Genomic DNA, 104,574 nt, shown 5'->3' with positions numbered 1-104,574 from the left:
GTGTTTAAGAATTAGGACCAAAAAGAGTTTTTAAAAAACTCATTAACAAGTGTTAAATTGAATGTTAAAATGATAATATTTTGGATATAGTTTTTTAAATGAAATTATTATTAATCTCACCTGTTTCTCCTTTTCTAAAACACAGCTACTAGAACATTTAAAATGATGTGTCTCCTATTATATTTCTATTGGATAGTGCTGATCTTGGGCAGGAACCCATAGGGTGTTCCCAAATAACCTCTCCCAGTTCTCCGTTCTAGAATTTATTCAGCCCTTTCTTATTTCCTCTGGGAAACATTTGGGGAAAACCTACTATGTACCAAGCATGAAGCCTGTGTTGGTTCACAAACTCGGGAGCTTCCCGGGTGAAATCTGAATTTGGTCCTAGTATACAAAGGGCAAGAAAAGGCCAGAGAAACAGGCAGGTCACTCCAGATTGGTAGGTGGCAAGTCTAACAAGCAAGAGAACCTACCTACAAGGCTTGTCTTGGGTGCTGCAAGATCTCTGCCGGCACCCGCCAGAATCTTAACATACAGAGAAGCCTTAAAGGGGTTCAGTCAGGGGCACTGTCCAGATGGTCTCAACAGCACCTTACTCTGTCAAGGTTGCCTTCTGGAAACCAGCTCCCACTGTGGGAAGGGTGGGCAGAATGTACATTCCCAGGACGGCGGCAGGGGTGGTCAGGGAGGTGGGGGGGGGTGAGAAGCCTCCAATTGCTGGGTCCAGCTGTCTGGTCACCTAGTGGTCATGTCCTTTCCATGACCTCCTCCAGCAACCAGATACTGGGGGAATAGAGTAGGGAGCAAGACAGATGCTGCCAGTGGCCTCATAGAGCTGACTGTCAGGCCAGGTGAGAGAGGTCTGTTAAACAAAATGCACATTGACTAGAAAAGGTAACCTAAGGAAGTGGGGGAAGTATCTGCAAATCATGTCTGTGATAAAGAGTTAATATCCAGAACATATAAAGAACTCCTACAACTCAACCATCACCACCATAGCAAAAAACAAACAACCAGATTTAAAATGGGCAAAGGATTGAACAGACATTTCTTTGAAGAAGATATACAAGTGGCCAACGATCACATGAAAAGATGCTCAACATCCCTAATCATTAAGAAACGCACATCAAAACCACCGTGAGATACCACCTCATATCCATTAGGATGGCCACTATCAAAAGAAAAAAAGAAGAAGAAGAAGAACAAGAACAAGAAGAACAAGAAGAACAAGAAGGAGAAGAAGAAAAAGAAAATAACAAGTGTTGGTGAGGATGTAGAGAAATCAAAAAACCCTTGTGCACTGTTAGTGAGAATGTTAAATGGTGCAGCCAAGCAGCCATTATGGAAACCAGTATGGAAGTTCCTTAAAAAATTAAAAGTACAACTACCATATGATCCAGCAATCTCACGTCTGGGTATACATCTAAAAGAATTCAAGGCAGGATGTCAAAGAGGTATTTGCATACCCATGTTCACTGCAGCATTATTCACAATAGCCAAGAGGTAGAAGCAACCCAAATGTCTACCAACAGATGAATGGATTAAAAAAATGTGGTATATACACACAACGGAATATTATGCAACCTTAAAAAAGGAGGGAACTATATTCAATATCATACATGCTACAACATAGATGAACCTGGAGGACATTATGCTGAGTGAAATAAACCAGTTACAAAAGGGCAAATAGTGTATCATTCCACTCACATGAAGTATCTGAAGTAGTCAAAATCATAGAAACAAAGTAGAAAGGGCTGGGAGGAGGGGGGAGGGGAGAGGGGGAATCAGCGTTTGGTGGGGATAGACTTTCAATTTCACAAGATGAAAAATTTCCAGAAATCTGTTGCAAAACAATGTGAATATACTTAACATTACTGAACTATACACTTTAAAATGGTTAAGATGGCAAATTTAATGTTGTGTTTTACCACAATCTAAAAAACTATATGATGATGTAAATGCAACTGTGATTATTGCAAGCAAGGAGGGTGCTGTAAGAATTTATAATTGGAGGCGTTTACTGGGTGTCAGGGAAGACTTCCATAAGAAAGTGATGGTTCAGTTAGTTAACTTGGAGTCAGAGTTAAACAGGGGAGCAGGGGAGCACGTGCAGAGCGAGCAGCCCATGTAAAGACCCCAGGCAACAGGTCACATGATGAGTCTGAATTTATTTTATATAGTGCAGTTCTGTCGAATTTTCTTGCTTGGTGAAGGAATCAATGATAATGAAAACAATAACAGCCAACATGTACTGAAAATTAATTCACTTAGTTAATCACTTAATTAAAGTAAATGTTAAGTTCAGGGATTCTGAACCAGACTACTTGGGTTTAAATTCCAGCTCTGCTGTATCCTTACTAGCGTCATAACCTTGGGCAAGTTATTTAATCTCTGTGCCTCAGTTTCCTCATCTGTAAAACAGGGACAATAACAGGACCTACCACCTTATCTTTTCCCTGCTTATTTTTTCCCAAAGCACTCGTCTCCTCCTGGCACATTATAGGGATGTGTGTATCTTGTCTGCCTCCCTCCACTAGAATGTAAGCTTCTTGAGGGCAGGAGCTTTCATCTGCTCTGTTCTCTCATGAATCTCCAGTACCCAGGACAGAGCCGGGCATGTCGTAGGCACTTGGTATTCACTGAATGAATACAGTCACTGGGGCTGAGAGTAAGACAGGAGAAGGAAATAAACCAGCCCACAAATTCAATGAGGACCCTGCAGCCCATGACTGTTTCCTCACCGTCATCATCTTCAACTTTGTCAGCATGCCCCTTACATGTGTGTACATCGCTTTACAGTTTGCAAAGTGCTTTCACACCCTTTATCACACTTGATACCTACACAACCCCATGAGAGGGATATTAGGGGACTGAAGAGTCACACTACCCCCAGGCCCCAGTTTCTTTTTTTTCTTTATTTTTAATTGATGTATATTTGCTGTACAATATTATATAAGTTACAGAAGTACAATACAGTGATTCACAATTTTTAAAGGTTATACTTCATTTATAGTTATTATAAAATATTGGCTATATTCCCCATGTTGTACAGTAGAGCCTTAAAGCTTATTTTATACCTAATAGTTTGTACCTCTTGCTCCCCTACCCCTATCTTTCCCCTCCCCACTTCCCTCTCCCCACTTCCTTCTCCCCACTGGTAACCACTAGTTTGTTCTCTATGTCTGTGAGTCTGCTTCTTTTGTATTATATTCACTAGCTTGTTGTATTTTTTAGGTTCCACATATAAGTGATATCATACAGTATTTGTCTTTCTCTGTCTGACTTACTTCACTTAGCATAATGCCCTCCAAGTCTATCCATGTTGCCGCCAATGGCAAAATTTCATTCTTTTTTATGGCTGAGTAGTATTCCATTGGGTGTATGTGTATATATATCCCACATCTTTATCTATTCATCTGTTGATGGACACTTAGGTTGCTTCTATATCTTGGCAATTATAAATAATGCTGCTATGAACACTGGGGTGCATGTATCTTTTCAAATTAGTGTTTTTGCTTTTGAGATATATACCCAGGAGTGGAATTGTCCAGACCCCAATTTCTGATGGAAAAATAAATAAAACCAGGGGATTTGCCCAGGACCAATTTACTGTGGTAAAAGAACTATAATTCAACTACATCTTCTGACTCTGATAAAGGTGTCTTTATCTCAAGCAGAAAGGCTGTGTGTGCAGTGGTTAGACATGCAAGCTGTGCAGTTTGGATAGGAAAGACTTTGAAACTTGCCTCCACCACTCCCTAGCTGTATAACAATGGGAAAGTCGCTAACCCTCTCTGTGCCTCCATTTTCTCAATCGTCAAACGGGCTAATAATAGTACCTACCTCACAGGGTTGTTCTGAGGGTTGAACTGAGATGAGATCTGGAATGTTACCATTAGCCAGTTTTTTTAAATGTAAGCATGTTACTTTGTGTCCATCCAAGTACTTTTTTGAGTTGCCCCCAACTGTGCCCAGATTTCTTCAGCTAACCTGATGGGGAGGGACTGGAAAGTATGACACCATCTATTTTAAAGGTGGTGAAACTAAGGCTCTTGGTCACAAAAGGGATTTGACTCAATGCTTTGGGAAGAGTAGCTGTGAAACTTCCCTAGGAACCAGAAGGCAGGCTCCCCAGGGGCAAAGCAGAGCCGTTGCCATCCCCTGGAGCACTCATTATATCCAAGACATGATTTTATTCTGCCATCTCCTGAGAGGATGGTGTTTACACACTGCAAGGATGCTTGCAAATGAATACAAACGTAGCCCCGGAGCCTCCAGAAGCAGGGACTGCGCTCAGCCCAAAGGCTGCGATCCGCTCACACCCGCTCACCTGTGCCCCCTTGTGGGCAGTTCCTGAAGTCTGTCCCGAAGGTGCTGCGTCCGGAGAGGGAACCAACCTATACTAAGTACCTCGGGCTGGGAGCCCACCCGGCACTTGACGTCATGTATGACCTCATTTAACGTCTCCATGAGGTAGCTTTACAAATATGGAGACTGAGGGATAGAAAGTAATACAAACAAAGAAAAACGAAACTTGCCCAAAGACACACCACTAGCAAACATCAGAGCCAGCGTTTGACTCCTTGGAGCTTGCAGACTTTCCCCAATTTCGCATTGTAGCCTTGAAATGGAGTCAAGCCAAGTGACTTATTTGGGATCAAACTTTGTCACAATTCCATTATTCCATCCCACATGGAATCACAAATTACGAAAATATCCCCTCAACACCTAGAAAAAAATCCCCCAATGATCAGGCACTGGGGAGTAGGATGGTACTGGAGGCTGACTGACCTCTAAATGCACTGACATAACAGGCATGATTCCCAAGATAAACTGTTCCACCAGTTTCTAAACCACTGACTTACACATACGCTAGAATCCCATTTATTAAATATCAGCATAACATGTCTGTAAGTTAAGGTAAAGTGGTCAGAAGAACATAAGCTTAAAAGTGGTTACTGCTGGAGAGGGAAACAGGACAGAGTATTAAGAGGGATGTTAGTTTTTATTCTTGTTTCTGTGTCATTGGAAACATGCATATTTATACATATTTCTGAAAAGTTGAACAAGCATTATTATTTTCATAAATTCAAAAGACAATTAAAATTATTTTAAAAGGCAATATTAAGCTGAAAATCCATGTGATTCTGAGGGGCATACTAGATTAAAGATCAAAAGATTATTATCCTAAAAATGGTAATGAGGGAACTTCCCTGGTGGTCCAGTGGGTAAGACTCTGCGCTCCCAATGCAGGGGGCCCAGGTTGGATCCCTGGTTGGGGAACTAGATCCCGCAGGCATGCCGCAACTAAGACCCAGAGCAGCCTAAATAAATAAATAAATATTTTTTAAAAATTAAAAAAAAATTTTTTTAAACGGTAATGAAACATAGCAGAACCCTATGGTCCTTGCCCCCCATGTCCCCAGCCTGCCTTTTGTCTGTGGAAAAACTTTAGCCAAAGAATAAGCTTAATCAGGGAAGTGAGAAAATGCAGAAGCAAAGAAAAGCAATCATACAGGACAAAACAATAATAGTTTAGTCAGTAAGCAAAGTCATGGACCTTTAGTTCCTTCGCAAGGGCTATAGATAATATTCTGAGCCTTATCCTGTGAGCTGTCTTGTAGATACTGAAACCTCCACCAGGTAGAAGAAGTTAACTTGACCAGTCCGTGATGACCAGACTGTAGCCATGACATAAGCTGCCACGATTCCGAGAATTGGCCTCAGAGAAATGGGAACAAACCGACCCTGGAACTGAAGATTACCTGGACTTAGAACAATCAAGATGATGCTGGTCAGACCACCGCAGGACCAATTTCAACATGACTGTCAGAGCTGGCTGTGCTGTTTCTGCGTGGAGCCCCCTCCCTCCACCTATAAAAGCTCTTGCCCACTGGTTGTCAGCGAGGGGGAGTCAGCCTTTGGACAGGAGTCCACCTTCTCCCCCAAACCCCCGGTTGCCGGCATCCAAAATAAAGCAAACTTTCCTTTCCACCAACCTTGCCTCTTTATTGGTTTTTGAGTGGTGAGCAGCTGGACCCACTTTTGGTTACAATAACAGTGAAGTAGCTGAAGAAAGTGAAACCGCTTCCCTCTGGGCCAATAATAACAAAAGGTAACGTTTAGGAGCCCTTACAGTATACAGAGCGTGGGTCTGGAATCCCTTCCGTATGGTGATGCGTTTGATCCCCACGACAACCTTGCAAGGTAGGTGTTGTGATAGCCAGCCTCCACGATGGCCGTCCGTGATCCTCCTCCTGTGATGCTCACGTCCCTGTGTGTTCTCCTCCGGCTCTGAACAGGGCCGATTTATGAAACCAGTAGAAGGTTGTGGAAATGACAGTATGTTACCTCAATGGCAAAGTCATAAGAGACCTTTTATTCTCTCTTGTATCACCTGCTCTGGGAGAAGCCAGCTAGCATGTCGTAAGGACACTCAAGCAGCCCTGTAGAGAGGCCCACCTGGGGAGGAACTGCATTTATTTTCATGCCTCTTTATTATCCTTTAATCCTTTAATCTTTAATTTGTCCGATTTGGGGGTGTGTGTTCATTCAAGACACTGGCATTTTTGAAACGTCCAGGCCAGCTGCCGTGCAGGAATGCCCCACAATCTGGATTTGACTCTTTCTTCTTAAAGGGACTCAGATACCAGGTGAGATGGTGTCACAGGAGATGGTTTATCCCTTTGGTGCTGTTGCCCTGGATCTCTTCTTTAATCAGATGCCCACAAGTTTCTCTACTGTGCCCGTATTGTTTCTATCATGCTGATGATCACAGGTCACTCTGGTATTTTACTTTTTTCTGAAATTGCAAAGATTTGATCAGCCCAAATCTTGACCCTGAGAAAGAACCCAAAAGACAGATTATTAATGTTGACAAAAGGAATCAAATTTACTTACAGATATAACCAGGATGTCAGTAAGTCAAAATGTTTCAAACTTGGTGCTTTAACGTTCCCAAACTAGCCACCTCAACAAAGCATACAAACTTAACATCACCAATTACGCGACAATCTGACATCACGTGCCTCTTGGTGTGATGGAGTAGGATGTATACAAAGCAATAAAGTTCCTCCAACAAACTTTGGGAACCAAATCAGGGTCACTTGTTTTTTGTTTGTTTGTCTTTTACATGGCCAACAGTGGGGAAAATTACATGAAAATAAGAAAAATATTACCATTTTCTATGTCAGTGAAAAAAAATCAGTAGTCGATCTAAGAAAGAAGTAGAAAAATTTTACATATATACAATGGAATATTACTCAGCCATAAAAAAGAATGAAATAATGCCATTTACAGCAACATGGATGGATCTAGAGATTATCATACTAAGTGAAGCAAGTCAGACAAAGACAAATATCATATGATATCATTTATATGTGGAATCTAAAGAATGATACAAATGAACTTATTTACAAAACAGAAAGAGACTCACAGACTTAGAAAAAAAACTTATGGTTACCAAAGGGGAAATGTGGGCGGCAGGGATAAATTAGGAGGTTGGGATTAACATATACACACTATTATATATAATATAGATAACCAAAAAGGACCTACTGTATAGCACAGGGAACTCGACTCTATACTCTGTAATAACCTATATGGGAAAAGAATCTGAAAAATAATAGATGTATGTGTATGTATAACTAAATCACTTTGCTGTACAGCTGAAACTAATACAACATTGTAAATCAACTCTACTCCAATATAAAATAAAAATTAAAAAGAATGGAAAATTTTATTTGAGCCAACCTGAGGATTATAACAGAAAGCTCTGAGGACTGTTCCACCTGTTAGATGTCAAAGCACTTATATATGTTTTGGGGATAAAGTGTTATACATCAAATGACGTACTGACAGTTTACACAATCCAGATCTGCACATGCAAAGTGAGTAGTGGGGCATAGTGACCCCTTACAAGATTAAGGAGGAAGGTTATCTCCCAAGGAGTTATCAAGTAGTGGGTCATCATGACCCTTTACAAGATTAAGAAGGAATGTTATCTCCTAAGGAGGTCTGGTTAATGCAGATGCGTAATACACACTAAAGGGGAGGGAGGAGGCCCAAACAGGCAAAGAAAATTTTTATGTTTAAATTTTGTCTTCCCATAAAATATGAATTTTATTTCATCAATTCTAATAATAGTATCTACCTCCAGTTCAGGGCTGGGCCTAGAGTAAGGCAGGCACAGCGCCTGGGCACAGCATATAAGGAGACACTCAGGGCTTTCCAAGTGCTGGATTGGCACCTGAGAGTAAGTGTCTCTCCCCTTCTCTCCGCTCCCCTCCACCCCGGTCCCAGCCCAGCTCTTAAGAATGTTGAGAGGATATATGAGGTCATCTTTTTTTTTTTTTTTTTTTTTTTTTTTAAATATTTATTTATTTATTTATTTATTTGGTTGCACAAGGTCTTAGTTGCAGCACGCATGTGGGATCTAGTTCCCCTGCCAGGGATCAAACCCAGGCCCCCTGCATTGGGACCACGGAGTCTTAACCACTGTGCCACCAGGGAAGTCCCTGAGGTCATCTTTGTAAAGCACTTAGAACGATGCTTGACCCATAGTAAATGGTGTATAAATGTTTATTAAATATACTAAATTTTTTCATTAAATATTTGTGTTAGTTGATGAAATGACATGCATCATTAGTTGGCTGTGTAAGACGGTCTCACTTAGTGACAATGGCAGCAACATTAGCTTGCACGGTGCTAGAACTTCTTTCTTTCAAAATAAAATTTCTAAGCGCCATCCAATTATAGCCTTGGAGAAGAGAAATCCACCAAGGCAACCTGGGAGTACTGGACATAGTTAATTGGCCAAAAACCCAGCAATTGGATTGATTTTTTTTTTTTGAAACTTGCATATGATTGAACCCAAGAAAGAAATACATTTGGTTCATATGGGAAAAGTGTGAGCAACTGTCACAGTAACTGGCATACAGGACTCATCTGGCACCTTCAGTCAGCTGTTTACTTCAGATGTCATCCTCTCATCCCAGTCTGGTAGTGCTGGTCTTAGTCAAAGTCAGGTGCAAAAGCTGCAGGAGAGGAGGCCTGATATAGTCCCTTCTAACGTGGCTGTGCTTTTCCAGTATGCATCATTTCCTGGTTGCAAGTCAAGGTGCATCTGAGCTTCATGCAAAGTTAGATTACTGTGATAAGCTTCCGAAACAAACTTAGAGTGTCCTTTTTAATAATTAAACTTTACAATAAGATAACAACAAGGAGCTATCTGGGAAGTGAGTCTTCAGCAGTTAATCTGGGAAGTGAGTCTTCGGCAGTAAATACAGACCTCAGTTAACAAAAACTAGAATTTAATATCCACTGAAACATAATCTTTTTCTCTCTCTAAAATTTCTCTCACTTCTACCAAATATAGCCAAATTAAAGCTAATTTGTTTGCAAAATAAGTCTGGTTAATTGATCACATAGGCTCTTTTAAATTGGCTGTGCTGGAACCTATCATAAGGAATCTCAGACTGAACTTTTTAAAAACCTCTCAAGGCCAGAAAAGCCCCACCAAGGGCATGTCACAGATTCTATAGCATGTTTCTCTCTTTTCAAGGTCCCCAAAATACCTTGAGATTCCTGCACCTGTTAGGAGCTGGCCTTCCTTATTTACCTGATAAAGCTGCTGGGAACCTAAGAGTTTCCAAATTCTGGAGGGATCAGATTGAGAGAAATGATAAATGTTTCAGTTCTACTTACTGTCAACGAATGAATCGGGCTCCACTGCTCACCACTTACAAAATCAATACTCACAAATTGTAGAAAGGACAGGTGCCTTTAATCAGAATGCCGGCAATCTGCAGAGACGGGTGGACTCAGCATCCCCCAGAAACCACCTCTGAAGATTCTGCTGGGCCGTGAAAGTCTTGAAAGGGAAACAGAAGTGATCTCAGTTAATCACTGAGATGGGGGTCAGAGTCAGTACCATGCCCCACTGTGTGCAGGCTTGTCGACTCCTTCGATCTTCCTCTAGATGTTATCTTGTTCACACAGTTTGGTCACAGTTTGATTGGGAGATTTCTGAAGGGGATGCTACGGAAAAGATCTGGTCATATGTTAATTACTTATTCTTCATGTCTACTTCTTTGATCTACGGAAAGAACCGACAATTTAGGCAAGGTATTGTGTGATTAAAAGATTTGAAAGGTGTGCTTGGGCCAGAGAGGAATAAAGCATATGGGTGTCTGGTTTAAAAGTTAGTTACAATATAGCTTTGCTAAAGTGACAAGAAAAGGGGCTTCCTGCTGAGGGCAGTTTCCGGCAAAGAGCTGCTTACATTACAAAAGTACAATTTACCAAATTGCTATAAGTCATAATTAGCTTGAGGGGAAAGGTTTCTTTAATATCTGGAAAACACTGATTAAAAACCAATAATATTTCAGACAAAACCCCCAAATTACAACCATACTCATCAGTTTGCTCAATCCTATGTGAGTAATCCTTGATCTTAATCTTCTGTTAACAGTTTTATGAAGCCATCAGGTTTTCCACGGGAATTCTTTAATTTCTTACGCAGGTGAGTGGTATATGATCTGAAAGTTATCAGAAACCTGCACTTGTCAGAAAGTCCTTTCTGTGAATCTTCTTGAAGTATTTTTTTACAAAAGCATCAGAGTACAATAACTGTCTATAAATGACAGGACTAAAAAAATGGTTAAAGACCTGATTACAATGCAACTGACAATTAAACTTGGTTACTGCTGTGACATACAACGATTTAAGATAATTACTAGAATTATCACTGATAACATTTCCTAGGACATCCCATTTTTTAGGAGTTCCATATAATTTCTAGAATACCTATGTTAATAAAAATTTACCCGTACAAATGTAACCTAAGAACGTTTATCACCATTCATTTGACAATGCTTCCCACATAATTTAACATACCAAATAAGTCTAAATTAGTTTAATATTCCTCTCTCTGAGATGGAGAGAAAACAAATATTTTGAGGTTGATGAAACAAAATTTATTTTTTAAGGCAGGACAAGAAAAAGTTAAACATAAAATTCTGTGTGTTTGTTTGGGCCTCCTCCATCCCCTGCTAGTGTGCAGCAAGTATCTGCATTACACATTGACCACACCTTCTCAAAGACGGGAATGCCTGCTCAACTGTAAAGATCAATTTTTTTTTTCTTTCTTCTGACACAAGCAATGTAACTTCTTTTTTTTTAAATTAATTAATTAATTAACTTATTTATTTATTTTTGGTTGTGTTGGGTCTTTGTTGCTGCGCACGGGCTTTCTCCAGTTGTGGAGAGCGGGGGCTACTTTTCGTTGCGGTGCGCAGGCTTCTCATTGCGGTGGCTTCTCCTGTTGTGGAGCACAGGCTGTAGGCATGTGGGCTTCAGTAGTTGTGGCACGTGGGCTCAGTAGTTGTGGCTCAAGGGCTCTAGAGCGCAGGCTCAGTAGTTGTGGCGCACGGGCTTAGTTGCTCTGTGGCACATGGGATCTTCCTGGACCAGGACTCCAACTCGTGTCCCCTGCATTGGTAGGTGGATTCTTAACCACTGCGCCACCAGGGAGGTCCTAACTTCTTAAAAAATAGCATTCTTTCCCAGCTCTGAAAGGGGTCATGGTGACTTGCTGCTTGCTTTGTACGTGCGTACCTGGACTATGTATCCTAGGTGAACTTTATGTAAAATATCAGTATGTCATTTTGATGTACGATCCTTTGTCTCAAAAATGTATATGACTGTGCCTTTCACTTCTGACAGGCAGAACAGTTCTCAGAGCTTTCTGAGCACCTGCTTCCCTGGTTATAATCCTCAGTTTGGCTCGAATAGAATTCACTTTTTTCCTTCTTGATAGTTAATTGAATTTTCGTTGACAAGGTGTTCCAGGGACCCTTCAGAAAACCTCAGAGTTGAACTTCATTTCGAATTTGATCTTTGGGAAGTTTGTCAAAAATATCAAAAGTTCAAAACACCTGGTCAAATAGGATCATAGGTCACTGTGAAATCACCCTAACCCATTCACTTAACCAAAGTGAAAATGAAAGATCTCAAAGGTTGTAATAAATCACTGAAATGCAAAGAAACTCACACAATCTATTATCAAAAGCAGCTCAATATTTCAAGAAAACTTTGTTTTCCCAGCAGAAAGAGAAAACAAAACTCAAGTCATTTTTAAAAATAAATTTAAAAAATTTACTCTTTTTAAAAATAAATTTATTTATTTATTTTAAATAAATTTATTTTTAAATAAATACTCTTTTTAAATAAAAAATACTCTTTTTAAAAAATAATAAATTTATTTATTTATTTATTTATTTATGGCTGGGTTGGGTCTTCGTTGTTGTGCGTGGGCTTTCTCTAGTTGCGGTGAGCAGGGCCTACTCTTCGCTGCAGTGTGGGGGTTTCTCACTGCAGTGACTTCTCTTGTTGTGGAGCACAGGCTCTAGGCATGCGGGCTTCAGTAGTTGTGGCTCGTGGGCTCTAGAGCGCAGGCTCAGTAGTTGTGGCACATGGGTTTGTTGCTCCGCGGCATGTGGGATCTGCCCTGGCCAGGCATCAAACCCGTGTTCCCTGCATTGGCAGGCAGATTTTTAACCGCTGCACCACCAGGGAAGTCCTTTACTCTTCCCTGAAGTCAAATACAACACATCAGACTATCCCTCCCAGGATTTGGGAATTGTGACGCAGAGACCTCTCATCAGTCTTTTCAGAGTTTATATCAACTTGGGGCTGCAATGTGACCATATTTTGCCATGTGAAGGGAGAAGCAGACAAAATCAGGGGCAAGTGTGAGGTGCAGGCTCTGGGAAGAGGGAAACAGCAAACATGAACTCGTAGGCAGGAACAGATAGGTGTGTTCAGATAGGAGGAGAAAGGAAGCCAGCCACAGTGGTGATGGTAGGAGATGGGGCTGGACAGATCCCCCAAAGCCTGCTCCACGCATGATAAGGAGAGCGAGGGTGTACTCTAAGTGGCAAGAGGAAACCAGAGGGGGAGGGGATGTTTAGCAGGAAAATTACGAGATCAATTTCCTTTCTGAGAAGTTGGCTCTGCTGGTGGACAAGGTCTGGACAAGGCAGGGAGACAGTCAGGAGGCAGTCCTCGCCTTGGAAGAGGCGGTGGTGCTTTGGGTTAGGTGATCGCTGGTGGCGAAGGAAAGCAGAGGGCTGATTCCACCCTGCCCCTCTGCACCCTGGTTCTTTTTTCTCTAAAATGGGGATTGAAGGTTCCTACTGTCTTCTTAGGGATGACGAAAGTTAAACGAGGTAATGCATGGTATGGATTTGGTACAGAGTAAGTCCTCAATAAGTGGCACTTATTATTATTATTATCCTAATAATAAAAGAGAGACCCCGCCATAGCTTTCCTCATACTGAATTCTAGTGTGGGAAACAGACAAATCAAGTAGTAAAAATAAAGTGCTAGGACAGATAAAGCTGATAGGGGGCGCTGTGGGAAGACATACGCCTCCCCTTGAAATAAAGCAATACGTAAATGGAATCAAAAATTCCATGTTTGATTCTGCTTTCTGTCCTACTTGCCATCCTTCTGTCTAAATTTCTGTTTGTCCGGCTACCAGCCTTGTCCCCCTTCTATTTCCTTCCAACAGGAGATTTCTGAGACCTTTTCCCAAAGAACTACCCTATTTCTATTCCTGTAAAATCAGTCATCTCCTGGGAGGAAGGAGTTTCCTTCAGGATACTGGGCTCATTCCCCTGCCCCAGAGAGAACCCGAGGCCTCTCCTGGCTGGGGATGCAGACCAAGCCAGGGCCAGGTGCCAGGTGCCGGGTGAGACCAGTAGGAGGGAGATGAGCACCTGGAATTGGCAGGCTCCATCCATCTCCTTCCAGATCTGTGGGCTGGGATCAGGGGCTGGGAGGTGGCCTCTGGTGAGGAGGGGAACAGGGAGGCACTGTCTCACGACAGAAATAAGCATCATTTGTCGACACTGCTTTGTGCCACAGACTTTAGAGGTAATTTTTTAAAACTTCAAGCATATATAGGTAATATATCTGTGCAATACAGAAAAAAGGATAATCAGTAAATACCCCCAACTTGTCCTGAAATTTACTATGCATTTCCAAGCACATACATATTCTTGTATTTTCTTTACCCAAATGGTAGCTTACCTAATACACTTCTTCTGCACCTTGCTTTTTTCACTTAATTGTATATTTCCACACATAGAACTTTCTATATGTCTACATATACAGCTATTTGATCGCTGGCTGTATGTGTCAAAATGTATTTAACCAGCCTCGTATCTATATTGATTTAGGCCACTTCTTTCTTTTGCTAGTATAAACAACACTGCAAGGAACAGCCTCATAAAAATGTCATTGCTTGTGTTGCAGAATTTTAAAATTTTATGTAGTTTGAATAAATGAACAAAACCGAACCCAAAACAAAACAAAAACACTTTTTTAAAAAGCACTTTCATGGTTTTATTTTTTACATTTATATCTTTGGATTTTCTTTTGTGTGAGGTTGGCATCAGATTAGGTTTGTTTGTTTGTTTTTCCCCTAGATGCTCTGCCAGGCACTTCAGGGGATTATTCTCACTACAACCCTTTCTACAGGTGAGAAAACAGAGGCTCAGAGAGGTTGAGTCACATGGCCAAGCTCACTCAGGGAATAATTAGAAACCAGTTTCCAAATGGAAACTCAGTGACCCAACCCTTAACTACAATAAAAATAGCATTTATTTTGATCCAGGCAATTACTTCTTAAAAAAATTCACTTTCTATCTTGGAATAGTTTTAGAGTTACAGAAAAATTTGAGAATATCACAGAGAATTTCCATACACCTTAGACTCAATAGTTTTAGAGTTACAGAAAAATTTGAGAATATCACAGAGAATTTCCATACACCTTAGACTCAGTTTCTGTGATTATTACTATCTTACATCAGTAGTAGATGAGCCAGTATTGACACAGTATTATTATCTAAAGCCCATACTTTATTCAGATTTGCATAGTTGTTACTTTTCCTGTTCCACATTCCCATCCTGATGACCATATTACACTTAAGTGGTCATTTAAGCAGTCATGTCCCCGTCCCCTTAGGCTCCTCTTCGCTGTGACAGTTTCTGACTTTCCCTGTTTCTGGTGACCTTGACAGTCTTGTGTAGCTGTTCAGGTATTCTGTAGGACGTCCCTTGACTGGGGTTTATCTGATGTTTTTCTTATGATTTGGCTGAAGTTATGGGTTTGGGGGAGAAAGACCCACACAGGTAGAGTGTCATTCCCATCCCATCATATCAAGGGTGCATACCATCAACATGACGTCACTGTTGATGTTGAACTTGATCATCTGTCTGAGAAAGTGTTTGTCAGGTATTATTCAGGTAGTTACTTGCCGTGCCCCGCCCTCCCTTTCCATACTGTCCTCTTCGGAGGGAAGTCACTGTGTGCAGTCCACACTTAACGACTGCGGAGTCATTGCTCCACCTCCTTTAAGGAGCTGTATAAATTATTTAGAATTATTCTGCATAGGCGACTTATCTACACTTCCCATTTATTTAATTTGGAAGTTACTTGTATACAAATGTATATACAATCACATTTCTTTAATTATTAGGCACTTATTTATATTTGCTAATTCCTTTTCATTCTATCTTATAAGCTGTACCTGGATAGAGGCAGAGATGAAACGTGGATAAGGTGCAAATTTTAAAAGACAAACACGGCACGTAGTGAAAAACCCTCCCTCATACCTTTCTCATCCAGGCCTCCCAGCTCCCCACTCGAAAGATATCTTATGCATTTACAAACATGTACAAATACATTCCCCCCCCCCTCTTTTTTTTTTCCTTTTTGTACCCAAATGGTAACTTACTAGATACACTTGTTCGGCGTCTTGGTTATTTTTATTACACTTTTTAAAATCTGGGAGGCCTCCCCTCCTCGCGGCCGCTGGACGGAGCTGTCCCGGGTCTCTCTGGCTCTCCAGCCGCGTCTCCCATCCCAGGTCCCCGACGCTGCGGAGCCGCACCCTTCCACGGCGCCCTGCCCTCACCTCGCCTCCCAGCGCAGGGCGGCTCGGGTGGTCCAGCGGGGGAGGGCGTGGGAAAGGCCGCCGGGCGCCCCGCCCCCGCCCCCGCCCCCGCCTCCGCCTCCGTGACGTCGGCCCCGGAATCTGGAATCCCGGCTCCGGGAGGGAAGGCCGGGAGGCGGCGGCGGCGGCGGCGGCGGCGGCGGCGGCCGGAGCGGGTCTCCGGCGGCATTTCGGGGGCGCGGGGCGCAGCCATGAGCGAGTCCAGTGCCAGTGCGCTCCCGCCCGGCAGGCCCAGCAGGCAGGCCTTCATCCACCAAGGTAGGGCGGCGCGGACCCGGCTCCAGGCGGCCGGCGGGTGCAAGCGGCCGCGAGGTGCTGGGAGCTCGGCGCGGGCCCGGCCCCCTCTCCACCTCCCGGCTTGGGGGAAAACGGATCTTTTTTATTGCTGGTCTCCCTCCTCCAACCCATCCTCACCCAATTCAGAGAGCGCATGCGCTACCAAAAGGAGCACTAGAATGGGAGTCTCGACAGTGGTGAGTTTGCCTTCCCAAAGCTGGTCGAGGGATCCTGGGCTAGTCTCAAAATAATCTTAGATGTTAAATGAAAAGATTGTGAGATCCCTGTGAGCCCTAACATTCTGATACCAGGTGCCTGCCTCCCAAACATATGAGGCTTTACAATTAGATGGGCTTAGAACTAAATTCTGCCTCGGCTATTTATTGCTGTGTGATCTTTGGTAAGTGACTTGCCCTCTCTGAACCTTAGATTCTTCAGCAGTAAAATGGGAATAAGATGTTGGTGGGATTAGTTGAGAGGAAAATGTGTGAAGTGCCTAGCAGAGTGCTTGATACAGGAAAGGCACTATCAGTGGTAGCCAGCCAAGTATATGCTTTTCCCTTTTTTTGTTGGGTAAAACTTAAGAGTGAAGTGTACAGCTCTGTGAATTTTTACATAAATGTGTACAACCGCTACTCAGTCAAGATAGAAAAGTTGCCAGCACCCAGGCAGGCTTCCTTGCAGCATTCATATCTTATATTTGCCCTTAACAAAACACAAGACCCCACTGTGAGGTTTGTGTGTGTGTGTGTGTGTGTGTGTGTGTCTGTGTGGACAACGCTTCCAATACCTAGTACCTTGGCTTCAACTTCCCCACTGTGAGTTTTATCTGCAGCGTTTTTTCTATTTCAATTTGAGAATAGAGATTTTGTTACAAGGATCTACAGTAAAGCATGAGTGTAGATTTGGGCATTGGGCCCCTCTGATTGGATTGATCTCAACATCTAGAAGAAGAAAAAGAGAAAAACATCTAGAGAGACCCAAACTCTGGGAACTTGCTCGGGAATCAGAAAAAAGACTGGGTTTTGATGCTAATTATTTTCTAATGCAGTATTAATAGTGCTGGCATCAGCTCAATTTCAGCCTTTCAGTAATAGCTATTCAAGTATTTTCCACATGATTTTTTATTTATCTTTCTCTTATTTTATCACAGTTCATCACATTTAAGATGCCAAGCCTGGTTTCCCATACAGAAGGCAAGGAGATTCCTCTTCCTTGGATCTTTGCTGGGTGTTCAAGGGGCTCTCTAAGCATCTTTTTATGAGTATTGTAACTAGCGCCTCTAATCAAAAGGTTCTCCCTGTCCCTTGGACAGATGATATTTTATGACCTTGTACCCACTAGCATGAGTGGGAGGCTCAGAAGGGACTGTGTTTATAACTTTGCAGCAGTTTGTAAACCATGACACACTGTATGAGCATCTTGGGAGGACAGTTGGAGGGGGTCAGGAGACAAAGGGCGTCTAGTTTACAGAAATGGGAAATGTGTATCTTTCTTAATGATAAAACAGATCACAACATTTGCCTTCTTTTTTTTTTTTTTTCTTTTCCATGATGGTTTATTACAGGATATTGAATATAGTTCCCTGTGCTATACAGTAGGACCTTGTTGCTTATTCATTCTATGTATAATGGTTTGCATCTGCTAATCCCAAACTCCCAATCCATCCCTCCCCCAACCCCCCTTCCCCTTGGCAACCACAAGTCTGTTCTCTGTATCTGTGAATCTGTTTCTGTTTCGCAGATAAGTTCACTTGTGTCATATTTTAGATCCCACAGGTAAGTGACATCGTATGGTATTTGTCTTTCTCTTTCTGACTTACTTCACTTAGCATGATAATCTCAAGGTCCATACATGTTGCTGCAAATGGCACTATTTCATTCGTTTTTATGGCTGAGTAGACAATACTTGCCTTCTTAATTAAAACTTTTCAGTGGCTTCCCACTGCTCTGAGAACAAACTCCAGGCCTCCAACAAGGCCAGCAAGGACCCCAGCCCACCTCTGCAGGCTCTCATCACCTACAGCCTTATCTTAGCCCATGCTGCTCCAGCTACACTGACTGCCTTCTCGTTCCTCCCAACATATCAAGGTCATTTCTGCCTCAGGGCCTTTGCATCTGCTGTTCTCTTTGCCTGGAGTGCATTTCTCTTTGCTATTCATATGGCAGCCTCTTGCTGCTCCTGTCAGGTCTCTGCTCAAATGTCACTTCAGAGAGGCAGACCTCTGGAGTCATCTTGTCTGGAGAAGTGCCCCCATATCTCCTACCCTGACCTTGCTTATTCCTTCAAAGCACTTAGCACCATCTGAAGTCATGTCGCTTGATCATTTCCTGGTTTATTAGCTATCTCTCCTTCTAGAATGTGGGTGCTATGAAAATCAGGAGCTTTTTCTTGTTCCCCTAGGACCTAGAACAGTGTCTGGCACGTGGTAGGTACTAAACCTGTGATGAATGAATGAATGATGGAGTATACCCACAGCCATGCTGGCAGCTATAGTGTTGTGGTTTCAACTCTAGACTCTGGATTCTCAGATGCAAATCCTCTTTTTCCCATTCACTGGTTTTGTCTTTGGGAAAGGCAGTTAAGTGCCTGGTGCCTCAGTTTCCTTATGTATTAAATAACGAAAGTACCTACTTCAGGAGGTCATTATGAGGATTCAGATAATTAATTTATGTAAATAACTTAGTAAGTGCTTAAATTAGTTATCTATGCCTTGGAACAAATTATCCCAAAATTTAGAGGCTTAGAACCCACTTACCTCACGGTTTCTGTGGGTCAGGAACTGGGGAGTGACCTATCTAGGCTTTTCTGGCTCAGTCTGTCTTACAAAATTGCAGTCATGGTGTCAGCCAGCCATGCAGTCATCCAAAGGCTTGCCTGGAGCTGGAGGATCCTGTCCAAGATGACTCGCTCACATGGATGGTGAGTTGACACTGGCTGTTGACAAGAAGCCTCAGGTCCTCTCCATGTGGACCTCCCAGAGGGCTGCTTAAGTGTCCTCGAGACATGGTGGCTGGCTTCTCTCAGAGCAGATGATCCAAGAGAGAGCAAGGCAGAAGCTGTAGTGTCTTTTATGAGCTGGTCTTAGAAATCACACTGTGTTGTTTTTATTGTTCACGTGGGTCAGCCCTGTTCGGTGTGGATGGGGCCTGTATAGAGGCGTGAATATTAGGAGGGGAGGATCACAGGGGGCCGTCCTGGGGACTGGCTGCCATGGCCCATGTAGGTGTTAACTGTTGTTATGATGTCTCTGCTCTCCTACTAGGTGGTAAGCTGCAGCAGGGCAGGGCCTGGGCCTGTTTGGCTCACCGTGGCATCCCCCTGCTTAGCCCAGTGCTTGGTGTATAGGAGGTCTTCAGTAAACACTAGTTGAAAGGATGCCCTTAGTGATTTGGTCCCCATCTTAGCTCCCATCTCCACACACACCCCCACCCCCGCCTGACGGTTCCCATGTTACTTTTTGAGCCTGAGAAGCTCCTGCTGTTCCCTCTACCATGAGGCTATTACTTTACTTCCTTTTAAGGCATACTATTTTTCTCATCTTTCAATCTGGTGTCACTTCCTCCTGGAAGCCTTCCCTGACTACCTCCCATCCTGTGTCCCTTCTAGACCGTGTCCCTTCTCTGCACCCACAGAGCCCACTAGCCTCGCCCTGTCAAAGTATCCCTTGAACTGTATTCTTTCTCACTTCTATTGAGTTGTATCATTTTTTTTTTTTTTTTTTATGGCTGTGTTGGGTCTTCGTTTCTGTGCGAGGGCTTTCTCTAGTTGCGGCAAGTGGGGGCCACTCTTCATCGCAGATGCGCAGGCCTCTCACTATCGCGGCCTCTCTTGTTGCAGAGCACAGGCTCCAGACGCGCAGGCTCAGTAATTGTGGCTCACGGGCCCAGCTGCTCTGCGACATGTGGGATCTTCCCAGACCAGGGCTCGAACCCGTGTCCCCTGCATTGGCAGGCGGATTCTTAACCACTGCGCCACCAGGGAAGCCCCCGAGTTGTATCATTTTTAAGAGCAGGGATTTTGGAATTAAGCAGACTCAGGTTCAGACACCGACTTGGCCTCTTATAAGCTGTGTAGTCTTGAGCAAGTTACTGCCTTTTCTGAGCTTCCGTTTCCCCATCTATAAAGTGGAGATTCTGATGGGAGTGAAAGCCGGAGGACCACCTTGTTCCAGGGCCTCTAGAGCGGCCTACCTCCCACCTCAACTCCTGCTGCTCCCACCCCTCCCAGGCCCCAGTGCTTCCCTCCGGGTCTTTGCAGCCTCTGTTCCCTCCAGCCGGCACACCCTTCCCCCTGCTCTGCCCATGGCCGGCTCCTCACACTTCTGCTCTCAGCTGGAATGTCACCTCCTCCCAAGAGGCAACGCCTCCCCACCCCCTGACCATGAGACATTTTGCCCTCTCCCAGGGCTTTTTGCCCCTCAGCCCCATCGTACCTGGCATGTTCTGTGTTTATTGAATGGAGTGACTCTGCATGGTTTTTTCCCTTTGTCGAATATTTACCATATTGCGGTCTGTCAGTACTTCATACCAGTCAGTAAATGTATGTGTACAGTATGTGTAGTGTAACTACATGCTCATTCCAGTCAGGAGTCCTTCGGCTAGCGTGCACGCAGTGACATTTTTGGGGCGGGGATCGAGGCATAATTCACATAACAAAATCAACCATTTTAAAGTGTACAGCATTTAGTACATTCACAATATGGTACAACTGTCACCTCTATCTGGTTCCAAAATATTTTCATACACCCCCCATCTGCTAGGGTCACTGAAAGGATTTAATGAGATAAGCATGTCAAGAATCTAGCACCTTGTGGGCAGGCGCTGTGCACTTGAATGGTAGCTCTTGGTATTATTATGATTATGATTATTAGGGCCTTTTCTAGCCCCGGTATTATCAGGTTTGATGACTGCATGTGCTCTGTGCCGGTGCGCTCTGGAGGTATCTGTTAGATTCCTATGTAGTTAAACAACTATTCCGTGGGCTATTTTAGTCTGACCGATTGTACGAAATTTGAAGACAAGTAACCGTTTGACCTGCAGTGTTTTTTGTTTTTTACTTTATCTGCTAAGTCCACTCATCCAGGTTACTCATCAAAGGTGTCCTGGGCGGGAGGACTCTTGTGCAGGCCTGGACACAGGCCACAGTGAGCCAGCCTTCTGACCTGAGTTATTTTTTTCCCCTCTGTCTGGAAGAGGCCGAGCTCTGTCTGCCCAGCAATTCAGGCCCGGATTAAGCCCAAAGGCCAGAGGCCCTCAGTGGCTTTTTTTTTTTTTTTTTTTCAGGAAGTGAAGAATTTAAGGGATAAAAGGGGGAAATGACTTTTCAGTGTTGTTAACTTTGTTGCAGTCTGGCTGCTTTTTAAAGGAACATTGTTTGTCTGTGGGACCACCCAGCCCTTCTGTGTTTTCCCACTCCCACCAGGAGAAGATGGGGAACTGATCCTGAGCCAAAAGCATGCACCAGGTGAGGGGCCTAGGGATGAAAGAGGCAGGCGAGGGACGTGCTTTCACGAAGTTTCTAGTCCAGCAGGGGAGACCCTAAACAGGTGGAGGGAGATGGGTCAGCGACAGCTAAGCATAGGTGCTGAGAAGGAAATAAGCAGGTGATGAGATAGAGAGGGGGAGCGGCCCACCTGGACAGCTCTCCCGGGAGGGGACCGCTGAGCCGAGGCCCAAGGATGTAGAGGAGCCAGCGCAGGTGAATGGGAAGCCCCGGTGGGAAGAGTGTTCGGAGGGGCTACAGGAAGAGCAAAGGGCAGAGGTGGGAATGGCCTCCATGTATCTGAGGAGGCCTTGGGCTGGAGCGTGGAGAGGAGATGGGCCGAGGTCAGCTAGCAGGAGCCAGTTCCTGAGGGTCAGTAGGCGCTGTCAGCAATTTGATTTGGGACTCAACTGGGTAACTTTCTTTAATTCCTCAGAGCAACTCAATGTAGTAGGTGTTATTTGCCCATTTTATCCCCCTGGAAACTGAGGCCCTGAGATGTTTACTTGACAAGCTGCTGAAACAGAAGGATGTTAATGTTGTGAATAGAGCTACCGTGTCCGTGTATTAATTTGACATGCTTTTTGAGTCCCTGTTATGTGCCAGCCCCATGCTAATCACTAGGGGTGTAAGAGTGAGTAAGACATGCTGAGGTCATTGCCCTCATGGTTCAGACCTTAACTTGACCTTGGACAAAGGTCCTGTCTTCTCTGAACTTTCCATATTGCAAAATAAGGGCAATACATAAGAAGGGCCCATCCTGAGGATCACAGGAGATAGCTAGGTAAAGGATTTGACATCATCGTGGCAGACGGTAAACACTCAGTAAAGGCGAATTTTTGGTTATTGTCACTTCCAGGAATGTTGGAAATCTTTTTTGGAGAGGTCCTAGCCAAGGAAGATAAACACTCCACATAGGGAGTAGCTTGGTCCTTAGCAAGAAGACACCCCCTCCTCCCCCTCACCACTGCAGATTTAAACCTTCATGTACATTAAGTTCATCAATAAGTAACCAGAGTCCTGGCTTCAAGTAGGTAGCACGATGTGCCAGGCACTGCTTTAAGCCAGGGGTCTGCAAACTACAGCCCATGGGCCAAATCTGGGCCACCACGTATTTTCACAAAGTTTCATTAGAAAGCAGTCATGCCTTATGGCTGCTTTCCTACTGCAATGGCAGGTTGAATAGTTGTGACAGAGACCGTGTGGTAAATAGTATTTACCATCTGGCTCTTTACAGAAAAGGTTTGCTGCCCTCTTTTCTAAGCACTTGACATACAATAGCCATCTAATAGCCTTAGGATGGCTGTGCGAGGTGGGGACTACTACCCCTATTTTACAGGTGGGAAAACTGAGGCACAGAATGGTCAAGAAACTTGCCAGGTCACACGGGTAGCAAGTGGAGCCGGGGTTAGGATCCAGGCAGCGGGCTTTGGAGCCAGTGCTCTTAACCACGTGTCATGTCACCTCCTCAGACAGACAGAATCACTGTAACAGCTCCATGGACAGTCCACCGGATGCTCTACTGGCTTAGAAACCAGGAGACCTGGGTTCTGGGGTCAGCACGGATCTGATTGCTCAGTTAGTCACTGCTCCTGACGGCTGTTTGCTTAGCACGGATCTGATTGCTCAGTTAGTCACTGCTCCTGACGGCTGTTTGCTTGTCTGGTCATAAAGCCTTGGGACCCAGTCATTCCCCAGGCCCCACCCAGGTGCCAGGTGGTGTGACTCATGCAGGTCCCCCCCAGCCCTGCAGTTCTGAAGTCTGGCAGACGGAGGAGGCTCCCAAGGCCCTGAGTCCTCCCCTCTCAGACTAGGTTCTGGGTTCCTGTGAAAAAGGCCCCTCTGTGCTGTCCAGGACAGTAGCCGCTAGCCACACGTGGCTGTAAGATGTAAATTGAATACAGTCTGATAAAATTAAAAATCCATTTCCTTAGTCTTACCAGCCACATTTCAGTTACCCAGTAGCCACAAGTGGCTGGCTAGTGGTCACCATGTTAAATAGTGCAATTACAGAACATTTCCATCACTACAGGATGGTGCCACTTGACACATGATGCCCTGCCGTGGGCTGTAGCTGTGCCGACCTGTGTAGCTCAAGGACAGAAATTGCCACAGGGCTGCCCAGAGAGATCCTGTTAAATCTGAGTCAGATTGTTCTCTGCTGAGAACCCCCCCTTGGTTCCCACCTTACCCAAGTAAGGTAACAACATGGCCCACAGGCCCCACGTGGCCTGGCCTGTTTCTCCCCGACCTCCTGCCCTATTACTCTCTTCCCTGCTGACTCTCCTTCAGCCACACTGGCCTTCTTTTTCCTCGAACTGACTAGGCACAGTCCTGCCTCAGGGCCTTTGCACTTGCTCTTCTCTGTCTCTACCTTGCTCATCTCTATCTTCTGTTGGATGCTCTTCCTCCAGGTAACCATGTGGCTCTCTCCCTCCCTCCCTTCAGGCTTTGCTCAAATACACCCCTGCTTTATTTTTCTCCAGACATCTATCACCATTTGAAATATATTGTTCTTACTTGTCTATTGTCTGTCTCCTCCAGAGGCAGGGGGAGTTTGTGTGTCGTATTCAAGGCTGCGTCCCAGTCCTAGAACAGTGCATGGCACGTAGCAGTTGCTCAGTAAATCTTTTCAAGTGAATGAGTGAATGAATGGATGGGTAGGTGGGTGGTCCTACCAGGAGTAGGGCCTTGATGAGTCCCTGGCCTCAGAGGTTTTTTGAGCACTTGGTAGAAATGTCATAGAAGCTTTAACCAGATCCCCTGCACCGTGAGCTCCTTGGTTAAGACCCTTTGGCAGCTGTGAGCACAAATTATTCAGGTGCCCCAGCTCCAGTTAGCATCCGAAATCAAAGCAATGTCACACACGTAGACATGAGGGGAAAGAAGTCTAAGAAGCTCTGAAGTCGATGTCTACATTGTCTTATTGGTAACATCAAACTGGGTGTACGTGCAGTGTCTAATAGGGCTGGCTTGTGTAAAGTACCTGAAATAGAAAGGCTGTAATGTACAGTCAACATCCCAATCAATATTTTTTTGCCAGCTTTTTCAATTGTGAAATAAAAAGTCACCCCTAAAGAAAAGAATAATATTAAATGCTTAAATTCCTTACATCTTCTTCTCATTTTTTTGGTGCCCCTCTTTTGCTGGTGTGCTAAACATGTACTTTGGTCTACCTGGTGGGTGAGCCAATGTTACCTGTATCCTCAGCACCAAATTCATTTATTCACAATTCATTCATGCATGCATTCATTCATTTAACAGGTTTTTATTAAGCATCTACCATGTGTCAGGCTCTGTCTTACAGCCTGAGGACTCAGTGGTGAAGGAGAGAGATGGGGTCCCTTTCCTCATGGAGGTCTCAGGCTAATGGGGGAGGGAGACGGTCGGAGACAATACGCAGGTAAACACATAAGGAGGAGGATGGGATAATGACAAGGACGCCGGGGGCTGGGCACTTGGGAGATAAGTGCTGGTTGGAGGAGGGGAGGGAAAACTCTTCGAGGCAGGAAGCAAGTCTGCAAACCCTCATCGTCTCCAGAGCCCCCGCTCCCCGCCCAGAGTCCCACACAGAGAGGGACTCCATGCAAGGTATCAAACAGAACTAATTCCCACAGCAGCTGGCCGGTTGCCTGGACCAGATGACCCAGAAGGTCCCTTCTTCCCCAGAGTTTCCATGATTCTGTGAGTGGGAAGAAAAACCCTGAAGTGAAGCCAGCACCAAATACGGTCAGGCTAGGTTCTTGGCAAGCTCTTGAGGGAGGCTCGTGGTGGTTTTGGTACCATTTAGGTCACCGTTGGCCTGTGCCCACATTCTGGGAATGTTTGTGCTCGTTGGTAGGATTTGGTGTCCTGTGGAAAGAGCTGCCAAGAAAGTTGGGACCTAAGGATGCTCTCCAGATGTGCTTGCCTCTGCCCATTCATTCATCCATTCATTCATTCTCCAGATGGAGAGGTTTCTGTGAGCAAGACACTGCTCTGAGCCTCAGAGAGACTAACTTTGTCTTTAACCTGGAAGAACAGCAGATACCAGAAAAAGTAGTTACCCCTGCCCCTGTCCCCACATCTCCTGTAATAATTCCCCAGTCATCCTCCCACCTAAGTGACCTCCTGCTTTCTGAAATCTGACTCCAGTGGCCAACAGATTCTAGGCCTTCCTAGATGGAGGCAGCCCCGTATCTGAGACATGCTCCAGCCTTCCATGCAAATGGTCATCAAGCAGCCCACACACCACAGGCTTAAATGATCAACTCAGGAGAACGTCCGACAGTAACTCTAGTGAGCTATTCTTATCCTCTCAGGATGAGAAAACCAAGGCTAGGAGAGGTGATGCCGCCTGCCTTTCTAAGAATCGGTAGAACCACGAGTCTGTCTTGACATCAAAGCCTTGGGCAAGCCGCCATCTCTCCAGGCCTCAGGTTCCCTGTTGAAAAGCCAGGGCAGCAAAGCCTTCCCTGCAGGTTGGCATGAGAAATTCGGTGATGTCATGCTTTGAAAAGTGTGTGGTCCTATATGCAAAGGGTTGGAGGTGTACCAGCTATAAAAATAATGATGCTTGTGTTCAAGGGTATAGTTGTGATTTTTTTTTTAACTTGAAGATGGAGAACTTCCCAAGGATGTCTGAAAAGGAAACAGCGTTCCTCTTCAGTGATGGCCATTTTGAAAATAGAGTTTTCCATCAGAGACTGTTGCTGGGAAATGTAAATAGGATGTATCCTTCCTGTGGTGTGGCTGCAAGAACAATCAGATGATTAGTTTGTGTGGCATTTTATTGTTTACAAAGCACTTGCAAATCCATGGCCCACCGAGTGGTCTCATAGTAAAGACTACAGCTTTGGCATTTGACAGACCTGTGATAGGTTCCTAGTTCCAGCACTCCCTAGCTGTGTGAGTGGGCAAAGCACCTAACCTCTCTGAGCCTCACTTTCTTCATCTGTAAAATGGGATAATTCTGTTCAATGAGTCGCTCGGAGAATTGAGTGTGGTGATGCGTATCGTGTACTTCAAATAGCCTGGCACAAGGTACGTGCTCACAGATTCCCAGCCAGTGTTATTTATGTTGTTGGTAAATTTGTCCTCATGATCACGCTGCTGAGGTCATGGTATTATATCCGCCGTTCCTGAGATGAGAAACATGTGACTCAGAGACGGTCTTTGTTTCTCCTGGGGTGGCCTGGCTAGTGGGTGACAAGCCAACCCGTCTCCAGCTCCAGCCCTGGGTCCCTGACCCCGCAGCAGTTGCTGAATATTCAGTGGGTCAGCGCTGCTTCATATTCAAAGGCCTTTGTTCTGGTTAATAACAGCCCTTTGTTGCTGGCCAGAGGGAGGAGCGGCCGGGCTTTGACCCTCTAGCCTTCAGCCTCCACCCCAACCCCGGACCCCCATGTTTGCTTAGGGAGCCGTGTTACTAATGGAAGTGTCATGCCCTCAGGGGGGGCTGGGGCCGGGAGTAAAGGTTGAGCCGGATTCGCTGGCTTGCACTTGGTGACTGGCAGGGCTCCAGACGCGTGTCCGTGTCATCAGCAGTGGGGCAGCTCTTCTGCTGTGTGAACTTGCCCATCAGAGAGGCAAGGATTACAGCTCTGCACCGTCAGACTCCAACTCGGATCAAGGCCTTGGCTGGTCCCCTCCCCCCAGCGCTCCCTCGCTGTTAGCTATAAGTACATTTACAGAGCCCACTGCGTGCAGGGCTGTGCTCAGTGTTTCTGCCTGCATGATCGCCTCTGATTCTCACAAGCTGGCACTCCTGTGATGGATCTCGTCCTTAGCCCTGAAGCCTACAGAGTGATGCTTTGAAACGTGGTCAGATCACGACATGCTTTGGCCCAGAGCCCCGGATGGCTGCCCGTCTGCCACATTGAAGGGTCATAGCGCAGCCCACAGAGTCTGACCTGGTTTGGCCTGGCCACTTCTCTGATCCCTGCTTTCCATTCTTCCGTCCCAGCTCCCTATTGTTGCTTAATAGATTGCTCCAAATGTGATGGCTTAAGCCATTTTATTGTTTCTGCTGAGTCTGTGCATCAGGAAATGAGCAGGCTACAGAGGAGACAGTTTGCTCGGCTCTGTGTCCTGTCTGCTGGGTCTGAGCATCCAGTGGCTTTTTCATGCCCATGGTGGGGCCTGGCGAGGATGACCAGGGTGGCTGGGGACCGGCTGCAATGGCCCGCTGGGGTCATAAGCCGGGACCTTGATTCTTACTGTCAGCCAGTTCCTTGCTCGTCCTCCTTGGAGCCTTGGGGCCTCTTTCTCTCCACGTGGTTGTGTCAGCAGCATCGCTGGACTTCTAACACAGCAGCCCCAGGCTCCCAACAGCGCAAAGTAGAAGCTTCCTGACCCTTTTAAGGCTTGGATCTGGAACTGGCAGAGTGTAACTTCTCTCGTGACCTTTGGTTAAAAACAAGTCATGGGTCCAGCCCGGATTCAAGGGGAGGAGACCACAGAGGGCTGGTGTGGCTCTTTGGGGGCCACCAACAAAAGAGCCTTCGAGGCTCCCGTTCATTCACTCTTCCCCACCCACCTAGGCCTCCATGCTCTTCTTCAAGCATGCTGTGCATGCCCCTGCCTCAGGGCCTTTGCACTTGCTGTTTCCGTCTCCCAGGATGCCCTTACCCAAATATCCACAGGGCTCACACACCCCCTCTATGTAGCCTCAGCTTAAATGCTACCTTAATAGAGAAACCGTACCTGACCCCATCTTATCAAAAACAGGGTACCCTGCCCATTACCTCTGTGCCCTTACCCCACTCTTTTTTTTTGTTGTTGCACTCATTGCCTCCTAGCATAATATTTATTGCCTGGGTATTGTCTGATCTTCCCCTGCCCCCACCTTAGACTGTAAGTGCCATGTGAGTAGTGTGTTTACTTTGTTCACTGTAGTATCCCTAGCTCCAGATCTGACACATGATAGGTATATTTGGTGAATGAATGAGTTTTTGAGATGAGGAAACTGAAGCTCAGAGAGGTTAAGTAATTTCCCCAAAGACACACAGCTAGTAATCGACAGACCCCAGATTCAAACCCAAGCAAGCTTTGCTGCCTGGAGGGGTAATTGCTTAGGTTATCACAGCTGCCTCCTACCTCCTCCTTCCATGTCCTGTCTCCACTCAGGATGGTCTTCCCAAACTAAAATCGGATCAGGTATAAAATCCATCTTGAAAGTGGCATTCGTTCTTCACCTTCAACAGAAAGCTCTCCCTCCTTGGACCGCTGCACAAGGCACAGCAAAACTTGGCCTCCAGCTGTGGTCTGATGTAGCAGAATGAATATTCTTTTTTTTTATTTTTTATTTTTATTTTTATTGAAGTATAGTTGATAGAGATTCTTGAGTAGGCAGACCTGGCTCTGTTTCCAATGCCCCCACCCCCAGGCTCTCTAAGCACGGGCAAATTATGAATGTCATCCACTCATCCATCTATCCAATAAGTATTTATTGAACTACTCTGAGGCAGGGATGCTGCTAGGTCCTGGGTTGCAATGGTGGGGAAATCTTCACAGTCGCTGCCCTCAGAGAACTTACAGTCCACTGGGTAAGACAGACATACTCACATGGTCACACAAAGAAATATAAGGTTATAGGTTGTGATAAGTGCTGTGAAAGACTTACTGTGTGTGGGAAAATGTGTAACAAGACACCTACAATAGTGCAGTGAGGCAGGGTTGGTTTCCTTGAGGAAGTGGCATTCGAGTAGGAGCTAAGAAGTTCACTCCAGGCAGAGGGAACAGCATACACAAAGGCTCTGAGGAGGAGGGAACGCAGGCCCATTTTAGTATAGGAAGGATCCTAAGAAATGTAGGTTGGAGGTCAGAGAGCCTGAGGAGCTGGAGAGGCAGGCAGGAGTCAGATCATGCAGGGCTTTGAGGACTTGGGCAAGGGGTTGGAGAACCCATGAATGACTTTATTTTCTCATCTGTAAAATGGGGATGATAATAGTACCTACCTCAGTATGTGTGAGCATCTGTGGTCAGTTGGGCAACAGCTGGCTGTAGGCTGGCCTGGGATGGGCTTGATTGGGGTGATCATCCCTGCTGTACCTGATCTCATCCTCCAGCAGGTTAGCTTGGGCTTGTTCACAAGGCAGCAGCTGGCATCCAAAGAACAGCAGAAGCTGGCAAGGCCTCCTGAGGCTAGGCTTAGAACTGGCACAGCATCACTTCTGTTGCATTCTGTTGGTCCAAGCAGATCATAAGGCCAGCCCACATCCCATGAGTGGTCATGAAGCTCTTAACATAGTGCCTGGTGCAAAGGAAGTGCTCCGTAAACGCCATTATTATTGTTGCTGCTGCTGATGTTGTTATCGCTATGCATTTGCAAAGCAGTTTATGCTTTTCAGAGCTTTATCCCATACAGGGGATACCCTACACTGTGTGAGGATAGTTGGGGCAAATGTCACTAGCCCATTTGCCAAGTGAAAAACAGAGGTTAGATTACTCAAAGCCACATGCTTAGCAAGTGGCTGCAGCCAAACACTAGAATGCAGGTATCATGTAACTTAAAACACATCTGCTGAAAGTGAACACTTTTGCAGATGATTTCATTGTCCTGAGCACCATGCTGGTAAATAAAATAATTAAGATACAAATACTTTTGTCAGTGGCCCAGCTCCTGACTGTGAGGTTTAGTTAGGGTCTCTGAGATCCAAGTCTCCTACATAAGTTTTGGTTTTGGTTCCCAAGTTCATTGGGGTGAATGGTGGTTTTCTTCTTTCTTACCCAGAGAGCCTCTCTTTGGACTCCAGTTGCTTTTCTTCTCCACCTGTGAATTTCCTTCAAGAATTGCCAAGCTACCGGTCTATTGCTCGTAAGAGGACGACCATCCTTTCCCGGGACAAGCAAAGTGGCACTTTGCTGAAGCCAACAGACTCTTACAGCTCCCAGTTGGAGGGAGAAATCACTGAAAACCTTGACAGCCAATCCATTCGGAAATACGCACTGAACATCTCTGAGAAGCGGAGACTAAGGTTTGTCCAGTAGCCATCTGGAAGGCATATGATGTATGTTTTGGGAAGAGGTGCTTTTTATGCATGGAGTGCATTTCCTGAAAAGTTCACATAATTAAAAGTTTATTACTTAGGATAAGCTAAGCTGCTGTGACAAAGATACCCACACAGGTAAAATCTCAGTGTATTAGAAGTTTTATTTCTTTTTTTTTTTTTTTTTTAATTATTTATTTATTTATTATTATTTTGGCTGTGTTGGGTCTTCGTTTCTGTGCGAGGGCTTCCTCCAGTTGCGGCGAGCGGGGGCCACTCTTCATCGCGGTGCGCGGGCCTCTCACTATTGCGGCCTCTCTCTTGTTGCGGAGCACAGGCTCCAGATGCGCAGGCTCAGCTGTTGTGGCTCACGGGCCTAGTTGCTCCGTGGCATGTGGGATCTTCCCAGACCAGGGATCGAACCCGTGTCCCCTGCATTAGCAGGCAGATTCTCAACCACTGCGCCACCAGGGAAGCCCAGAAGTTTATTTCTTGCTCACATAAAAGTCCTGGGTTGAGGTCAAGGGGGGACTTTGCAGTCACTCAGGGACCCAGGCTCCTTCCATCTTGTGGCTCTGCAACCCCCAAAGCCTCATTGTTGTCTGTAGTCACTCTGTTCCCCTTCCCCCCAGCACCTGCCAACCATTAATCTACTCTCCGTCTCTATAGATTTGCCATTCTGGACATTTCATATACATGGAATCATATGACATGTGACCTTTTGTGTCTGACTTCTTTCACTTAACATCATGTTTTCAAGGTTCATGTAAGCTGTAGAACGCATCAGTACTTCCTTCCTTATTATGGCTGAATAATATTCTACTGTGTGGATATAGCACAGTTTGTTTATCCATTTATCCTTTGATGGAGATTTGGGTTGTTGACACATTTTGGCTATTGTGATTAATGCTGCGTTGAACATTGGTGTACAAGTTTTTGTTTGAGACCCCGTTTTCAATTCTTTTGGAGTATCTGCCTAGGAGTGGAATTGCCGGGTCATATAGTAATTCTGCGTTTAACTTTCTGAGGAACTGCTGAACTTTTTCCCAGTGGCCACACCATTTTACATTCCCACCAGGAGCGTATGAGGGCTCCAGGTTTTCCACATCCTCTCGGCCGGGGTTTTATTTGGTGCTGAGGTTGATGACACTGCATTGTCATTGTCCTGCTTGTTTTTTAATGCAGGGACATTCAGGAGACCCAAATGAAGTACTTATCTGAGTGGGACCAGTGGAAACGGTATAGCAGCAAGTCTTGGGAGAGGTTCATAGAGAAGGCTCGCGAGATGACAACCCACCTGGAGCTGTGGCGGGAGGACATTCGCAGCATAGAAGGTACCACACCCCACACTGCACGTGCTCCTCCGTAGAAGTCTCCTGTGCCTGAGGAAAGTACAGCTTTGTTTTCCCTCACCCCCAGCTGAAACGTAGCATTTCCTTCCGTGATGAATGCGAGCAACTAACCACAGTTAGGATTAATAGAGCCTGTGTCTTCGTCACCAGGAACATCACAGGTGTCTTCCTGTCCCTTCCAGTTGTTGTAGTTGTCTGGGAATAGCATCTGCGCTCATCACGACTTTGAAATTACAGCAGTGATTTAGATCTGCCACTAGATCTTGTTATTTAATATGTTAATGAAAATGCTCATGTATTAATCTGTCACAAATTTAGTTTATACAGTAATGTTGTGATCATCATACGACCATTTGTATTTTGTGTGTTTATTCCACATGTTATTCCAAGATGAGGCTCAATAAGCCTCATCAGACTGCCAAAGACACCCATAGCCCTGAAAATATTAAGAATCCTACTTTCCCGTAATGGTGAGAATTGGGATGAAGTACAGGCAGACCTAGGAGGTATTGAGGGTTTGGTTCCAGACTACTGCAATAAAGCAGATATAATAATAAAGTGAGTCACACGAATTTTTTGGTTTCCCAGTGCGTATAAAAGTTGTGTTTGCACGATACTGTAGTCTATTAAGTGTGCAATAGCATTATATCTAAAAAAATAGTGTACATACCTTAATTAAAAAGTACTTTATTGCTAAAAAATGGCTAACCATCATCTGAGCCTTCAGTGAGTTGTAATCTTTTTGCTGGTGGAGGGTTTGAAGTATTGCGAGAATGACCAAAATGTGACACAGAGACAGGAAGTGAGCAAATGCTGTTGGAAAAATGGTGCTGATAGACTCGCTTGATGCAGGGTTGCCACCAACCTTCAATGTATGAAAAACAAAATATCTGTAAAGCGCAGTAAAGCAAAGCACAATAAGAGGAGGTAAGCCTGTCATAACAAAATCCATAGACTGGGTGACTTAAAGGATAGAAATTTATTTTCTTACAGTTCTGGAGACTGGAAGTTTGAGATCCGGCCACCTTGTCACTCTGTCCTCAAATGACCTCCTCTTTGTGTGTGCTTAGGGGGAGAGAGCACGCTTTTTGCTTTTTCTTCTAAGGGGACTAACCCATCATGAGGGCCCCACTTTCCTGACCTTACCTTAACCGTGTTACCTCCCCAAGGCCTGTTTCCAGATACCATCACACTGAGGGTTAGAGTTCCAACATATGAATTTGGCAGGGGGTGGGGGGAAACAATACAATTCAGTCCATAGCAAGTATACAAAAATTGGAAGTTATGACAAAATGTAAAATTAGAAAAAAAAATTAAACATTTGGGTGATAAAACTGAGCCAGGGGGAAAATACCTTTTAGAATTACCTGGTTTCTACTGGAAAGCAAAACAATTTACGAGCTTCTCCTCAAAACTGCTGAAATGGAAATTTTGTGAAGTTTGTAAGGAACATGGCAGGATATGTGAAAAAATTTATTGCCCCCATTATTACTATTTTAAAGCCTATAAAATACCAGTGGTAATCTATTCAATGAACTTTTTTAGTTGTTTTATTGGGAGAGTGTAAACTTATTTCCAGAGGGGGTTCATTAGAAACTTAGAACTTCAACCATCCACTTTAGAAGTTTAACTGAACATCACCTTTGGAGCAAAAAATAATAAAAGCTAACCTCTCTTGAGCCTTCACTGTGAACTGGGCGTTGTGTTCAACATTTTACTCATATGATCTCAGTTGATCCTCACAAGAACCCATTTTTCATATAGGCATTTATCATTTGCATGGTTCAGAGAGATTAAAATACTAGCCCAAGTTCATTGGCTAGGACAAGGCAGACCCAGAATTTGAACCCAGGCAGTCAAGCTTCAGAACCCAAGGTTTTAGCCACCATGCCCAGATTCCTCTCTTGTTAAGTGGTGGCTTTTATGGAGATTTTCATTCATAAAGTGGCTTATGTGTTGGAAGGTAGTTTCTCCCCATGGAACTGGGCCCTTGATTTTCTCTTCAGTGACTCCAGTCCTGTGACTTCTTGGCTGACTAGGTACTCATCTGGCAGGAAGTGAAGGATTGATAGTTAAGCTCCTTACCTCTGTCAAGGAGAGAAGAAGAGATTGTGGGTCTCACATCTTCAGTCTCAGAATATAAGTTCTTTGCCTGCACCAAGAACAAGCAGACATCCTTATTCTTTGAGAGCTTTCTGTCTGTCCTTAGTAATTTAATCATTATTTGGTGGAAGGTTTGTTTTCTATTTGAAAAATCAATGAATGTAATTCAATACCTTAACAGAATAAAGGAAAAAAATTATATGATTAACCCAACAGATGCAGAAAAAGCGTTGATAAAATTCAGTTCTCATTCTCAGCAAATAAGAAATAGATGGGAGCCTTCTTTTTTTTTTTTGGCTGCCCTGTGTGGCTTGTGGGATCTTAGTTCCCCAACCAGGGATTGAACCCAGGTCACCACAATGTGAAAGAGCTAAGTCCTAACCACTGGAACGCCAGGGAATTCCCAGGAGCTTTCTTAATCTGGCAAAAAATATCTATAAACATTCTATAGCACACATCATACTTAATGGTGAAATATTGAAAGCTTTTCTTCTAAGATTGAGAATGAGGAAAAGGCTTCTAATTATCACAGATTCTATTCAGCATTGTCCTGGAAGTCCTAGCCAATGTACAATGATGGGAAAAAAAGGATCAATGACCAGAAAGGAAGAAATAAGTTGTCTCTTTTTTTTTTTGCAGATGACATGATTTATTTGTAGAAAACAAAAAAGACAAACTATTAGAATTGAGGCAAATTTGGCAAGGTTGCTAGATATAAGATCTATATATAAAACCAACTGTATTTCTATATACCAGCAACAAACATTTAAAAAATAAGTTATACAGTAGTATCATTGCACCTAGGCATACATCTAAAGAACTATGTGAAATAATTCTGCACAGAAAACTATAAAATATTGTTGAGAGAAATTAAAGAACCTAAATATACCATGTTCATGGATCAGAGACTCAATATTGTAAAGATGTCACTTGTTCTCAAACTGACCTATATATTCCATGTAATCCCAGTCAGAATCTCAGCACATTTTGCACACGCGTGCATGTGTATGTGTGAAAATGAATATGCTGATTCTAAAATTTATATAGAAATGCAGAGAACCAAGGATGCCTGAGGAAGAAGAAAGCCTAAAGACTTAGAGCACCATATATCCAGTATTATTATATCTGCAATAATGAGACAGTTCTGGTATTGGTGCAAAGATAGACAAATAGACCCACAGAACAGAAGAGAGAATTCAGAAACAGGTCCATAAATATATAGTCAATTACAAAAGCACTACTGCAATTAACTAGGGAAAGGATAGCCTTTTCAATAAATGGTACTGAGTCAATTAGATATTCCTATGAGAAAATATTGAGCCCTCTCTCACACCATCTCAAATTATTGATTTAAGAGTGATTGTAGATTTACATGTGAAAGTATAAACTTAATAATTTCAAGTAGAGCCTTGAAATTATTCTTCCTTCCTCCCCCACTAAGATCCTCCAATTTCAGTTCAGTGGCTGATTGAACCTACAGTGGGTACTGGATCAATACTCATGGTGAGTGATGTCTGGATTTCTTTTTTCCAGGGAAATTCGGCACTGGAATTCAGTCCTACTTTTCCTTCTTACGGTTTCTGGTATTGCTGAATTTGGTGATATTTCTGATCATCTTTATGCTGGTTTTGCTCCCAGTCTTGCTCACCAGATACAAGATCACCAACAGCAGCTTTGTGCTCATTCCATCCAAAGGCGCGGGTGAGTATAAGGCCTGGTTTGCCATGAGGAGTGTTCTTTTCATTGTGTACCTAGCTACAATGCTTCTTTCTCTAGCAATCTTTATAATCTAAGTCTTGGGTGACTGTATTAGTCAGGACAGGCTAGGTTATGCTGCAGAAACAAATGACCCCATAGCTCAGCGCCCAGTAACCACAAAGGTTTCTTTCTTGCTCGCACTGTATGTCCATCACTGTTTGGTGGTGGCTTTGTTCCATGTTGTGTTCACTCTGGAGCCCAAGCTGAGGGAGCAGCCTCTCTCTGCACCATTGACAGTCATGATGTCCAAAGGAAAAAGAGCCATGGCAAACATGTGCTGGCTTCTAATGCTTCTGCCTGGAGATGACACACATCCTTTTTGCCACATCTTACTAGCCAGTGCAAGTCACTCGCCACTCCTGGGTTCAGCAAGGTGTTTGGGAGAAGCAATGGAGGGTGGGGAAGTGGACTATTTAGTAAACATAATACAGTCGACTCTGGTGACTTTATTTCAAGCTTTTATTTCAAGGCTTTTATCTCCGATAATAGTGATGCACAGGCTGCTGTTTGTTGAACATCAGTCGTCTGCCAGATGCTATGGCAGGTAATGGACCTGTGTTTTCTTACTGAATTCTCAGTGTAAGTCAGGTCTGGGCATCCTGTTTTTTCAAATGGGGATAATTTCTGTCATTCCAGAGATGTTTATTTACCACCCTCTAGTACCAGGCTCTGTGCTAGGAGCTGGAAGTGGAAACCTCCTGCTTCTATCACATGAGTCCTTTCCCCCAGAAGAACCCCTCCCCTGCAGTCACTTCTGTGACCCTAAACATTCATCATATTTGTTTTTGTTTAACGTGGAAACGCTGACTTTGAGTGCCTACTTTGAGTGCCATTTCACAGATAAATATCTCCTGCTGCTGTGTGAAAACCCTGGGTTAAGTTTCAAGGCCCAGCTCTGTTAGTTGATTAGATTTTGTGAGCCTCATTTTCCTTATCCGTAGAATGAAAGTGATGATTTAACTAGTGAGACAATTGTTTCATTATTCAAATAATGTCGTACTACACTATTTAATACTTAGCTCATTAAAAGATAATAAATACTTATTATTTAAAGTATAAATAATTGAAAACAATAATATAAATTCTATATTATTTAATACAGAAAACTTAGGTATAAGTAATGATTAAGCAATACTCATAATTTTTAAATGAATATTAAATAAGATAATACAGTGCTTTGCCCATGGAAAGTGCTCAATAAATGCAGCTTTTTTTTTTTTTTTTTTTTTTTTTTTTTTTAGTATTATTTCTTTCTAGAAGAACTGAATGCTATTCTGTCTCACTAGACGCCACTGCCTGTTCAGTTCTCCCTTTAGCCGTGAGCAGGGCCTTGGGCGGAGGGAGGCCACGCTCTTGGAGGAAATGAAGCTGCACTCTGAGCGTGGACACCACGCATCTCTTCTTTTTCCTCATTATTTTCTCTGACTGCATCCTCCTCCTGCACATGCTTTTTTTTTTGTGACTTACCTAGTAAACTTTGTCCCTTAAGGTAAGGGTCAGAAGTCCCTTTCTTCCTCTTCTCACTTCCCTTCCCCATTCCTTCAACAAGTGTTTATTGAGCACCTGCTGTGTGCTGGGCCCTGAGCCAGGCCCTGGGGCTACAGCAGGGACCGCCACAGGGTACTGCACTATAGCAGAGGATGGGCGTTAGGAAGGGACCACACGAAGAGGTATATAAGCTATGAATTTGCCTCTGGGGGAGGGGAAAGGATAAGGTGCTGAGAGGTCAGACAGCAGGACACTGGAGGCTGAGGGGTCCCCCAAGCCCTCTGTGAAGGCAGGGATATGTAAGGCGAGCCCAGGAGGACAAAGAGAAGGCAGCTGTTGGAGAGCTCAGGGAAGCTTCTTGGTGCAGAGGAACAACATCTGCAAAGGTTCAGAGCTGGGAATAACTCAGCGTATTAGAGAAATGAAAAGCCAGGTGTGGCTGGTGGGCACACTTCCTGGAAAGGGCCAGATAGTCAATATTTTAGGCTTGGCAGGCCATATGGTCTCTGTTGCAACTATTCAGTACTGCCGTTGTGGCACAAAGATGACCACGGAGGAACGTCCCAAATGGGCATAGCTGTGTTCCGATAACACGGTATTAACAAAAAAAGGCAGCTGGCCAGATTTGGCACAAGGGCCGTAGTTTGCCGACCTCTAGGCTTGAGGACAGTGAGTGAGGAGCAGAGTGGCAACTGTCTCTTTCCATCTTCCTGACTGTGCTCCAAATAATGACTGTCTCCCTCCTCTTTGCCTCTAATACTGTGTTCATACAACCATTTGAGCACCTTATATACACCTAACTCCTACTTATCTTTTCTACCACTTGATGGTGAGCTTTTCAAAGGCAGAAACTATTTCTTACTCATCATTTTATCTCCAGCATGTACCTGGTGCATAGTAATTAAGAAGTGTTTGTTGAATGAATAAGTGAGCACACATGTTAGAATTATAAAATGACAGAGCTGGAATTGGCCTTGGAGGAACTGGTTCAACTCTCTTATTTTAACAAAGGGGAAACTAAGGTCCAGAGAAGGGGTAGTATATTGGATTATTTTCCCCAGTTTGTCACTCCCCTGTAATTGTAACTTTGCAAAGCTTCCCACTGTGAGCAGAGAATACTTTCTGCCCCCATTGATATTGCTCTTGGCCATGTGACTTCTTTTGTCTAGTGGAATATTAGTTTGAAATGGCTTTATGTGGTTGGCCTGCCTTATGAGAAGAGCCATGAGGAGAGCACCGCCCCCCCCCCCCCCCCCAGGTAGCCACTGCCTCTCCAGTCTGGCCCCAGAGTGAAATCATGTAGAGCAGACCTCAGCCCAACTGGGAGCCTGGTGTCCGTCCTGGCTTAGCCTGAATCAGCTGAGTGAACTCAAACTGTAGATCCATGAAGGAGAAAATAAATGGAGGTTAAATCATTTGAGACTTTAAGTTTGTTACACAGCAATAGCTGACTGATACAGAGGAAGTGAATTAGTTGTTCAAGCATAATGTAGCGTCACTAAAATTGCTGTTCAAAAAATTTCTTGGTCAATTATATGTAGGTAAACATGTTTTTTTTTAAGTGAAACTGCTTGTTAATTTACACACATGTAGAGATCTTTTAAAACTGGATGTGCTTAAAATGGAATAATAATTATATTGACCACATCTTCCAAAACATGTGCAAACATGAACCCCAAAACGTAAAATACCAATACAATCAGAAAGCCTCTGCTGTTAGTAGACCCATATACGAAACGTATAGAAAAAACACGTATCCCCAGGTATTTAGAGAATGGTGAAAGGGGAAAATGGAAGTGTACTTGGTGCACTGGCGTTTAGACTGCAAATAGAAAATCACAGATTCACAAACATATCCATATATAATTGTTTATGACATCTAAATGTATATACATATACATGCATATATACACAAATTATGATAGACAAGTTATAGAGACTGAAGGTATTTCCACTGATGTTCTTGTTTTTGTTTTTTACAGATATTCAATGCACAGTGTATCCAATAAGTAGTTCTGGACTCATTTACTTTTACAGTTATATCATAGACTTGCTTTCTGGCACTGTAAGTATTTAACATAACTCTGGATTTGGACCCTCAATACTGAAATAGGTTAATTTAAAGACCAGGTTCCTGAATGTCTGCAGTGAGAATCAAAAACGAGTGTTGACACAAGTACCAGTGAAAGAAACAGGATTTGCAGTGACCTTATCGGCAAGGATAATGTTCATCCACCCCTGCTAAGATATACAGGAAATGTGTTTTGTCACTTTCAGCCCTTGGCCTTTTCCTGATTCCTGCCACCTTCGTATTGACCTGCAACAAGATCTGAGTTCCCCTGTAGAAAGAAGTTTCAGTGAAAATAAACCCAGATAGAATTTATTTAACTTCTCTGACATTGAAAGACCTTAACGTATTGTGATCCTAGACCACCTGGATGAAAGCTGTAACTCCTCTTCCCAGCAATTACACACGCAGTTGTGCATGGTACACACGTGCATACATGCCCTTACATGTGCACATGGACACACCGCACTTGTGCACACACATACGCAGTCCCTGAAATCCCTTAAAAGTCTATTAATCCCAGGTTAACCCTGCTGCTCTAAAGTAGAATTAATCTCATCCTTCCTATAGTAGTTCCAAAAGTTTTTAATTCTTCTTTATTCTAAAAAATGTTTTTGTGTGTGTGCTTTCATTTTTTTAATCCCACTTTTTTTCAGCAGATAAGATTGCAGCTATGAAAAGTGGCTGTCTCTGCCTTCTAGACTAGGGTTTCTCAACCTTGGACCCAACACTCCTTTGCTGTGGGCCTGTCCTGTGCCCTGGAGGGTGTTTACAGCATCCCTGGTCTCCATCCACTAGATGCCAGTAGCAGCCCCACTGCTGTGACAAACAAACATGTCTCCAGACATGCCAGATGTTTCCTGGGGGACAAAATTATCCCAGGTTGAGAACCCCTCCTTTAGATGTTTTGAAAAAATACAAGTATATAAAAATATCTTTCTGAAAGTTACTGGTATTAAAATGCTATGCCATTGAACATTTCTGAATCGATAAATAGAAAGCTTCAAATTTGTCCACTGCATTTGGTTTTGAAAAAGTGGATTTTACATCTCTGATCTCATGTTTTCCTCAGAACAACTGAGAGGAATCGTCAGGTGGGTGTTAAAATGTCCACTATGCAAATGAGAAAACGGAAGCTTGCAAACTACGCAAGGAGAAAGGAAAGTCAGTGACTCACCCAAGGTCACATGCTAGTGAGATCAAATCCCAGAACTGCTGTTAGCCCCATTTCTTTAGGTCACATCCCATGAGAGAAGTTCCTCGTTGTAGATCACCACACACCATGATCTTCTTCGTTATAGGAAAGATTTCACAGGAGACTTAGATGCACTTGATCATAAATGTTCAATAAACTATGCATGATAAAACACAGCCCTGCCCCAAAGAATGAATTTTCTACAGTGATAAAAATGTTCTGGATCTGTGCTGTGAAATTTGACAGCCACTAACTCTTAAGCACTTGAAATGTGGCTAATGTGACCAAGAAACTGAATTTTAATTTTATTGTTGTTAATTTCAATTTATTTGTTTTCAATATGTGTTTTTAAAACCATTCTACATGCATTACAGAATGGCCATCATGTACATTCCCTGTAATATCACTGTTCTCAGCGATGCAAGCAAGTAGCAGCCTTACACATATTTTTCATGTGTTTTTAAACACTTCTGTTCATGTTTATAGAATGAACAGACCAGCCACTCACAGAACAGGATTTTCTATGTAGCAAGCAAATACCACTTCAACATATTTCTTACAAGTGTTTTTAAACATTTCTATATGTATTACAAAATGACTGTCACATCCATTCATGGAAATAGCAGCAAAAAAAAAAAAAAAAAGAAATAGCAGGGTTCTGTTCTCCATGTGTGTTGCAAGTCTGTAGCAGTCTTACAAACTTCTCTCTCACACTGAATTTTAAAAACTTTTCTACACACATTACAGAATCGACATCCCATGCATTGACTAAAATAAAAGTATTCTGAACATACTGAGCAAGTAGCACTTTTACAACCATCATTTTTCCTGTTTTTAAAATCTTCACTAATGCATTATAGTATGCCTATCACATTTATTCACTGAAAAACAGTTCTCAACATAGCAAATAAGTAGCATTCTTACATCTTTTACATGTGTGTTTTTTTTTAAATTGAGATATGATTGACATATAACACTATACTTTTGAGAATGTACAACATGTTGGTTTGATACTTTATATATTGTAATATGATTACTACAGTAGTTTTAGCTAATAACCTTTATCTTGTCACATATAAATTTTAATTATAGGCCCAAGAGGGAGCTGGCCAGAGAGATTAAGCAGTGGCTTGTCTTTGCTGAAAACAATTGAGGCAAGCTCATGATCGTATCAGAGAAATTATTTTCCAGGCCCAGTGGACCTTTGTCCTGTAATGTAACTTTATTTTGTAGGAGAGATTCATGGCAGTCCTGACACCAATCTGGGGCAATAAAAACAGGTTTTGTACAGTTGGGCAAGTTTTATGGCCTGTGTGCCCCAGCTTCAGGAGAGTTAAAGAAAAGATGGAGTCTTCTGTTTCTACATCTTTTTTTTCTATTAAAAATTTACTTAACTACTCAGTATAAGAATACATGGTTATCATAAAAATATAAGACTTATAGAGTAAAAAATAAAATTACCTCTTCCCAGAGACCGCCAATCCTTGAACGCCATGGTTAATATCTTTCTCAACCTTTCTTGTGCACTTATATGGACTTCTTAATATTTTATAGTATGGATTTTTCATGATCTAACCAGTCCCCTATTGATGGACATTCATATTGCTTCCATTTTCCCCTTTCTAAACAATACTGTAGTGAACATCTAGGTACTACTTATACTATTTCTGTTCTCTGTGTATATTTTCTTCCTCACTTTCCTAGAATGTTCTATCCTTGCTATTCAAGGAGGAGTTTGAGGTGTTCAGTTATTCCCACCATAAGAAGTCACGGACTTTTCTCTGCTGTATTTTCACATAGGACACCTTTGGGTTTTAGGGGTTTTTTGTTTTGTTTTGTTTTTTTCTCTGGTAATAGCTTTATTGAGGTACAATTCACATATCATACAATTCATCCATTTAAAGTGTACAATTCAGTGGTTTTTAGTATTTTCACAAAGTTATACAGCCATTACATTACCACAATCAATTTTAGAACATTTTCATCACCTCAAAAAGAAACCCTGTACCCTTTATCACCTACCAATTCCCCTAATCAGTGCTAAGCAACCATTAATCTACTTTCTGTCTCATGAATGCTTATTCATGACACTTTCATATAAGTGGAATCATTTAATCCATGATCTTTTGTCTGTAGCTTCTTTCACTTGGCATGTTTTTTATAGTTCATCCATGTTGGAGCATCTATCCATCTTTGATTCCCTGTGTGGACAAATAACATTACATTGTGTGGATATACTGCATTTTGTTTATACATTCATTATGGACATTTGGGTTGTTTTCACCTTTTGGCTGTTATGAATAATGCTGCTAAGAACATTCATGTTCGAGATTTTCTGTGGATATATCTTTTCAATTCTTTGGGGAGCGGAAATCACTGGGTCAGATGGTAACCGGATGTTTAACTTTTTGAAGAACTGCCAGACTTTTCCAAAATGGCTGTACCACTTCACATTCTCACCAGCAGTGCATAAGGTTTCCGATGTCTCCACATCCTTGTCAGCACTTGCAATTACCTGACTTTTTTATTATAGCCAGCCTAGTTTGTGTGCAGTGGAATTTCTTTGTGGTTTTGTCATTTGCATTTCTCTAATGACTAATGATGTTGATCATCTTTTCATGCGCTTATTGGCCTTTTGTATATCTTCTTTGAATAAATGTCTGTTTGGATCCTCTTTACATTTTTAATTGGATTATCAGTCTTTTTTTTTAAATTTATTTAATTTATTTTTTTAATTTTTGGCTGTGTTGGGTCTTCGTTGCTGTGTGCAGGCTTTCTCTGGTTGCGGCCAGCGAGGGCTACTCTTCATTGTGGTGCACAGGCTTCTCATTGCGGTGCGCAGGCTTCTCATTGCGGTTGCTTCTCTTGTTGCGGAGCATGGGCTCTAGGTGCGCGGGCTTCAGTAGTTGTGGCTCTTGGGCTCTAGAGCGCAGGCTCAGTAGTTGTGGCGCACGGGCTTAGTTGCTCTGCAGTATGTGAGATCTTCCCGGACCAAGGCTCGAACCCGTGTCCCCTGCATTGGCAGGCGGATTCTTTTTTTTTTTTTTTTTTTTTAAACATCTTTATTGAAGTATAATTGCCTTACAATGGTGTGTTAGCTTCTGCTTTATAACAAAGTGAATCAGTTATACATATACAATATGTTCCCATATCTCTTCCCTCTTGCATCTCCCTCCCTCCCACCCTCCCCATCCCACCCCTCTAGGTGGTCACAAAGCACCGAGCTGATCTCCCTGTGCTAAGCAGCTGCTTCCCACTAGCTATCTATTTTACATTTGGTAGTGTATATATGTCCATGACACTCTCTCACCCTGTCACATCTCACCCCACCCCCTCCCCATATCCTCAAGTCCATTCTCTAGTAGGTCTGTGTCTTTATTCCCGTCTTGCCACTAGGTTCTTCATGGCTTTTTTTTCCCTTAGATTCCATATATATGTGGCAGGTGGATTCTTAACCACTGTACCACCAGGGAAGCCCTATCTATCTTTTTATTGTTGAGTTATGAGGGTTTTTTTTAAATATTCTAGATACAAGTACTTTATAACGTATATGATTTACAAGTATTTTCTCCCATTGTCTGGATTGTCTTTTCACTTTCTTGATAGTGTCCTTTGAAGCACAAAAGTTTTTAATTTTTATGAAGTCCAATTTATTTTTTATTTTATTGCTTGTGCTTTTGGTGTCATATCTAAGAATCCATTACCAAATCCAAAGTCATGCAGATTTAACTCTTTCCTCTTCTAAGAGTTTTATAGTTTTAGCTCTTACATTTAGGCCTTTGATCCATTTTAAGTTAAACTTTTTAAAAGTTGTAAGGTAGGGGCTCAACTTTATTTTATTTTATTTTTTGCATGTGGCTATCCAGTTGTCTCAGCAACATTTCTTGAAAAGACTTTTTTTTCTCCTTATCAAAAATCAGTTGACCATAGATGTATGGGTTCATTTTTGGACTGAATTCTATTCCATAGATCTATATGTCTATTCTTATGCTAGTACCACAGTGTCTTGATTACTGTTGTTTTGTAGTAAGTTTTGAAATTGGGATGTGTGAGTCCTACACCTTTGTTTTTTTTTCTTCGAGATTATTTCGGCTATTCTGAGACCCTTGCAATTCCATATGAATTTTAGGATTATCTTATCATTTTCTACAAAGAAGCCAGTCGGGATTCTGATAGGGATGTGTTGATTCTGTGGATCAGTTTGGGGAGTGTTGCCATGGATCTCCTGATCCATGAACAGGGGATGTTTTTCCATTTATTTAGATCTTCTTTAATTTTTTAAACATGTTTTATAGTTTTAAGAATATAAGATTTATATACTTATACTTCATTTGTTAAATCTGTTCCTAATTATTTTATTATTTTTGCTGTTATTGCACATGGAATTCTTTCCTAAATTTCATTTTTGGATTGTACCCCTGTGTATTTTTAATGCTCAGGCTTTATCTGTGCTTTATTCCCCAAACTCTAGTTGAGCACCCCATATATCTCTAGATTTTTTTTTTAATTGGTCTAAATTATTTTTTAAATTAATTAATGTTTTTAAATTGAAGTATAGTTGATTTACAGTGTTGTGTTAATTACTGCTGTAGAGCAAAGTGATTCAGATATATATACACATATATATACACACACACACATATATACGTACTTTTTTTTAAATATTCTTTTCCATTATGGTTTTTCATAGGATATTGAATATAGTTCTCTGTGCTATACAGTAGGACCTTGTTGTTTATCTGTTCTATATATAATAGCTTGCATCTGCTAACCCAGCCTTCCACTCCATCCCTCCCCCCAACCTCCTCCTCCTTGGCAACCACCAGTCTGTTCTCTATGTCCACGATTCTGTTTCTGTTTCATAAATAGGTTCATTTGTGTCATATTTTAGATGTCACGTATGTGATATCATATGGTGTTTATCTTTCTCTGACTTCACTTAGCGTGATAATCTCTAGTTGTATCCATGTTGCTGCAAAGCTGGAATTTTTCCAGTCTCCGGGGAATTCAGGGATGAACAGTGACACTGGAATGTGAGTTCCTTGAGGCAGAGACTGGTTTCCTGGTTCCCTGCAGTCAACTCACCAATCTGACCTCATGCCCTTGGCTTTGTTTCAGGGTTTCCTGGAGGATACCTGCCTCTTTTATGGACATTACACCATTGATGGGGTGAAATTTCAGAACTTCATCTATGATCTGCCTCTGGCTTATGTGTTAAGCACAGTTGCCTACCTGGCCCTGAGCCTTCTTTGGATAGTGAAAAGGTAAAGTTTATCTTGTCATTGTGTTCTCTTTGAATTATTCTTGATGGCTGGAGTCTCGTGAAGGTCTGTGGACTCTGAGAGCCATTGCCCAAAGGATGAGCAGAGTACAGGGCTGAGCTTTGTGGAAAAAGGTTTGTGAGTGTGTTGGAGGCTGTGGACACCTGGAGGATGGAGGCAGCATCTGGGAGCTGGAGTAGCAGCCCAGAGTCTTCAGTCAATCATCAGTGAACACATTTGCCAGTACCATTCTGCTGACCTTATCTTTGTTTTTTTTTAAAAACCTATCAAGCCTAAGTCCTTTTTTTATTTTTAATTTATTATTTATTTATTTATTTATTTATTTATTTATATTTGTCTGCGTTGGGTCTTCGTTGCTGCGTGCGGGCTTTCTCTAGTTGCGGCGAGCAGTGGCTACTCTTCGTTGTGGTGCATGGGCTTCTCATTGTGGTGGCTTCTCCTGTTGTGGAGCACGGGCTCTAGGTGCGCGGGCTTCAGTAGTTGTGGCACGTGGGCTTCAGTAGTTGTGGCTTGTGGACTCTAGGCGCACGGGCTGTAGGCGCACAGGCTCAGTAGTTGTGGCACATGGGCCCAGCTGCTCCGCGGCATGTGGGATCTTCCTGGACCAGGGCTCGAACCTGTGTCCCCCGCATTGGCAGGCGGATTCTTAACCACTGCGCCACCAGGGAAGTCCCACCAACCTTATCTTTGATCCGGTATATATGCTAACCAGGTCTCTACTGGGTTGCAAGTGGCAGAAACCCAATTCTGACTAACTGGGCTAAAGGGGAACTGAGTGGCTGAGAGAACCAAGGAAGGGAGGAAACTCCAAATTACAGGAAGGACAAGGATATAGGAATGGATTCAAAACAACCCAAAGCAAGGGCTCCTGCATCTCTGATTCTTCTGGTGGCAGCTTCCTTATGTGTACTCCCAGGGTCACAGGCTCAGAAATCCTTTGAAGAGACTTGCTGGCTCTGCTTCATTCAGGTACCCAATCCTGACCCTTCAGTTGTGGCCAGTGGGTTAGGGTCATATGCGAACGTGGCATTTCACGTGGTAGACAGGCATTTTAGTGGGAGGTACCAATTCCCAAGAAAAGTGGGGAATATTAATTACTTTAAATTACTTTAACAAACAACTATCCCCAAAAGTACAATGGCCCAACGCAATAGAAGTTGTATATGTTTCTCCCATGAAGTTCTTAGTGGGCCACAGGTTAGTGTAGGAGACTCCTTCTCAGTCCTGCTGGGACTCAAGTTGACTGAAGCTCAGCCATCATCAGCATGTGGCTTTAAGATGTTCCTCTTGAGGGCTGGAAGGGAAAACGACCTTGGAGGAGTATCACGTGGTAAGTGTTTCTGGGCTCCGCCTGAGAGTGATGAATGTCACTTGCATTCCATCAGCTATAGTTTAGTCACATGACCACAGCTCACCGAAAGGGAGGCTGGGAAATGTTGTCCTTGGCTGGCAGCCACTTCCCAGCACTAGCGCTACACTATGAAAGGAGAACCACCCATTCCTGATGGACGGCTTACTGTCTCTGCCCCAAGGGGAATGCTTGGATGGGCACCTCTCTTCCCCACTTCATTGTGCCTGTGAGAGCCGGGCCGTGCTATAAGCCATGGGGCTGTGAAGCTCCTTATCACAGGTGTAGAAGAGACCAGGGTTTTGGCGTCTGAGTTTGTCCTCCATGGAGACCAGGGTTCACCACCACAGAGAAAACCCCAGAGCCCGGCTGGGCACTCATATCCTGAGTCAGAATCTATGAGATGAAAATGAACTGGTGTGTGTCCATCCCCCACAGAAACGGGCAGCATACTGACAAGAGGAGCAGTGGCTCATTTTGAGGGCCGAGAGATGCTTGGTAAAGAAATGTTGGTTGATTGGGGTTCTGGCTTTGCTGTTGTGTGCTCATGGCAAGGGTAGATCCAAGTTTTATGGACCGGCAATGTAGACGGTATGGAGGGGCCCTCTCTAAGACAAAGAACATGAAAGTATCTCTTGTAAATGATAAAAAATCAAAACAAGACCGTATGAACACATTGCTAGAGGTGCTCCTGGGGCCTTGGAAGGGCCCTGAAGAAGCTGCTTTATCAGCTGAACAGTGAAGCCACCTCCGGGTCTTGCTCGAGCTCCTGCGCCTCCGGGCCTTGACTGCTTTGTGGGGAAGCCTGCAGGGAGGGTGGCTGTGAAGTAATGGGGAGCGGCCTACCCAGGGAGGAGGAAGTGCTACAGGGTGGCAAAGAGGGTGGACTTAGGGGTCAAGAGACCAAGGTTCAAATGTGGCTTCACCTCGCTGAGCCTCATTTTCTTTGTCTGTGAAAAGGGTTGTCTAGAAGGGTTGTTGGGAGGATTAACTGAAACAAGGCAGGTGAAGAACTTAGTACTGGGCCTGGCACTTAGACGTTTATTAAATTAAAATCATCATCGTCATCATCATCGTCGTTGTCATCATCGTACAAGCCCCAGTTCTGCCACTAGCTCTTTGGATCTAGGGAAATACTTTTTCCCTTCTCTAGATCTTAGCTTTCTCACATGTAAAATGGAGGTTTGGTCTAAATCAGACCGTTCAATTGGGGTGGGACCTCAGAATCACCATGGAGCTTTATAAATAGCATATTTCTGGATCACCCCCCCATGAGACCTACTGAATTAAAAATCTCAGGATATGAAATCACCCGGGAGTCTGCATTTTGGAAAAGCACCCCAGCTGGTTCTGACATAAATTCTTTGCTGTGAACCTTTGGCAGAACAACTGATTGCTATAATTCCTTTCATTTCTATTGTCTTCACAACTCAGTAGCAAATCCTAAAAATACCCTGGTTTGTCTACAGAGTGTGTGGCATTTGACGTTTTTATGTCAAGTGCCAGAGTGTATTTTTTTCCAGGAAAGCATTTGAATGAGTAATGATTATGAACTTGTGCAACAGAGTTGCATCTGACCAAAACAGGTGCTCGCTAAATATTTGGTTATTTTACTATTTAAGTCATTTATTCATGCATTTATCCATCAGTTGGATAGTGGCCATATTTATATCCAGGCATTCCGGATATAAAGGTGGGAAGACAACCAGGGTACCTGCCCTCAAGGAGTTTAAAATTTAGTCAGGGTAAGGGGCTACAAACAGTAAACACATAAATGAGATGATTGGAGATTAGGTTATTGCTGTGAAGGAAATTAAAGAGACTGACTTGAAGTAGGAGTCACAACTTTAGATGGGATGGTGGGGAATCTGTGGAGGGGATATTTGAGTGAAAACTGAGGGATAAGAAGGAGGCAGCCATGGGAAGAGGAGAGGGCAGAGGGAACTGCAAGTGCAAAGACCCTGAGGCTGGAGGAGAGGTTTGTGTGTTTGTGGATAGGAAAAAAACCTTTGTCATTACAGCAGAGTGGCCCTATGGGAGGAAAGATGGCGCCATGCAGGGTCATGTAGGACCCCTAGGGTGTATTAAAAGAGTTTGGATTTTATTCTAGCTGCGAAAGAAGCCATTGAATGGATGAAAGGAAGTGATTTTCAACACTGAGATGCCTGGTTAGCTGCCACATATTTAGAACGATCCAAAACTTGACCAAACATGTCAAAATGGGTGGAAGATGCAGCTATGTGTAACTTTTAAATTTTAGACAAAGCATATCCATGGGCCTGTATTTTGTTGTTCTTATAAGAACGATAAACGTGTTTTGGGGTCAGGTCGGTGGAAGGGTTCAAAAGTAATCTGATCCGGAGCGAGGAGCACTTCCAGAGTTACTGCAACAAGATCTTTGCGGGCTGGGACTTCTGCATCACCAACCGCGGCATGGCGGACCTGAGGCACAGCAGCCTGCGCTACGAGCTCCGAGTGAGTGCCACTCAGTTTTCTCTTGGCGGGAGGCAGGGTTACAGCTTGCAAAGGAGCTGGTGGGGGCCAGGCTGTCCCCAGTGCTTAGCTGTGTAGCCCTATGTAGTTTTCAAGAGCTTTTTGCAGAGAACCACTTCCTGGGGTTGATCACCTTAGGCCCAAGCATGAAGCTGGTGAACTGGGGCTGGGAAAAGAGGTGGTATCTTCCCATCTCCCCCATCACCTTGTACTATTTTTTGTTTTTGTTTTAATTTAGAAAACTTATTTTAATCCTAGTTGAAGAAAACTGTTATTCTTTTTTTTTTTAATTTTACTGGGGTATAGTTGATTTACTATACTGTGTTAGTGTCAGGTGTGTGGCAAAGTGATTCAGTTATACATATATTCATTCTTTTTTAGATTCTTTTCTCATACAGGTTATCACAGTATATTGAGTAGAGTTCCCTGTCCTATACAGTAGGTCCTTGTTGGTTTGTACTGTTATTTTTCTGCTTGATGAGAACCTGTCATAAACATCTCTTAAACCAGGAGAAATAGGACTAAGAATGCTATGATAATAAGGTGGAGTGGAGAGAATATGAAAAAGCAGAACTTCCAAATTAATCAGTAGAAAAGGAGTAACAAATAGCATCTTGATCAAACCTGCCCAAAAAAGGAGGAGGAGACAGTGATATCAAAAGCTTAATGAAGTGAGATGGAAGGAATCAAATGAAGTGTATTATTTGTTTAAAGAAATAACATATAGGTAATGTCCTGAATAGGTTATAATTCTGTTTTCACATTTATTGTGGAGTCTAATTTCAATCTTAAATAGAAGGTCTGCCTTCATTTAGGCCTTTAGGAGACATGGAAACTGGTTGGGCTTGGTCCAGGAGGATATCCTGGGGGAGATGAATATTTAGGAAACTTTAAAGATCAAGAGGGAGAGTATGACGGTGAGTCACAGTTTCCACCCCTAAATATCCCTTCATCCCAGTGCTCACTAATAAGGTTTCTTTTGTTCTTAGGCAGATCTGGAGGAAGAAAGAATACGGCAGAAAATAGCAGAAAGGACCTCAGAAGAAACGATACGGATTTACTCTTTGAGACTGTTTTTGAACTGTATCGTGCTGGCCGTTTTAGCGGCATGCTTTTATGCAATCTATAGAGCGACTATATTCTCTCAAGAACACATGAGAAAAGTAAGTGCTCCGTGAAAGTCAATTTAACTTTTAGTCCCATTGGACGTTATGTATGCTATGTGTATTGCAAACCTCTCAGGTAGATACTGTCATCATTCTGCTTTACATAGGGGGTTATAAGTTTGGCTGATATGACAGAGAACCTAAAATCAGAGTGACTAGTTTCCACTTTCAATAGCAAAAAAAAACCATCCAAAATAGAGTGTTTGGGGTACCTCCTCCTCCTGGAGTTTACAATGTTCAAATCCAGGTTGGACTGCCTGGATTTAATCCCCAACTGCACAACTTACTAGCTGGGGCCTCAGTTTACCTAAAATAACAATGGTTTTAAAAATCCAAGTTGGGGACTTCCCTGGCAGTCCAGTGGTTGAGATTCCATGCTTCCACTGCAGAGGGCATGGATTCAATCCCTGGTTGGGGAATTAAGATCCCGCGTTGCACAGCACAGCCAAAACAAATTAAAAAAAAAAGAAAGAAAGAAAAATCCAGGTTGGTCTAGTGGCTCTGCTTCATGAAATCAATCATCAGGGGCCCAGGTTCCTTCCATCTTGTAGCTCTGCCATCCTTATAATGTGGTCTTCTTCTGTATGGCACCGGGTAGCTCACCACATTCACATTCTAGCCAATGGGAAGGAAGTGAAGGAGATGAGGAGAGCACACCCCTTCCCTTCAAGGGCAGGACCTGGAGGTTGCACTTAACACTTCCTCTTATATCCCTTTGGCCAGAATTTAGTCAGAGAGCCATTTACCTAGGAAGACAGTCAAATTACCTAGGAAATTTAGTTTTATCTTAGATAGCCATATATGTGACTAAGTAGTCTATTATTATGAAAGAAGGAGAGAATGGCTGTTCCAAGTCAATTAGTTCAGCCTTGAAAATGCTTTAAATTGCTCATTGATACAGAATACATGGATTTTTTATATTTCACCTTAATAAATCCAGTAGAGCTCAGTTTTCTTCTAGTTTGGTACTAGATCATGGTTCCTCTGTTTGAACACCCAAGGAAGGAGATGGCTTAGTTTTAGGTGCCATGTTGAACAAAACAAATGTTTTGTTTTGTTTGCTAAACATGTTTGGGTTTTTTTTCTCCCTTACAGTTTTAATGAAATATAATTGACATACAACACTGTATAAGTTTAAGGTGTTCAGCATATGACTTGACATACATATAGTTGAGTTCTTTTAAGGTCAGTTCATTTGTGATGCAAATTATTATACTCCTGACCAGTTTTGTTATCTTCATAGGAAATTGACAAGATGGTTTTTGGAGAGAACCTCTTGATATTGTACCTGCCTTCTATTGTGATCACGCTGGCCAATTTTATCACCCCAATAATCTTTGCCAAGATCATCCACTATGAGGATTATTCCCCAGGCTTTGAGATCCGGCTGACAATCCTTAGGTAATGCCTAGACGTGCCAAGCAAGTCACCACTTGTCCCCTCCCCTGCCCACGGCAGACATTGCTAATCCATTGTGGTACCTTTCCCTGCTGAGCCAAGAATCCTCCTCAGCCTTCAGACAGCCCCCATGAATGAATCAGAGTTTGCACATGCAGGGAAATCTTTTTGACTTGAGTGTCTATATTTTTTTCATGTATTAGCACAGCGACAGCTGAGGGCGTAGGGTGGGGCCCTTGGAAGAAATGTTGCTCTGAAGATGTTAGAAAGACAAGTGTATACAAGCAGGAGAGTGAGGAAGTGAGAGAGAGAAGGGAAGGCACCTTATAAAGGGTATGTTATTTGGCAAGTTGCAACTGGGGCTCAGTCCTATGGGACAACTCTGGGAGTTTGCGTGGAAAATATCTTAGACTTTTCCTATGCAGGAGTGTTTGTCCTCCAACAAGTATTTGTCCTCCCCTGCCTAAGGGTGGCTGGCTCCCAGGGGCATTAACTCCCTCACACTTCTACCCCGCTAGGCCCATGCATGGCCTTGGGAGGAGAGTTACAGTAGGAACTTGCAGTAGGAACCTGAGACTGTTGCTGGAGTGAGTGCTGAGAAAAATGTGGCCCAGTCACCGACTGTGTGTGCTACCATTGACTCTTTTTTTTTTTTGGTTGACAGTTTATTAAATACACTACATTTGTACCTTATCCTGTAGTTTTTTAAATCATTCACACATGGACTTAGTAAAAATGTACTTTATAGAAAACCATCTGCAAAACTAAAATAAAAATAAAAATGCACATTTTGCCCACATCTTAGACAAACTGCTGAAAATGTTAGGCATTATTTTATTGAAGGTGATCATGAAACATGAGGTGGCTTGAGTTTATTAAATCTGACACCAGACCATGACTTCTGTAGTGTTAATGTTGAAATGTGGATGCAAAAATGTCTATTAACTAAACGGTTTAATCTAACAGTGTTTGAGAAACAGGACAAAATAAAGTATTATTTTTCCTTTACAGACACTTCTCTAAATCCATTTCCTATACACTTGTTTCTCTCCCATTCATAGAATTAGCTGTGCAGATTGATGAGGCAAAAAAAGTTCCTTAAAAAAAAAAACAAACTAGATCCTATTTACAAAACATGCAAAGGGAGAATTTTAAGTAGGTGTTACGGCAAAACTGGTTAAAACTATATACAGTCAAGTGACAGAATATACCTTTACTTCTGCAAATATAAGTCTTTCCCTACCTCCTTTCTGGGAGAAATACATTTTCAGGGCGTGGACTGCAAAACGGCATACAACGCAAAGACAGAAACAAAGACGTTTGCAAATTCTTTATATTTCCAGCTGTTGAGACAGTATTTTTGAGAGTTGAGGTTACCTCTAGCGGCGAAACCAGAGCCAGCTGTTAGGCCGCCAGAATGCTACAGAAATTGAATACGTGACCATTTCTCTTTTAGTACGTTCTTTGTTCTCCTCTTCCAGAAGTTGTAGACGTCTATTTAGTTTGATTATCTTTCATCTTAATGAAGCTGCATCTACAACCGTCATGTCATCTGAGGTTCCTTCAATCGTTGTATCTGTATTTGAAATGCCATACATGGAGTCAGTGCTGACCAGCTGTCCATTTTGGCAAACAGCATTTTCACTCATAGAGCGCTCTCATTTTAGCCTGCCAACTGCATGGATTTCTTCATTTTGAAGGGTTGGAGGAGGTCTTTCTAAATCCAGAAAATCTAGTGGTCTTTCACTTAGCGTAAGCACACGAGGTGGTGTTTTTAGTGCCAGAGGTTTGAAGGGAGTTGACTGTATAAGGTCAAGATCTGCTGGTCTTGAAAATGGAATGTCTTCATTATTTCCTGCTACAACAACTCTCTCTGGAACCTGCGTAATCACACTAACATTTGAAACTCCTTCTTGGAATCCTTGTTCCAGGTCAGCATTTGGTGGCGCTACCTTTAATTTTTCCGAGACCCTCATTCTCTGACTAATAATACCTTCGGTGTGTTCCATTTCATACTGAGCTCGACTGATTTCCGCCGTCTCAGCAGCAGTGGGAGAAGGAGATGCTGCCCCAGTCACTAAATGTGTACCGACTACTGCTTGCTTTTTGGCATTACCTGCTTCTGTGCTTCGTATTAAATCCTTTCACTTGCTTCAGTATGCACATGCTGGATTTAGAACCACGTTTGCCCCCCTGGGCCCGCTGGAGGGTCCCCGGCGAGGACCGCTGCCTGCCGGCTCCCGGGGCGCTCGGGTGGGCGCTGTCAGAGGCCGTGGGCCAAGCTCATGGAGGCGCGTGAGCAAATCACCGGCCTGAGAGGCCCGCAGCGGGCTCCCACTGACTCTTTATAATTTGTTGTAATGTCTCTTCTCATACTAAACAAATATTCAGTTTCCTAAAAAAATAAAATAAAAAATAAAGAAATGGCAGGTGTAAAGCTGGGCCCGGGGAGTTAACACACATGAGTTAAGGAGGACCAGGTGGGGACTTTGTGACCCTGGAATGTTTTCTGTCTGCTTCTCAAAAGCCTCAGATGATGGCATTTGCATCTTTGTTTAAACAAATCTTTTTATTTTGGAAATTTTCAAACAGGACAGTATAGTGAACCCCCATGTGTGCCCATCACTTAGTTTCAACTATTTACCAACGTTTCGCTAGTCTTGTTTCATGCGGTCCCCCCAACTCTGCTGGATCATTTTCAGCACATCTCAGGTAACATGTCATTTCACCTGTAAACAGCTCAGTATATCTCTAAGTGACAAGAACTTTTCTTTTTAAACATAATCGTCATCACACCTCACAGAATTAAGTCAGTCCCCTGATGGAGTTGCAGAGGACTTTCTATGGTTGGTTTATTCAAACCAAGATCCAAAGAAAGGCCGCATGCTGTGTTGGGTTGTTATGCCTCTTAAGTCCCCTTTATTCTTTCAAGAATTCCCCCATTGTATTATGCTATTGATTTGTGGGAGAAGCTGAGGTGTTTGTCCTATAGAATGTTCTCTACTTTGGATTTAGTCCATTGTTTCCTCATGGTGTCTTTTGTTTTCCTGTATCCCTCTGCAAATGTAGATTCAGACTTTTTATTAGATTCCGTTTCAGTTTTTAGTTATGGAAACCTCTTCGGTGGTGCTAGGTACTCACGTCCGCCCCGAGGGAGGCACAGCATGTCAGGTGGATGGTGTGGGTTTGCTCCCCTACCCACACACTTTTTAATGTTTCTATATCGTTTATTTTTTTTATTACAAACCAAACAATAGATGAAGCATCTTTTTTTTTTTTAAACAAAGTTGGTTATTTTTAATCATTCTTAAGAGATGTTCAGAGGTAGTCATGACAGAGCTGGTACTGGAATCCCACTGTCTCAGGATTTAGGCTCCTTCGTTCTCTGTTAAATTATCCCCAGGGGCCATGAAGTTTTGTTTTGTTTTGTTTTGTTTTGTTTTTCACACACACACACTGTATTTTATTTTTACAAGAGATAAATAGACTGACACCAAGCATTGTAAATGGATGACCACAACAAAAGCAAAAATGATTGCAATTACCAAACACGAAACACACTCATACTATGTCATAATATTGATATTCAGTCCAGTAATCCTCCACTGTAACAGCTCCTTTACTTTGCAGTGAAAATTGATTTGTATATTCTTTGCCTCTGAGTCCTTGTGGGATTCTTTTTTGTTTTAATTCAAACAGAAAGTCACAAAAATTATAATCATCCTCATCAGTTAAAAAAAACATGAGCCCTCTGCCCTCCTCTCTTGAATCCATTTTCCCCCAGCAGCCCTCATCTGCACGGTTCCTGTTGTCCCTGCCAACATTCACACGTTTTGTTTTCTTTTAGAAATAGGATTGTATCTACGTGAAACTCTGCAGTGTATTTTTTTCACTTCTCAATATATCAGCCATCTCTCAAAGCTGATACTTAGAAGATTCAATTAGTTCTTTCCAGGAATTGTTCTCGGCGTGGCTATGTCATCATGGATTCAGGAGTTCCCAGCTTTCTGATCTGTTTTTTTTTCCTCCGCCATTTAAAAAATATTGTAGTAAAATACATATAACATGAAATCTACCATCTTAGTCACTTTTAAGTGTACAATTCAGTGGCATTAAGTACGTGCTCCGTGTTGTGCCACCATTGCCACTGTTTGGTTCCGGAACTTGCTCATCATCCCAAACAGAAACTCTGTGCCCATTTGTGGGTTTGCTGTTAAGAAAGGCAGCTTCTCTGCACCCCAGCCCTGTTCCAAGGGGCCCGCCTGCCCTGAGCCCTCCTCTACCCATCCTCCCTCCTACCCTCTTCCCTGCAGGTGTGTCTTTATGCGGCTGGCCACCATCTGTGTGTTGGTGTTCACTCTGGGCTCCGAGATTACATCCTGCGATAACTACTCGTGTGAGCTCTGCGGCTACAACCAGAAACTCTACCCGGTGAGGCTGCGGGGATGGGCGTCCTGCTCAGCGGGTCACTTGGGGGTAGTAGCATTGGGGTCGAGAGAACAGCCCGTGAAGCCAAGGGTTTGAATCCCAGTTGATCCTCATTCCTGCTGTGTAGCAGAATCTGGCACACCAGGCACTTCTAATTCTAAGGGCTTGAAAACCACAGTCTGTGCTGGAGCTCAGAGGAGCATCGGCTGATGCCTTCCAGAGGCAGCAGGATCGGGGGCTGGGAATGGCATTGGGAGAACCTGGCTTTTTCTGCTCCAAGTCAGGCTCATTTCTCTCTGGGTTTCAGTGCTGGGAGACCCAAGTTGGGCAGGAAATGTACAAGCTGATGATCTTTGACCTCATCATCATCTTGGCTGTGACACTCTTTGTGGATTTTCCTAGAAAGTAAGTGTGAGGGGTACCCCTCTTATCTCCCCCTACCCCCTCACCCTTTCCCTCATCCCCACCACAGGTTCCCATCACAGCTGCTCTTCACAAAGTGCTGGATGATTCCGCATCCTGGGAACCACTGACAGCCATTGGTGACTTTGAAAAAGCTCCAGGCCATCACCTCCCCCTGGTCCATGATGTGCCCCATTGAAAGGCAGCACGAAGCAGAAATGGTGCTGCTTTCCGCGGGGCTGCCGTGGGGTGACATCTTGCCAGCCCCTCTGGGCTGCAGTGGATACCACATTTCCTAGTCTGGGTTCAAGACCCAGCACTGCCGCTTCCTAGTCATGTGACTGAGGGCAAGTTATTTAAGCTCTGTGCCTGTTTTCCTACCTGTGAAATGGGAATAGTAGCAGTGCCCACCTCATAGCACTGTTGTGAGGATTAAATGACAAAATGCAGATAAAAGTACTAAGAACACTCCATGCCACAGAACTCAACAAAACATTAACTGTCACCATCAGGATTATCATTACTTTGCTGTCATTAAAAAAAAAAAAATTATTCTCAGCATGTCCTTGAGCCTTAAGTGAAACCCTGTTCACTTAATCACTTTTTTACCCACATGTACAAATTCTCCTGGTACATGCCAGAAGTCCAGTAAGCCCTTAAAAGTAAACATTAAAAAAGAAACCGTCCTTTTAAAAAATTACACAAATATGATGTGAATATGTGCGTATTAAAGTTTTTTAATATTTAAACTTAAATAAATACAGAAATCCGGAGAGTAGTGAGAGTTGTCTTTTGTTACCTTACCCCTACTTCCCAATCCCACCCCACTCCACGGAGGTGACCATTGTTAACACTTTGGGGTAGATCCAGCAGTTCTTAACAATAAAAACACACATTTGCATAAATACATGTGTAAGTAAACTCACAGTCTTGCTTGAAGTGTTCTTTTTTACCCCACAAGTGGGATCATGGTACATCCACATGGGCCCACAGCTTGCTTTTTCTCCCCCATACAAACAAACTACCATGAACAGCTTTCCCTGTCAAGGCACGTGGATTTTCCTCTCTCGTTTTAAGGACTGTATGCTATTCCACTGTACCCATGGCTTCTGATTTGTCGATGCAGCCCCTACTGATGGGCATTTGGTTGTTTCCAGTATTTTTGCTAATATGTGGTAGTGCTACAGTGAACAACTCTGTGTGTTTATCTCAGGCCCCTGGTCCTAGGGTTTTTGTAGAAAGCTTCTAGAATTCCAGGGAGTAGCATGCAAGGTGGTAGGGTCCTCATAAGCCATTTTCTGTATGGATGCACAATAGCTCAATACTTTTTGGATTGAGTGGCAAACTAGAGCACAGAGATTGCCCGTGTCATTTACTGTCAACCACAACGCAGTGAAGTAGGCTGTACTATAATCCCCTCACATTCCAGATGAGAAAAATGAGCCTTATCTAACGTGATTTGGCTGATAAAGTGTAGATCTGAGACTCGGACCCTGGTGTTAATGATTCCAGAGTTCACTATATTCTGCATCTTCTAGACATATGACTAACCAGTTTCCATGAGAAGTTATGTGTGGAAACAGCCCTAATTTTGTGGATGTGGTTCTGTGGCCTTGGCAGACACTGTAGTCCTGGTGGTAAATGGTCCTGTTTGTTTCCAGGTTCCTGGTGACCTACTGTTCCTCTTGGAAGCTGTTTCGGTGCTGGGGACAGCAGGAGTTTGCTATCCCTGATAATGTTCTAGGGATCGTTTATGGGCAAACCATTTGCTGGATGGGAGCCTTCTTCTCACCCCTTCTTCCTGCAGTTGCAACGTTGAAGTTCATTATCATCTTTTACGTGAAGGAGGTAAGGAGAGGTGGGGTTGAGGGGTCAGTAACCGAGACCATCCTTGACCTTGCAAGACATTCGGCACACATATGCTTGGAGCCCACCCACATCCTATCAGATGTATCAAAACTGCATCCGTTATTTGATACATATTTTTATTCTGGAAAAAAGACTGAATGGATTTTCACATTTTTATCATTTTGAGAGTTTTGTTAAGAATGATTTTGTTCCTGTGATTTAAATGTTTTTTGTATGTAACTGAGAGTTGCGTTGCAATTGATCTATCAGTTGACAGTGGTTCATTTTGGTGATGTTTAACAAAAGGTTTATTAACTAAAGTTTTGTAGTTTCCTGTTTGGATTTTGGAGCTGGTGCATTTATTTTCAGTTCTCAATTATTTGTGTAGCTCCTCAAACAGCTCACAGGCCCTAGGCATTGTACCTGAACTAAGTGCTTAATGGGTGAAGTAGCTCTATAGCGGGCTAACTTATCTGGGCTTGTTAACCAAACTTTTTCTTTATTGTAGAGGCAATATATGCTCACTATTAAACATTTAAACAATACAGATATGTATTCCATCCCTTCTTCCAGAGGTAGCCTCTGTTAATAACCCCCGACATTATTGATCACCTATTATGCCAAGCCCTGAGGATTCATAAATGGAAGTAATAATAGTAGTAATAATAATGACAACGATAATAACAGATGATAATACTGTGTACCTCCGCTCTGCTGAACACTTTACATAGATTATCATGTAACACTTACACACACCCTTTGAAGTAGGCACTGCTAGTAACCATATTTTATAAATTAGGAAGCTGAAGTTTAGAAAGGTTAAGTAACTGGTCCAAGCTCACACAGCTTATAAATGACTCCTGGGATTTGAACCCAGGTTTACCTCACTCCAGAGCCTAAGCTCCTAATCCAGTAGGCAGGGCCTTGAATTGGGTCATACTTTCGACCTGGGTGTTTTGGCCTTTGAAGAATGTTCTGATGCTTTCATTTGGAAACTTAAATCGGCTGAAGTCACCAAAGGAGACATGGATGCGAGAAAACTCAGAGGAACTTGTTCTTCTTCCAGAAAATATGTTAGGCAGTGGTTTCCTAGTGTGTAGCCCAGTAAAGACAGCGTAGGGGTAATGGAATGGGTCACAGGCACTGGACCGAGTTCTGACACCCCAGTCTGTCTGGCCACCTGCCCCCAGACACCCTAACAGGACACCAAGTGTCCCTGGTGCTCAGTGCCCTCGGCTCACAAGATGTTCCAGCTGCTGTAGTCACAGGAGCTTGATGCCCCTTCCCGAGGCTGTAGCTTTCTAGAACATTAAGGAGGAATTGGTTGCCCATTACTGTACCCCTCTCCCCGTCCCCACCTGATTTCTCCTTCAAGTCTTTTTTCCCTCAATGGAAATATTTATTTTTAATATATAGGAAAAATACATATGCTTGTAAAATTCAAGCAAATATCTCCTGTTTTGGTGTGTATATATTTAGTACATATTTAAACCCCTGTAGAGAACAAATACTTTTCGAATTCTTCCAGATCATCACATTGTACGCTCTTAAGTATCTTACCATTTTATTTGTCAATTATACCTCAATAAAGCTAAAAAAAGAAAGAAATTTACAGTAAAATGTTAAAAAAATACTAAAAAAAAAACTTAAACAAGATGATACAGTACAGAGTTTTGGAATCTACCCTTTTCATTTCACAGTGCCGTGTAGGATATAAAGCTTTTCTAAGGGCTATGTGGTTTTCCATTGTGTCGATGCACTTTAACCTTTAAGGAACCCCTTAGGTAGCTACTTAGGTTGCTTTCAGTTATTCCCTGTTATTAACAACTGTAGCAGTAAATATCCATATACTTATTTTTTGACCCATTTTTAAAATTTTGGTCTATACTGCTGACTACTCTAGAAAGATTATACCGATTTACATTCTGTCATACATGACTGTGCTCATTTATCCTCAAGGAAGCTGTGCTCTTAATTTTTCCTCTTTCTTCCTCTCCCCTTAGATAAGTCTTCTTTACACCTGCAGACCCTCTCCAAGGCAGTTCAGAGCATCTAATTCTAATTTCTTCTTCCTGTTGGTGTTGCTGATTGGGCTGTGCTTGGCAATAATACCTCTGACAATCAGCATGACACGGTAAATATGACTTTGTCTTCTAGAACATTCCCACCTTGACATGTCTGTCTTTTATGTTCAAGGCTTCTTTGCATTCTTTATTGGCTTTCCTCACAGTGCTCCACCCGCAGAGGTCAGTAAGTCACTCCTGGCTCCGCCAGGCCCACCTTTGTTTTGGAATCTCCCTCTGGATGCTGGAATATCTTGGGTCACTTCTGAACTTGGGTTTGCAGGGTTCTCACTGTGTTTGAGAGTGTCAGTTGGCTCTATTCTACCCAGATCCCTTTTCCTAGTATCTCTCTTCTAGTCCCCTTTGGGATTGTTTCTTTGTTTCTGATTATGAAGATAAGACATGGTCATTGAGAAGATTTGGAGTGTCTTCTATTGCCAAGCACTGTGCTAGCTGCTAGGGGTATAAAGACAATTCAGACATGGCACAAGGAATGTACACTTGATCTTAGCCAAAAGGCCGAGAAGCGATGGCACAAGGAATGTAGTGTCTAGTGTGGAATTTGGAGAGAGCAGAAATGCTCAGTCCTGAGGACAGGAAGTTGAGGGTTCAAATCCCAGCGATGCCACTCCCTAGTGTTCTAACCATTTATACCAGAGGCTGGAAAGAGAGTAAATGATTTAGGTTTTGTGGGCCATATGGTTTCTATAGCAACTATTCAACTCAACTGTTTATATATCATCTATGTTGCAGCCATAGATGATATATAAACTAACAGGCATGACTGTGTTCCAGTAAAACTTCATTTATAAAAATTAGGCTCGGGACTTCCCTGGTGGCGCAGTGGATAAGACTCTGCGCTCCCAATGCAGGGGGCCCAGGTGTAATCCCTGGTCAGGGAACTAGATCCCACATGCATGCCTCAGCTAAGTAGCCCACGTGTGACAACAAAGATGGGGTGCCACTAAATGAATATTAAAAAAAAAAAAAAAAAGGCTGTGGGCCAGATTTGGCCTGTGGGCTATAGTTTGCCAACCCTGGACTTACAGTCTCATGGAATTCCATTTCTTCATCTTTATTTTATTTTATCTTATTTTTTTCCATTTCTTAATCTTTAAATGAAAAGTCTAGAACTTTGAATTCCTCTCTCAGGTTTTATTATTTTTTAAACTAAATTGAGTCTATATATTTTTATTGTAATAATAGTATGTTACATATATTGAAAAATTCAAGCAGTACAGAAAAGGGTATAAATTAAAGAGAAAATATTGCTCCTCGTTCTCAGCTCTTAGTCCTACTCTAAGAGGTAACCACTGTTAACATTTTATGAACCCTTCCAGAAATTTATTACGAAAAATGTATTTTTAATGCATATGGAATAATACTGTTTGGCAGCTTAATTTTTTTTTTCACTTTGTATTGTGCCCTTTTCCAGGCCAACACATAGAGAGCTCTCATTCTTTTAAAGTTAATTTTGAGCTTTGATTTTTTTAGTAAGAAATGCATTCACATGGAACAGAACTCAAAAAGTATAAAAGAGTATATGGTGGAAATTCATTCTCCAATTCTATTTCCTAACTACTTAGTTTCTGTCTAAGACAGTCATATCTGTATGTGTCTGTCTCTCTCTCAGTGGTTCTTTATTCTATTGTATGAATGGATCATAAATTGTTCATCCATTTCCTTAAACAACATTTAGGTTGTTTCCAGGAGTCTATTTTTATCCCTAAAATAGAGCTGCAGTGGAAAATTTCCTACACAGAACTTTATGATAAGAATGTAGGCAATTCTTGTAAGCCTTAATTTAATTTTTTCCATTGTAATTTTATTTTTCCCTACTTTTTATTTTGAAAAATTTTAAATCTATAGAAAAGTTGAAAAAAGCAACAATGAAAACTTATATACCCTTTACCTGGCTGTCCCAACTGTTAACATTCTGCTACGTTTGTTTTCTCTCTGTATATACATACTTTTTTGTGTGCGTGATGATGAACCATTTGAAATTAAGTTGTAGGCATCATGACATTTCATTCCTAAATACTTGAACGTGCAGTTCCTAAAAATAAGGACATTCTTTTTTCTATATATCCACAATAACATTATCACACCTAAGAAAATTAATGCCAATATCATATTCCTGTCATTTTCAAATTTCTCCAGTCCCAAGATAGTCTTTTATAGCTTTATTTTTTTATTTTTATTTTTATTTTTAAATTATTTATTTTTATTTTTGACTGTGTTGGGACTTTGTTGCTGTGCGTGGGCTTTCTCTAGTTGTGGCGAGCGGGATCTACTCTTTGTTGCGGTCTGCTCTTCGTTATGGTGCGCGGGCTTCTCATTGCAGTGGCTTCTCTTGTTGCGGAGCATGGGCTCTAGGTGCGCGGGCTTCAGTAGTTGTGGCACGTGGGCTTAGTTGCTCCGTGGCCTGTGGGATCTTTCCGGACCAGGGCTCGAACCCGTGTTCCCTGCATTGGCAGGCGGATTCTTAACCACTGCACCACCAGGGAAGCCCCTATAGCTTTATTTTTTAAATGAAGATCTTTCAAGTTTTACTCATTACTTTCAGTTGTGATGTCCCCTTAGTCTTTGATTCTTCAAACAGTTTCCTCACCACTAAATTAAGAGACTGAAGGGCAGAGTCCCCACATTCTGGAGTTGTCTGATTGCTTTCTCACAGTGTCATTTAACTTGACCTTCTTCTTTTTTTAATTTCTGGTGCTCAATTTATTGTTGTTCTAAAATATCACTAGAGTAGCTATCTTCAAGTAACAGGTTCTTTTTTCTTTTTGAAGTATAGTTGATTTACAATGTTGTGTTAGTTTCAGGTGTACAGCAAAGTGATTCAGCCATATATATATATATGGCTTTTTCTTTTTCACATTCTTTTCCCTTTTAGGTTATTACAAAATATTGAGTATAGTTCCCTGTGCTATACAGTAGGTCCTTGTTGGTTACCTGTTTTACATATAGTAGTGTGTATCCCAAACTCCTAATTTATCCCTACCCCCCGGCCTTCCTCTTTGGTAACCATAAGTTAGTTTTCTATGTCTGTGGGTCTATTTCTGTTTTGTAAATAAGTTCATTTGTATCTTCTTTTAGATTCCACATATAAGCAATATCATATGATATTTGTCTTTCTCTGTCTGGCTTACTTCACTTAGTATGATAATCTCTGCATCCATCCATGTTACTGCAAATGGCATTATTTCATTCTTTTTTATGGCTGAGTAATATTCCATTGTGTATATGTGTGTGTGTGTGTGTGTGTGTGTGTGTGTGCGCACACACACATCTTCCTATCCATTCATCTGTTGATGTATACTTAGATTGCTTCCATGTCCTGGCTACTGTAAATAGTACTGCTATGAACATGGGTGTGCATGTATCTTTTTGAATTAGAGTTTTCTCCAGGTATATGCCCAGGAGTGGGATTGCAGGATCATGTGGTAACTCTTATTTTTAAACTTGACCTTCTGTCCTGAATTTCCTATAAATTGAAAGTCAGGTCTAGAGACTTGATGAGATTTCAGGGTAAGCATTTTTGACCGGAATATTCCAGAAGGCCCATGAGGTCAGGCGGATCCTTGTGGGTCACTGTTAACAAAGCTTTGTGGGTACGCAGAGGAGGGACGCTCAGCCTGTGCTGCAGGCCTGGCCCTGAGCCCCGTGCTCTGTGTCCTGGTAGTATCCCTTCCTCCAAAGCCTGTGGGCCCTTCACCAACTTCAACACCACCTGGGAGGTGATCCCCAAGATGGTGAGCACCTTCCCCAGCTCGCTGCAGTCTCTGGTCCATGGCATCACGTCGGAAGCCTTCGCAGTGCCTTTCTTCATGATCATCTGGTGAGTGAGAACCACCTGGATTCTGCGGGTGTTTTCCACTGTGGCTGGTGGGCTCCTCTCCGCTGGAAAATGGAGCTCACCTGCGACTCTTGATATGGTACCAAACCTCTCTGAGCCGCACTTTCCCATCTCTAAGATGTCAAAATAATACCAATAGTAATTCTTTCAGAGGGTCACTGAGCAGGTTCAGGGAGATCCCACTTGTAATGGGGATCTGTACTTAGCCAGAAGCCTGACTTATAAAATATAACCCAATAAATGTTGCCTATTATTATATTACTGATTATTCACAAAATTAGTTGCTCTTTGGAAAAGGAACTGATAACTAGGCTGAGAGAAGAGCACCAGACTAGAAGCATGCACTTGCCTGGCTCTACCACTTACAAGCTGTGTGGCCTCAGGTCATCACATACCCTCTCTGAGCCTCGATTTCCTCACCTGGAAAATGGGAATAAGAATGGCACATACCTCGTAGGGCTGTGAGAAGAAGGACACATGGTGAAGTGCTTAGCAGAGGACCTGGCCTTTAATGAAGGCTCGGTAAATGACACGTGTTGGGTGCAGGGGCGACGAGGGTTTTTGTGCAGTGATTCATTTTGAGTGTAATTCTAATCACAAGTATCTGTTGAGGACTTACTTTGTTCTAGGCATTGTTCTAATTATAGCCCATTCTCATTATTCATAAATTGCATATTTTTCTTCTGTATTGCAAATGTGCTTACTAGCTAAAATATTTTTGTAACCCAAAAATCAGTACTAATGGTGGTTTTTTTGGTGATTATTTGTAGACATGCGTAGAGTAGCAAAAAATTTGAGTTGCCTGATGCACAATGTCTCAGTGCATTTGGGCTGCTATAGTGAAATATCATAGACTGGGTGGCTAAACAACAGAAATTTATTTCTTACGGTTCTGGAGGCTGGAAGTCCAAGATCAAAGTGCCAGCATTGTCGGGTGAAGATCCTCTTCCGGCTTACAGACTTCTTGTATTCTCATATGGCAGAAGGGACTAGGGTGCTCTCTGGAGTCCCTTTTTTAAGGGCACTAATCCCATTTGTGAGGGCTCTTCATGACCTAATCACCTCCCAAAGGCCCCACCTTCTAATACCATCACCTTGGGATTAGGATTTTGCAAGATATGAATTTTAGGGGGACACAAATATTCAAACCATAGCTCAGACTATAACTTAAGTGTCCTTTTTGTGATCCATTTAGTGCGATGTTTCTTGCATTTTGTGCTTTTGGTTGGTGATTTCACTGTTCACGCGTAGAGCTGAAGTGCCGTCCAGGGTTCCTAAGTGCAAGAAGGCTGGGATGGGTTTTATGAAGAAAATATGTGTGTTAGATAAGCTTCATTCAGGCACACGTCTTGGTGCTCTTGGCTGTGAGTTCAGTGATATTAAATAAGGTGTCTTGAAACAGAAACAGGGTTATGTATTAATAACCTTCTCTCTCAAGAAACATAAAACATAGTATTGATCAGTTGACAAAAATGTTGTGATCAGGGGCATAAAGGAACCTATTCTGTATTTCCCCTCAGGGCACTGGTTCAGTGTTCCTGGAGACTATAAAACAGAAGAGAACTCCCACAAATCACTGGAATTGATTGTAGCTTACATGTATTAACTCATGCAGTCATCACAATTATCCTACGATATAGATATTATTAGAGGAAAACCCCACCATAATGCAAGAAAGGGGTTGAAAAATTCATTTGTTAAAGGCAGGATACCTTTGATATTAATAAAATGATGTGGGGTTGCAGCCAGTTAGCCTGGAATTGCAAGGATCCCAGAGTCCAGCGGTTCCATCCTAATCGATTCACCCCAGCTGTGGTTTGGCTGGCACCATCTGGTGGTGGTTACCTGATCTGGCTTCCACATCTTTGGGGGTCATTCTTGTCCTTGGCCATGAGGACTTCCAGAAGAGAAGACTGACATCACTGATTCCAGTGGCCCTCAGCCCTCTCTGGGGAAACTGGACAGACAGCCACCTCCCCTGCACAGAAAACAGGAACCAATTGCCAATTGCTTTTATTCAAAATTGTATTATCTTAGGCTTGTTATCACTGGATTTTCCTCTATTATCCCCATTTTACAGATGAGGAAACTGAGGCCAGGGAGGTTCCACAATGATCATCCACAGCCAGTTCTTTCTGTGCTGAGCTGACCTTCTGGCCCGTCTCCTCCTCTCTCCCCTCTCCTGTGTGTGCCAGGGGAGCATCAGCAGCTTTTAATATTAACTCTAGAAAGCAAGGCAGCAATCAGTCTCTGCTGCCACCGCCAAATAAAACCCCTCTGGCTGTTTCTTTTTTTTTTTTTCTTTTCTTTTTATTGGAGTATAGTTGATTTACAATGTTGTGTTAGTTTCAGATGTATACCTCTGGTTGTTTCTGATGCCCTCCGCTTGGGAGACATGAGGGTTTTCTTTCTTTTTTTCTAACAAAAGTAAAGCTGTTCCAGGCAAAGTGTGTCGGGTTTGTTTTCCAGTGGCCTTCAGTTGGTACAGACTCCCTAGTGACCTCTTGCCTTTTGTTGCAGTCTCGTTATGTTCTACTTCATCGCCCTAGCAGGAGCGCACCAGCGGGTGGTCGTCCAGCTCCGAGAGCAGCTGTCCCTGGTAAGGAAGCACCAGTCCCAGGGGCAAGGCTGGGACATTTACCCAGGACACTGAAAGGAATGGGGAGCTTTTCCCAGGGAGAGGGTGGGCTTTCCCATCACCACTCCCCCAGAACCCTGCCTTCAGGCTCGGCCCCCTCCAGCTCCATTCATTCCCTGACTCATCCATTCCCTCAACATTTGTATCCTCATACTGTGCTGGGATACACAGGTGAAGAAGAGAGACAAGGCTGCTGAGTAGTTAAAGAAAAAAGATAAATTCCAATTGCGATAACTGGTATGAAGATGATACAGAGAGGTAGTTAGAGTGGCGGGTGGACCGTCTGCTGCTGGGATGGTGGCCACGGAAGGCCTCTTTGGAGGCAGCGACGGTGGAGCTGAGACTCGAATGATGAGAAGGAGCCAATTATGGGAGGTCTTGGGCATGAGAGTAACAGGCAGAGGGTACATCGAGGAGTGAGCCGGGCACTCCTGGGCCCAGGGGGAAGGGCGGTGTGGCCGGAGGGTGCAGGATGATGGGGAGAGGCAAGGCGATGCTAGAATCACAGCATAGCTGGGGTCCCAGCATCACCTGAGGGCTCTGGTGAGAAGTTTGGGTTTAATTCTGAGTGTGATGGGAAGCCATTGGAGGGTGGTAAGTAAAAGTCTGATGTTCATTTTTAAACGAACATTTTTACAAGGCCGCTTTGTGGACCAGGGGCTGGGGAGGGAGGAAGAGTGAAAGAGGGAATTTGGAGCCCATTGCCATGGTCCAGTGGTTATTACCTACCAAGTCTGATAGGTAATTTCTTAGGTCGAAATAATGATATTTGTTTCCAAATATATTGAATGTGCTCTTGAACCTATCTTTGTTTTTAGGAAAGTCGGGACAAGCGTTATCTAATCCAGAAACTAACAGAAGCCCAGAGGGATATGAGGAACCGGCTAGACTGACGAGGAGATGCTGCAGCGTGAGGTTTGCAGGCTGGCCTGGTGACCTGCCAGCCGACACCATCCACCTGAGATTTTAGCAGAAATTTTTAAATATATTTTTCTGGAGTTTGGGCCTTTCCTGAAAGTGGCTCCATTCGTGCAGCTCCAGTGCCTGTGTTTACATAACCCAGCCCCTGTTTAATGCTTTAGGGACTTAGAAAAGTAGGTTTGCCTGAGGCCCAGCAGCTCAGGCTCAACCAAGACACTGAAGCCATTGAAGCTTTTCAACCAAAATTGAGGAGAGACCATTTACAGTTTTACAAGCTTATTTGTATTGTCTTTTAAAGTTAACCGTAGAGGTCATCTATCCATGAGCCTGGGTTAGTTCTTTTGAGCCAGGTTCTGGGGGTTTAGGCTGAGAAATGTTCCTTAAGAAGTAGTGACTCTCTAGGATGGTTCTGTAGACGTAAAATGGAGACTCGATGTTTTTTAAATGGAGAAACCCTTGAATTGTGATGTTTGGAACAGATGGTGGGAGCATGAAGAGAATGGTTATGTAATTTCAGCTACATGATAATATGTAATATGAGAATAATATTATAGGAGAGAAAAGCCCTTCCTGCTGTGTGAATAAGCAAGGCCCTGAGTGCCCTGGATTGAGCCCTATGAGAAGGGGAACAGCAGCAGGATGGCAGCCTGGATTTCGTAGCTTCCTGGGCATTTTGCTACAGCTTTGTTACTCAGGGCAAACTGCCTTTAAGGGCCTGGATATCCACAAAACTTCCGTCCCTGTAGTCCTGGGTTTGGGGACTTGGCAGAGTGCCATCAAGATTCAGAGGCAGAGTTTGTCTCTCAGTCTTCCAAAGGCCGTTTCCCTTCCTGCACTGAGGTCTCTGAATGACACTTCATGGTTGAGAGCCAGGCTGGAAAGGACCGTTGAGTCTTTGAGTGTTTTGGCATGTGGGTTGCAGCATCAGGCCAACCTATGCCCGCGTACCGAACTAGACTGAATGCTGGCGTCTTAAATATACATATTCATATGTTTAAGGGCTGTTGTTTCTCTTGTGCTTAAAAATTTTAATTTTATTTTACAAAACATGCAGAGTATCTCCTCAAATTTCCGTTACCATAAAAACCGTATGCAATAAATACCTCATCGTAAGCTTACCTAAAATTGATAGCTTTAAACCTTTTAATATAAGCCTAGATTATGGTTTAATGTAAGCAGTTTTCATTCTAATACCTTCAGAATCTTTTTCAAAGTACTGTAGTTTTGTAACGGACCGTTTATGCCCTCCTTCTATTGTTTTCCTTCCTTTCACTGCCTCTAAACCTTTCCTGGGAGTAGCCTGGAATTTAAAGGTGGGTGCAGGTTTTAGAAAGCTGCTGCTGTGAAGAATATTTCCCACCCTCACCCCCTCCCCCCATTACTCAAAAATGATTGACTCCTTGCTCTGAGAAGCTCACCATAGTTAACATATTTCTGTATACTTGTCCCTTTGCCAAACAATTTTTTTTTTTCTGCTCTTCTACAGGTAGTATTAACACAGGATATTTTTATATCTATAAAACCGATGAGCTTTTCAAGCTTTTCTTATCTTGTTAAGGTTTATGAATTTTTAAGTCTAATAACTAGTATCATGGAATTTTGAACAAACAAAAGTTCATTCCATCCTCACTTTTAAAAAATTATAAATTGTTGGCATTTTTGCCTAGAGAATATGTATGTATAACATTCTTGCCTTCACCATGCTTCTGAGAACAGTCAAGTTTTCTGTGGTGTGTGTGTGTGTGTGTGTGTGTGTGTGTGATGGAAGCTCTGTTTTCTTTCCCTATTATTATACTGAAATATGCTAATATATTCATTTTAGTTAAATGCTGCTAATTTGCATACTTCTTACTTGAATGTTTTTATATATTTTGATAACTTTAATAACTGCAGGTGATGTCTGTATAATTGTTAAAGTGCAGCTCTCGCTAACAAATGTGCATTACAACTACTGATTAAACTATGTCTTGAAGGTTTTAAAATGTGATTGTGTGTGTTTGAATTCTTGGAGGCGTCTTGTTAGCAGTCAAGTGATCATGAAAGCTGTAACAGTTTGTAAAGTTGCTCTTTACCTTTTCCTAGAATCAGAGAGGAGAAAGAAGTGTTTAACTATAGAAAATCATCAAATGAGTGCTTTTAAGATTTGCTTTTAAGCCAAGGAGGGATGTGTGTGTGTGTGTGTTTTAAACTTAAAAGACATAAAGTTATTTCAAGACTCCCCATCCCACCTCCCAGAGGGAAACACTGCTAATGATGCTTATTTTATTCTCCCAGAAAATTATATGTTCAAACAGATATGTATCTGTAGTTGTATGTGTGATATTTATTTATTTATGAGCTTTTCCATTTTTTCTCCTTAATAACATCTTGAAGATCTTTATATGGAGAATAGTTACTCATTCTTTTTAATGACTACGTGGTATTCTTCCACTGTGTCAGTGTATACTTTCATAATCATTCACCAATGCTGGATACTTAGTTTTCAGTCACTCCCCCTTCCCATCCCCCTGCCCCGGACCCCACACACACCTCATTACAAGTACTGGGAGCTGGAATTTTGAAAGTCCATGCAAACATTTCTCTTTTCTCTGTTCTACCCCATTGGCTTCAGGTTCTTGTTCTTTATCAAGATGGCCTTGCACTTTCTTGCAATCACAAAATATTCTAATTGCAGCAAAGGGAAGAATCCAGTTTGGCAAGTCTTTAGTTTGCATTAACTCTTAAGTTAGCAAAGTAAATTCCTGCAGCTACATATCTGATTTGTAGATACCCACTTGAGTAAGTATTGGAGAAGAAAGGAATTAATTTCCTGGTTGGCACTGCTAGGTCTGATCCCTAGGAAGATAGAACTTCTGAATGTGTCTTCTTTATATAGGGTGTTGCTTTATTAGTAAATTCCATTTGGTGTATTGTCTTTCCAATGCATGGGATATGCTTGGGACATAGAATGGCTCTGTACTTGCTTAATTGTGTAATTTTGTACAGGTGTCTTTACCACTGTGAGATAAAGATCCCTTATCTTTAAAATGCAAAAATAATATAGACATTCACTTCCATTTTTGAGGATTGAATTAGGGAATAAAAAGCCTTTTCTTTATGAAATTTTGTATTCTCATTACAAAAATACTTGTTTAATATAGAAAATAAAGGGAACATTGAAAGCTACAGAGGAAAAAAAAGTAAAAATCATGTATGAGCAATGTTTGTGGACATCCACGTTAATCTTGGCAAATTCCCTTTAAGGTAGAAAGAACAGAGTGAGGAAGGGAGGATGAAAAGAAGAGAAAGAAAAAAAATTGGTATTCTCATTTCTTTTTCATAAGTGTTTTCTCATTTTATCTGAAGTTCTTTATAAGCATTTCAGTAGGTTACATAACATCATACAGATGGATCACAATTTTTTTTTTTTTTAAGTTTTTGGCCACACCCCACGGCATGTGGGATCTTAGTTCCCTGACCAGGGATCGAACCCACACCTCCTGCATTGGAAGGCAGAGTCTTACCTCTGGACCGCCAGGGAAGTCCCCACAATTTTTTTTTAACATTCCCTTGCTGCTTAACATTTTATTTTCAAATGTCCCTGATAATAAATGAGACACACAAATCTTTGTCAATATTTTTTCCTTTTTTTTTTTTTTTTTTTGAGACAGAGACCTGGAAATGGGATTACAGCCAAGATTTTAAGGCTTTTGAGAGCTAGATTTACACTCAGGAGCTTTACATGAGAATGTTACAACACCCTCACTTTCACCAACTATTTGGATTTAAAAGGTATATAATAGTCAATCATAATTTTAAATTATTGCAGTGTGTTAATTTGAAAACAATTAGCAACATTATTTTACAATAGCAGTGTATCTTAAATATTTTATAGTAACGGGTAATTGAAACACAAAAGACCCCAAATAGCCAAAGCAATCTTTTTTTTTTTTTTTTTTTGGCTGCATTGGGTCTTTCGTTGCTGTGCGCAGGCTTTCTCTAGTTGTGGTGAGTGGGGGCTACTCTTTGCTGCGGTGCGCGGGCTTCTCGTTGCGGAGCACAGGCTCTAGGCGTGTGGGCTTCAGTAGTTGCAGCGCGCGGGCTCAGTAGTTGTGGCTCGCAGGCTCTAGGGCACAGGCTCAGTAGTTGTGGCGCATGGGCTTAGTTGCTCCGCGGCATGTGGGATCTTCCCAGACCAGGGCTCGAACCCGTGTCCCCTGCATTGGCAGGCGGATTCTTAACCACTGCACCACCAGGGAAGCCCATAGCGAAAGCAATCTTGAGAAAGAAAAACGGAGCTGGAGGAATCAGGCTCCCTGACTTCAAACTATACTACAAAGCTACAGTAATCAAGACAGTATGGTGCTGGCACAAATACAGAAATATAGATCAATGGTACAGGATAGAAAGCCCAGAGGTAAACCCACACACATATGGTCACCTAATTTATGACAAAGGAGGCAAGAACATACAATGGAGAAAAGATAGTCTCTTCAGTAAGTGGTGCTGGGAAAATAGGACAGCTACATATGAAAGAATGAAATTAGAACACTCCCTAACAGCATACACAAAAATAAACTCAAAATGGATTAAAGACCTAAATGTAAGACAGGACACTCTAAAATTCTTAGAGGAAAACATAGGAAAAACACTCTTTTACATAAACCACAGCAAGATCTTTTTTGACCCACCTCCTCGAGTAATGAAAATAAAAACAAAAATAAACAAATGGGACCTAATAAAACTTAAAAGCTTTTGCACAGCAAAGGAAACCATAAACACGATGAAAAGACAACCCTCAGAATGGGAGAAAATATTTGCAAATGGAATAACGGACAAAGGATTAATCTCCAAAATATACAAACAGCTCATGGAGCTCAATATCAAAACAAACAATCCAATTAAAAAATGGGCAGAAGACCTAAAGAGACATTTCACCAAAAAAGACATACAGATGGCCAAAAGGCACATGAAAAGATGCTCAACATCACTAATCATGAGAGAAATGCAAATCAAAACTACAATGAGGTATCACCTCACACCAGTCAGAATGGCCATTATCAAAAAATCTAGAAATAATAAATACTAGAGAGGGTGTGGTTAAAAGGGAACCTTCCTGCACTGTTGGTGGGGATGTAAGTTGATACAACCACTATGGAGAACAGTAGGGAGGTTCCTTAAAAAAACTAAAAATAGAACTACCATATGACCCAGCAATCCCACTATTGAGCATGTACCCTGAGAAAACCATAAATCCAAAAGAGACACGTACCACAATGTTCATTGCAGCACTATTTACAATAACCAGGGCATGGAAGTAATCTAAATGTCCATCAACAGATGAATGGATAAAGATGTGGCACATATATTACTCAGCCATAAAAAGAAACAAAATTGAGTTATTTGTAGTGAGGTAGATGGACCTAGAGTCTGTCATACAGAGTGAAGTAAGTTAGAAAGAAAAACAAATACCGTATGCTAACGCATATGTATGGAATTTTAAAAAAAATGGTAGTGATGAACCTAGTGGCAGGGCAGGAATAAAGACGCAGACATAGAGAATGGACTTGAGGACGGGGGGCTGGGGGAGGGGGAAGCTGGGGTGAAGTGAGAGTAGCATCGACACATATACACTTCCAAATGTAAGATAGCTAGTGGGAAGCAGCCGCATAGCACAGGGAGATCAGCTCAGTGCTTTGCGACGACCTAGAGGGGTGGAATAGGGAGGGTGGGAGGGAGGGGATATGGGGATATATGTATGCATATGGCTGATTCACTTTGTTGTACAACAGAAACTAACACAGCATTGTGAAGCAATTATACTCCAATATAGAGGTATATATATTAAAAAAAAGATGTATAATCCAAGGGTGTAAAGTAAAAAATGAAAGCCCCCTTCTCACTCTCCCAACCCCCTGAAGTTACCATTATTAAACGTTTTACTGTACATCCTTTCAGGTATGCACCTTTGATTTTTTGCCCTCATATACATTACACATTCGAAAAATTATTTCTGTTCCATAGATCCCTAGAAGTAGGATTGTTGTATCAGTGGATATGCATTTTTTAAAGTGTCCAAATTTTTTTTTCTTAAGACAATTTTTTTTACAGCAGTTTTAGGTTCACAGCAATATTGAGGAAGGTACAGGGATTTCCCATATACCCCCTGCCTCCACACATGCACCGACTCCCCCACCAGAGTGATACATTTGTTACAATTGATGAGTCTACATTGACAGATTGGATATAGACTTAAAAGTAAGAAATATGTTGCTAAATCTTCCCTTCCAAACCCTCCCCTTAAGAAACCAATTTACGCCAATGTACGTTCTCACTAACAGTAAAGTGGAAATAATAATAGCAATAATACATGTTCTCTGTAGAAAACCTAAAAATAGAGAAAAGGAGTAGGAAGAAATTTAGTATGTCAACCCCAATACCTAGAGATAACACTAATGACCATGTGGTGAATTTCAGAATGTAATTTCTACTATTTTAAAGTGGTTACAAATAGAGAAGAATCTCCTATATTGGTAAAGCATAAAATACAATGGCTGTGCCAGTAAACAATTCCTTCATGGTCCTCTTTCCCGGGAACTGAGGTGAGTAATCTTTACCCCGTCGGGATCTTTGAAAGAACAATTTAGCATTCTCATCTCCATGGCAACCCTTTACCCGGTCGGTCTCCTGAGTGATTGATAGTGATCGCATCCAATAGAATCTTTTCACTTGACGTTTCCAACCAATCGAGTGGAAGCAGGTGGCCCAGGGCGTTTCCACCGAGGCAAGAGCGGGTCGTATCTGCCTTACGTCGGCCGTGCGTCATCAGTCTGCGCGAAGGGCACGTTTCCTCCGTTCAGGGAGTGGTTCCCCTGTTGCCGCAGCAATGAGTTGCGCCCGGGCGGCGGCGGCTTGCTGCCTGTGGCAGCTGCGCACGGGCGCCCCGAGGTCCCTCTCAGGTAAAGGGGGAGCATGACCGTGGCCCCGACCCGTGCCGGCGAGCCAGGGAATTTTCTCCTGAGGCTTGGGTCGGAGAGGTCACGGGGGAGACGTTCACTACGTCACAGGGCTGCGACGGAGCGCGACTGAGCGGCTGGAAAAGCGGGGCTAGGCCAGTAGTGCGCCGCGGGTCCGCCGGGCGGGAAGAGGGGTGGTTTTCCGCAGTAACCGTCTGGAGCGCCGGTTCCGGGTCGGCGCATTGGGGATGACCTAATTGCGCACCTGTTACGTGACGTCATTGCAGGTGTGGTCGGCGTTCCGGACTGAGGACAGTTGGCGACCTTAAAAGTTTAGTGTCCCGGGGGGGTGTCCTCCTTGTATCCTTTGCTCAGGGCCTCGTAGGTGGTCCTACGACCAGCAGCGTCCGCTTGCCCCCGACACCTCCACCCCTCACCCCGGAGCTTGTTAGAAACGCGGATTCTCAGGTCCCTCCCCTGACCTACTGGATCGCTACGTCTGTATTTTAACAAGACCTTCGAATGATTCGTGTGCATTTGCAAGTTTGAGAGGCACCAGGGTATTGGAAGGAGCATCGAATTGGGAGTAGGGAGACTTGGGCTTGGATCCTGGCTCCTCCTTTCCTCATTTCATCCGAGCTGCCTCAGAAAATTGTGAGGTCATTTTCTCAAAGTTAAATCATTCATGTACCACCTTCACGACTTTTGCCTTATAGCAATACCACTTGTATTTTGATTACTAAAGGTTTTCTTTTTTTCCTAAACTGTGTCCCATTTTTAAATTAAGTAATTTCACGGAAACTAGATCCTTATGGTAAACGGAAAACCAGTATCGCCTGTCCCAAGAAAAGTAATCATAAAAGGTAAATACGCTGAAAACAAGAAGTTATTGTATTAGATACTGTTGCCTACCAAGGCTTGAACCCAAGATCGTCTTTCTTTCTGGTAAGAAAGGGAGGTTAGCAAGTGTTAGGAAGATGTTTAAGATGCGTCAGCTGTAAACTGAGACAATCTCCTTGATGAAGACAAAAGAGTTGGAAGAGAATAACTCTTGCTAAAAAACATGGGTGTTATTTAATGCATGTTCATAGCCACTTAAGGTCTTCCCATAAACCACATGAAATCTCCTAGGTACCATCATAGGTATGTGTTTCACATTTTGGGAAAACATGAATATAAAATGATGCATTTGAGAGCTTCTAGCACTGGGCTTCAATTTTATTATTTCTCAATTTTATTTTAAAGTGTGTGACAATGCAGGCAAAACTCAGAGGACTGTTGAACATGATTTTTAATGCTCCTTAATTGAGCCAATACCAGAATAAGAATCATTCTTTTAGATTTAAAGAGTTACTTTGCTTCCTGTATCTCATTTTACCTTCATGATAACTCAGTAAGAAAGGTTTTATTATTGCGTGTTTTCCCTTAAAAAGGAAATAACCTGATCATTCCCAATTTTATATGTAAGAAATGGCAATTCTGAATTGTCTAAGGTCTCTGTTAGAGACAGAGTACGTATTTTCTGGCTCTAGCTCTGTGCCCCATCTGTGATCCATACTGTACTTTTTTTTCCTTTTTCCATTATGGTTTATTTCAGGATATTGAATATAGTTCCTTGTGCTATATAGTAGGACCTTGTTGTTTATTTTATATATAGTAGTTTGTATATGCTAATCCAAAACTCCTAATTTATCCCTCCACCACCCCCTTTCCCCTTGGGTCACCATAAGTTTGTTTTCTATGTCTGTGAGTCTGTTTCTTAAATAAGTTCATTTGTTAATTTCTTAATAAGTTCACATTTTAGATTCCACATATAAGTGATATCATATGGTATTTGTCTTTCTCTGTCTTACATCACCTAGTATGATAATCTCTAGGTCCATCCATGTTGCTACAAATGGCATTATTTCACTCTTTTTTATGGCTGAAGAGTATTCCATTGTGTGTGTGTGTGTGTGTATAGGTAGATAGACCACATCTTCTTTATCCATTCATCTGTCGATGGGCATTTAGGTTGCTTCCATGTCTTGGCAATTGTAAATAGTACTTCTGTGAACATTGGGGTGCATGTATCTTTTCGAATTAGAGTTTTGTCCAGATATATGCCCAGGAGTGGGATTGCTGGATCATATGGCAACTCTGTTTTTAGTTTTTTGAGGAACCTCCATATTGTTCTCCCTAGTGGCCACACCAGTTTACATTCCCACCAACAGTGTAGGAGGATTCCCTTTTCTCCACACCCTCTCCAGCATTTGTTATTTGTAGACTTTTTAATGGCCATTCTGACGGCTGTGAGGTGGTACCTCATTGTAGTTTTGATTTGCATTTTTCTAATAAGCAATGTTGAGCATCTTTTCATGTGTCTGTTGGCCATCTGTTTGTCTTCTTTGGAGAAATGTCTGTTTAAGTCTTCCGCCCATTTTTTGATTGGGTTGTTTGTTTTTTTGTTACTGAGTTGTATGAGCTGTTTGTATATTTTGGAAATTAAGCCCTTGTTGGTTGCATCGTTTGCAAATATTTTCTCCCAGTCTGCAGGTTGTCTTTTCACTTTGTTTGTGGTTTCCTTTGCTGTGCAAAAGCTTATAAGTTTGATTAGGTCCCATTGTTTATTTTTGCTTTTATTTCTATTGCCTTGGGAGACTGACCTAAGAAAACATTGGTGTGATTTATGTCTGAGAATGTTTTGCCTATGTTCTCTTCTAGGAGTTTTATGGTGTCGTGTCTTAATGTTTAAGTTTTTAAGCCAGTTTGAGTTGGTTTTTGTGTATGGTGTGAGGGTGTGTTCTAACTGCATTGATTTACATTTGGCTGTCCAGCTTTCCCAACACCACTTGCTGAAGAGACTGTCTTTTCTCCATTGTATATTAATTAGCAAAGATTAATTGGCCGTAGATGTGTGGGTTTATTTCTGGGCTCTCTATTCTATTCCATTGATCCATATGTCTGTTTTTGTGCCAATACAACACTGTTTTGATTACTGTAGCCTTGTAATATTGTCTGAAGTCTGGGAGGGTTATGCCACCAGCTTTGTTCTTTTTCCTCAGGATTGCTTTGGCAATTCTGGGTCGTTTATGGTTCCATATAAATTTTAGGATTATTTGTTCTAGATCTGTGAAAATTGTCGTGGGTAATTTGATAGGGATCACATTAAGTCTGTAGATTGTTCTGGGTAGTTTGGCCATTTAAATAATATTAATTTTTCCAATCCAAGAGTATCTATCCCATACTTTTTAAAGACACCTTGCAGAGATTATGAAAAGATAGAAATAGCAAATATTACAATACCCCACCCTCCACACATACTCCCAAAAAGCATTGATTAGGTGCCTGAATCTGGAAGAGTGTTGCAGTGCTAGGGAAAATTCAAGTATGTTTTTAATAGAAATATAATTCTACCCATCAGAAGTCAGCTGTGCGTTTGAACTCACCCTCATCCTATGCACTCAGCCCCTTGCTATTTCTCAGTAAATGGTTTCTTAAAAATGAGTATTGAGGGATTTCCCAGTGGTCCAATGGTTAGGACTTGGCGCTTTCACTGCCGAGGGCCTGGATTCAATCCCTGGTCGGGGAACTAAGATCCCGCAAGCCATGGGGAGAGGCCAAAAAAAAAGAGTATTGAGTAGTCTTTAAAGTTCTTTCCCATTAACACGTTTCTGGGTGGGAGTAACAAAATAAAAGAACAAGCAAACAAGATTACTTTAAAAAATAGAGTCATCTCATCGTTTTCAATTTTAATTTTGGGGCCCCATCTTTCTATAAGGAGGCCAGACCGATGGAAGCACCAGTCCTTGGACTTGGAGGCAAAAACTTGAGACAAGTTACCTTGACTTTGTCAAATGTCTCAAATTGTTCTCCACATAAGAACATGGCCATGGACCACAGTGACCCACTGTCTGATGGCACAGATCTGAGTGGTACCTCACACCTGGCAGAACTTGGACTCCATCCAGTTTCTTGAGTCAAATATGCTCGGTGAGATGGAGCAGGTTATATGGAAGACTGGATTAAAGCTGGGTCACTATGCTTCGGACCCCTAATATCCACTGCTCCTTTGTTTAGAGTTAGTCATTTAAAATCCCCTGCCTGAAAAGTTCAAATGCAGAACCCCCTCAAATTTCATCAGGCCTACCCCATCACTGTGTCCAAAGCACTCAAGCCTTTTTTAATGGGAAAAAAACCCAAAACTATAGATGTATCCAAAATGAAACTTTCTGCACATTGTGTGGATGTTCGAGTTAGCCTAAATGAAAAGAAGTATCTATTAAACACACAGTAGTCATACATAAGAGCCTTGAAACACATCTCAAGATGATATCAATACAGGTCAAAGTTCACATTACAAACTAAATGGTCTCTCTGAGTCTGTATTTCCACATCTGCAAAATGAGTTGATAACATCGTATACATCTAAACATGTTACAAAACTCTTCTCTGAGGGGAGAGAACTTTGGGAATGCCCTAATGTAAGCCTCAGAGATTACAGTCAAAGTGTTACTGTTAGGAGGTTTTTTTAAAAGACAAAATCTAATCTATCCTGAAGAATTTACATTTTGAAAGCAAGAAGAGTTCAGTTGAATTAAGTACAGTAATGAGATGAAACCTAAGCTCTAAGGCTAAATTCTCAAAGTCAGATGCCCACGGGTGCGGATATTTTTAAGAGAAATTAAATCTACAGTTCCGTCACCTTGGCTGCTGAGAGGATTTGTGCACAGAACTTTTCAAAACCATCAGTGGCCCCCTCCCAGAGATCAACTGGGGAGGAGCGTCCATGCTTTGGAGAGCTCCCTAGGGGGTCTGTGCAGCCAGAGTTGGGAAGGAGCAAGCCGGGATGTGTGGGTGAACTGGAGAACCGTGCCCATCTAGAGGCGGCTACCGTGTTAACTGCCTGGTGAGAAGACAGGATCAGTATTTCTAGATCATCATACACTTGGACTGAAGCCAGAGTCCAGATCTTTAGTTAAAATCTTCCATGTTTTAAATGTTGGTAACTAATTTACTTTAAAAAACAAAAACCATTGCAGGTTAAACAGAATACACCTGTGGGCGTACCCAACCTCTGGGGAGCTTATTTGTGACCTTTGCTCTAAGGTGCCTCTTTCTTCTGTCTATGAAGGAAACATCTCAGTTTTAACCGAGAGTAATGGAGAATAAACACTTGCGTTGCAGCTTATGGAAGAAGAATCAGTGTCAGATTTTGCAGTTCGGGAATGACCTTAGACAGTATCAATCGGGCAGCTGTGGATCGAATAATCCGGGTGGATCATGCAGGTGAATATGGAGCGAACCGCATCTACGCAGGGCAGATGGCCGTCCTGGGTCGGACGAGCGTCGGGCCAGTCATTCAGGTGGGCGCCTCTTTATCTCTGAGTAATGAACCGCATTGGGTCATGCCTTCTCAAGGGAGATACTGTTGTCCCCAGGCAAGCAAGAATTGGTTGTGCGGGTGGGGGTGGAGGAGTAAAAAGCATATTATTCTTTTTTTATCAAGCACATACATTTAGTACATAAACACGTATAGTATATCTGTAGTGTTAAAATGTCTTGTGGGGGGCAGTGCGGGCAATAAAAAAGGGCTGAGTCATAGCGTTAAGTAAAAGCGCCAGTTGTGAGACGTTGTGGTCCCGCCCGCAGTGCCCATAGTGGAGGCCAGTGGAGATATTTTATATTTTATACTGAGAGGCAGACGGACGGGCCTGGGCTTTATAGTCACACAGACCAAGGTTCACATTCCACCTCTCTCCCAGTGTGACCTGGGGGAAGTCACATGACCTCTCCATTTCCATATCTGCAAAATGAGCTGATAACAAACACCTCATTAGGTTTTGGTGAAGAATAAATGAGCTGGTGTAGAGTGGCTGATACCATGCCTGGCATGTAATAGACACTTAGCACATGTTAAATTGCCTGCTCTGAGCCCTTGGGCAAGTTACTTAACCTCTCTGTACCTCACTTTCTTCATCTGTAAAATGAGGATAATAATAGTTTGTCCTTCACAAAGCAGTTGTGCAGATTAAGTTAATTACGTATGTAAAGCTATTTGACAGCACTTGGCTGTAGGACATACTCTTAAGTTTTAGCTATTATAATCATTCTCCCTTTTTTCTTTGATGTAAATGATACATTTCTGGCTGTCTGAAAGGAACTTATATAAAAGGTAATATTCTGCCCTTCTAATTTTGAAATGGGCTAAACATCTCATTTCTTTTGGGTGTGCACTCTTGTCCTTGAATAGGCGCATTGTGGGTCTGAGGAGCTTCTTCTGGCACCATGGTTCGGGATCCGCTTGTCTGGAATTAAGATAACAGATGCTTCTCTTGGTTTGCTGTCACTCTCTTCTCCGTAGTCTGATGTTTAGGGGTTTTCTTCGATGATTCAAGGGGACTGGGAGAAATAGCAGTTCTCATCATTTTCCCCATTTTGCTTCCTTTACCCCATATGGGCAGGGCATTAGTTTCCTTGGTGTATAGCAGGCGGTCTCTGTGGAATGTTTGCATATCTTTGTTTTTATGTTTCTTACAGAAAATGTGGGATCAAGAAAAGAACCACTTGAAAAAGTTCAATGAGTTGATGGTTGCATTCAGGGTGCGGCCAACCATTCTGATGCCCTTTTGGAATGTGGTGGGCTTTGCACTGGGTATGTGTCTGTCCAGAAGAGCCTATGTGAGCTTAGGGATTTGGGATGATTGAATCATTAAATAACCACTTCTACAATTCTTGCTGTGTCCTCTTACAACCTTTTAATTTACTTAATATTTTTCTGAAGTTAAATTGACTTTTTTTTGCTTACACTTATTTAAGATAGAATCTTAAAATCTGTACTTTTATAAATAGAAGGTACAGTGAAAATAAATACAACAGAGAGGAAAAAAGCTAGAGCAATTCAGTTGTAGCCAGATGATGTTCCCTGATGAACGTTCTAAACCTGAGATCTGCCCACTCCTAAAAAGGGAGAGTCAGGGAATTCCCTGTTGGTCCAGTGGTTAGGACTTGGTGCTTTCACTGCCGAGAGCCTGGGTTCAATCCCTGGTTGGGGAACTAAGATCCCACAAGCCACGAGGCACGGCCAAAAAGAGAAGGGTGGCGGGGGGAATGTGGTATAGAGGAACCCAAAACACACTCACCCTCAGTGAAGACTCGTCCTGCCATAATCGGAAGGTTAGAAAAAGCATTGAAAAGAGGACATTCTTACTATGTGATTCAGGGTTTAACACTGTGATCTGGTACCACCGAAAACCATGGTTTTCAAGGGTGGCAAGTTGCTCCTGAGGATGCTTGGCAACATCTAAAGACATTTTTGGTTGTCACAACTGGGGATGCCACTGGCACCTAGTGGGTAAAGGCCAGGGATGCTGCTAAACAGCCCACAGTGTTCAGGACTTTCCCCCACGACAAGGAATTATCCAGCCCCAGAGTCCAGGGCGCCAAGGTGACAAACCCTGACCGCAGCTGATCTCCATCCCCAGTGGTATCAGCCCCATCCTTTGCCTTCTGGATCTGACAATTCCAGGTGCGGGAACTGCCCTGCTTGGGAAGGAGGGCGCAATGGCCTGCACAGTTGCTGTGGAAGAGTCCATAGCACACCACTACAACAACCAGATCCGGATGCTGATGGAGGAGCCTGAAAAATATGAACAGCTTCTTCAGGTATTTGACTGTGCTCTGGAAGGGGCTGCTGGGGGGGAAGGGCAGATATGCAGTTTGGTAAGAGGAACAAAATAGAGTGTTAGGGAATAGCGATGCCTCAGAAACCTAGGGCAGCACCTCATTTTAAAAGCAAGCAAACTGAGGCAGCTGAAGCCGTGTGCCCTGTCATGTGCTTGGGCAGAGCTGGGACTGAAACCCGTGTTTCCTGAGCCCAGACCTGTATTCTCTCTGCTTCCGGATCATTGATAGATTCTGAGCAAATGCCATGAGTACAAACCCTTCAGATTAAATAAATGAATATCCTCAGAATAATAAATAAATAAATAAATATCCTCAGAAATTTTCTACAGCAAGTAAGGGAACTGTTTAATTTTTTTTGAAGCTAAGTCAGTTGCCAACCACCTATTTCTGTAAATAAAGTTTTGTTGGAACACAGCTGCACCCATCTGTCTACATGTCCATGGCTGCTGTCCCCTCTACGATGGAAGGAAGAGTTGAGTTGTTGTGACAGGAACCTTACAGCCCAAAAAGCTTGAAGTACTGACTCTGGCCCTTTGTAGGAAAAGTTTGCCTACCTGTGTCTTAGATGATAATATGAGGCTTTAGCCTCCAAAATAAGTCAGAACAGCAGGGAGCTGGTAGGCTGACTTGCTTCCATTTCTGTTTCCTTAATCAGGTGATAAGGAAATTTCGGGATGAAGAGCTTGAGCACCATGACATAGGCCTCGAACACGACGCAGAACTGGTGGGGACCCCCGTTTATTTACTGTTTGCTTGTGGTGGCACCTTATTTGGAAGGATGAGGGATGGGAAGGTTTCTGTTCCCAGAAAGATACAAAGTGGCTGTCAGACAAAGAGAACCAATACATTGCTTGACAGAAAGCCAGCAAATGCCTTGCTCCCAGCTGGGAATCTTATTTCTTGCTTCTCTTCCTTATCCTTTTACCCAGCACTTTCTCCCTTTCAGGTGAGAAACGGTTGGGTCAAATGTTTTGGCTGCAGCAGAGGCATTCCAATCTTTTGAATAGGTTTTTTTTTTTCCCCAATTAAAATAAATTGTTTCTTAGATCTTATTACTTATCCAGAGAAGTCCCAACCCTGCCATGCCAGGCCTGTACCTTACAACTGAAGGTGAACGTAGAACAGGTTTCTTTGGTTTGCTTATTGTTGTTGTTTTTAACAGGCTCCAGCGTACGCAGTTCTGAAGAGCGTTATCCAGGCTGGATGCAGCATGGCAATATATTTATCAGAAAGACTGTAAAGTATGTCCACTTTTCCTTGTGTATAAACGATGATAGTAATTTAACAAGTGACAGTGGCAGAAAAGGAAACGTACAGTTACTGTTCTGTGAATTTGTTAATAAACTGCGAGAGGTTTTTTTGTTAATAAAATTCTCCAGTGTTAATTTTTCTCTGTGCTGCTTTATGGCCATAAGGCTGACAGTTCACCAGGTGTGTTCAGATTACAGCAAATGAAGCTGGTCCTTGTTTGGTCTGTAGTTAATTTTTTCCTAAAGCATTAAGAATGAATCATTAAGAAAGTAACAGAAATCTTCAAGAGAAAAAAAAGTGAGTTTACTGGTAACACAAAGTAATTTAAAACACAGTGATGTTTAAGATTGACCAAGCAAGACTGCTGAGCCCATCAGGTAAGCGGAAGACTGACTGACATTGTTTTTATTGTGAATTGTGGGTTTAGGGCAGGTTACTTCCATCAGAGAATATACTAAATTGTGGATTATTTGTGAAGTTGAACTATAATCATTTCCTTTAGGTCTGTTCCCAAAAGAATGGACCAAAACGGACTATAATTTTCATACTTTGTTGAAATCTTTTATGATTTGCAAATTGTTAAATAATTTATTTAAAAAACCTAGATCAGTGGTATTCTTTTCTCTGGCTGCACATTAGAATGTCCTGAAGAGCATTTTAGAATTTTTCAGGTTGTGAAGAAAAAATTCTGACTGAATTAGGGTGGGGCCCAGGATCAGAATGGTTTCGAAAGCTCCCAGGCGATTCTGGGGTGGGTCGGGGCTGGGGACCCCTGGACTAGATTGTCAGCTTCTCGTGGCGAAGAATCACGCCACTGGGTCTTTGCCTCCCACCCTGCGCCCTGTGTTTAATCAGTACCTCGTGATGGGCCGACTCGCCGCAGTGGGTCCTGTTTTGAAGGACTGTGACACCGGGATAGTGTGGATTAGTCCTCTACAACCTCTCTTTTTTCCTAAACCGAGCATGAATTTAATCTTATGTGATCAAGTGAATCAGTCTTCTGATAATAATTAAACATGGGAGAGAAGGGTTGAAGACAACTGAATTCCCAACTCTTGTGCTAGGTTACAAACAGATGTCTGTAGTATAGTTAGTGTAGTTGGTTAACAACTGAAAAGCCAAGTTTCCTACTCAGTTATTGCCTATATCTCCATTATTTTATAAATGAGCATTTTATGTCTTTCCTGTAAAGACTATGAGTTTACTGAGGGCTAAACATCTTTTCCGGTTCCTGGTACATAGTAGGTACCCATTTAAAGGGAGGGAGGGACAAAACGTACTTAAGTAGCTACCAAACTGGTAGGAAAATGGCCTCCATGGCTGTTCCTCTTCTCCTCTGGATGTCAGTGCCAGAGGTTCCCAGAGTGCGGTCCGCGGCCCTGTTCTGTCCATCATCTTTCTCTTGGTATCTCATCCTGCCTGTGGCTGACTCCTTCACAGTTGTATCTCCAGTCCAGGTTTCTCATTTTCAAATATCCATCTGCCTACAAGATCCCTCCACTTGGAAGTCAAGAGAGTCCCAAGCTCCACACACCCCAAGCTGAGCTCCCTGCCTCCCCTCCCCCAGTCCTGCTTCCCCAGTGGCCTCCCCATCACAGGGAATGGCAACTCCATCCTTCTGGTCCTCAGGCCAAAAGCTCTACAGTCACCTTTGACACCTGCCTCTATTACAGTCCCATCAACCAGGACATTCTTCAGGCTCTACCGAATCCTCTTCACTGTCTCGGCTGCTGCCACTCAGGTCCCCCCACCCCATCTCTTACCTAGATTATTTTAGAAGCATTCAAACTGTTCTTCCTGCCTTACCCTTGTCCTCCCACAGTCCATTCTCAACCCAGCAGCCGGAATGACCCTTTGAACCGTAAGTCAGATCACAATACTGCTCCGCTTAGAACCTCCCCGTGGCTTTCCCCAGTTACCACAGAACAAAAGTCACAGTCCCTAAAGTGGATTACAAGACCTACGTGATCTGGCCTTCTCTGACCACCTCCCCTTCCTCAATCTGCTCTAGTCACGCCAGCCCCCTTCCTATTCCTTGAAATGCCAAGGCATGCTTCTGCCTTGTGGCCTTTGCAATGGCTGTTCCCTCTGCCTGGAATCCTTTCCCCCAGATATCTGCATGGTCAATTCCCTCACCAACTCCTAAGATTTTGTTCAAATGTCACTTTTGAAAGGACCCCTTTTTCAAAATTGCAAACCCCACCCCACACATGCCTCATCCCCCTTGCTCTGCTCTGCTCTGCACTTTTCCCCCACAGCACTTACTGCCTTCTAGCATGTTATATAATGTACTTGCTATGTTTCCTGTCTGTTTCTCCCTGCAAGAATGTAAGCTCTGTAGGGCAGAAATCTCTGTTTTAATCACTGACACATAACGGGCACTCGATAACTAGTTGTTGATGGGATTGAATGAAGAAATTGCTCTCCCTTACTAGAAGTCATTTTTAGATAACTAGTAATTCAGAACTACTCCTGTGTGCATGTCAGCAAAATTCAGTGGAGATTTATTGAGAAGATGCTGAGCTGGGCCCCTGGCCCCCTGGTCTGTACAAATTGTTTTGCTGTAAAACAAAATCTTTCAGCTAGGTGGTGGGGCCAGGCGTTGGGGGGAAATGCTACCAGGAAACCAAAGGAAGGCCATTCTCTACGTTTCTTGCTGCTAATTTAAAAATTAGAGGCTGGATTTTTGCATGTGAATCCATATGCAAAAGATGAATTTAGAGCTGTACTTCACAGCATATAGAAAAATTAACTCAAAATGGACCACTAAATCTCTAAAGCTCTTAGAAGAAAACATAAGGGTAAATCTTTGTGACCTTGGATTAAGCAACAGTTCTCTAGATATGACACCAAAAGCACAGGCAATGAAAGAAAAAAATAAACTGGACTTCATCAAAATAAAAACTTTTGTTTTTGGAAGAACACTATCATGAAAGTGAGAAGACCACCAACAGAACAGGAGAAGATATTTGCAAATCATATATCTGATAAGGGATTTGTATCTAGAATATATAAAGAACTCTTGCAAGTCAACAATAAGACAGATAGCCTAATTAAAAATAGGCAAATGGATATGTCTCCAAAGAAGATACACAAATGGCCAATAAGCCTTTGAAAAAAATGCTCAACATCATTACAGAAAACCACAATGAGATACCACTTTACACCCACTAGGATGGCTACAGTCAAAAAGATGGAAAGTAACAAGTGTTGGTGAGGATGTGGACAAATTGGAGCTCTCATACACTGCTGATGGGAATGTAAAATGGTGCAGCCCCTTTGGAAAATAGTTCGGCATTTCCTCAGACAGTTATATATAGAATTACCATGGTACAGTTAACTCGTCTCCTAGGTATAAACTCAAAAGAAATGAAAACGTGTTCAAATAGGTAATGGTACATGAATATTCACAGTAACATTGTTCATAATAGCCAGAAAGTAGAAACAACCCAAATGTCCATTAGCTGATGAATCAATAAACTAAATGTGGTATAGCCATACAATGGAATATTATTCATCCATAAGAAGGAAGGAAGTACTGATACGTGCTGTAACATTGAGTATATATGCTGAGTATATCAGCATGTACTGATACATGCTGTAACATTGAGGAATAATATTCATCCATAACAAGGAAGGAAGTACTGATACATGCTGTAACATTGAGGAACCTTAAAAACATGATGTTTGGTTACAAAGTTTCAGTATGGAAGATGAAAATAGTTTTGGAGATGCATGGTGGCCATAGTTATGCAACAATGTGTGCTTAATGCCACTGAGCTCTACACATGAAAATGGTAAGACGGTAAATGTTATGTGTATTTTACAGTAATAATTTTTTAAAAACATGCTAAGTGAAGGGATCTGGACACAAAAGGCCATATATTGTATGAGTCCATTTATATGAAATGTCCACAACAGGCAAATCCAGAGAGAAAATAAACTAGTGGTGGCCTAGGACTGCAAGAGATGGGGGGAATGGGGAGGAACTGCTAATGGATATCGGGTTTCTTTTTGGGGTGATGAATGTTCTAGAATTAGATGGTGGTGATGGACCTGTGAATATACTAAAAACCACTGAAACGTAGGCTTTTAAATGGTGAATTTTATGGTATGAACGGTATGAATCATAGCAATAAAAAAAAATACAGGATTTGTAGTTTTATGCTATATTTGAAAGGAAATTCAGTCCAGGCTGTTGAATGGGGAAACAATTTCTTTAACATAACAGCCCTCAAGCCAGCAGAGCATGTGGAAGCCTTGACCTTCTGAGGTGCTGGTGCTGTTTCTTGCCTTCCTGTGTCAAAGCTCATTTTGTAAGTATTGCAGTCAGGAGTCTTAGTCCTATGAAGGGACTTTGTACGACCCTTATTAAAAGCCCAGATTTGCTGCTGTTTGCTTGGCATCCCCTTCAGAATTGATGGCTGATGTTTTATGCTTCTGAAATCTTCTAGAACAAGGCCAGAGAGATTTTCTGAATCCCCCTTTGATTTTTAATTCCATTACAGCTTGTCCTCGTGTATTAACAGGGTAATCTTGTCTTACTTTACTGCTCTGACCTTTCAGAGGAAATGTGATTTTAAAATTGGACACCATCCAAAGATCATGCCAGGATGACAAAGGATATTATTCATGCCAGCAGTGCAATTCCAAAGATGTGATCTGAGCTATAGTTCTTTGCATGTTTTTGATTCCCTCTCAGAAGTGGCCCACAGGGCTTCCCTGGTGGCGCAGTGGTTAAGAATCCACCTGCCAATGCAGGGGACACGGGTTCGAGCCCTGGTCCAGGAAGATCCCACATGCCGCAGAGCAACGAAGCCCGTGCGCCACAGCTACTGAGCCTGTGCTCTAGAGCCCAGGAGCCACAACTACTGAAGCCCGCGAGCCACAACTACGGAAGCCCACACACCTAGAGCCCGTGCTCTGCAACAAGAGAAGCAACCGCAATGAGAAGCCCGCGCACCGCAACGAAGAGTAGCCCCGGCTCGCCGCAACTAGAGAAAGCCCACGCGCAGCAACAAAGGCCCAACGCAGCCAAAAATAAATTAAATTTTAAAAAAAGAAGTGGCCCACAGACCAATAGCAGTGGTATCACCTGGGAGCATGTTAGAAATGCAGAATTTGGGGCTCCTCGCCAGACCTACCTAATCAGAATCTGCATTTTAACAAGATGTGGTGGTTTTAAAGTATGTCCACAGATTCCTTGATATTCCTCTGTCTGGTGGAGCCTAATTCCCCTTATCTTGAGTGTGGGCTGTCCTTAGTGACTTGTTTATAACACACCATGAGGCAGAGATGGTGGAGTGCGACCTCCAAGGCTGCTAAGTCATAAAAGGCCTTTCTCTCTAGGAGCTCTCCCTCTTGGGGAAGCCAGCGTTGCCATGTGGTGAGAACACTCAAGCAGTTAATCTGTGGAGAGGGTCACATGGCCAAGAACTGAGGCCCCCTGCCAACAATCATGTTGCACAACATCTCGGAAGTGAATGCTCAGCCTTGGTCAAGGCTTCAGATGACATAACTGCAGCCAACATCCAGCCTGCAACCTCATGAGAGCCCCAGAGCCAGACCCACCCAGCTGAGTCACTCCTGAGCTCCTGACTCTCAGAAACTATGTTAGATGATAAATGTTCGTTGTTTTCAGCTGCTGGGTTTTGAGGTGATTTGTTATACAGAAATAACCAATACACAACACTTCCAGGTGATTTGGAAGCACATTACAGTTTGAGAAGCACCGAACTAGGCCATGAACTCCAGGAAGGTAGAGACCACTTAGGCGTTTCCTTATCTTTAGGGCTTTGTACAGTGCCTGACACTCAGTGAATTTTTGTTGGGCTAAATACAAGGTTAAATTGCCCTGTTTTAAAAAAAATTAAAACTCTTTTTGTAATAAATAGTGGATGTATGCACATGGTGAAATATTCCAAGAGTTAAAGGGTATTTACAGTGACAAGCAAATCTCCCTGTTTGTTGATTACCAGGAAACTGTGACCGCTTGCCTTACCTTGTGATTAACTATTAGCAATCTGCCACATTCCCTTTTTCCCCTCACTTCCAAAAGTAACACTTGCCTCAAAAACAATATAAACTAAAAAAAAGCAAAACCGAACAATATAAACTGCCTGTACATTAAAAAGAAAAAAAAAAAAAAGTACCCCTTTCAAACTTATTCCCTAAAAGTAACCACTATTACTAGTCACTGTGTTCATTTCCAGACTCAAAAAATCTATCCATACATATACAGTTTTGGGTTTGTATTGTTCCCCAAATGGAGTAATACTGGGCATCTTGCTCTGACACGTGTGTTTTCCACTTCGTGACCGATATTGGCCACCTTTCCAAGTCAGTCCCTGCGGATCCACCTCGCCCCGCCGGCTGGCTGCTGCCTTGCCGCAGGGCCGCCTCCACCACGCGGCCCTGCGCCAGCGCTACCCACAGGCCCACCTGCACTGTCCTACAGCTGCACCCGGCGGCTCTCACACCGCCCCACCCAGCACTGCTCTCCCGACCCCCGCGCCGCAGAGGAGGAAACGCTAGGTGCTGGACAGGCTCTAACTTAACCACGAAGCCCCTCCGCCTCTTATGTACTCTCGACCCCCAGCGGTGGGCATTTGGGGTTATTAACACAGAATTGGGGGACCTCTAATGCTTCAGGGACCACCTCTGAATACAGTCTCTGTGGAATTTCCAGAGGAGGGACCCCTTGGGGTCGTTAACCTTTCTGGAGATCCCAGACTTCTTTGACCATATAATAAAAGCTCTGGACCGTCACCCCTGGGCCTCCTTAAGGTCTCTTGATCCGGGTGATTTGAAGAGAAGAAAACGTGACCTTTCCCAACCGCGAGGAACAAAAGAAACCTTCCCTCAAAATCGCTCTCTCTGGCTCTGCAGGAGCACAAAGCACTTTTCTACTGAATATGTTTTCAAAGGTTTAAAAGGCTCCTTTTGCCTTCGGGGACGTGCTTCCTCCCACTCCCGCTCCCGAAATGGCAGCCCGGCAGGGCTGTGACTGAACCCCACGGGCCTCTGATCCGGATCGTGTAGGTAGATCTGCCCTCGGGCGCGCCAAGGGCGAGGAAGGTCTCGGGCTTCCCGGCGCCCGCCCGCCGCCATCACCAGGGGGCGTCCTCGCGCCGGCGTTCCGAGTCCGCGGCCGGCCTTCGACCCTCCAGGCCCTGCCAGACGTCACGGGGACACGCCCGGCGGGCGCGGCCAGGTCATTGCTAGGAGTGCTGATAATCCGGTCTCCTGATCGCCGCTGTAGGGCGGGAGTGGAATGTCTCGTTCACACACTGCGAGATGCGGCGGGCTCACCTGGCTACTCCTGTCTGCGCCGGCCCCCTGACTTTAGCGTCCTTAACTGGGAGGATGCAATTTCTTTTTCAGAAAAGGGAGAGGAAAACACAGGGGAGGTCGATTAGTCTCCCTCTAGGGGTACCACACGATGAAACCGGCTTCAAGCGTCAAGCAGTGTCCAAGGGGTCTCACTGAATGTTTATTCATTAGGTCGTGCTGCTCCCCGGACACGCGCCTTCCTCCCATCCACGTGCTCAGCGCTTTGCCTGATGAAGGCTATTTGCCCTTGTAAACCCCCAGCTCATAGATGAAGTCATCCCACACCGCATCTCCCATCCCCCATCCCTCAGCTTCTTGCATTTGTATTGCATCCCGTCATTACCTGCTTTCCTACCATCTCTCCAAGCTGGCAGCGAGCTTCTCAAAGTCAAGGGCTGTCCCCACACCTTAGGGCTTAGCAGGCCCTCAGCAGATGTTTGATAAACTAATCTAAGCTAAAAAATCACGTGCACTCAGAGAAAGGAACAAAAGTAATTACAAGTAGTAACAAACGATCCTCCTGATCTCAATATGAACACACCTAGAAACTTCTGGACGTAAGTATGAAGTGGGGAGGGAGGGTCAACCTTGTGAGTGCCCTTCAGTCCTCTTGTCCATCTGCACCCCAAAGCCTGGCAAACATGTAACACATGACCATGTCTCTACTCTTGTCCTTTGAAATGCTTTTTATTCATTGCTGCTGTGTTTTGTTTTCTGAGAATTTCTTTTCATGATGCTTTCTTCCTTTTTTTTTTTTTGTTAACCTCAGCATTTCCAAAGTTATCCAGAATTTCCTACTTCTTAATCCTGGAGTTCTTAACTGGGCATGCACGTCGGAATAAACTCCTGAGATTAAAAAAAAAAATCTACAGATTCTCCTGCTTCACCCAGTCCTAGTGAAGCAGAAGCTTCTGGGCTAGGCCTAAGGTATGAATATAATTTAAAAGCTCATACAGGGGCTCTGATGTGCAGCCGTGGTTAAGAATCAATGATATAATTCCACAAGGACTTTATTTTAAACCTGCCTCCAAATGGATGCTTTTCCCCTGCTTTACATCCTATTTTTCTGGGCTGATTTAGGATTTCCATGCTGTATCACTTCTCCTGCACTTCCTTCTGCTAAGATGTGACTTGTAGTTCCAGTTTTCTCCAGCCCATTCAGTGCCATGACAGCTGGAAACATATTCCAGACCAAGTTGTCTTCATCAGGTGGGAACAATTTGAACAGCAGTGCTCTCTGTACTGCTGGGCGAGCAGCCTTTGTGCGGTATTTTCCATGCCTAACTTCCAACTGGCTTTATTGAAACAATAAAAAAAAATAATTGCGTGGAGATGCCACCTGTTGCACTTACTTCCTGTATGTGTCCTTAAATAAGAAAACACGGGCATTAAAAAGAATAGTTATCTCAGTTATCTGGATGCTTTAAGGTAGCATATTATTCTAAGTACTGTGGAATAAAGGAATTTTAGGACATGAAATTCACACTCCTCTTTTATATTATTTAGAAGAGACACAACACAACATCTCACCTTTGCTTTAATAGGAAGTTGTTAGTTCTGCTAAATGAAAAATCCATAGGGTGTTCTTCAGGTATGGTTTGATCCAGGAGCTCAAACCAAACACTTGGCTTCTCTCTCTCCTCTCTTTGCTTTCCACAGGGTTGATATTAGGCTCTCATGGTGGCCCCCAAGGCCCTCTTCAAGTATGGCCACATAATTATTGTTATGCAGCATTTCCATACATCAACTCCTAACATTCCTCCATCCAAAAGAAGGATGAGAGTCTTTTCCTCTAGCTTCTGCAGAAGAAAGAGAAAATTTTGTTTTCCCAGAATCCAAAATACAGCCCTCCCCCACCTCTAGCTTCATTTTCCTCCAATCGGATCACATTCCTGGCCCTCAACCTGGCCTGGAGGATTGAGACTAATCTCATTGGCCAGGCCTAGTTACATGGTTGCTCCTGAAGTGGGTGGAGTGGGGACAACTCCACCCAAGCCACATGGGTCAAGAGTGGGGTAAGGTGGTTCCCCCAAAGGAAGCCAGAGTCCTCTTACCAGAAGGGAGAGCAGATGCTGGGCAGATAAAAAGGCCTGATATCCCCTGAGCCCAGGAAGTCATGATGGGACAAGACTTGAGTGGATGCAAGTGGGGCAGTGGGTTCCAGATGGGCTGGAAGGCTGAGACCAGGGGGGACATTACTGTAGCCTCCCCTGATGTTGGATGACGACCTGGGTGGGGACTCTGGGATGACAGGCAGCCTAACAAGATGGTCTACACCACCTGGGTCTGAATTCTTGCTCTGCCACTTACCAGGTGTTACCTAACCTCTCTGTGCCTTAATTTCCCCACTTGTAAAAAGATGGCACCAGGGGTGTCATGGATGAACCCTAAAACAATAAGCCAGGTGGAAGGAGCCGATCGCAAAGTCCACATAACGTATGACCCACTTACGTGAAATGTCCAGAATAGGCACATCTATAGAGACAGAGGGTAGATTAGTGATTGCCTGGGGCTGGGAGGAGTGGGGGGGTAATGAAAATGTTCTAAAACTGACCATGGTGATAGTTGCACAACTGTGAATATACCAACAGCCATTGAATTGTACACTTTATATCTGTGAATTCTATGGTATGTGAATTAAACCATGGAGGTTTTTAAAGGTAGTATGTGTCAAGTGCTTTGAGCAGTGCCCGGCACTTCTGACTTTCCCAGGTCCCTGGAGCTTCACCATCTTGAGTTCTGAATAATCCCATCATTCACCTCCCTTCCGTTACCCTCTACTGCGTGTCCTTCTCTCTCCTGCCAGGATACTGACGGCATAGAAAACTCCTCTCCAGAAAAGCTGGACTTGTTGGCTAATCGGAAAGGACTCCTGCTGGTCAATTTTATGTGTCCACTTGACTGGGTCTCGGGGTGCCCAGACATTTGATCAAACATGATTCTGGGTGTTTCTGTGAGGGTGTTTTTTGTTGAGATTAACATTTGAATCCGTGGACTGAGCGAAGCAGGTGCCCTCCCCAAGGTGGGTGAGCCTCATCCAATCAGCTGAAGGCCTGAATAGAACAAAAGGCCGACTCTCCTGAATGAAAACTCCTCCTGCCTGGCTGCTGAGCTGGGACGACAACCTTTTCCTGCCTTTGGACTCAAATGGAAACACTGGACCTTCTTGGGTCTGAAGCCACCAACTTCTACACGGGGACCACACCATCGACTCTCGCAGGTCTCCGACTTGCTGACCGCAGATCCCGGCCCTTGTCAGCCTCCCTCATCACGTGAGTCCCTTCCTTTCTCGCTACACTTCCTCCTGATTCTGCTTCTCTGGAGAACCCTGACTAATACAGAACCTAAAAGAAAGATGAGTCAATGGTGAGTTTCAGGCTGAATGACTAGGAAAACGATCAGAATGTAGGACAGAAATAAGGGAATCAGATCAAGGAAGTGACTGGTTTGGGGAGTCTTTTTCCTTCACAAATACTTATTTAACATCTGCCCTGTGCCAGATAAAGTGCCAGCTGTGGGAGATTAAAAGATCCACCAGTTGCCTAAACTAGAGGCCAAATCCATCCTTGCCTCTGTCTTCAGCCTCAACATGGAATAATTCTTAAGATCTATAATTTCATCTCCTCGAATTTCTCTCAACTCCATTTCCTTGGCAGGTAGAAAGGGCTCTCAGTGAAATCACCATCCCCCACCCTTTAAGAGCCACAACATTTAGTAATGATTTCACTTAAGGTTCAGGAGGACCATGGAAATATTTGAGGTATTTGAAGAGTTACTATATGTGAAATTAAGAAATAGAAAGTTATTGGTATTGATCAAAGTAAAGGGACATAAAGCATATTTTGCAATTCCAAGCTACTTAAGGTGATAAGGATGTTACTAACAGTGTTAAGTGTTTGTTGGGGGGACGAGATATTGTCCAAGGGAAAATTATCTGCAATTTTTCAATTTAATGCCATTAATTAAAGACCGGCCTAAAGTATAGGAAAGATGGGAGGGGGAGAGAGGACCTCTTCAGACAGGGAGAAAAAGACACCCGTCCTGGGTGGCAGCTAAGGCTGAGAGTCCATTCTCCTGAGAGTCACTTCATACCTCATACTTTATTCCCATCTGAGGGAAGGGGACCTTAAGAAAGCCACACAAAGGGGCTTCCCTGGTGGCGCAGTGGTTAAGAATCTGCCTGCCAACACAGGGGACACGGGTTCAAGCCCTGGTCTGGGAAGATCCCACACGCTGCGGAGCAGCTAAGCCCGTGCGCCACAACTACTGAGCCTGTGTTCTAGAACCCGCGAGCCACAACTACTGAAGCCCGTGTGCCACAACTACTGAAGCCCACGCGCCTAGAGCCTGAGCTCCACAACAGAAGAAGCCACCACAATGAGAAGCCCACGCGTTGCAACGAAGAGTAGCCCCCGCTTGCCACAACTAGAGAAAGGCCACGCGCAGCAACGAAGACCCAACTCAGCCAAAAATAAATAAATAAAATAAATTTATTTTAAAAAAAAGAAAGAAAGCCACACGAAGAAGGGACAGTGTGGACCACCCTCACCTCCTTGGAGTTCCATAGAGCATCATGCTAATCCACCCCTGGAAGCCCAGGGGAGGCGCTCAGACTGTTAAGTCATCTTGGGTGAGGGGGTGGGGGGTTGTCTGTTCTCCACGGCAAGCACCCAATGGCAAGAAGACTTTCTTCCTCTTCCCCATTTCATTCTTTGTGTTCTGGCTGAACAGAGATGAGGCAAGGAATAAATCACTTTGTAAAAGAGACTCTGCATTTGGTATTGATTTCTAAGTAGCCTTGAGCAAAGCTGGAGATTATTTGGAAGTTTTATCAGGTTTTTACAAACTCAAAACCATTCCATTTTCTCTGCATTGCCATCACCACCTCTCAAGTAGTGGCCACCATCATCACTTACCTGATGCCACCGTCTCCATGTTGGGCACGATGCAGAGGATGTTGTCTCCCTCTACAATGCAACTGGATGTGCCCAGGGGACTATGTTCAGGTCCGTGAAATATAAAAAGAAGTTCTTAGGTGAGACTTCCAGGAAAGCCCCTTAGGAATGGAGCAGACAGCTGGAAATGGCTCTTTTTGCCTGTCCCTAACTCTTGCTTCCCACCTGGGATGTGGACATGATGGCTGGAACTCCAGCAGCTGTTATGGACCATGAGGCATTATTGAGGATGGCAACCCAGAAAGAAAAGTTCCAGATACCTGGTGACCATGATACCACCACACCATTTCTGGACTGCCCACCTTCTGACCTGAAACTCTTATCGTGTTTAAGCCATTGTTATTTTTGGTGTATCTTAATAGCAGCCAAAAGGTATCAACCTTAATTGATGCTTTTAGTGAATGGCTTCAAGTCTTAGGCAGACTCCATTTTCTCTAGGAGACCTTCTCTGATCTCCCAACCTCTATCTGAATTCCCTTCTATGGGTTCTTGTATGCCCCATGTGTCCTATACCAAAGCCCTTACACATTGCACAGTAATTACCTGTTTGCTTGTCTCCAAGTCCCACCACCCTTTAGCCTACCCAAGACAATGGGCCTTGTCTCTCCCGTTATTACTATAGTCCTAGCGTTAGCACAGCATATGATCCACTGTGGGTGCTTGATACATATCTGTGAATGAATGAATGAGTCAATCAATGTTGACTGAGACAATCTCTGCCCCCAGGAAGTTCACAGTTTAGATTTCTGCTTTAGATGGGATAGATGTGAAGAAATTACTCCAAGATCAAGAAGGCAGACAAACACATGAAAAGATGCTCAACATCACTAATCATTAGAGAAATGCAAATCAAATGAGGTAACACATCACACCAGTCAAAACGGCCACCATCAAAAAATCTAGAAACAATAAATGCTGGAGAGGGTGTGGAGAAAAGGGAACCCTCCTGCACTGTTGGTGGGAATGTAAATTGATACAGCCACTATGGAGAACAGTATGGAGGTTCCTTAAAAAACCAAAAATAGAACTACCATATGACCCAGCAATCCCACTACTGGGCATATACCCTGAGAAAACCATAATTCAAAAAGATACATGCACCACAATGTTCATTGCAGCACTATTTACAATAGCCAGGACATGGAAGCAACCTAAATGTCCATTGACAGATGAATGGATAAAGAAGATGTGGCACATATATACAATGGACTGTTACTCAGCCATAAAAAGAAACGAAATTGAGTTATTTGTAGTGAGGTGGATGGACCTAGAGTCTGTCATACAGAGTGAAGTAAGTCAGAAAGAGAAAAACAAACACCGTATGCTAACGCACATATATGGAATCTTAAAAAAAACGGTACTGATGAACCTACTGACAGGGCAGGAATAAAGACACAGACGTAGAGAACAGACTTGAGGACACGGCGGGGAAGGGGAAGCTGGGACGAAGTGAGAGAGTAGCATCGACATATATACACCACAAAATATAAAACGAATGGCTGGTGGGAAGCTGCTGCATGGCACAGGGAGATCAACTCGGTGCTATATAATGACCTAGAGGGGTGGGATAGGGAGGGTGGGAGGGAGACGCAAGAGGGAGGGGATATGGGGATATATGTTTATGTATAGCTGATTCACTTTGTTACACAGCAGAAACTAACACACCATTGTAAAGCAATTATACTCCAATAAAGATGTGAAAAAAAAAAAAGTTCACCTGTCCCAATACAGCAATTCAGTCATTCATTAACTCCAAGAGCTACCTTTATCTGGAGGCCAACCATGGTGTTCAGTGCTTGCCTGCATGGGTGGCCAGCACGCTAAGTGCAGGATGAAGGAAGGTTCTACGGTTCTTGGCTCACCCATCTTCACACGGCCTCTTCAGAAGAGTCTAGTTTTCTGCAACATGCCTTAGATGCTAGACGCCCCAATTCCCCTCCTCGAAATCTATTCTGAAGATACAGTCCGACAGGAGCACGATGACTTGTGTAGAAGGAGATCTGTGTCAGCGTATCTGTGATAGCAAAAGACTGTAACAACCTCCGCACCCGCCAGGAGGGGATCAGTTAAACAAACCACGATTTTGCTGCCAGGGATTGCTCTGCTGCCATTAAGAAGAATGAGGTGGCTCTTTGTTGTAACATGGAAACACCTCCAAAGAAACACAGTAGTAGAGCAAAACCAAGATGCAGAGCAGTGTGTATAAGTGTAGCTCACCCTTCACCAGCCTCATGAACTTGTGCTGGAGTTCACATCTTTAGGTCAAGGGTTCACAAACTGTGGCCCGGAAACCAAATCCAGCTGTTTTTATAAATAAAGTTTTATTGGAACACAGCCACACCCTTTGCTTACATGTCTGTGGCTGCTTTCTTGGTACCACGGCAAAGTGAAGAGTTGGATCCGCAAAACCTAAGATATTTACTCTCTGGCCCTTTACAGAAAACATTTGCCGACCCCTGGTGTAAGCCTAACTCTCCTTATCTTTCAAATGGGCCAACAAAAACGTGACTTGCTTCATAGAGATTGTAAGGATTACGGAACACAATGAACATAAAAACGACTTAGCATTTATCGTAAACCTTCAATAAATGTAGTAATTCTTATGATTTTCTCACTTATTCTCCTTTTCCTCCAGAAGAAACAAAGTTTCATGCAAATCCAAGTAAACTGCTTTAGATATTCAAGAGTAACTTATTAGATTTATAAACCTGTGTGCGTGTGTGCCTGTGTGTTGTGTCGTGTGTGTTTTGCAGGGGGTGGTGGCATTGAATTGAGCGATGGGGTACCAATAGTTGTTAAGCGCGACCATGTACCAAGTGTAGGATAGATCCCTTCCATGTGTTTCTTCACTTAATCCTACTACCCAGGGAACTTGAAGACCAGAAAGAAGAGATGCATAGTTGATGAGACCCAGTGAGTAAGTCGCTGAGCTGAGACTCAAACCCAGCACAGCTTACCTCCAAAGCACGTGCTCTTCCCACTATAGAGATGCCTGACTTCCGGGCTGTGTCCACTACAAGCAGGATCTTGGACCACTGCACACGTCCCCTGCGGTTTGCCGGGGCGGTCCTCGTCAGTACCTGTTGTCCAGCTTACTTATCCGTGGGAACCATTTTCCCTCTCAAGAATGTCTGAATTTGTTCAATAAGTTCTAGACTCTTCACTATAAGGTCAGCTCAGGGATGGCTGAGATCTTTGTTTTGTCCACCGAGTGTATTCTAGGCACCTAGAGCAGAGTATGGCACCTAGTAGGTGGCCAAAAGTGTGTGTTGGGTCAATGGATGTTGAGTGAATCATCGGTAATCCCCACAGTTACTTGCAGGTGAACCAAAGCCACACGGTGGCTCGAGGACCGTCCTGTAAAATGACTTTGGACATGCACAGATGCCTCTGTCCCCCTGCGCTTGTGACAAGCTGGGCCTCGTTTGAGTTTGGGACTTTCATGCATGCAAACGAAGCACCCGCTTCACACCTGGTATGGTCCAGATGGGGCGCCCCAGAGGAAGGAGGTGAGTTTTGTTCAAGGCCTCCTACGGTTGGGGGGGGGGTGTTGGTGGCGTGCCTCCCGTGGGGACAGAAATAAAACACGTCAAACTGAGCCCCGGGTGGCTTTGCTGAAGAAAAGAGAGGCAGGTTGTGTGCTGAGCACAGCCCTGACATGAAGGCCAAGCTGATAATCTATCCCTCTCATGCCTGCAGTGTGTCATGGGCCACTTCCAGCTGCAGAAGAAAGCCTGACCTTTGCGAGGCTATAAGAAGACAGCGGAATTCACTCCTTCTTTCCTCACCATGCGCCTTTAACAAAGGAGGAAAAGTGAAGGGCCTCTGCTTCTGTGAAAGCGAGTGAAAGCAACTCAGCATTTTGTGAAGCAGGCGGCCAGAGCGCCCTGCCACAAGCCAGGTGCTGCCCAGGCCCGGGGCAGCCCAGTGTGGCAGGTGAGGGCCCGACAGCGGGGGTCATCCTCTCACACCAGCCCCAGCACCATCAGGCTGAGCTGGGGAGGAGGTTTGGGCAGGCTGCTCCAGAGATCATTGGCGATAGCGGCTCTCAGAGACTGAGAAATCACATCTACATCTGCGATGGGTTCACACGGGTCAGATGAAGAGAGTCAGACCCTGGAGCGAGAGCATTCCAAGTTGCAATTGACCAGAATGCCCCAAAGGCTGAGAGTTATTACAGTTTCAGAGAAAGTCAGCAGCAGCTCCCCGTCCTCTACAGCGCGGAGATGCAGTGGGGGAGGGCCCAACGCCAGCAGAGGCGGTGAAACGCACGGATGGGCAAAGATACCCTGGAAATCGTTTCTTGAATTCCTGGAATATACAGCATGGTTCTGCCTCCATACACCTAGCTCATTTTTTCCAAGGCTGGAACCCGTCACTGTATTTCTCTGGTTGAACACTGCAAGGAGTTGTTTCTTGGGACCAGGTTGAAGGGAAATAGCAAGCTTTAAATATAACTTGCCTCCAGCAGGTGGGAATGGGATAGGGTGAGGGGACAGCAGATTTCCAGCTTCTGTTTTAACACTCACCGAGAAGGAGGCATGTGCTCCAGACTCAAGGGTAGATGGGCGGGTCCCCTGCAAAAGTCACATAAATTAAAAGTGCTCCGACTGTATTCCAGACCTTAACAGGTTCCATCCATTTCCATATAGTCTAACTTCGTTTTTAAGGATTGGGCTGGCCAAAAAAGTTCATTTGGGGTTTTCCGTAAGACGTCAACAGAAAAACCCGAACAAACTTTTGGGCCAACCCAATACTTTCTTTTGAACCACCTTAGAGGTACAAATGGCCAAATTTTAAACATTGTGGGGTTCGGTTTAGGGATGGGGCTTCTCTGTTCGACTCATAGGAAAACTGTCAATGGTAGAGATTTGGATCCCCATGAAGAGATTAAGATATCGCCAAAAAAGTGACCAATGTTCAAAACCAGGCACCTTTTCCAGGTCACATGTTTCCACCAGATCCGCTCATCATTACGTTAGTATGTTACAACACTCAGCATCTTTTCTGAAAATCCCTGCCGTCTTGGCTGTCCCGGGCTCCTCTCTGCTGTGTTTCTTTTCGGAGTCTCTTTTCCTCCTCATCTAACAGAGATGCAAATCCCCAGTGACCCTCCTTTGGGTGTCAAAACACACAGGGTCCTCTTGGCTTTTGAGGCGCGTCACAGAGCAATGCTTTCTCTCCTTGTGGGAAAGACATCCCAAGTGAAATGTACGGAGTGTGTGTCATACTGGGGCATCCTGGCCAGGCTGCCATTCTGCTCTTGCCGGTTGGAATGCCTTGATGACTATGTCCTCAGACAGATGATCACAGGACGTCTGTACGGGGCCGACCACAGAGCAGCCCATGGGTTCAGTAATGACTACTTGCATCTTGGTGCAGGCTTTTCTTCTCCCCAACCCTTCAGATTTCACAGGCCTGTAAAATGAATTCAACAAATATTTATTTAGTGAGTGACTCTAGTGCCAGGCATTGGGGAAATAATGGGGCATGAAGCAGATAAAAGCCCTGCCCACATTCGAGTGGCCTAGGATTGCCAACTTTTCATTTTCCTGTTAGCACTTAAAGAAAGAAGCCATGGGCTTCCCTGGTGGCGCAGTGGTTAAGGATCCGTCCTGCCAATGCAGGGGACATGGGTTCGAGCCCTGGTCCGGGAAGATCTCACATGCCGTGGAGCAACTAAGCCCGTGCACCACAACTACTGAGCCTGCGCTCTAGAGCCCATGAGCCACAACTACTGAGCCCGTGTGCCACAACTACTGAATCCCGTGCTCCACAACAAAAGAAGCCACTGCAGTGAGAAGTCCGTGCACCACAACAAAGAGTAGCCCCCGCTAACTGCAACCAGAGAAAGCCCGTGTGCAGCAACGAAGACCCAATGCAGCCAAAAATAAATAAATAAAATAAATAAATTTATAAAAAAAAAAAAGAAAGAAAGAAACCACCTTCCCATGAATATCATTACTATCAATTTCTCCTTAGAAGAAAATGGTTACTTTAACATGCAACAGAGTGGAAGGATGTACTCTTACAGGACAAACTTTTAGAATGACTATATTAGAACCATATCATATGTAAGTTTAAGTTGTTGATGAAAAAATTTAATCAGTCGTTCTAAGAAAGAAATGGAAAATTTTATTTGAACCAAATTGAGGATTATAACCCGGGAACAGCCTCTCAAAAAGCTCTGAGAACTGTTCCCTTGGTTAGAGGTCAAAGCACAATTATATAAGTTTTTGAGACAGAGAGCTGTACATTAAATGGCGTATTATTGACAGTTTCACAATTTAGCAGTAGCAGAGTAGTGGGTCTTGGGTCATCATGACCTCTTACAAGATTGAGAAGGAATGTTATCTCCTAAGGAACTGGCTTGTTGATGCTGGGAGAATGCTGCTCTTTATGGCTGAACAGGTATTTCTACCAATGGGGAGGTTTGGTTGATGCCTAACGCAGATAAACAACGCACAGCAGAGGGGAGAGAGGAGGCCAAAAGGGCAGAGAAAAATTTTTTATGGTTAAATTTTTCTTGTCTTGCCATAAAATATGAATTTTAGTTCACAGCTACATAAACATGCTTTGGGGTGTGGGAGAGAGTTCTTTAAATAGCACGGACAATCTCGTTCATCATTTTACTTCAAGCTGGGTGGCTAAAGACACGTATTATTCCTACAATTTGGCCCATGAACTCAAACCAACTCTTTCATCAGGGGCTCAACTGCTGAAACTTTGGTTTCAATGCTGGAGAAAACTTTGACTGTGATGGCCAATGGGAGACAGAATATCAGTTTCCACAATAGCAACTTCCTGAAAGATTTTCAAATGTATTTTTTTCTCTCAATATTATATTAAAAACGTTTTTCAAATATACAGAGAAATCGAAAGAATTGTACAGAGAACATCGATATACCCATCTCTTAAATTCTACCATTAATGTTTAACTTGACTGCTTTCTCTCTTGTCTGTCTGTTCATCCATCCCTCTCTCCACCCATCAATCAGTCCATCTTATTTTCTGATACATTTCAAAGGCAATTGCTGAGGTCGTACACTTCAGCATGCATATCACTCATTAGAATCCAATATGTGTTTGTGATTTTTTTGAGGTAAAATTTAGATACAGTGAAATGCCTAAGTTTGGAGTGCACCACTCAATGAGTTTTGACAAATGTGTGATCTGAACCCCTATGCCGATCTATCATGGGTAATTTGAACTAAATTAGATTTTTTTTTGCTATGTGCTGACTTTGAAATGTCCCTACCCTGTGAGACGAGACTCCCACTGTGAATTGAGCTTTATGAAAAATGCCTTTCACATGTCTTATTTTGCTCTGTTGCCCCAGACCCTGGAAAACATCACCAGATGCCCATTTGGAAAGAACTGACTAGAGGCAGTTTGTGGGGTGGTTAAAAAATATCAGTACAGGAAGTGTGGGTTTGAATCCCAGCTCTGCCACTTTCTGGCACTCTGACCTCACGCAAAGTATGTATCCTGCGTCTAGGCCTCAGTTTCCCCAGCTACACAATGGGTAAAGATAGACCTCCCTCATAAGGTTGTTCTGTGTGGTGAGGGCTGAATGGGTTAAGTCATGTAAAGTGCCTGATTAGAACATTGCCTGCTGAGTGGTGAACACTCAGGAGAGGCTGACCCTTATCACCAGCTCTAACAGCAGGAGGCAGGGATGAGGGGCACATTAACTTTGTGCCTTCTGAACCCGGTGATTTTACGTTCCACTCACTTCTGAGTCTCTTTGGCCCCGCTGGCCCTCCAGCCAGAAATGTAATGACTGTCAGAATTCTCACCATGACGTCACCAGGCAATGTCTGTGGGAAGTCTGTGTCCATAAAATGACTCAAACTAGAGGAACTGAGCAGGTGG

The 104,574-nt window shown here is 43.2% G+C and overlaps 2 protein-coding genes and 1 long non-coding RNA gene across 11 annotated transcripts; 2 read left to right on the top strand and 1 right to left on the bottom strand.

The window, feature by feature from the left end:
- Positions 1–5,983: 5,983 nt before the first annotated feature.
- On the bottom strand, positions 5,984–16,053 carry LOC132348843 (uncharacterized). 2 transcript variants are annotated; one of them, XR_009497572.1, is made up of 3 exons: positions 15,804–16,053; positions 9,706–9,871; positions 5,984–6,840 (listed from the first exon to the last, which is right to left on the bottom strand). It is a non-coding gene; the product is annotated as an uncharacterized LOC132348843 (long non-coding RNA). The 2 variants fall into 2 exon arrangements; XR_009497573.1 differs by having other exon boundaries at positions 9,760–9,871.
- Positions 16,054–16,151: 98 nt separating this feature from the next.
- TMC7 (transmembrane channel like 7) lies at positions 16,152–70,520 on the top strand. Of its 3 annotated transcripts, XM_059897054.1 has the most exons (16): positions 16,152–16,280; positions 30,496–30,739; positions 31,937–32,085; positions 35,740–35,907; positions 39,435–39,517; positions 45,834–45,979; positions 49,673–49,820; positions 50,828–51,001; positions 52,248–52,405; positions 56,716–56,833; positions 57,138–57,235; positions 58,894–59,080; positions 61,084–61,214; positions 64,829–64,984; positions 67,523–67,601; positions 68,459–70,520. In XM_059897054.1, the coding sequence occupies exons 1-16, from the start codon at positions 16,214–16,216 to the stop codon at positions 68,531–68,533; spliced, it is 2,181 nt and encodes a 726-aa protein (XP_059753037.1). In that variant the 5' UTR covers positions 16,152–16,213; the 3' UTR covers positions 68,534–70,520. The 3 variants fall into 3 exon arrangements, with proteins under 3 accessions (XP_059753037.1, XP_059753038.1, XP_059753039.1); XM_059897055.1 differs by lacking the exon at positions 64,829–64,984; XM_059897056.1 differs by lacking the exons at positions 16,152–16,280; positions 30,496–30,739; positions 31,937–32,085; positions 39,435–39,517 and having other exon boundaries at positions 35,844–35,907.
- Positions 70,521–75,363: 4,843 nt separating this feature from the next.
- On the top strand, positions 75,364–84,546 carry COQ7 (coenzyme Q7, hydroxylase). 6 transcript variants are annotated; one of them, XM_059897298.1, is made up of 8 exons: positions 75,418–75,499; positions 75,784–75,856; positions 76,284–76,359; positions 80,663–80,841; positions 82,016–82,130; positions 83,004–83,140; positions 83,817–83,885; positions 84,324–84,546. In XM_059897298.1, the coding sequence occupies exons 3-8, from the start codon at positions 76,308–76,310 to the stop codon at positions 84,399–84,401; spliced, it is 630 nt and encodes a 209-aa protein (XP_059753281.1). In that variant the 5' UTR covers positions 75,418–75,499; positions 75,784–75,856; positions 76,284–76,307; the 3' UTR covers positions 84,402–84,546. The 6 variants fall into 6 exon arrangements, with proteins under 6 accessions (XP_059753279.1, XP_059753281.1, XP_059753282.1 ...); XM_059897299.1 differs by having other exon boundaries at positions 76,272–76,359; XM_059897297.1 differs by lacking the exon at positions 75,418–75,499 and having other exon boundaries at positions 75,590–75,856.
- Positions 84,547–104,574: the final 20,028 nt, after the last annotated feature.

This window comes from Balaenoptera ricei, chromosome 15 (assembly GCF_028023285.1).
Source record: "Balaenoptera ricei isolate mBalRic1 chromosome 15, mBalRic1.hap2, whole genome shotgun sequence".
Taxonomy (NCBI): domain Eukaryota; kingdom Metazoa; phylum Chordata; class Mammalia; order Artiodactyla; family Balaenopteridae; genus Balaenoptera; species Balaenoptera ricei.
The sequence above is the reverse complement of the archived record's forward strand: the minus strand, read 5'-3'. Positions and strand labels throughout refer to the sequence as shown.

Excerpts from the sequence above, each read along its gene's own strand:
- COQ7 (XM_059897296.1), top strand. The coding sequence starts at position 75,427 with ATGAGTTGCGCCCGGGCGGCGGCGGCTTGCTGCCTGTGGCAGCTGCGC. Across the intron at positions 82,131-83,003 it reads TGTGGTGGGCTTTGCACTGG|GTGCGGGAACTGCCCTGCTT; the intron begins GTATGTGTCTGT and ends TGACAATTCCAG. Across the intron at positions 83,141-83,816 it reads AATATGAACAGCTTCTTCAG|GTGATAAGGAAATTTCGGGA; the intron begins GTATTTGACTGT and ends TTCCTTAATCAG.
- TMC7 (XM_059897054.1), top strand. The coding sequence starts at position 16,214 with ATGAGCGAGTCCAGTGCCAGTGCGCTCCCGCCCGGCAGGCCCAGCAGG. Across the intron at positions 16,281-30,495 it reads GCAGGCCTTCATCCACCAAG|AGAGCCTCTCTTTGGACTCC; the intron begins GTAGGGCGGCGC and ends TTTCTTACCCAG. Across the intron at positions 30,740-31,936 it reads TCTGAGAAGCGGAGACTAAG|GGACATTCAGGAGACCCAAA; the intron begins GTTTGTCCAGTA and ends TTTTTAATGCAG.